Raw genomic sequence first — 144,179 nt, forward strand, 5'->3', positions numbered from 1 at the left:
TGCCTGTTTATTGCCAAGCCCAATTTGAAGCGCCAGTACTTAACTTCAAACCACATGGGATCCAGGCAACTGAAGAAGTTTCTCCTCACATATCCGTTTCTTCCACACTTGGAAGATATTCTGCTGGTCCTCTTTTTATGGGTGCCTTAACCTTCAGAGATGAAGTAGATATGATCTGCACAGAAAGAACTTGGTGGGGGTTGTATTACTCCAGTGGTGGAATGCTTTTCCCTTGGAGACTCACTCACCTGGTCCCATGCTAGTATTATTATCCTCCAGGTAGCAGGTAGAAATCTTTTGTATTCTTTAAAGAATGTTTTAAGTATGGTGCACCTGTAAACTTTTATCCCTTTGTTTCACAGGGTTATGGGGTGGTTATATGTGAAACATCTAGAAATCTTTTTTTGACAAAGGGTAGCATATAAATGCTTTAAATAAATACATATCCATATGCCTGCACGGCTGTCTGCCCCTGTATAGATCAATATGGTCACTTAGATCACCTGGGGAAATTCTACTTGTGACACTGCACCCTACCACATGGTGGTAACCCCAAAACAGGCATTTTGTGCTATTGCTTCTGTGTTGTGGAATGCCTTTCCATCTGCCATACATGAATCAGCAGTCCCCAGTTGCTTCTGATGCCTTGTATTTATTTTGCTCAAGATTTCCCTGATTCTTCAGATAGGACCTCAATGTACAAGTTCCCTGAATTTCTGTTTTTCCTTGTTTTTATAATTTTTTTTATATGCCTGTTGTCTTTGTCCATGGAGTTTTCTTGGCAGGGATACTGGAGTGGTTTGCCAGTTCCTTCTCCAGGTGGATCACATTTAGTCTAAACTCTCCGCTATGACCTGTCCATCTTGGGTGGCCCTGCATGGCATAGCTCGTAGCTTCCCTGAGTTATTCAAGCCCCTTCGCCACAGCAAGGCAGTGATCCATGAAGGAGTTTGGCCAAACTGCGGGAGGCAGTGGCGGATAGGGGTGCCTGGCGTGCTCTGGTCCATGGGGTGACGAAGAGTCGGACACGACTGAACAACAACGAATAGTTTTTTTTGTTTGTTTCAGGTTTCCTTTTTAATGGGTGATGTTTTTATATTGTACATAGTGCACACCACTTGCAAGATTTTAAAAATATGAAGCACTGCTTTTAAATAGAAAATATACTGTATGAGTAAAGCAGTGGGTGAGAAGCAATTAATACTGAGAATGTTCATTGCTTGTTCTACAGGCCAAAAGGACCTCCATTATAATAGTTTTGACCATATTACTGTCACTGTGGTCTCCCTGCACTATACAAAAGTTATACTGCAATTATACCTGGAATTGAATGTATCTATGTACAAAAGGAATTTCTATACAATTTTCATGTGGCATACCAAAGTGTTGTGCAACATGATTAAAACATTAAACACCAAGCAAAATATACAGAGAGTCACAGAATAAGTATCAACAATGAACGCACATATTTGACTGCTTACAAAAGCACATTATGGAGGGTGCTCACCCAATCTATGAGGGGAGGCTGTCACTGCAAAGGAAGCCATTTTCCTGTTGATGCAAGGTGGAGCAGAACAGTCATGGCACCACCTAAAGCTGCTCCTCTACAGACCTTGGTGCACAGGTAGGTTCACATGGGAGGAAGCATTCTCGTGGGTAATTGAGTTCCAGTTGTTCAAGGCTATATTAGATAACAGAACCTTAAACTTAGTTCTGCAGCAAATTGGAAAGCAGTGCAGTACCTTCAATAGTGGTGTTACATGGTCTAGAATGCAGTAGTAGGTAGACCTAGATCAGCATTCTGCGCCAACTGCAACTTCCAAACCAAGCTTAAGGGCTGCTGCAACCCTCTGGGACGCAAGTGATGATGGCTCCAAGGGCACCCTAAACTACTTAACATTTCTAAGGGGAAAGTGCAGCCTTGTCCAGAACAGACAATATCCCTGATTCCCTGATCTGGGATGCCCTCACCCAAAATGCCTCTGTCTTAATTGCCACCATATTTTATTACCCACCATCACACACACAACAAACTTCCCAACACAAACATTTAAAAAATAATTTCAGAATTCATTCTACAATCTGAAAGTGTTCTAGTTTTGTTTTCATTACAAAACTCGTGTGTATCTGTGTACATGTGTGATACTCTGAGTGCAGATTTTTGTCCATTTTGTTGTCTTGTGATTTTACTTTCATTTAAAATCTCATTGTGCTGTGCTTAATGAGTGCATTGTACTTGGCCAAGTCCATCTGTACCTGTGAGATCGTTTGACCTGTGCCATGTTTGTGTAGTATTCCGCTCCTGATGCAACTAATGGAGTGATTCATGGGCTAAATCATGCCTGTTGCCACAGGCATGTGGAAGAGGGAGGTAGAAGTTGAGCTCTGCGATTATTAGAATATAACTTTGCCTTTCAGAGTGTCTGTGCCGGGAAACTCCCTTGCTGTTTGTGAAGATGTCACAACTGAACTGAGCTGAGCTAGAGAACACCACACAAATTCATTGTGGAAGTACATGAAACAATTGCTAAGTGGAGCCTAGCAAACAATCAGAAAGCAAAGGATGTGCCAGGCAGCAATAATTTTCTTGAAGTGGCCAGCAAACACAGGTAGAAACAGGTTTTTTCTTGACACAAATACCATAATTGGAACTGTCAAAATTGCTGCTTGCTAAATTAATGGTGTGTGCGCAGTGCTTCTGTTCTATAGCAAACAAAAGGGATAACTTGTACCATAATGTACCAGTCTACTAATGCGTTCCAGAGCAACATTCTGGAGAAACAAGTGTAGAGTATGATGCCCCCCCCCCAGTATCTCCTACTTTCTCTTCCTGTCCAGTACCTATTTGTACTGGTTTAGCCTCGCCTACACTGAACAGCTTAAGCATGCCCATATTTCAGTGGATACCAGGGCCAGACACGCTCACCCTTCTGATCTGAACAGAGGAGAGGTGCAAAGAGCAAGTATGCTTTATGAGTGAGTACAGCAGTGCCTGGTGTAGGTGCTTTTGCTTTCCATTTATGGGGGGGGCTTATGGGGTGCACATCTGCACCATTTTACACTCCTCCCTTTTTCGGCTCCTAGATACGGTAGTCATTTGGTGATAAGCCACACCCCCGTGGCAGCCATTTTGTGGCAGGCAACTATGACCCTTTCTCAAAATGCCGTATCAGCCCAGTGGCCTGAAAAGGTTGGCAGCCACCGGTGTGAGGGTTAAAACTTACTTTTTAGCAGGAGTAAAAGCGAATGTTTTTGAACAGCCACAATTGGCAGCTACTGTACGAAGAGCAATGAAGGTAACATAACTGTAATCTAAAATACATACCACGAAAATGGAAAGCGAAAGGATTGAAAATGGGAGGTGAGTCATAAAGCTGAAGGGGAGAGAGAGATAAAAACACACAAAGGTTGAAGCAGCCCTAAATGCAGTGCGGGCTTGTCTATTAGGGCGTATACGGCGCTGCCTCACCAACCTCGCTCTTGCCATCCTGGCGCCCCCTACCTGTCTTCCTGTTTGCGTCTAGGCCAGGGGGTCAGCTTCCTCTTTATTCGTTACTAGAAGTCCAGTTACCTTAGAAGTAAAATGCCTTGCCCTCTAAAGCACTGTTTTCTTTGCTCATGTGTAGGTTGGAAACTAAAATTAGCTTTGTTGAAACTTGGTAAATAACCCCCATAAGAACTATATTCAACTAGCTACCTTAACTTGTTACCTTGCACATAAATACAGTGGCTGCATTTGCATGCAACACTATAGATCAGTGGTTCCCAATTAGCTAAGTACTGTGGCCCTCCAGTTTTTAAAAAGCCAAGCCATGGACCCCCTACTTTTGAAAACTTTTTAATCTCTATGGTAGTTTTTGTTATGTGAATGGTGCCACGGAACCCTTGGGTGGGTTACACAGACCCCTTGAGGTCAGCAGACCACCCTTTGGGAACCACTGCTATAGATTATCATTATGAACTCCAGCAGTTCTGCGGTTCTTGTATTCCTCCTTTTGTTTCTTCCTCTGGTGTTACCTTGAAGGGTTCAGAAGCTTCTGCTTCCATTTTGACCTAACCATAGCTTGTCATGGCATCTGAAACCAGACAAATTGTTGTTAGTCTTAATTATGATTTAGTGGCATATGATTTAGTTGGATGCCACCCAGAGTCTTTAAAGGGTACTGCATTTAATTTGGATTGTTGGTCCTCACTGGCCATTCCTGCTGTATATTCAGCTTTGGGAACATTATGCACGAGGTACCTTCCTGTATGAATTTCTGTAGCATCTACAAAATGTTCACATTCTCCGTCCACTCGCCTCTCTTGAATTGGACATGCCATTCAGACAATGCATCTAGGACTTCTTCTTTTTTTTAAGTTCCCCTTTTTCCTAGAAGCATAAAGAATAAGTAATTTGCCACCACAGCAGCAAATTACAGACACAATGTTTGCAGAGACATCCTCATTTTCCTTTGCGAGTAAAGGAAGATTTTTCAAAGGCACAAGTAGCAGTGCCTGGGAGAATTATGCAGGCACTATTTCACTACCAAAAAGAATTAACTTCTCTTTTTCTTTCTTCTACGCTACGTTGTATATAATGGCTCGCCTACAAATAAGTTGGCCAAAGAAACTCTGGCTGCTTTTCAAGAACTGCCGAAGCATCTACCAAATATTGAGAAAATATAATCACTTCCACTGGTAGCTGCTCATCTACTATTAATATCTCACATTAGTTTCCTGGGCGTACGTGTGTTCCTGCATAGAAAAGGATAAACATTGGCCGTAAAGTCTAACATCGGGAGGGGGCTTCACTAGATTAAAAATATCAGTATTTATCAGTTTTTTGTGTGTGTTGCTCACATGACTAAAATAGCAATTGATTCCTACTCATCCCTATCTATCAGAGAGAGAGAGAGAGAAGTCAGTGGGGTTTACCTGCTAGGAAGCATGGTTTAGGTTGGGCATACTCTCCAGTTAACATGAATTATAGGATTTAAAAAACGCAACAGTTCTGTTTAAGCATGGAGTGTATTTATTATTTATAACACTTTTCACTGATTGTTTCAAAGGGCTTAAGAACAGCATGGCACAAAACACAGTGTTAAACAATATTTGGTATTACTTTTTTGTGCTGAAAAGTAGGGCAATCTCTACTAAGTCTCATTGAATTCACTGGGGCTTGCTCCCAGGTAAGTAGGGATAGGATTGCAAGCCTAAGCAATGAAGGCTGGAAGTGCTTTGCCTGTTTGCAGAGAATCAGAAGGGAACCCCACAGAACAACACACACACACACACACACACACACACACACCGCCTTCAGAAATTTCCCTGGAAGGAGGAATGGAACCAGGACATTTGTGTGTCACAAAGGCTGTCCGGAAGGACATGCGTGACTGATGGCACGTATCTGAAGAAGTGTGCATGCACACGAAAGCTTATACCAAGAACAAACTTAGTTGGTCTCTAAGCTGCTACTGGACAATTTTTTATTTTTTTAAATATATTTTGATGGCACTGAATCGCAGATGTAGCGGAGAATCAAAAAGACAGGAGGAATTGAGGCTTTTATGGATGCACTATCGTTCCAAAAAGCATGGAAGTTGCAAGTTAAAAGCTTTTGCTATCCTTCAGAAATGGATGATGAAAGTCTGCTCAGCTACTTTGGCTCTTTCTTTACAAATTCAGATGTGATGAGAGCGACTGTATGGCATGAAGCTCTGCTCACTATTATTTGCAACACAGAAGGGCAGGTCCTGGCTTCCTTGTACAAAGACCTTCAAAAGCATAAGACAAAGATGGCTTGGCTTATGTCAAAGATTTTTCAAAGGAGAGGAATCGAGTTCACTCTGACAACACAGACAAGTGAAAAACGAGAGAGACGTCGGGAACGATGGCTGGTGGCTGAGAATGAAGTGTTGGAGTGCATGCTGTCTCCGTCAGCCTGGCACAATTTTTATGTTGGTCTGAAATGTGTTAGAACCTTGTATCTTGGAGGAAAACCAGTATCTGCTAAAGCAGACCTTTGAGAGCAATCTCTAAGGCAATAGGTCTGTTTGGTCCCCTGGGGCATTCTGGCTTATCTATGCTATTTTTGTAGTGTAGCCAAGCAATGCTCGCAGCAGGAAAGGGATTCAAAAAGGTAAGGCCAATAAAAGAGGGGCTATCTCTGAGCTGCAGAATACCAAGCACACGTGCATTCCTTTCCACTGATACTGGCAGTAGTTGGTGAAGATAAATAAAAATTATGTATTATTATTATTTCCTTTGGTGGCGATAGGTGTCCTCAGGACTGAGTACTGTACAGATGGCAACTTTCCCCGTGTGCCTCTTAATAAACTCGCATGTAAATAAAACAAGTACTCTTAATTTTCCTCATTTAATGATTATTTCCTGCAAGAAGTATTAAGAGTGACTGCCTTTTCTTGCATCCTTGTTTATTACAGAACATTTGTGTAGCACTACATTCCCCTTTTCTTTTAAATATAATAAGTGATAATTACCCCCCTTGGGTACAACTTGCCCGCTGCTGCCTAACGCACATGGCAAGTTGTTTTCTAGAAGAATAGGCTTGAAATGAGGATACAGTCACACATGTGGAATTAAATATGAATATACCCCAATTAACGAACAAGCCCAAGCAACTGTAGGTTTCCACATTAGCTAAAGAGACACCCATCCTAAGGATTTTCTGGACCAGTACACTGTTTGAAATGGGCCCTCAAACAGCCAGTGGTGTAGTGGTTAAGAGCGGTTTCCTAAATGTTAGGAATGTATTCACATCTGATGGGTTATAATGAGCTTTAAAAAGTGTTGAAAAACACATTTACTAAGAAACCAGAGGCCTTTCTGCTGGGCATGAGCAACTATGAAATCCCCAGCAAGGACAGAACATTTTTTTATGTATGCCACAGCAGCTGCTAGGATTTTGATAGCTAAAAACTGGAAAACTGAAGAATTGCCAACAGTGGAAGATTGGCAGATGAAGTTGATTGAATACATGGAGCTCGCAGAACTGACCGCGAAACTCCGAGACCAGAGGGAAGAAACGGTGCAAGAGGATTGGAAGAAATTTAAAGACTATTTGAAACGACGTGAAAAGATAGACTTTTGAAATTGAAATCAGAAGGACATTTAAGGCTTCAGTATGTTAGAAGTTAGTTTAAAATAGGATATAAGAAGTAGTTAGAATTATGTTATGTGGATTTTATTAGGTATATAATAGAGTTATATATGGATCAAGGCTTATATTGTTAAAATTAGGTGAGAAAGAAGATTTTACAATGTTACAAAGTTACTAAAGAAGATTAGAAATGAACGCAGAAGAGAGGATGTGAGGAGGTCCCAATATAATGGGATGAATATGAAAAAGATAGTTAGATTTTTGTATTTTTTTGTAGTTTTGTAGTTTTTTGTTTGTTGTTTTATTGTATTTTGCATTGTTTGTTTTATTGGAAAATCTAATAAATTTCTAATAATAATAATAAACACATCTGATGGGAAGGCATTCTACAGGGTGGGCACCAATACTAAGAAGGCCCTCGATGCTGGATCTCAATGTCTGGGCTGAACGATGGGGACTCCTTCAGGTATACCCAATAAATGGAAGCAGCCTGAGGCCAGTGACACTTACTCCTAGGTAAATGCATATAGTATTGCAATCTTCGCTTTGATCTCAAGCATCAGTGATTATTCTGCCCAGAGAATGTGTTCTGTGGTCATTTGTTTGTGCTATGTATCTATCTATGTATATCTCTATACAGTATATATTCCAAGAGATAGTTGATTGCTCAACTGTCAGCATCAAACAAGTCCTGCCAACTGATGGGCCACTGACTGCAGTGAGAGTGAATCAGCAAACATGCTCATTAACCCATGGCCTGTTTATTCTCACATTTTTGAATGCCAAAACGTTTTCTGTTTTAATTTTCTCCATATGAAAAATTCCTGTGAAGATGCTCCCTGTTACCATGAGTACCGGTATTTTAATTTTTCTACAGTTGGAAAAATGATCCACATTCATAATTGTTTTTTCTTTAAAAAAAAATACTCTTGTGGATTTTTTTCGATTTTTCATCTATACGTTGATGACCCTGGTGACTTGTATAGGCTCATGTATTCTTTTCCCTTTCTTTTCTTTCACTTTGGATTTTCGTGTCCCTTTCAGCTCCTTTTGTTCTATTCATTCATGGCTTTCAGATCACTTCATTATCCCGAGGCTCTTCCCTCTCCCCTTAAAAGTCTCCTTAAATACACTTTTTAAAGGTTGTTTCATGCAATTCTCTTCTATCAGTGCTTGCCTTCTCAGCAATCTCCATATAAATTACCTTAATTAATGAGCGGGTTTTCTCCACACATGAAATTCTCCTGAAAGCGCATCGTATTTCATTTCTAGAATGCTTTTTCCTCATTCTGTGTTTGAACATTACCCTTAACTCCAAACAAATGTGGAAGTATGTTTTCCTTCAGTTGGCTCTTCACACAATGGTTGTTTTTAGATGTTTTTTTTTGGGGGGGTGTTTTTGGCCAAAAAGTCACTATTGCACTGTAGACTGTCAGCTGGGTGGCAAGCTACCCCAACCCTTTCAGTGCCCTCAAAAGTTGGCAGGAATCCATGAATCCCTTGATTAATTTACCAACAATGGTATACTCCTCAGAGTGGCGATGCTGTAGCCTAGGCATAGGCAAACTTGCCCCTCCAGAAGTTTTGGGACTACAACTCCCATCATCCCTGGCTAACAGGACCAGCGGTCAGGGATGATGGGAGTTGTAGTCCCAAAACATCTGGAGAGCCGAGTTCGCCTATGCCTGCTGTAGCCTTTCAGATAATGCTGGACTCCCAACTTCTGTCATCCCCTGTAAGCATGACCAATGGTTAGGAATAGAAGGAATTGTAATCCAACAGCATTGGGGTGGTCACAAGTTCTTTAACGCTGCTCTGCATTTAGGCAAATAGGAATATAAGTGGGACTCAGTGCAATTGTCTCAGAAGTTCATCAGGGTTGATCACTCCTGTGAGAAAATGTGTGAATTCTATGTATGTGGTTTGCCTCCCTTCAGAGCCAGGTGATGTCGATTCAGTTCATTAAGTTTGGACTCTTTCTGCTTGAATACTAACTAAAACACTCTTAATTGGTTCATCTGATTAATGATTCACCTCTACCTGAAATGAATCTGACACTCAGTGGAAAGGGGTGTGATTCTTCCTTGAGCAACGTTGAGATACCAGCTGGCTGGATGCTGCGAGGCAGAACTGTTATTACCATATCAAGCTGATTGGTGACACATAAGAAGTGAGGGCAGAAGACTGGCAAGGATGGATGTTCACCAAATGTATTGACCATTGCCAAAGAAACAAATGAAGAATAACCTCTACGCAAACTAGCAAAGGTCATTTTCATCACTATCATAACTAGGTAGGGGTGAATCTGGCAATTTCATTTGCCCCCCCCCCCATTTCTCATTTTTCCAATCATACATTCTGTCTGCAGTCTGCATTTCTTTTAATCATTGTGAAATTATACCACAATTTTAGGGCATATTTCTCCTCATTAATATGCACATTTTTGCAAACCAGTTTCCCTCAAAACAAGTTTTTATGCACACTTTACCACAGTATATGTATTTTTTGTACACATTATTTGGCTGGAGAATGGCATTGCCAAATTCAGAAATATGCAACTTTCAAAGGGTGGCTTGTATTTTGGTTTGCACATCACTTCAGAAAGAGCATATCAGGTACAGTTGCCGTGAAATGCAAACAAAGTTCACCATCTTTACTCATAACAAAATTCTTGAGATGTTACTATATATCTGCACCAATCTGAAATATTACTGTTGCTCTGCTTAGTTGGCCCCATGCATAATTTGCTTCAGTTAAAAAATTCATGGGCAGACAAAGCTTGCCAAGTCTTCTCAGCTCTCTGTAAACTCATGAGATGAGAGACTTCAGATAACTGAAGCAATTATTAATATTATTTTGGGGGGGGGGGTTGTATTTTCGCATCCCTTTTGCTTTACAACTGTTTTAGGCTGCTTTGACTCCTATGCATTGCTATTTTGTCTTACTTTTGGTTCTTGTTACAGAGATGATCACCCCCACCAGATTATTTCTTAAAATAAAAGCTGAAAACAAAGTTGGAAGTTTCCTCTGACCTCATTCCCTGCCTCACTAACCCCAGAACAATTTTGACATCAAACTTCTGTGATGCAGTTTGTTTCTGATATGCATGAGTTAAAATGTGGTTTTCAGAAACCATAGATAAAGTCGTTTGCCAATCTCTCATCTTGTTGTCCAGCTGTGTTCAGCTTCAACATAGCTGCACCTGTTGCTGACACCTGCTTGTCAGCAACAGGTAATTTTTATGGTGTCAACAATGCAAGAGAAACTTTATTCTGGCTGAAGAGCTTAATTGGAGAAGAGCAAAGTTATACATAGCCAACAGAGTGAGCTTCAGTGGAATAATACGCTATGTAGTTCATTTACTGTATCATTCTGAAAGCCGTGCTTTATGTATTTGGATATCTATGCCTGGTTCTATTGCCAATTTCAATATTTCATTATATTTAACCTAAACTTCTTAGACATTTTTAAAAATTTGAGTAGTATATAAATCTTGTTACATAAGATAAAAATAAATTCATGATCAGATGCTAGATTAATAATCTAAGGCTCCATCTTGACCTGAATCGAATCCATTATGTGAAGATAGTAAGTCTGCAAAGATGTATATCCACTTTGCAAAATTTATTCTGGCTCACCGAGTAAGAGGGAGGATTTAGATGAGAGTACAGGCCCTTTGACCAATAGGCAGACAGCCTTCTCCCATGTCACAAAGGACTGGAGACTTATATTTCACACACACACAGGGATAATACTAATGGATTGTTAATTTATTTTTATTATTTCTTTAGTAAAAAGCTGATAAAGGACTGACTGCCACCTCAGATCATGTCTCTCAGGGTGAAACTACACATTACATTAATAGCATACATTAATGTTTATTGTCTGGTTTTGGGCAGTGTGTGTGTGTGTGTGACTTGAAAAATGGTTGCTGTGTCAGTCTTGCAGAAAAGACACCCTCACTCTGAATACATTCTTCTTACATTACAAGTACTTTATGCTACTAATACAAGAAAGGAAGACCATCAAGGAGTACTAGAATTTAATTTTCGGTGGCAGTGGAATGGAGCCAAATAATTTATATTGCTTGTATTGTGTGGGGGAAAGGTTTTCTGTGGACAGAAGCCTGAGGACATGGAAAGAATTTCAACTAAAGGAGCAAACAGCACTTTGGGGGGGGGGAATCGCTCATAGGGGGCAATTTTCAGGGAGAAAACGAAGAATGAACGAGACCCTCCACTGAGAACCCCATAGTCCAAAGTCAGATGATGGACCCCAAGTGGTTACCTCACACACACACACACACCATTAAAAGAGGGGCTAGCACATACTTCTAAAAAAAAGTGCTTTACCACATAGAGTTTGGTGACCCTACTTTCTCTATTGCTATTAGTACTAAGCCCCTCTAGTTTCCAAAAATCATTTTTCTCCTCTTCATTTCCTTGTCAGAACTTGCTAACTTCTTACAACTAAAAGCACAGCATCTCAGGATTCCAGGACATGGACCAATAACAGGACTTAAAAATTTAAACCTAGGATGGCAAACCTGTAGTCCTCCCCCATCTACAGTTCCCATAATCCCTGACCATTGGGATGGATGTGCCTTGTAATCCAACATCTGGAGGACCACAGCCCACCCCCCAACCCCTGATTTGCAGAGCAGCATGAACACAAAATTCTTGATCTATTGCTCCTTGGCTGATCAGTGAACCAAAGTTGTCCAGTACTTTTAGCAAGTTACTGGAATAATAATAATAATAATAATAATAATAATTATTATTATTATTATTATTATTATTATTATTATTATTATTATTATTATTATTTTATACCATGCCCATCTGGCTGGGTTTCCCCAGCCACTCTGAGCAGCTTCCAACCAAATATTAAAAATAATACAGCATCAGACATTGAAAACTTCCGTAAACAGAGCCACCTTCAGTTGTCATTTAAAAATAAAATAGTTGATTATTTCCTTGACATCTGATGGGAGGGCATTCCACAGGGTGGGTGCCACTACTGAGAAGGCCCTCTGCCTGGTTCCCTGTAACTTCACTTCTCGCAGCAAGGGAACTGCCAGAAGGTCCTCGGCACTGGATCTCAGTGTCCAGGCTGGATGATGGGGGTGGAGACGCTCCTTCAGGTATACAGGACCAAGGCCGTTTAGGGCTTTAAAGGTCAGCACCAACACTTTGAATTGTGCTCAGAAGTGTACTGGGAGCCAATGATCTTTCAGGACTGGTGTTATATGGTCTTGACAGCCACTCCCAGTCACCAGTCTAGATACCGCATTCTGGATTAATTGCAGTTTCCAAATCACCTTCAAAGGCAGCCCCACGTAGAGCGCATTGCAGTAGTCCAAGTATGAGATAACTAGAGCATGCATCACTCTGGCATGACAGTCGGCGGGCAGGTAGGGTCTCAGCCTGTGTACCAGATGGAGCTGGTAGACAGCTACCCTAGACACAGAATTAACCTGCACCTCCATAGGCAGCTGTGAGTCCAAAATGACTCCCAGGCTGCGCACCTGGTCCTTCAGGGGCACAGTTACCCCATTCAGGACCAGGGAGTCCTCTACACCTGCCCGCCTCCTGTCCCCCAAGAACAGTACTTCTGTCTTGTCAGGATTCAACCTCAATCCGTTAGCCGCCATCCATCCTTCAACTGCCTCCAGACACGCAGGACCATCACTGCCTTAACTGGTTCTGATTTGAGAGGTAGAGCTGGGTATCATCCACATATTGATGAACACCCAACCCCAACCCCCTGATTATCTCTCCCAGCGGCTTCATGTAGATGTTAAAAAGCATGGGGGAGAGGACGGATCCGTTTTTTTTTAAGCCAAAAGTTGTCCATTTCTTGCTATTAGTAGTATCCATTCTTTTCATATCCTGCACGACTCCTCTGCTTGTCCTACAAAATATAGCTTCACAGAAGAATGAAACTTTGGATCTGAGTCAGGAGATCAGCATGTCTTCTTCAGCTGCATTTAATGGGCGTGTATCACTTGCCTGAGGACTTCCTTAATCACAGGTACAGGTTGAATAACGTCAGGGTTCAATTGCACGGTATGTAACGCAACCTACATTTTAAAAATAGAAACTATACATCCTGCAATTGGCCTACTTATCTCACTGATTTTTCCCACCCTGCTCATATAAATTTGCTGCTTCTGAATGGAAATTTCCCATCTTGATTCCTACTAAAAGTTCCTCGAATAATTCCAAGGATTCAGTCTATGAAATTATTCTTCTGACAATTTTGATCTTCATATCGTTCATGTCTAGCGAGGCAATCCTGGCATTCCTGGGACTTCAAGCTTACTGAGATCATCATCATCATATATTTATTTATAATCCGCCTCTTTCCCTGACAGGGACTCAAGGTGGCTTACAAGTAAGAAACACTAATGTCAATAGAAAGCAATCATTAAAAAACAATTGGACATTGATAGAATTAAAACATGTGTGTACATTTGGACATTGATAGAATTAAAACGTGTGTACATTTGTGTGAGTCTCTCTCTTTTTCACACACACCGAGAGAAATATACAGATAATTACAATAAAAACAGCACTGCACCAGCCCTTTCATTAAAAGCAGTCAGTTCCCAAAAGCCTGTTGGAACAAGAAATTCTTCACCTGCCAGTGGAAGGACAGCAAGCAGGGAGCTAGTCTAGCTTCTCAAGAGAGGGAGTTTCAAAGTCTGGGAGGAGCCACTGAGAAGGGCCTCTCCCAAAGTCTCCCATGTCCCTACCAAGGGTGCTGGTAAGGGTGGCAGGACCAAGAAAAGAGTCTCCCCGAATATTTCAAAACACAGGCAGGTTAATATGGGGGAATACAATCATCAGATAGCTAGGACATAAACCACATAGATATCAAGGACACAGAAGAGAACAGCCTCACCCAGTCCTTCACTTTGTCCTGAATTGTGTTGGAAGATACATCCCAGTGGCAACTGAGGGTGTCAAACAGGTTTTTTTTTGCTGCCCATAATGTTTAAACTATAAAATCAATTCACCAGTTGTATGCAAGTATCTGTGCTCACACACTGTTGGCCTTCCTACCACTGATACAATATCTCTGAACACTGTTATCCTTCAATTTTAGGCTGTGCTCCTATATTCACTTACCTGAGAGCAGGTCTCATTGAACTTATCTCTGAGTGGACATGCATTTCGATGCACTGTTCATTGAAGGCATAGCTTTATTCTTTTCTGCAATTTAATCTCATTGCGTTCCGAACTTGACTTTTTCCATCTTCACACATTTCTGAAATCTGCTATTTTGGATGCTTTATTCTCTCGGTGCACAAGGTATCGGCAGAAAGAACTCCCGTTACCAGCTGCTAATGGGAATTTTGTGCTTAAGTCTCCTGGGCGTTAGAAGTGAGAATGTTCTCTTCCTCTTTGAAAGCAGCTCTCACAAAACAAATCAATGCCCTGCCCAAGCTAGAGACTTCTTGGACTAGCTGAAGTGTCCGATTTTGGTCCCAAACTCTCAGATACAGAATGTCCATTAACAGTCCAGATTAGAATGCTAATAAACTGCAATCTGATAGCCTTCCAGATCTCAATATACAGAAACCCAAATAGGGAAAAATTGAATATTTAGAGAAATTAGCCATGGGAGTGGGGCTTACCTGCTTCTCAATCTCAGGAAGGAACAGCTGGTTGTGAACTCTTCACTCTTCACATGCCATAGAACAGGCACCCCCAACCTGCAGCCCTCCAGATGTTTTGGCCTACAACTCCCATGATCCCTAGCTAACAGGAGCAGTGGTCAGGGATGATGGGAATTGTAGTCCAAAACATCTGGAGGGCCGAAGGTTGGGGATGCCTGCCATAGAATAAGGTGACTGAATGCTGAGGAAGCCTACAGCTGGCTGCATCACCTCAGACGCCGGCTCTGGAGTCGAGTCATGTTTTTGAAAGCTCACCTTTGGAGCATGTAGAGAAACAAACTCAGAAGGGAGAAACTTTTCTCTTTGATGGGCTAGTTTGCTGGGAGTTGCCACCCCACCTGCATCCTGAAAAGGTAAAATCGGGGCCACTTTGCGGCTTGAGGGGCTTCAGCTGCTTTTAGGTGGCTGAAAACCACCATTTAAATTTCCCACAGTGCTCCTAGCAACAGTACAACAGGGCCTCCAAAGGAAATCAAAATGGCAGCGGTCCCTCTCTTGCTGTTTTAAAGCAGGGCCCAGGGCAGCTGCCTGACAGTGCTGTGTATTGACACACATGGTGGCCACATAGAGAAGAGTCCTCTGGTTGAAGGTGTCTTCTGCCTGAAGTGGTGTCTGGTTCAAATCTGGGTTAAATGCCATGAGCCAAAGGAAAGGAAAGGCCTCGCAATTCTCCATCAACAGTTGGCATCTGGAAAGTTGAATGAGCTGGGACACCCGTCACCTGACCGCATTCGTCCCCACAATGGTAAAATGGATTTCGAGTCCCAGGTTCAAATCCACACTCAGTCTATGGCACTCACTGGGTTACTATGGGCCAGTCGCTGCCTCTCAACCTAGCCTATCGCACAGGGTTGCTGTGAGGATAAAATATGTTTGTGTTTGTGGGTGTGGATGTGGATGTGTAACCATTTACACCATGCTGAGCCCCTTGGGATAAAGATGGGATATAAATGTAATTAAAAGTGCATTCATACATATAAATTAATTATTAATTATTATTAATATTTAATTTGTATACCACCCTATAACCTGCAGATCTCACTTAGTTCACAACATAAAAATCACAAAATAAAAACACTAAATACGTAATAAAAATGAAAGCAGGTACAACCCAGCAATCCCCCCAACACATTTTAAGATTTATTTTGTATAAAAGTGGTATATATTTATAACTGAAATGATATGGACACACACACTTCACTTTTCTCAAGGTAATAGTTGCCTATTCTGGTTTCTCTGCTTGCCTTTGGCTGCTAAATGAAAGAGTTGCTCCCTCTACAGGACACTTCCGAGACTAATAATCAACTTATTTTAGGGATGAAGTGGGTATATGGTACGATTTCTATTCCACTGGAATAGAAATAGGAAAAAAAGTGTTGTAGCTATTTACTTTTATTTATTTATTTATATTTACTTATTTCATAAAATTTATATACCACTTGATAAAAGTTCAATAAAGATGACTATTTACTACTACCTGTGATGTACTAAAAATGAGTGAGGAAAATTTTCTTACCCCTCTCTTCTGATCATATGCAAAAAAGGTGGTAAAGATCCCCCCCCCAATTTGGCAAGATGCTTCAGATGACTGGCTTACCATTTGGCTTAGCAACTTCAACTATATAGTGAGAGATGGGCAAAGTGGAGCTACCGAGTCATCTTAATCTTTCAATCCTTTAGAAGATAGGATGGGTTGGAAGCCATTCTCCAAACCAGACTGAACAACTCTGGATTCAGAGTAAATTAAAGCCTGTACAAAGCATATTGAAGTAATCAATTCTATCCCGTTTCCTCCAGAAATGGGTAGAAAATATCTTGTCTAATGTGTAAATAAACTATCACGTTCAGTTCATATTTAAAGGCATACCTACCTAATTCACAATTTCTGAAACAACACATCTGAAATTCACCCATCCTTGAAAATTCACATTTCCTTAAATTTTTGCAGTTCTCAAGCTGTGTAGTGTATACAGAAATGTATAGCTTAGGGTAAATTGTGCATACAAACACATATATTAGGCAAAATTGCATATAAACATGGGTATAATAGGAGAAATTTGCATTAACATGCTTATAAATTTTTATGAGAATTTTCAGAAAAATCACAAAAAGGTGTGGAAATGTGGAGAGTTGTTTTTAAGATGGGGGGGGGGAGAGAAGATAAAAACGGAACAACAGACAGACTTGCCCATCCCACCAATTTCAATGGGAAGGAGTAAGTACTGGTATATGTGCATCTCAACAAGGATCAATGAGACTAGGCCTCAGTTATCTACAAGCATCTTTGGCTGAATCATGCCTCCAATCACCTTAAACCCCAATTTTTCATTCCTTATTTTTTATTGTTCACATGGGGGAACCAAATGCATTGACCTTAGGCAGCTGTATGTAAACAAACACCTATAAAGACTTGGCAGAGTAAAAACCAACTCCTGACAGAGCCTTTGTTCAGTTTCACAGGCACTGTATTCTAGCAGTAAAAAAAGAAAAAGCTGGCATAACAGATTAGGTTCAGCAGACTTTCTGTTTACACTTTAAAGGACGGGAGAGAGCTATAGCTCTTTATTAACCAGGAGAGATTCATCTATCAAGATTCCACATCTGTCTCTTGCTGCTGCTTTTTTTTTTAAGACAAAGATTTAATGTTTGCTCTGCCACTCCTCAAATTTGGATTTAGAGCTTTGACCTTGGATCCCTTCCCATATGCTTTTGGTGCTGTGCTTATTAGCTTAAAAGTACATGCTGTATTGGTGTGCTTCAGAGGGTAAAGTTGGACTGAAAGGCTGGAGACTTTAGGTGCAACTAGGAGGAATTATTAGAGCAACCGTCCCCCACCAAATGAAGTTGGTCTAGCGCAGAGGTGGGGAATGTGTACCTCTTTAACATATATCTGGACTGTAGCTCCCTGAGCATTGGTCATGCTGACTGGGTCCAATGGGAGTTGGAGTTAACAACTGGAAGACCATCTTTGGTCTCAGGGAGAAAAAGACTAGAAGATACATAGCCTGCCTTAGGCATACATTGTGGATATTTTCCTCCCACGTATGCCAACATTTGTGATCTCTCTTACGTCTCCATCTTAAGACCGAGTTCTAGGAACTTGTCGCTGTTCTCTTTTCTTGAGTGAGCTCTTTTCTGTCCACCCTTGACTCTCCTTTATTTCGTTAGATCCATTTCATTATTTTTTTCAGGCGGACATCAATATTTTCATTTTTTTAAGGGTGCCAGCATATAATATCAAAATGTAGTTTCCAACATGTATGATACAAGTAAAAGCAACCATAAAAATAAGGAAAAGCAGTTGTTTAAAATACAACAGACTAACAGCAGATAAAGCCTTAACAGCAAAGTTGTGTTTGTTTTTTAAAAAAGTAAAATAATTTCAACAGCAGCCTTTCCTTTCCCTTTCTTTTCTTAAATTACATTTCAGCGGCAGCCAGGATTGGGACCACAATGAAGGGGTCATGCTACAAACCTGACACACACACACAAAATCACCCTCCAACCTATTCACAATCAACAGGTCTGGATGGAGACTTGATATTCCACACACACACACACCCTGAAGCGGAAAAATAATTGGTGTATTGCTGCTAAATCACTCATATCTAGAGGCATCCTGGACTTTATATATGAAACATGTAGTCTACCACTGAGTTATGAACCCAGTCCAAATAGATCTTAAAGCAATCATGTACAAGGCAAAGCGACAAAGTATCAGGGATCTACTCAGCAAACACTGTCAAGTCAAAAGTCTGGATCTTTGAATTAGCCTTCATTTGGGATTCAAAACTCAAGACGCTTTTGCAGTTCCATCCCTTCCTCAATTTGTGCGCCATTGTCAATAATAAAATAATTCACCAGACTGGCCTTAATTTTTTTTCATTAAAAAAACCACATACCCAGTGGACACACATAAAGCCCAATTAAAACTAAATCTGCAAAACAAGAAGGCCTAAGTGTTCTTACATGTATTTCAGATACACGTTACGGCTTGGTTTGTCTCATGAATACTTCAACACTAATAGCCCCAGAGTCTGTTTAAATGAACTGGCTGTACCCAATATGAAAGGGCATGGGTTTCAATCTAGTTCAATTCCAGGCAAACTGTGAAATCAAACAAAGGAAAGCTGGAAGAATTGCTTGCCTCAAGTTACATTGTGTAGATATAAAAGACTTATCCTGAAATAATAGCTTATGGCAGGAATAATGGGCTTTATTAATATATTCAATTACTCATGGCAGCGCCTATACATTGAATTGTATGAATGGTTCACCATTCACACATAATCTTAGAGGGGGGATCTTCTGCTTGAGGCTAAGATGGAAATTAATTTGTTTGTTGAAGCTTGCCCTGTTTACAGTTTTAGCAATTGTTTCTGTAGTTGAAAGGGTTGCACTTAGTACTGTACTGCCAACAAATTTAATAAAGTCTATTCCCGACATTGAAAACCAGGAATACAAGTGATTTGCAGTATTTGGAGAAGGAGCAAATGTGAAGGAGAGTGATGTTTTGACCTGCACGTTAGTCTGGGAGTTGTGGATCAGCTCAGCTCATATTGGAACCCACAAGAATCACATTCCTTTTGCATCTCTAGTCCAGGGTTTCTGAAGGAGGGCTCTTCTCTGAGTTCTACCTGTCTCTGAAGTCAGATTTCTAAGTCTATGGGACACAGCCTTCTCCAGAATGACACTCGGATCCTTGAATTCCCTTCCTTAGGAGGTGTGTTTGGCTCTTTTTGTCACTTCTTTCCAGCAGTTGGTAAATATCATTCTTTTGCACACTTTCTGTTAAGTGACTCTTTATTCCCTGATTCTAACGTTTTGTTGCTTTTATTTTGCAACTGGGAGATTTGAATCATTTCTTTGTTGGCTTTCTTTGTTGTAATGTATTTGAATAGGTTGTTTACTTGCAAACACACCCCTTCAGGCTGGAAAGTGGCATATAAAAATATACAACAGTTAAGACTTATAGAATACCATGTTGTCATGGTGCCTAGGAAATGCTGAAATCTTCCATGGCAATCTGCGGACCAAGTTGCCACTATAGTTCATTATTTGCCCACAATAGGTCTGTGTGTGTGTGTGTGTGTGTGTGTGTGCAAAATGGACCCTGGAAACTCATGGGGCTGTTGCATTTGTGATGGGCTTCTGAAGACCCGGCATGAAATAAACCTTTCACCAGACACAATGCTAATAGAGTCATCAGTCTGGCACATCAGTAATGCTGAAAAGAAAGTCTGCTAATCCCCTCTGCAGTCTCCGGCTTTATGCCCTTAGGCTGCAAAGAGACTTGCCAAGCAAAGGGAAATAACTGGCTGCAAATACCTTCTCTCAGCTGTTATCTACTCCATTAAGGATCTAGGTGAGACCAACCTCTGCTGAGGACAATGCTGTACAAAATATCTGTGATTATCCTGCTTACTTTGCTATGAGATTTATAGTCATCCTCATCCCTCTCTCTCCTCAGGTTGAGGGATGGCCCAGGGCTTTCAGATCCTGCCATTTACATCTGGAAGAGAGCAGTTCACCATAGAATTAGTTCTCTTCAGTTGCAATCCTTAACTCACTTACCTGGGAGTTAGCCCCATTGAACTCAATCAGACTAAATAAATAAACAAACAAATAATTTATTTATACCCCACCCATCTGGCTGGATTGCCCCAGCCACTCTGAGTGGCTTCCTACACATAAAATAATTATAATAAAACATCAAACATTAATAGTAACCATCGATTTGCAATACTCGGTTTTAGATACACACATACATGATGGCCACATGCAACACATAGGTCCCATGCTTTCACCAGTATGGAAATAATCCCAAGTGTGTAAGAAAAGTGTGATGTGCAAAGTGGCAAAAGATAGCCTCCAAAGCGGTTGCTGTTCCACCCCGATTTCTTTTTTTTTTTTATAAGATTTTATTATTTTTCAATAAAAGAAGAAGAGAACAAAATACAACATCAACACATAACATAAACATCAATAAAAACATAATAAACATTAAACATAATCAACAATAAACATAATCAACATTCAAAACAATAACAACAATAAAAACATAAAAATAACATATACAAACCTTAACCAATATCTTTCTTTGAATATTTCTTATTTCTAACTTCTCTATTTGGGGACTTCCCCCGTCCCCTCCACTGTCTTCAAAAAACATATACTTCTTCATGGTAGCTTTATGTATTATTCAATTCACTTTTACCCAAGTTTTAATATACTTATCCTTTACTTGATCAAATATCTCACTACCTATGTATCTTATCTTAACAACCTATCTTAACATATTTTGACACATACATCTTTCACATAACAACAATTCCTCTTATCATTCATATCTAACACATATCTACCAAAGCCGATATTCTGTTTAATTCTGCTCAAATATTCAGTTTAACTGTTTTAACTAAATAGTCTTTAAATTTTTTCCACTCCTGCGACGCCTTCCCCTCCCTCTGGTCCCGGACTCTGACGGTCAGTTCTGCGAGTTCCATGTATTCCATCATCTTCATCTGCCATTCCTCCACCGTTGGTATCTCTTCACCTTTCCATGTTCTCGCCAATAAAATTCTAGCTGCTGTTGTGGCATACATGAAAAACACTCTATCCTGACTGGGTATCTCTTCATTGGTTATGCTCAGGAGAAATGCCTCTGGTTTCTTACAAAAGGTAACTTTCATTACCTTCTTAAGCTCATTATAAATCTTATCCCAGAAAGCACTTACCACTGGGCACAACCACCACATATGAAAAAAGGTACCTTTCGCATGTTTACATTTCCAACATACATCTGACATTTTGGTATTCATCTTAGCAATCTTAACTGGTGTCAAGTACCATCTATAAACCATTTTCATTATGTTTTCTCTTAAACCATGACAAGCAGTAAATTTGATACCTTTTTGCCACAATCTCTCCCAGTCATCCATCATAATATTATGTCCTACATCTTTTGCCCAATCTATCATTGAGGATTTAACCAGTTCATCTTTTGTATGCCACTCTAGCAGGAGGTTATACATTTTGGAAAGGTTTTTGAAGTTCGATTCTATCAGTTCTGTTTCCAGTTTTGATTTTTCTACTTGGAAACCAACTTTTTTGTCCATTTTAAATGTTTCATAAACCTGATAATAGTGCAGCCAGTCGGGGACCTGACTTTTTACTTGATCATAGCTTTTTAGCTTAAAGGAGTCCCCTTCCTGCTGCAGTATGTCCATATATCTTAACCAGTTTGCAGACATATTCGGTCTCTTATATGTCTTGGCCTCCACTGGAGAGATCCATCTAGGAGTCTTTCTCTCTAACAAGTCTTTGTATCTAGTCCAAACCTGATATAGGGATTTTCTCACAATATGAGACTTAAAAGTTCTGTGGATTTTAACCTTGTCATACCAAAGGTATGCATGCCAACCGAACATATTATCATGTCCCTCCAAGTCCAACACATCAACGTTCTCTAGTTTAAACCAATCCTTTAGCCAGCAAAAGGCCGCAGCTTCAAAATAAAGCCTTAAGTCCGGCAGGGCAAAGCCTCCTCTGTCTTTAGAGTCTGTTAAAATCTTAAATTTTATTCTTGGCTTTTTGCCCTGCCATATAAATTTCGATAGGTCCTTTTGCCATTTTTTAAAACAGTCTAGTTTGTCCAAAATTGGTATGGCTTGGAATAAGAACAGCATCCTTGGTAGGACATTCATTTTAACCACTGCTATTCTTCCCATTAACGACAGTTTAAGTCTTGTCCAGATCTCCATATCTTTTTTTATCTCCATCCACAATTTTTCATAATTATCCTTATACAGGTTCAAATTCTTGTTTGTGAGATTGATACCTAGATATTTTACAGATTTGACAAAATTGAGGCCAGTGGCTTCTTGGATTCTTTGGATCTGTTCTGCACTCAGATTTTTACCTAAAACTTTGGTTTTCTGCTTATTTAATTTAAAGCCAGCTACAAGTCCGAATTGTTCAATTAATTCCAAGGCTCTGGGGACACTGCCTTCTGGTTCTTGCAGGGATAGCATCAAGTCGTCCGCGAAGGCACGTAATTTGTATTCCTTCTCTCCCACTTTAATTCCTTTTGTCTGTTTATCTTTCCGAATCATATTCAGAAGGACTTCCAGGACCGTAATAAAAAGTAGAGGGGAGATAGGGCACCCTTGTCTTGTTCCTTTCTCTACTTCAATCTCCTCCGATATCACACTGTTTACAATAACTTTTGCTCTTTGTTCTGTGTAAATGGCCTTGATGCCATTTAAAAATTTTTCTCCAACTCCCATCTTTTCCAAATTCTTTTTCATAAATATCCAGGATACTTTGTCAAAAGCTTTCTCTGCATCAACAAACAATAGTGCTGCATCTGTGTTAATGTCTCTCTCCAGTTTTTCTAAAATGTCCACAATAATTCTCGTATTATTACTTATTTGCCTTCCTGGCAAGAAACCTGCTTGGTCTCTATGTATATGATCTTTCAACACTCTTTTCAACCTTGTAGCCAAAACATTTGCAAAGATTTTGTAATCCACATTCAAAAGGGATATTGGACGATAGTTTTTCATTAGAGTCTTATCAGTATCTGGTTTTAAAATCAGTGTGATAAAGGCTTCTTTCCACGTCTCTGGTGCCCTATCTCCTTCTAGTATTCTATTGCAAATTTCTCTTAACGGCTGTGATAGCCAGTCTTTCAATATCTTGTAATATTTTGCTGTTAATCCATCCGGTCCTGGAGCCTTCCCCAATTGCATATTGTTTATTGCATCTTCTATTTCTTGTGTCGTTATTGGGTGGTTGAGAATTGTTAGTTTTTCCTCTGGGACCTTTTGCAATCCGTTCTTCTCCAGAAATCGGTCTATCTCTACTTCATCTATCTTCTCCTCCTTGTACAGTTGTTTATAGAATCTCTGAAAACACCATCTGATTTCCTCCGGTTTCTCTACATTTTTTCCATTTACTACCAATTTACTGATGACATTTGCCTTTTGTCTTTTCTTTAATTGCCAAGCTAGTAGTTTTCCACATTTATTTGCAGATTCAAATGTTCTTTGTTTCATCATTTTCACTTTCCATTCGATGTCTTGATTCATGATATTCGCATATTGGGATTGCAAATATTTGATTTCTTTTTGGATTTTAACACATCTGGGATGTCCTCTTAATTCTTTTTCCTTTTCTTTGATTAATTTCAACAGTCTCTCCATCTCTGCACTTTGTTGTTTCTTCTTTTTTGCCTTTTCACTAATGAGGAATCCTCTCATTACCGCCTTACTTGCATCCCAGGCAATCCTTTTCTCCACATCTGAATTCCAATTAATTTGAAAATATTCTTTCATCTTTTTCGCCGCTCTTTCTACTAGCTTGGTATCTCTCATCAATGCATCATCCATTCTCCACCTGAAAGAATCCTTGGAAATCATTTTTAGGTTTACCTGTACCGGATTATGGTCTGAAAGCGTTTTGGGACCGATTTCTGCTTTTTGTAATTTTGGAGCCAATTCATTCGAAATCCAGATATAATCTATCCTCGACCATGACTGCTGAGATTCGCTGAAATACGTTGCCTCTGTTTCTGTGGGGTTTTTTAATCTCCAAGAGTCTACCAAATTCAAATTGTCCACCATTTCAAAAAAAGTCTTTGGGAGTTTCCCATCATTTGTTAATTTTGTTCTTTGAGATCTGTCCATTAGTGTGGAAACTGCCCCATTAAAGTCTCCAAGGCAAACTACCTTATAGTCCAAATAATCCAACAGCAAATCATGGATTTTTTTGTAAAAAATCGACTTTCCATCATTTGGTGCATAAAGTCCCAGAATCAAAAATTTTTCGCCTTGTACATTAATTTCAATTGCGATGTATCTCCCTTCTTCATCTTTAAATAGCTGTCTTGGGCTATATTTCTCCTTTGCATAAATCACTACTCCTCTCTTCTTGACCTTATCCGATGATATGAACTCTTGGCCTAATTTTTTGTTCTGTAACAATCTTCTATGACGCCGAACTATGTGGGTTTCCTGTAGACATATTATATCCAAATTCTTCTTTTCTATGCTGTAAAACACTCTGCGTCTCTTTGGTCTCTGATTCAATCCCCGAACGTTCCAAGTCATTAACTTGAGCGCCATTTCTTTGTTTATTCCTCTCCTCCAGTTGCCTGTCCTTTCTTATCTTGTTCTGGATCTTGGCTTGGTCCTGGTGGTCCCGGCGGTGGTGGAAATACTTCTGGAAACTTGTAAAGCTGTGCTGGATCCAATGGAGTTCCTTTGAAATGTTCCAGATGCTTGTCCAAAAACTTTTGCTTATCCGCCAAGGACCTTATTCTTATCTTTTTACCTTCAAACGTGAATGCCAGGCCTTCTGGAAATTCCCAACTGAAGGAGATTTTTCTTCTTCTTAGCTCCGTCACCAGGTCGTTATAGGGAGCTCTTTTATCTAAAAAGAATCTGGGGATATCCTTGTAAAAAATTACTTTGTTCTGCTGTACCACCAGGTTGTTTCTGTAGTGTAAATCCAGAAAGTAGTCTCTGTCGTGTCTATCATGTAGCACAATCAAACAGTCACTGACTGTTTTAGTGCTTTTCTTTCCTCTGGAACCTCTTGGTCCAAATCTGAAGGCCTTCACTATGCGTGCTGAGACGTTTACCTCTTCTAACTCCCAAAAAGTCGAGAATAGTTTCACAATATAGGCTTTCAGGTCTTCCCCCTCCAATTCTGGAAGACCCCTTATTCTTAGGTTTCCTTCTCTCTGATGTAGTTGCAGAAAAGCAAGAGACTCTTCCACAGTCCTCTGTCGTGTTCCAATATTTTCAATCTGCTCCAAATCTAAATTGTCCAATTTTTCCTCCACCTTTTTTATTTTTTCTCTGACCACTTTGATTTCCTCCGAGTCCTTTTTTAACGTGGTCACCTCCTGCCCAATTTTATTAATTTCGTCTCTGTTCTTTCTTACGTTTTCCTCGATTTGGCCAATCGATTTTTCTAACGTTTGGGTGGAGGCTTTAATATCGGCCTTAATATCCACTTGGAGCTTTTCTATTGCAGAGTTAACTGTTGTATTCACTGATGCACCAATAGCATTCACCGATTCTTGTGTTTGCTTCAACCCTTCGGTGACACTTTTCAAGCCTTCTGCAATTTCTGCCACACTTGCAGCCAATTTCTCCATTTGTTCCTGAAGAGTTAAGGAAACAGAGCCTTTCCTTTTTTCAGAGCCAGTTCCTTTAGATCTAAGTTCCATTCCTTGTGGGCTCTGTAACTGTAATCTCAAGGTCACTCCAGTTGCTATAGTAACAATCTCAGACATTCACAGCAGAAGACCAACAGTCCCAAAAGTAAACACCAGGTGGCCTGCAGCTAGCTTACTGAGAACAAAGAGGCTGCTGAGCCAGGAGTCCACAATAGTCCATTAGTCCAACTTTTAGGCAAAGAGTTCAAATTTTCCAAAATTGTAAATTCCTTAAAGCCAAGAAGAGTCTATTTTAAATAGCCCAAGCCAGTAACTGTTTTCTCACTTGCAATGTAACCACCAAGCCTTTAAAGTAACTTGTATCTGGCTGTAAAAGAGTCAAAGTATCTCCACTGGTAAACAGTCACTGTAACATTGGAACACCAACAAAGAAAAAATGGCAACAATATATCCCAGCCCGCTACTGACCCGGAATCCTAATCCAGAGGGTGAGGGGCTTCTTCTTTTGCCATATCAACTGTTTTGGGATCTTCAAACAAACTTTAAACAACTTTTAAATCACTTTTAAAAAGTTTGGCAGAGTTCGCAAAACTTTCCCGTTAGCCGCGGCTTTGATCCTTTAGCGCTACCAAGCTCGCGCAAACAGTTCAAAGGGAACAGGCTTCCTTTTGGAGTTTCCTCTGCAAGCAGTGCTCATTAAACTTGTAAAATAATCCAAATTTTTGACTTACAGAGTTTCTTTGGAAGTTTCTATGTAGGAAGTGCCGGGTGCTCAGGTCTGGCGGGATCGCTGCTTTGATCCTCCGCAGGCAGCCGCTTCTTCAGTCCCGTGCTGGAGCTCCGCTCGCCCGATTCTCCCCCTTACGGGGGTAAATCAGGAGCGGAGACAGCACGTCTGGGACCCACGAAGCCGTCAGTCCACAGGACGCTCTTCCCGTGGCTTTAAGGGACCCGTGGCGCAGGCACGGAGCTCCCTATCGCCTAACGGAGGACGGAGCCGTCGGACTCCCGTCCGCCATTGACTCGGCACCTAACCGGAAGTCCCCACCCCGATTTCTTTACCAGTCACTGCAAATACAGTTAAAAGCAAGTAATAACCACAATGGATTGTATCTTAGTCTATTCACTGCCACAAGATGTGGACAACAACTTTGTGGCATGTGGGTACCACTACTAGGACTATGTACATGAGTTAACCAAGGCCCACGTCCCAAACTGAATTGGGCTTTGGTTAGATCAGGTAGAGTCAGTAAGGCAGGTCTTAAAACCCTGGTTAAGCGTGTGGCTGCGAGGGTGTGCGTGTGTCTCATTTTGCCCCCGTTCCAACCACATGTTTAATTAGAGTTTAAAATCCTAATAAAACATTAGGGCTGGCTCCCAAATCAATTCAGGGCTTCGGTTTGGGTCAAGCCGGCCCTGGATTGTCCCATATCATATTTGTGCCAATCCAAAGTACTGGTCTCAGATCAGTATTTGTGTGTGCACAGCCATAACCACTACACTGTACAATTGTAGCATTACATGTGTTCCGAACCCCTGGCCTACCTGGCAGCAAGTCAGCAGGCCAAGTCCAAAGTTCAAAGTCTGAGGGTCGATTCACGCAAGCAAAGTCCAAAGGTCAGGAAACAAAGTGCAAGGTCAATGCAAGTAGCCAAATCTGAAGTCCAGCAGTCAGGATACAGTCCAGAGTCAAACCCAAAGCACAGTCCCATGGAGGTCCAGGAGCAACCAAGTCAAGGTCCCTCAACATGGACAGCTGAGAAGACACTGCACCTCCCCTCTGCTTCCCTTTTATACTATTCCTGCTGATTGCCACATCTGGGCTTGATGAGGCAGGCGACTCTCACCTGCTCCAAGCCTACTCCAGCTGAGCTAGTGAGACCCACCTGGCCAGCTTGGGAGCTGGGCTGTGGGCCTTTGCCTGCCTTGGCCTCCTAGAGCACCTCACCTGCTGCTCCCTATGCCTCAGAGCCCGCCATATTTGTGGAGACTGGGGCCCCTCTGGTGATAGGTCCTGCTGCTCTGGTTCCTGTGCCCTGACCCTCATCCCCACATCATCCTCCATCACCCTATGAGTACTTCCTACACCAACCTCCCCTTTCCCACCCCAGCTTGTCCTGGTGTTTCCCAGTCCTGGCTACACCCCTTGCCGGGGTCCTCTTTCTCCTCCCCGTTGTCCTGCCAGTTCATGACAGCATGAATGCTGGGATGCACATATGCACACTTGGCATTGCCACTTTGGAGGTCCTGAGCATCTCCGGTAATTTCTTGCATGCTTGCTTGTTTATATGATTTCTAACCCACCTATCCCCAAGGAGATCCCAGGGTTTTGTGACACCAAAGCTGCTAAAGGTAGTATCTTTTAATGTCTGCTATGCCTGTTCAGTTTTGAATCACAGGATTATTATGAAGATATGCTTAGATAGAGCTATATTCTGGCATAGCCTGTGCACTTGGGACAGGGTGGGAAAGATAAATTTATCAAACACGTTCTAGTCAAGTGAAGCCGTGTGTATAGGTCATGGCAGGAGACCATAGCACAGATTCTTTATTTTCCTCATTAAGTGTTTGTTTCTACACCTTGCTCAGTATCTATTCATAATGTGGATGGTCTAGAACAGTGTTTCCCAACCATGTGCCTCCAGATGTTTTCGGACTACAATTCCCACCATCCCTGACCACTGGTCTTGCTAGCTAGGGATGATGGGAGTTGTAGTCCAAAAACAGCTGGAGGCACAAGGTTGGGAAACACTGGTCTAGAAGACTCATTCACATAAAACAATTGCTATGATAGGTAAAGGTAAAAGGACCCCTGATCGTTAAGTCCAGTCACGGACGATTCTGGAGCATAGCTGTCAACTTTTCCCTTTTCTTGCGAGGAATCATATTCGGAATAAGGGAATTTCCCTTTAAAAAAAGGGAAAAGTTGACAGCTATGCTCTGGGGTTGCTGCGCTCATCTCGGTTTACTGGTGTACAACTTCCAGATCATGTGGCCAGCATGACTAAGCCGTCTCCGGCACACCAGAGCAGCGCACGGAAACACCATTTACCTTCCTGCCGAAGCGTTAACTATTTATCTACTTGCACCTTGATGTGCTTTCGAACTGCTAGGTTGGCAGGAGCCGGGACTATGACAGGAGTCCTTAAATATATTTACAAAATGTTCAGACAGACTGAGTAATACTTTCACTAGCCTCAGCTAAAGTGAATTCTATGACTGCAAATAAAACGTGTTAAGTGTGTTTTAAGTGCAATATACAATGTGACACTAGATAGTGATGGTGAGCCTTATGGAATCAGTGTATTTTTAAAAAATGTGGTTTTTATGTTTTTTTTTTAAAGCCTTTTCAGAATGGTTTTTATATGTGTGTAGATTCCACCTTATTTAGCTCATGAACAAGTCACTGGCCAAGACCACACCCACATTCAGAGGCAGAGATACCTGCTCTGGAACCTGGAGCAGCGCGGGGGTGGGGATAGCTGGCCCGGGGGTGAGCATCAGGGTGAGCGTAGGGGGGCGGTGCTGCTAGCACCTCACCGCCCACACAGCGAGCATCGGGGGAGGGACATCGCTAGCCTCCCACCGCCCACACAGCGAGTGTCAGGGCGGGGGTGTTGCTATCTGTGCGGGGGCGCAGCAAGTGTGGGGTGTGTGCACAGCAATGTCACCCCCAGGGGGACCCGGGGCGAACCGCACCCCCTGCACCACCTTCCTCCACCAGTGCCCACATTTTAAAGTTACATTTGAAGAGGGGAATACTAAAAGAGAGAGAGAGAGAGAGAGAGAGAGAGAGAGAGAGAGAGAGAGAGAGAGAGACTTATTTTTAACATTTAACATGGCTGAATTTTCCCAAAGAGGCTCTGCTGTTAAAGGAACATTTATCTTTCTTTATGCTGCATTTTTCTACTATAATAACTAGTTGCTACTAATCCATAATTCTTCCAACAGGTGTTGGGCACAATATGGCTTCAGGCACCACTGAGCTAAAAACTCCCTTGCCTGTTTTCCAGCTTTCCCAGCACAAGAAATAAAAAAGAAGACGGCAATTCTTGTGTGATTTGTCAATTCCCATGTGAGATTAGTACGAATGAGGGTGATTAAGTGCCAGCCTCTAAATCCTAGTTGTCCCCCAAGTTCTCAGACAGGCAGGAAGTGTAAAATGTGGAAGAGAAAGTGGGGGGGTGGGGAGGATATTGCATGTTTGCAGCTGATGAAATATGAGTCATTCAAGCTAGGGCGGTGTTAAGCAGGCAGAATATTTTAGAAAATAACCGGTTGATTAAAGAATTCCTGGAGTGAACTTTGTCAAAAGAAGCACTGCTGCTAAACTGCAAGTTGCATTCATTTACACGAAACATTTCTAGTGTAACAACCCCTTATTAATTCAGAATCCTTGCACCAGATGTTTGTAGCGGGTCGCAGTAACAGGAGACGGTGACCACTCGGGTATAAAAACCGGATTGCGTAAAGTGGGGGGCAGAGCAACCACCAGTTCTACATTTGTGGAAATGAGCACGCCTGCTTATTCACTCAGCCACTCTATGCATCAAGGGAGGAGAGGAAGAAGTTGGTTCTCAATGGGCTCAGCTTGTTTAAAAACAGCTTAAAGCCACTTCCTGTGCTATTAAGTTCCTATGCCAGTTGGGGTGTGTGTGTGTGTGTGTGGGTGGACAGTGCTGTCCCAACCCCTCCCTCCTCAGTCTCTCAATACATCTCAACAGGGTCTATTTTACATTTTGTTCAATTTAAACAATAAAAAAATGGAATGCACCATCCAATCACCTCAGCCTTGGAGGAATAGTTGCTGCTTGGTTGGATTTAATGTGGTACAGTAGATGGGGAGGAAGTTGTTACAATTAAATGACAATTTACTAATAGCAGTGAATCATGGCTTAGACCAGCCGGTCTATGACACCTGGGCAGGGCAAAGGAGAGGTCAGGGCTTTGTGGATATTGGCAGGGGTGCTGTGTTGCCTCTTCCAGTGTGTCTAAATAGCCTCTCCCTCACCACCACCTTGCTCCCTCCTAGCACTTCTCACGTAAGCCTTGCGGCTTACAGTGCCAGGAAGACGCCTCCGTGGCCTTTTCCCGCCACCCTGACTTCCGTTGGCTTTAGATCATTTATAGACTCTATGTTGCTTTTAAGAAAATTGCATTCATTTGTATGTAGAACTATGCGTTCAATGTTTCGGATAATTGAAAACTTACAGTCTGGCAAAAGTAATAAATAAACACCCTCTCAGTAACACTTATCGGTAGATTATTCGGTGTTGCAGTCTTTTTTTCTTAAAAAAAAGGCCAATATTAAGTATGTTACATTATAAAATCAACTTTATTACAATGATAATAAATAAAGAGAAGAGGAAAAATTCAGTTCAGAACATAATAGTCAATATTGCCAGAAAATGTACGGAGAACATGTTCTTAGTAAATACTATTAAGCCAGGGGAATCCTCTGAAATATTCATTCACAGCTTGATCCCCCAAATGCTGGTCCAGCACTTCTTGCTGTGAGATGCCTGGGACTTATCGTTATCACGGCTACTGTATGTTGTTGACAAAACAGTTTGTATTACGGTTATAGCCAAAGCCAATATACAACTAATGAAAGTAATAATCCGCAAAAACCACCTTCCAAACTTTATTCCTGTGTAAACTCTTTCTAATGTCTTTAGGCCATGTACCAAAAGTCTTGTTGCTTTTTAATCTGGTGGATAGAAGCTCTGTAATGTGTATAATACCACTTACTGGTCGTATCTTTTTAACCTCTAATTTAAAAATTATTGTGCAGCAGTGATGTAATTAGAAAAATATTTTTTTCCTATTAACATCATTATTGGGCCTACCTAAGTTTTTTTTTTTTTTTTAAATTGTCCGACAGAGCAATCTTATATGGGTTTAAGTAAGGATCCATTGAGTTAAATGGGATTCACTTCCAGGTGAAGAAAAAGTTCAAGATATAGAGCAGGATGGTTCAGATCAATCAATCTAGATTCAAAAAGCAGGACTGTAGATTTCTGGTAAAAGCTCACACCCCTTTTGTTCATGCATCTTTCGGGAACCCTGGCCCACAGTTCATGCACTAGATATAATATTGTAGATAAAGACTAATTGAGTTAATCCTAGGAAGGGGAGCAGAACTCGTATGTATTATGGGAAACTTATGGACAAACTATTAATGGATGGGATGCTGCTCAGGGAAGAGTGATTTCCATGTCAGGCAATATGCCCCCCCAAAAGGGTGAATCTCCATACATGTTCTCATCACCTGATGACAATAATATTATCAGATTATGCCTTGCATGCAATAAATACCTATCACAGAACCAGCAGCACAGGAAGTCTTTCATATCAATTCAAACAAACACCAATTCGAGCAACCAAGTCTTGAGACACAAACCTCTAGTTATTTGACGATGAATGTAAAATTTTAGCCTGAAATCCATGAACTCAAATGATGGCTTCAGTTTTCAGAATAGATGAAACAGAAATTTTAAAATCTATGTAAAGAAGGTGTACAAATAAAGGGTGGGATCCAAGACATACCCAGAGTAGACCCATTGAAATTAATGGACAAGAGTAACATGAGTATAATTAGCACTGGACATCAGCCAAAATATATGCATTATAGTGTAGAAATTTTAATTGTCATGCCTCATGGTATGATCCAGAATTTTTGGGAAGTAAAGTAGTCTGAAAATAGGAAATACTGAGAGACAGATAAGGCTTGGCATGAAATGGGATACTAGAAACTGTAATTTCAGTTCAGGATTTGAACCTGGGATGGATATCTAATTTTTCTTTGTTGATACCCTAGCTAAAAAAAACTATATATTCTCATCACAGTTTTACCCATGCATACTAGAAATAAGTTGTGTTGTATTCAGTGAATCTTATTCCCAGTAAATGTGCATGTGATTGCAGCTCCAATTGCTCTCTGAGGAAAAAGACCTACTGAACACGGTGCAATGTACTTTTGAGCATAATATTGCATGCTATAGCATCAGGCCTCATTAGAGGTATCTCTAGAACATATTCATTATGGTGTGTATGCATATTATACAACATAACAAATATGTCAAGTTGCATTGATGGAAGATAAAATGAAGCAGCAATATAGAAGATTATCTTCATGCAAGCATTACATCAATATTCTTTTCTGTTACCATGATTAAAACAAACTGCAACTCTGTATTTCATAATATAAAATCGTATATAAGTAACACTTATGGCTCCCCTAATACATATTAAATGTAAAGTTAGCCACATTGCCTCATAGCTGATACACAATTAACACAGTGAAACAATAGATCTTTTGAGTAAGTCTCTTAATTCGAATGTCAGAACAAGTTGTCAGTGGTCAGAGTTCCACAGCACACTTCATCATCATCAACACATCCGTCTATTGTAACTGTTTCTTGGAAAAACCACTTAATAAAGCAGTCATTACTGTCAAATATTCTAAACTGATTGTACCTCTATTTGTAATCTTTATTAGATCAATCAAAAGCTTTAAAAATCAGTTGGTACAATGACTTTCAATGCTCTGTGAACCAATGTACTCCCTACAATACCAGCAAGTTGTTCCTGAAACAGTGATAAACATAGGAGTCAACTCCTAGGGGCTGAGGTCCCTTTGTGTCCCCCACCCCCGTAAAATATTTGAGCTCCTCTCCAGTTGATGGGCATTGCCATTCAAATGGAGTGCGTGCACCACACCTTGTGATCAATTTTGTGGGGCAGGGATTATCTCCACACATGCCCCCAAACATTTTATTCAAGTTGGCACCCCTGATGATAAAACACTATAAACTGCACCCCATTCTAAATATTCCTTTGCTGGTGACACAAGTTACACATCAGACCATTGTCTTATTGACCTCTTTAGAATCAAGGCTAGCTCTACCATTAGGCCCAAGGAGGCAGCTGCCTCAGGTGACAGATAATGAGGGTGAGGCTCAATGGTGAGATGTTGGAGGGTAGAGTTGTGTGTGTCATGTACTTTTACTGCCAGTCTGGTCACCTTCGGCACACAGAGTATGTGGGTCCACCATTTTGTCCTTCACCTGAAGCAGCAAAATCTATTAGGCCAACTCAGAATTCACACTTGCTTATGTATACACCCACCCACCCCACACTTACCTGAATCAAATTATTATATACGCAGCCACATGGAGATATCTCTTCCTCTGTGTGGTTGCATGTCCAAGTGAAGTGAGGGGTGTGTGTGTGTGTGTGTGTGTGTGTGTGTGTGTGTGTAAATACCCATGGATCAACAGACACAATGCTCTCATAGTCTGGAAGTTGGGACTTGAATATTTGTTCAACATTCTGAATGATTGAAAAGGCTTTCTCCATCCCATTTACTAATATTTCTTGATGGTGCCTTTTGTAATGCATTACATTGATCAGGCCTGACATGTCCATAGTCAGAACTACAAACCAGTGCAAGATCTTCCACTCTGCATTTTGAAGCTCAATAGTTTAAGATGGCAGCTGAACACTCAAACATTCTCCAGAAATCAACATGAGCTTGGGATTCCAGTGAAACAGAAGAATGGCTATAGATCCATGAAGCGAAACAGTAATGTCTGCTAGCACTGTGAACTACTTGCCAGAGACTTCTAGAGACATTCAGGTTGAAATGAGAGGTGGAAAATTAGAGAGCACAGAGCAAAAACACAGGCAGGTCTGAAGCGTCCACTCTTCTGTGGCTCTTCTAACCTGCAGAGGTGCCAGTGGCGGTACGGCTCTGACTGGGATGCAAATCCCTTCATATTATGCTGACTGCAGGAGCAGCCCGTGCAGGGGAGCAAGGCCATGCGGCTGCTCGTACAGCAGTGGTTCTGCTGCTCCTTAATGGGATGGGGCAGCATAGCAGCCAGTTGGGGCCTGTGCAGGAAGGAGATGCTGGATTTGCTCTGCTGCTGCACCTGTGCTGCCTCCCCATCACTGCCACCCAGCCCCAGCCCTGCACTGCCCCATTGAGCAGCAGGAGCAGCACTGCTGTCAGGGGAGCAGGGGCGTGTCCCTACCCCACTGCACTGGCCACTCCTGATTGGCCATTAGTGAGTTCCCTTCAGTATACATACCTCTTAAGGCTTTATGGAACACAAGAGTGGTTTCCCCCCTTACCTTTGGATTGTCATTTTGCTTTAATTCATTTTGTGCAGGCTGTACATTTGAACGGAGGGGGCTCAAGGCTGAGGCCAGCGTATGTAGCCCCGTTTCCCCTCCTTGCCGCAGTGTCCATTACTACCCAGTTTGATAAAGCTGGACAAGGCAGACAAAGTATTCAAAACTGGTCCGAATAAGCCGTGTCACTCTTAAGACAAGTGGTTTGGTTTCTGAGGTTTGGTTTCAAATGGCATACAGCCGGAAGGCACACCAAAAAAGTTTAGATTAGGACAGCCCCTTTGTAACAGCCAACAAAAACCACGATGAAATACTTGTCCATTCTGTTTACGAGTATTCACTTCTTCCTTTGCAGTTACGTTCTACCAAGTCTTTGGTCCGATCCCTTTGTTTTTTTGTTTTGGTAGAAAGATTCACACACCACAAGCAAGCCCACACTGGTTAAGCACTGTCAGGCCGTCATGTCTCTATTCAGTTTTAGGTCGGAAAGTGCCACCTGCGCCTTTTAATATTTTGTCGGCGATGCTCCCCATATTTTTCTTCATAGCTTTCAGAGGATTCTCATGCAGGAGTGTCTGTATTAGATATTTCTCCCGTTTAATTTTGCTTTTGGTTTTCTTTGACACATCCGGAATTATGTGTGAAATAGCAAATTTCACGAAGTAGATGACGTGCTGGATGGGGGAGGGGGAGGGGACACAAACAGAGTCAGCTACTCAGAATATACAACCATTATAAAAGAGAGCTACATTGCCCAGTTATTGACTTTTGTCGCAATCTGCAAAACACATTTAAAGCGCTGCTACACCACTTTAAATGTCACCGCTTCCCCCAAAGAATTCTGGGTATTGCAGTTTCTTAAGGGTGCTGAGAATTGTCAGGTTAGGTGACTCCTATTCCCTTCACAGAACTGCAATTCCCAGAATTCCCCGGGAAAGGAGATTGATTGTTATACCACTTTGGCAACTGTGGCAGGGCAATAGAGGTCTCCCAACATTTCTCAGCACCCTTAGCAAACTGCAGTTCCCAGGATTCTTTTTTTGGGGGGGGGGGGAGGAAGCCATTACTGTTTAAAATGATACAATAGCACTTTAAATTCATAGTGCAGGTATGACCTATGTGCACTCAGACACACGAGGATCTGCACATTCACATTCATTTCAAAGGATAGATCTAATCTGGAGATGCAAAGAAACAACCTGACATATTGGTCTGCTCTAATGCACGGCAAGGGGAAGTGTTTCTTTAAGGTTTCCTGCTGGTTGCTAAGAGAGTTTCTGAGAGCATGCCCAGGTGGCAATTTATTTCTCCCTCCGCTCCCTGCTAGGAAAGTGCCAGCCATGCAGCTGTTTATCTGTGCCATCCCAATGTGCTACCTACCACGGAGACCACAGAGCTATGCACTGTTTGTGCAATATGGACAGAGAAGGACCCTTATTGGAGTCCTCCCTGGGGACAGACTCTGGGGGGGGGGGACAGCAGCTTCCTAGCTGCCCATTTACCCCCTTTGTGAAGAAACAGTGTTTCCCCGAGCTGAAAGTTTGAATGTATTTGATCTTTTGCACCATCTCTGCCATCCTGTGCATTCAGTGCTGTGGGCCCAAGACTGTGGGATTCCATCCCAACCGAGATTAGACAAGCCCCTTCCTTGCAGACAGATGGGCGGGGTATAAATAATAAAATTATTACTGCGGAACTTCAGGTGCCTGAATCAGACTTTCTTTTTTCCAGCAGGCACTATGAGGTAGTCCAGTTTTATGATAAACATTTATTGCTTCATTGTCCCATTTTCTGTGGATTGTTTTGATGAAAAAGGACACGGCTTAGAAGTGTGAATAATTAAGCAATACACAAAAGTCTTTAAAAAAATTAATAGTTAATCAAGTGAAGGCAAAAATCAGTTTTTGTGTGTGCAATGGCTCTTTTTTCTTTTTCTTTTTTGCAGGCTTTCCTTTTAACTCCCAACTAGGGTGGCAGGCAGAGATCTTAGTGGAGTTTATTATCCTTACAGGCAGAGTTAAAAAAATAGCTACTAATAACGTAATTTTTAAAATGCATTCACAAACCTTTTGCCTTTTTGTTTTCCCCCATCTCAGTCTTCAGAAAGGCAGTCCAAAAAACACACACCCAAAAAACAGTATTCAAGTTTTGCTCAGTATTTCTCCACCGTCCACCGAAGAGGAGAGAGGGAAGAACTGGTAGCTTTTGTTTAGACTTGCTTTAGATGGAGGACATTCATGAGGATTTCATTCTGCACAAGTTCCCTATGTTTTTCTTCCGAAAAGTATGCCATTAAGGTAGGCTGCACCAAAACTGCATGGCAAGTTTTGTTTCCATTTAGATCAGAAAAATCTGTTTGCTGATTCCACACCCACCCCCCACAATTCCCCCACCCAAATTTATTGATTTTCATGAGGATCACACCAGGAAATTTCTGAAAAACATGCCTGAGAAATTTTCACCCCATTGCATGGCTGGGATGGGCTTACTCAAGGTATACAAAGGGCACTACTGCAACTTTAGGGTGAAGGAATGGAAGACACATGCTGACATGGTTTTAAATACAAAATGATGAAGAAACTCCTTTTAGGGGGAAATATACTGACCTCCATGACAATGATGAATGAGAGTTTGGCAGCAATAACATGCCAGTAATAGATATTGTGTTCATATTGATGTTCATGCCCAGGGGGGTATCTGAAATCCCGGTACCTAACAGTCAAAGACAATGAAGCAATCATTTCAGCAGACTCTGCAATATGGCACTCAGACCAGAAGGGGGAGCAAAATCCATCCCATTCTCCCGATAAGGCAACACACAAGTTAAGCAGAGTGTAATTGTAGAATTGTAGAGCCAGAAGGGACCCTGAGGATCATCTAGTTCAACCCCCTGCAATGCAGGAATATGCAGCTGTCCCATAATGAGAACGAAATGCAGATAAATCACATCTACTGAAATGCATTATTTTGTAGAAACTAAACAATCTTTTATTCTTTTATCTTCTATTTTGACCATTGTTTACTATTACTACTTTACAATGCTGAGAAGTAAAGTATAAGTAAAGACACGTGTGTATGAGAGAGAGAGAGAGAATATACAGTCAGACCTTGGAAGTCGAACGGAATCCATTCCAGAAGTCCATTTGATTTCGAAAACGTTCGGAAACCAAGGCACCACTTCCGATTGCCAACTGGAAGCTGTGGAAGCCGCGTCAGACGTTCAGGTTCCAAAGAACATTTGCAAACACTCACTTCTGGGTTTGCGCCGTTTGGGAGCCAAAACGTTTGACTCACAAGGCGTTCCAGAACCAAGGTACGACTGTATATATCCACACACACATATATATGCTATTTTAAATGGGAAAATACACTTGCCTGCATGTTGTCTGGTTGGCAAACACGGGAAGAGCGACTGGCCTGCTTTCGTTTCTGAAGTCTGACACAGCAAAGACGGAAAGTGTGTTGTTTATGTACCCCTTCATGGTGTAAGTGCTCTGACTTCCATAGGGAGGAATGGAAAATGACCAGTAATACACCAGGCGTGGAATCATATCGGACGTAAAAGCAATTATCATTGCCTGCATTTGAAAAGAGAGGGAAATGGGCAAGATTTAACTGCATCTAGGTAGAATTTTATACAAAGGGAGTGTGTGTGTGTGTGTGTGTCTGTATCTGTCTGGAAATGGGAAATATATTATTGTACAAAACAGAAGTGCATCACAGTTTCTGGCTGGCAAAAAAATCTCAACTCCCTTCCTGTTTCCATTATGACTGTACCCACAACAGGCTATGTGCAATGGTCTGTGTCCCTGTGGGAGGGTGGGATAAAGCATAAGCAGCTTTTCCCTGACAGACGACCACACAATGCATGCAATAAACTGTGGATGTAATACCCTGGTGGCTTTGCAAGAATGATTATAAGAATCAGGTTTTTGCATACTAGTAGGGAACACCCTCTGAGCGATCGCAATATTATACCTTTCTAACACTGCCCCCGCTTCCCACTTTTCCTATGTATAAGAACACTGAGTTATTGCAAAACATTATTTGGAATTCAGTGCAACTTATTTGCTCTTTACGCTGCTTTTCTCTCCATCCCCCCTCCAGTATTCTTCCCACATAAACTTTCACCTCTTTAAATGATTTCCAGATGTGCAATAGCAGTGATGACATACACAGGAGAATATATTCTTCTGGATACTCTGTAAAAATAAATTCCCTCCAACATTTGTAGGCTGTGTTTTTTATATACTGTATATATAAAGAGAGGATCACACTAAAAAAATACTCTGATTTCAATGTTCCAAGACGTGATCACTTTTCCTATTACCCAGAACAAATGAGAACTGGGCTTATGCTTGGCAACTGAATATAGCAATGTCAGCTCTGCTGCATGAACTCTTAAGTGCCAAGGTAGATTTGTACAATATCCACTTAAAGTTCTGCCAGTTTTGCAGAGTAATCCATAAAGTGGAAAGAAATGGAACTTGCTGTAAAAGAAGCATGGCATCAACTATTTTAGGGATTTATTTTATTTTATTTTATTATTTTAGAAAGCCTCTGCTGCGGTTATGACAGTCAGGCTTCCTGGGCCACTGCGCATTTTCAGTGGATATTGTTACTAAGGGTTGCATTCCGTGCTAGTTCTACTCAAGAGTAGACCCACTTGAAATTAATAGCCATGGCAAACTTTGATCCATTAATTTCAATAAGTCAGCTCTGAGTAAAACTTAGGTGGCAATAATTATTTGTCTGTCCTATGATCAAACCACCTGAATCCATTTGAAAACAACTGAACTTTTTAGATGAAGAAAATGGCGACTCCGGAGAAAAATCACACAGGATTTCTTTTAAAGTGACTTACTAGTGTTGCCGGAGGCATCTCAGAAGATGCGTTCCCTCCTCCTGTGTGAAAGAGAAAGGGGAATGCCTCTAGCATGGTGCCAGCTACCAGTAAATTTTGGACACTTAACCTGGCACCATCCAGTTTAATTGAGTGGAAACTCCTACCGCAGAGCCTTAGCAAAATTCACTACAGTAGGGTTTGTTGACCCTGTCCTCAAAGGGAGAAAGAGACAGCAAAGGGAATGTGCTTATTTAATTTATAATATTTATATACCAGCTGTCATCACACATTGTCTTGTAATGGGTCATAACAATTTAAAGCACAATACAAAATAAGAACAAGATAGAATGCACAATGAAGTACAACCCAAGATGGTCAGCTTGTATGCAAACAGATATCACAAAGGCATCATGAGTCTTAATTGGTATCTCATAAAAAACAACAACAACCAAGCAACCAAACATTGGTACCACTGTCGCTGGACTTCTGATTCCTCAAGGAAATGGAGAACCTCTAACATGTCAACAATTTCATATTGTTCAAAGGTGCGAATGTGGAGAGCGGACATTATAAGTGATTGAAGAACACTTCCCCATGGGAAACAACCGTTTGGCATTTCAGATCCCAAATTGTCACTACTTAAAGACTGTACTTACATTGGTCACCACAGCAAGGAGAGCTATTCCTTGCATGATTGGCTGCCATGCTCCTATGTCCTGAGCCTTCTGAGGAACTATGCGCCTGAACTGTGTGGTAATCTTCCAGGCATCTATACGTATTTCCAGTAAATTGTTCATAAGTGCCAGAAGGGGAGCCAGTGGGAATGAGGCCACAAACAAAGTGACAAATCCAAACTGTATAACTGCCAATGAGAAATGTGACAAACACTGGTGAAATATTAATTAGTGCGCTTTCAGAAGTCAGGCATGCCAAACCCAGTAGCTAAACAGAGCTACTCTAGATCACTTGAAAGAGCTGGGTTCTTGGATCAGAAAAGTATGGGAAAGTTACCCAAAGTCTATGGGTGATATTCAACTAAGATTTACTCAGACTAGATCCATTGAAAGTATCGGACCTATCTTAGTCATCTTCATTGATTCGCTCAGAGTAAACTACTTTGAGTAATACTTAGTTGATTCCATTCATTATCTGCACTCTGTAGCCAGCAAGAAACCAACAGCATTGTAAAAAGGAATTTATAATGCCAATCAGGACATGGGGTGTGTGGAAATCATATATATATATAAATATATTTGCAAGAGAGCAACATTAAATAGTACAGTTAGAGAACAAGCATGTGGTTGTTCACTCTGTAGTAAAGCCCCACTGTATTCAGAGGTGTTTACTCTCAGGTAAGTGTATATAGAACTGCAACCCTAATGTCTTGTGTACAATCACAGTTAAATACTCTATGTTCAGATTTTTTTTTCTTTTTAAGAAAGGAATACCACAGCCATCCAATTTAGCAAAATCCATCCATCCTGCTTTTACGGGTTTGTACCGATAATTATTTAATAGAAGGTTAATTATTAAAGAGAATTATAGCAGCCAGCTTACCCATTTCAAGATACTCATAAAACAATCCAAGTTTGCCAATGGGTTGCAGGTGGTAGTCCTGTTCCCAGCGAGGGACAACTTTTTCAGATCGTGCAGCTGAACAAAATCTTCCAATCAGGTTCTTAAGCCACCTATGAATGAAGATCACCAGCTTGATTTATTCTTTATGGTAGAAACCATGCAATTTTTGTCCAACATGTAATAGCTAAGTCTCCCTCTTTGTTTTGAGATAATAATGGGCTCAGTTTTGCCTTTTCCGGCGGATACAGCCAAGGTCAAGCTCTATGTTACACTGGAAGATCCATTCATTATTTCATGTGTATAGCCCAGGGGTCAGCAAACTTTTTCAGCAGGGGGCCGGTCCACTGTCCCTCAGACATTGTGGGGGGCTGGACTATATTTTGAGGGGGTGGGAAATGAACGAATTCCTATGCCCCACAAATAACCCAGAGATGCATTTTAAATAAAAGGACATATTCTACTCATATAAAAACACCAGGCAGGCCCCACAAATAACCCAGAGATGCATTTTAAATAAAAGGACACATTCTACTCATGTAAAAACACGCTGATTCCCGGACCGTCCACGGGCCAGATTTAGAAGGCAATTGGGCCGCATCCGGCCCCTGGGCCTTAGTTTGGGGACCCCTGGTTTAGCCTCTGCTGGATTTGGCCTGTTTGGATCCTCATTTTTCTACCCCCCCTTTTTTTTTTAAAAAAAATGGAGACAAAACAATAGAGAATAGGGATTCTATTCATGACCTCTTCATGGGCAAAAGCACATGTTGCTGTGTTTTCCATTGATGGAGACTAATGTTCCTGGACCTTTGCTTTAATCAACTGACACTTGTTTCTTAGAATTTCCAACATTCTGAGACGTAACTCAATGTCATAGTTTGAACCAGTCTCACGTTTCAGAAAGCAAAATTAAGACACAACTATCTCATTGTTCATTAATATTTCCCAAATCTGTAGGATTGGATGAGGCCCTTTCTCACCTCCTATGGAGTCCTCATGAATTTCTGATCATTAAACCACTTTTTTTTTAAAAAAAACAACAACAAACAGTTGCAGCTTTTTGTGTTTTAGTGGCTGCCTTCTGCTGTGACCTCAAAGCAACCAAGAGGTTCAAATTCAGGTTCACTAAAAGTTTTGACTCCTAGCTATCAACAGTGTTTACTTACGGAAGAAGCACTTCTTGTATATTATTCCAGATTGCTTTGCCTCCCATTATTATTGTCAGTTGTGTTGTAAGTTCAAGGAGACATCCACCTGGATCACACTAGGATTGGAAGAAGAAGAAGGGGGGGGTGTGTGACATGAATTTTTCCAGCTCATTAGCTGCAGGGAACCAACTTTCAATTAATTAAAACATTATATTAAAATATATTCTGTTACTTCAAAAAGACTAGCATAGTGTTTTGTTTAGCATCATTCTATTCAGATAACTATCCAGAAAAATGCACAAACCATCTTAACATTGGTGATTATTACTAAAAAATGTAACACCTTCATTTTTAATAAATTTGCTTCATTTATACCAGACTTTTTCTCCGAAAAGCAAAGAATAGCTTACATATGGCTCCTGGGGTCTTCAGCCCACAGAGTTTAGATGTTAAACTTGTGTAATGTCTGCAGCAGAACTACATTTACCTTTAAGCATAATCTAAGCCCTCCAAAATAATTGATTACCAGTGTGGGGATAGCATATAGTTAATCTTGCAGTCAAGGACACTCACTCAGAAGCCTACTTCCAGAACTTACCCTGCTATTAGGCAGAGCGAAGCAAGAAGTTGGAGGGTTCTGAGTGCCTTGCAGCTGCCTGCCTTGGGTCTAAAAGCTAGCTTGCTGTCCTCAGATATGGTGCAGGTTTGTGTCCTATTGTCAGTGTTGAAAGAAGAATCACAGAGTGAAAGGCACCACGTTTCCCTTGTCTTCGGCAACAAGATGTCTTGGGCTGGCCCTATCTGGTTCTGTCAGTGCCCTGACCCGATTCAGGGCAGTTACATTTCTCACAATTTAGGTAAGTGGAGTTGGGGTGGGGAGAGTGGAGGGGCTGAAGCAGCCCCAAAGGTTCTTTATACAGCTTCAGAATAGTAACAGCGCCATGTTGTCTAATAATAATAATAATATTTATTATTTGTACCCCGCCCATCTGGCTGGATTTCCCCAGCCACTCTGGGCGGCTTCCAACAGAAATCAAATACAAAAATATCAAACATTAAAAACTTCCCTAAAAAGGGCTGCCTTCAGGTTTTTTCTGAATGTCAGGTAGTTGTTTATTTCCCTGACCTGTGATGGGAGGGCGTTCCACAGGGCGGGCGCCACTACCGAGAAGGCCCTCTGCCTGGTTCCCTGTAGTTTTGCTTCTCGCAGTGAGGGAACCGACAGAAGGCCCTCGGTGCTGGATCTCAGTGTCCGGGCTGAATGATGGGGGTGGAGACGCTCCTTCAGGTATACAGGACCGAGGCCGTTTAGGGCTTTAAAGGTCAGCACCAACACTTTGAATTGTGCTCGGAAACGTACTGGGAGCCAATGCAGATCTCTCAGGACCGGTGTTATGTGGTCCCGGCGGCCACTCCCAGTCACCAGTCTAGCTGCCGCATTTTGGATTAATTGCAGTTTCCGGGTCACCTTCAAAGGTAGCCCCACATAGAGCGCATTGCAGTAGTCCAAGCGGGAGATAACCAGAGCAAGCACCACCTTGGTGAGACAGTCCGCGGGCAGGTAGGGTCTCAGCCTGCGTACCAGGTGGAGCTGGTAGACAGCTGCCCTGGATACAGAATTAACCTGCGCTTCCATGGACAGCTGTGAGTCCAAAATGACTCCCAGGCTGCGCACCTGGTCCTTCAGGGGCACAGTTACCCCATTCAGGACCAGGGAATCCTCCACACCTGCCCTCCTCCTGTCCCCCCAAAACAGTACTTCTGTCTTGTCAGGATTCAACCTCAATCTGTTAGCCGCCATCCATCCTCCAACCGCCTCCAGGCACTCACACAGGACCTTCACGGCCTTCACTGGTTCTGATTTGAAAGAGAGGTAGAGCTGGGTATCATCTGCATACTGATGAACACCCAGCCCAAACCCCCTGATGATCTCTCCCAGCGGCTTCATATAGATATTAAAAAGCATGGGGGAGAGGACAGAACCCTGAGGCACCCCACAAGTGAGAGCCCAGGGGTCTGAACACTCATCCCCCACCACCACTTTCTGAACACGGCCCAGGAGGAAGGAGCGGAACCACTGTATAACAGTGCCTCCAGCTCCCAACCCCTCTAGCCGGTCTAGAAGGATGTTATGGTCGATGGTATCAAAGGCCGCTGAGAGATCCAGCAGAACTAGGAAACAGCTCTCACCTTTGTCCCTAGCCCGCCGGAGATCATCGACCAGCGCGACCAAGGCGGTTTCAGTCCCATGGTGAGGCCTGAATCCCGATTGGAAGGGATCCAAATGGTCCGCTTCTTCCAGGCGTGCCTGGAGTTGTTCAGCAACCACTCGCTCAATCACCTTGCCCAAGAATGGTAGATTTGAGACTGGGCGATAGTTGGCCATATTGGCCGGGTCTAAAGATGTTTTTTTAAGAAGCGGTTTAATGACCGCCTCTTTCAGCGGGGCTGGGAAGGCTCCCTCACAGAGGGAAGCATTCACCACCCCACGCAGCCCATCGCCCAGCCCCTCCCGGCTAGCTTTTATAAGCCAGGATGGGCAAGGATCAAGGAGACAGGTGGTTGGTTTCACTCGTCCAAGCAGCCTGTCCACATCCTCGGAGGTAACAGACTGAAATTGATCCCACGCAACTGGACTAGACAGGACTCTGGCACTCTCCCGCCCTGGCCCTGCTCCCATGGTGGAGTCTATCTCTTTCCGAATCTGAGCGATTTTATCCGCAAAAAACTTTGCAAACGCATTGCAGGAGATCTTGGGGTCCCTACCAGGCCCCGATGACGAAGGTGGCTCCGATAAATTCCGAACCACCTGAAAGAGTCTCCTGCTGCTATTTTCCGCAGATGCAATAGAGGCGGTGAAGAAAGTCTTCTTTGCCGTCGCTATCGCCACTTGGTAGGCTCGACGTTGAGCTCTAACCTGTGTTCGGTCGGATTCAGAATGGGTTTTCTGCCACCGGCGCTCTAGCTGTCTCAACGATTGTTTCATCGCCCTCAGCTCCGGGGAAAACCACGGGGCTGTCCGGGCTCCATGCAACCGGAGAGGGCGCTTCGGAGCCAAACAGTCAATAGCCCTGGTTAGCTCCACATTCCAGCGGGCCACCAGGGAATCGGCTGAAAGGCCATCAACATGGGATAAAGTATCCCCTACCACTCTCTGGAAACCATTTGGATCCATTAAGTGGCGGGGGCGGACCATCCGAATTGGTCCCACCTCCCTGCAGAGTCTATAGTGGTATTGCCATTTGCAGTGTTCACAGCCATTAGGGGAAGTAAGCAAATCACCTGCTATTTCAAGCAATATTGACCATTTTGTGAGGCCTCTCCATCATCATCATCATCATCATCATCATCATCATGTTATTACTTCTACCCCACCCATCTGGCTGGGTTTCCCCAGCCACTCTGGGCGGCTTTCAACAGAACATTAAAAACAGAATAAAACTTCAAACATTAAAAACTTCCCTAAATCATTGCAGCTAAGTTATTTTTTGGGGGGGGGAGGGGGGATCAGCTGTGGCACCTGAGGTTTCGTGGAATATGAGCTTGGAGGACTACGGACTCAGCTCAAAATGGCGGTAGCTGTGAAGCTAAATTCTTCAGTTTACCATTGCAAGATCCCAATCCCACCAAACTTTAACACCACCACTGCTTCCCATGTATCTCTTGAAACTGATGAAGTGGCGAAGATTCAGGGCCAAACTAGATGTTACACGCATACATGTATAATATTACCATGATGGGCTTTTCAAAAATCAAATTAAGCTTTTGAAGGGGGAACTGGGAAAAGCGCAGCAGCAGCAGCAGCATTCATCTTCTGTCTGTTTTCCTACTTATGAAGTTCATGAAAAGCAGTTAGTCAGGAAAGGGTTAAGCATCTGCTTTCCCTTCTGCACAAAAATTCTTTAAAAATGATATTTGGCTAATGTTACTTCCATCTATATGTAACATCTGGTTTGACCCTAACACTTCTAGCTCAAAAAAAAATTAAAATTAAAAATGAAGAGAGGAAAACCCACTGCAGGTAGTTCATTCATACCTCTTCATTTCTGTATTTCCCCAGCCAATAAACAGGGTCGCCAGGGTAACCTACAAATTTACCCTTAAAGAATGCAATGTAGAAACAGGAAGAATAATAGTTGACAAATTGGAATAAGAACATCTTCATGGTGAGGCTGTTTTCATAATCGGTCTGCGTCCTTGGTAGTTCTGTAGTTTAAGGGGTGAGGGAGAGAGAAATGGTTAAATCGAGAAGAGCTTTAGAGATATGTATGTTGCAGACTTGAATACAATTTACATCTTTATAATTTAGATTATTTGGAGTTCTCTAATATACTGTAGCCATTATGTTAATTTCATGACAACATGTTATAAAAGGGGGGGGGGGTATGTGCTCTTCCACACAAGAACAAGCAGCAATTCTCAATGCAAAAAGCCTCCAGCAGATTCAATACATAATGAACATAACATTTTGATGTGATGCAAATGAAAGAATATTAAAATGAAGCTACTTTAGATGCGCCAAAATAGGACAGCTCCTTTAATGTAAATGACCTGGATGGGAAGGGAAACAGCAGTGTTTGTTCTGTTTTCGCTATTTACTAAGGAAGGCATGAAGGGTTTCAAACAGTGATTCTTTCCCTTTTTATTTACAAGAAAACGGCTACGCTATCTATAAACAATACCGAATGTAATTGAATGCATTATGCAGTGCTGATCCATTTTCATAAGGCTGGAATTATTACAGTAATCTTCCATGCTTTGTCAGTTTCATAAATATACAGCTGTAAACAATTGATCTTTCATGCTGGCTATAGAAGGATTTCTTAGGCAAGGAGCTGAATGTCATTTCTTTGTTAACTGAGAAAGCCTGAACTTTAAAATCTTTAGAAGTCATTGCAAGCAATGGTGGGAAAAGTTCTCAAATACATGGCAGAGGCACCCAGTTTTGCTGAGTTACCCCTTAAGAACACATACGTTTTTTCTCCATTTACTCTGAAAGGCTTTGTAGCTGGGGCACGAGATCGTCTTACCAAAGTCAGTAATCATGATTGCTACTTTCTCATAGATCATGTTCAGAATCATAATGATGATGAAGCTTATGATGGAAGCAGAAACTGAAGTTGCTGCTTGTGGAGTCAAGTACTTCTGGATGGCTTCAGTGCCATTGATGTGCCTTGGGAGCGTTGCGGAAAACACCAGGAAAACAGAGAGCCTGTAAACAATTATGCCAATAACCGAGGCAATAATGAGCAGGATCTGAAATCACAAGACCAACATAACTGCTATGTAATAAGTATGATATATTTTATGTGTCACATATAGCACGCACACACACACACACACACACACACACACACTTAATTGATGAATTTATTATATAAACAGAGTAACATATATAATTACAGGAAAAGTAAATGAAACTATAAATACAAATATATTAGTTTTATATTTTATTTAAAAGTGTGATTAAATGTATCAATAAGTATTTATATCATCGTTAACACGCACTTTCCTTTATGCCACTGATTGATTGTATACAGCAATCGATATACCATTATTCTGATGCATATACCTACAATGCATTTTGTTCCTCTCATAATTAAACGTCCTGAACGTAATTAAACTCCCAAATCGTAACTCCTTTTTTAAGACATTAAATTTCCCCCAGCAGTAAATATGGGTTCGCTGAGTCTTAGGGCTGCCACATGTCCAGATTTTCCTGGACAGTACTGGGATCTCCAAGCTGGAATTGACATCTGGGGGGAAATTTCTGGAGGGAAAATGTGAAATTGTCCTGGATCTTAGGCAAGTCAATTGAAAAATTGTCCTGGATTTTACTTTTTGATTTTACATCCTGATTTTACTTCTTGAAAGCTGGCAACATATGACCTATGAATCTTCTACTTCATTTCTGGTACAGAAAACATTTCCACAACAGCATCCACAATATCTATTGGAGCATAGGGAACTGGAAATGGAGGGTGAAAGGAAAAGTGGAGAGAGGGAGATAGACGGGAACACAAGAACAGCATGCAGTGCAACACACTGTAATAAATTTCACCCCTCCAGCCCTGAATATAATTTTAGCTTCCTCCTTTTGCCAGTTGACTCTGCTCATTGCAGTGTTCTTCCTTCTCTTGGCCCTGTGGTATGTTCCTTAAGAGGAAGACTACAGTAGCACTTTCATGGCAGTACCTACAGCCGTGCTAATGACAATCCTACCACTGGCGTTGGCTAGTGCACATTGGAACTCTTTTTTGAAACTCTTCCACAATGTCACACATTTCCCCCCCCCCCCACCCATGGCTGGGCTAGACTTCTTTTAGTTTCTCCTTTGAATTAAGGCTGGAATTGGGGGGTGGGTGGAGAAGAAAGGACACCCTGCTTTGCTCTCTTAATCAAATGAAACGGGTAAAAAAAAAAAGACCCATTAATCTGCAACACACTATTGAACCAGATGCCTGGAACAACACGTCTGAAAAAAGTGGCAGGAAGGGTAACAAGGTTTGGACTGACCATCACCTCATGGCAAAAACGTTGTTTTCTACCAAGTGCCAGGCCAGCCGTTGTCTATCTCAGCTCCCTGGAACATGAGTCCTATTATAGAAGCTGTTGGTATCATGTTCTGCTGTGCACATACGTATCATTTTTAGATGTTTTAAAACGTACCTTTGAAATATAACCTGTGAAGGAAATGAGCCAAAGTATCCAAGAACTCAAGCTGATGCACAAGAGGTAAGAAGGGGGGTTCAGAAGAGATGGGGGATCGAGATGGGAGTAAGGAGACAGAAATCCAGAAATGGAGCCGTCAGGAGAGAAGTCCAGCTATGCAAAAACACCTGAAATTCAATGCAGGATAGCATAAAAAGAGGGAAAATGGGACAAGGGAAGGGATCAAGCCTGACATAAGGAAGAAAGATGCTGGGCTTTCTTGGACGTGAGGGAGAACAAAGTGAGGAATCCTTGCCATTCTGAGTTCCAGTTTAAAGGCACAGTTGCTCGCATGGCTCAGTTCTCGCAGTTCCTTGCACTGTCTCCTTTGAAAGGAGAGCTGTTTTTCAAAGTGTTCTTAAGACAAAAATAACCCATGAAAAGCTTTAAAATGCCAGGCCAGAACTTTCTCCGATATTAGATTTCCATGTGGAGAAATGTATTAATGTAGCAGGTTGTGTTTCGTTTTTAAGAGAAGAAAAGTCCTATGCAATTCTGAAGCAGTACAGCCGTGAGAAATGAGTCCACCACATGAACAACTGTCCTTCCAGAAGGGGCCACAACCATTTAAGCTTTACAGAATCTATCATGCTGACGAAGCTAAATAAATGACAAGCAGCAGTAGTGGAAAATTTACCCAGAATAAGACAGCACTCGTGCAGAAGGTCATCCTCATGCACTTTCCACAAGCTGTGTAGGGAATATGCTCTTCTTGCTGTGAAGAAAGGAGATCGAGAAAGAATTACCTTATGTACATTTCTTTTTCACGTAGCTCAGTGAAACAGGTTGTGTGTGTTTTTTTATGTTTCCAGATTAAAATACTTTGCTTCATATATCGCCCTCAACCTGTCTGAGCATTGTTGAATCTAGTTTTGAGAGGCTTTGGCAGGTTATCATGTTAAAATTACATAAATGGTAAATGGACCCCTGACCATTAGGTCCAGTCACGGACGACTCTGGGGTTGCGGCGCTCATCTCGCTTTACTGGCCGAGGGAGCTGGTGTACAGCTTCCGGGTAATGTGGCCAGCATGGCTAAGCCGCTTCTGGCGAACCAGAGCAGCACACAGAAACGCTGTTACATACCCACCCCCCAAAAATGGACTCCCCCCAAAAACGATGCAACTAGTTCCATGCATCTAAAGGAGCTTTGGGTTTCTCAGAACAACAGCTCTCCTAATGTCATTTAGGAAAAGGCTTTTGGCATTGAAAGGAATTTCAAAAGCAGTGCATGATATCCCCAAAACTGGCCTTGCTATTAGGTAGAGAAAGGTTGTTTAAGTCAGGCGACAGGTTTCGGGTGTCATGGAAGGGCAGCAGATGGTTAGCTTATCTAATTTATTATCACTCTATCTTCTCTCTGAAGGTGAAAATAAACCAACCAGCACTGGGTACTAGGCACCATGACATTTGTGTCAGTGTGTGGGTGACGGCTGTGGTGGGACCATTTGCTGTTTTGCCTCAGGCGGCAAAAATGTCTAGATATACGTTGGGGATATGCTCTTCAAAGGAGAAAAGGTTCCGAAGCCCTTGGCCATGCCTAAAGTAATTCCGTGGATCATTTCCAAATGTATGAAAAATATAGTGTGAAAAATATATTGACTTCTTTGAATTGCTGTCATGTGACACTGTCCTCTCAGTGTCTGGTTCTACCACTCCTGCACTTGAATGATCACAAATATTTTCTGCTTTATCCATGGACAATGATTTGTTCCAAAGCAGACATGCCTCTTCTCCCTCCCTGGCATCAGTTTAAAAGTTGCTCTACCACCTTTTTGATTTTAAGTAAAAGTAAAAGAAGCAAAATGTGCTTTTAAGTTTCTGTCAAAGGAAAAGCTTACAATTTGAAAGGATTATAGAAAATTCCCTTTGCTGAAAACAGAGAGACAGCACTGAGATTTGCTTGAAATAATGCAGCTTCAAAAATCTCACCACTAATATTAGCAATTGTTTAACACAAGATGCAAGCAATTTAGATCCATTCAGGTCAATAATCAACTGACTTAAAAGTAAAAGTCAATTATACTCGCTGTGCAATAACAAATAGGTATCTGATCACCATAGCATAACCTGAAAGCAGTTTTCCCCTGGGTGAGAGTGGTAGGTGATATGCTTTATGATGTTATTACAAAAACATGCAAGAATTGGCAACAAAGCACAAAACAGTGAGGAAAACAATTTCATTGCTTTTCAGCACCAAAAATGGAGAACAAAAGATTTTTTTCCCCAAAGAGCTGAAGCTAGATTTCAATACTGGAGGATAATAATGATAGAATAAAAATATTGTAGGAAAAATGCCACATATTCATAAATGCTAATCTGGAATTCTCCATGTTCGGGAAGATGATATTAGGTGTAAATTAGCGGGCATGCCTTCGTGAGTATCAATATTCTTGCTATATTGTACTACAGAATGAAAGAGATAAAGCTCAGGTGAGATATTTATTTAGGTCAATTTTGCAAATTGAATTTAACTCATAGGTATATAAACATCAATGACACCAGCCATGTGTCATAAAAACTCTTAATATCTAAGCTATATTCGGTCTTCATGAAATTAAAATTAAAATAGTTTCTTGTCATTCTTCAGCCAAATATATATTGTTAAGCTTGACATTTTAGCCACCTTCCAATTTTTTGCAGACCATTCTTTCAGAGTAAGGACAAAGTCATCACACCATTTCTTGGTAATGAAACTATTTGCGACTGTTTGCAGCAAATTCCAGGCTCTTTCAGACAACTCAAAGTACTGCAGCTGTTGTTTTTGTTTAACCAGTAAAGCCCAGAGTATCTCAGAGAGCTTCTTTCTCCCATACAACTTGCATGGTGTTTTAAGTTCTGCTCTGGAGTTTGTCCTTGAGAAGATAAGGATTCCAGGCATCAGGAATTCCATCCCCTGGGAAGTTCCAGCAGTAGTCTCTGCTCAGAACCAGGCAGTGGGAGGTTGTTCCACTTGAGCTAATGGGGCACAGCCCTACCAAGGAGAATGGCAAGTGATTAAAAAAAAAATGAAATGAAATCAAAACCACATATTGTTTCACACACATTTAATCCTTCCATTTGAACTCAAGAGAGGCTCTGCAGACATTTCTGTCAATCTACCATTCTCTAGCCAATCAGATCTCTGAGCCACTCAGCCAGTCCAAGCATTGTTATTCAAAATTAGTCAGTTTCTTACTTTTAAATATATATATATATATATATAGAGAGAGAGAGAGAGAGAGAGAGAGAGAGAGAGAGTGCGCGCTTTAAATTGCTTTATACTATAAAAATGGATTTATTTTCATGAGTATGTTTGGTTTTTTTTGGAAACCACCCGTGAACACTAAAAAAAAGAAAAGAAAAGAAAAGCTGGTGCATCAATATTACAATAAATAAATAAACTTCTGTTCACATGTCACCCATAGCAGTCATAGAGTGATTTTCTTTTTCATCATATAGCTTTAGATTTTTGTTGTAGTATATTATGCAAGCACCTGCCTCACACCCAACATCATATTAAATAGTTCCCCTGCTTTAGAAAATATAAATCAACTCATTTCAGATGCAGGTTATGGGCAGGCATTGTAAACTATCCCCCTTTACTCCATAATCCTCCACGTAAATTACAATCTGCTAGGATATATATCCTTTGAGTCCTAGTTATGGCTGATGACATGAGCCTTATTTATTGACGGCGAGACTTGCCCTCAGAACAGCCTCCTTTCCAGGATGAAATAAAGTTCTAATATGAGAACTTTACTAGGTCATTAGAATAAGTTTGGGTCTTTCCCCCCAGAGCTGAACTATGAATTTAAAATGTGCAGTACTCAGACAGTGACAAATTTATTATATAATTGAATACGTAATTGAAATATAATAGAATGAGGGCCAGAGCTCAGTAGTGGAGCATATCCTTTAAATTTGTGAGGCTCTTGGGATGAATTCCCAGGCTAGGAAAACTCCTGCCTGAAACCCAGGAGAGCAGCTACCAGTCTGTGTGAAGAGATGGGTTAGCGGTCTGCTTTAGAGCTAGTCCACCCTTCCACACTAGAATGCATGGGTCCAAATGGTTTTCTGCTTGATCCATGCTTTCTTAGGAACAGGTCTGAACAGCTTTCCATTTGTCCCAGGGGCATAGCGTAGGTTGCCAGAGCCCGGGGCCATATGGAGGGGTGGGAGGGAAGGAAGGAAACGGACAGAGCACACTTGTGCATTCAACTGCCTAATGGTGTCCACATCACCCAGGAGATCGCAGCCGCTGAGATAAGAAAAGAAGAGCCATTCCATTGTCTGGAGCAGGCATAGGCAAACTCCGGCCCTCCAGATGTTTGGGACTACAATTCCCATCATCCCTAGCTAACAGGACCAGTGGTCAGGGATGATGGGAATTGTAGTCCCACACATCTGGAGGGCCGGAGTTTGCCTATGCCTGGTCTGGAGAGGTCACTTCCTGGTTCACATGGAGAAGCCGTTTCCAATGGAGCCCAGCAAAAGAAACGTGCAGGTGTATTAAGGCAGCATTGGGTATTGAATTTTTGTGCTCCTAACAATTTTGTAACCAGGGCAACTGCCCCATGCCCACCTCCACTACGTCACTGGTATGCCCCACCACTTTCCCTGGGGAATCGCCCTCTTTACTGCTGAATTGGAGCAAATGTCAATCCTTGGGAAACCCAACTAATGTTTGCTCTGATTCTGTGGTAAAGAGTGGCTTTCCTTGGGGAAGCGGTCGGACAAGTAGAAGTGTGGACGACCCCATAAGAACCTCCCTATGCTCCTCTGTAAAGCTTCTTTACTGTCGCTCTATTCTCTGTTAGCAAAATCTCTTGGTTAATCAAATATTATTTTGTCCTCTTAATTTTGAGTAATTCTTGTAGGATTTCAATTGGCAACACATTTGTCAATTGTCGTTACGAAAAGCTGACAGCCTCTGAAGTGGTGAGAATCGATGTAACTGTTAGCAAAGACAAAGATGATCTCATCACACTAATTTACTTCACTTAAATGTGTGATCTGACTTCTAAAACAACCCTGTCAGGATTTCTAGGTTTTTTTAAAAATATCTTTATATTTTGAGCATCTTTAAGCATTAATACTGCTAAAAACCAAGACTGAATAACAGGAACTGGAATAAGACTGTAAAAAGCCACTATATATCAAAACTAGTGTCTGCTCTTGCCTAGTACTGCCAACAGTTATGTGGACTTTGAATTCATCCTCCCAACATTTCTCAGATGAAAATAGGGACATCCTATTCCATACCCTCCAACATTTCTCCAATGGAAATAGGGATGTCCTAAGGAAAAGTGGGACCTTCCAGGATCAAATCAGAAACCAGGACAGCTTCTGTAAATCCAGGACAGTCCCTGGAAAACAGTGACACTTGGAGGGTCTGTCAACTCGGTTCTTAGTTATTGCATCTAAGTTATACTCAGAGAAGAACCATTGACATTAACCAGCCTATGTTAGTCATGTTTGTTCATTTATGCCAAGAATTACTAACAGTGAATACAACCCCAAGTTTCCTGAAGATGCTTTTCCAAGCCTTTCCACCCAAAATTCCTTAGGTTGGAGTTTTATCTATGTAATATTTTATTTTATGTATTATTTGCTTAAGGTATCAATACCAAGGCAGGATACAACATAAAAAAATCAAGTTAAAACTCCCAGTAACCAACAACAACATTCTTAAAAATACCAGCAAACAAGGGCATAGTAATGCCAATTTGTGATTCTTTGGAAGTATTTCATTACATATTCAGCTTAGCTGATATACATTTCTACAAATATATCTGGCTCATGACAAAAATACTGGACTTGATAGTCCAAAGAACTTTTCTTATAATATTTCCAAGCACATTAAAAACAACAACCACACAAACCTATCCATACCTGTGTTATTTCATTCACTACGACGCGATAGCATCTCGCTTCATATTCGGGACGTATTTGTTCTTCTTGCTCCAAGAACTCAACAGTGTCCCATTCATATTCCAGCTCAGCCTGCCGTCTTTTCCAAAACTCCAGAAACAAAGTAACTGATGAAAGAAGGATTTAAGCAAGGATAATTTTAGCTGTTGAGGATTACGAATTCAAGGTTTATTAGTTTTCTTTGCCAATCTGTGAAGAAATTGAGTAAAATCTTGCTGGTTAATGGAATGACAATCAGGTGTTTATAAGGCAAACAGTGGAAACTATTTGTTGTTGTTGTTGTTTTTGCTTAAATCGTCTTCTTTTTGTGATGCATCATTATTTCTGTACGTGCAGAAAGAACTCACAGCAGCCAGTGTGGCCAATGGTCAGAAATTATGTGAGCTATACTTCAATAACATCTGGAAGGCCACAGGTTCCCCACTACTGACCTAAAACATACTCAGTTCTCCTTTATAGAAACACATTGCAGTGGAAGGTTACCACTGTTTTTCAGGGACCCTTCTCTGCTGTTACTGTTCTTTTCATCGAGAAACCCCTGGTAAATTTCAAGGTGCTGGCTTTGGAGTATAAAGCTCTATACAGTTTGGGACCAGGACACCCAAAAGATTGTCTCACACTTTATATACCCAAATGATCAAAGTACTGTGCAGATGAGGGCCTTTGCCAGAAGCCATATTACCAGGAGGTCCTTTCTGCACAATGTAGGAATTGGGCCTACACTGATTACAATGGAGAAAAGAGGAATGGTTCACTAATGTTGCAAAAACTGTGCCTTTTGAGCACATATGGAAGCTTAAGGACATAAGGAGAGCTGAGCTCCTCTGGACAGGGCCAAAGGCCCAGCCAGTCTAGCCCTACATCCTCACAGTGGCCAATTGGATGCCTATAGAAAACCTCAAAGCAGGACATTACTGCAGCATATGTCACATACAACAAACAATGCAACTCAATAACAGTGCTGGATAATGTGTTCTCTTCTAGCTACATGTTGCCTCAATATACTTTTTTTGTAATCCACAGCTCTTGTTAGAAACTTGAGGATCTCTGTTTTATTTAGGAAAGCTGTGAGCAATGTGTACTCTCTCTCTCTCTCTCTCTCTCTCTTTCCTGATGCAATGCTAACTCAACCATGGTCGGGTTTTTTTTATTAAAGATTTCTTAGTTTACAAAAAATATGTGCACTGTCTCTTTTTCTAAGTTGTGTTTTCTGCAGATCAGTTTAATTTGTGGTGAGACAATAGTGTTGCATGCAGTATTAGGTTGGGAAGAAAAGAGGGGGAGGTGGTAGGTGGTAATGCTCCTATTCTTCTACTTAGTGTATGTGTGGGGTTTCAACTCAGCCATGGTTAAGACAAGAACAAGGGCCTGCCTGGGACTTACCCCCACCTGTCTTTGGTATACATTGCCCCTGTTCACCTTAACCATGATTGGTGCCTACCCTAAGTAGAGTTTTCAGTTAACAAGGATTTGAATCTTGCAGAAGCTATGCTGTTATGACACCGCTGTGTTAATATAATGCACTAAAATAATGTGTTGCATCATTGGAAATCCCTGTATTAAATTATAATAGCACCAGAAAGCCATTGTGCAAGGTGAAGCAGTTGGCTGTTGGGTGACATGACCCATGGGTACTTCGGTAAGTTATGCTTCCATTACTGTAATTATTATTGTTTATAAATATTTAAGAATTGTGCATTACCGGCAAGTCTTTTATATTCAATTTAAATATTGTAGAAAATAGGTAGTTTTGGTCCATTTTAATGTTAAGTGTCAGAGGACTAAGTTGCAACATACTTAACATTGAAAACCTGTTGCTGTCAATTTGAAATATTTGCCTAAAATGTTACAACGGTACCTTTCTGTATATTCACCTTTACAAAGTGCTAATGGTGGCCTAAATTTTACTTGACATACTGTGCAATTAGATTTCAATATAGCACTAATTTTAATCACCAGCAAGCGAGCATGGTGATTAAACAGGGCGGATTAATGGTAGTTATTGTGACCTTGTAAGTAGCATCTATTCAGTGAAACAAGATGCTTTCTGGGTAAAAAAACAAACCAAAAAACACCCGTTTAATACATTAGCTGCTAACAACTGTTGTGTCTATAGAGTCATAGAATGGAATGGAATGGAATAGAATAGTAGAGTTGTAAGAGACCACAAGGGTCAACAAGTCCAACCCCCTACCTACACTGCAGTACTCTTTTGCCCAACATGGTGCTCGAACCCATGACCCTGAGAATCAGAGTGTCATGCTATACCGACTGAGCTATACAGGTGTGCGGTAGTATACGAACTAATAAAATGAGGAAAGAAGCAAACGTTTTCTCAGCCACACAAGTGCCTCTTTCCTGATGTAATAGTTTATCCCATGCAGGGTTCTTTTTAAAGGGGGAGCACACAAAAATGTGAAACCCTTACCTGCAGTCTGAAATGGGACCCTCCAGAAGTCTACCCATAGCAACAAAGCCATATTTTGGCTTTGGTTTGGATTTTAACCCCCGCCCCCCCCAAAAAAACCTCCTGCCTCAAATAACGTATTTGAAATTCGCTTACCCCATACTCCCATAAATACTGCAAACACAAGTGTTCCGAAGCTATCGAAGATACACAGCTTCTGGAAAGCATTTGGAAAAATAGGGGTTAGCATACAATTTTGCATTGTCTTTTGGCACAACTAAAGAACACAGGTTGCCACACAACACCTAATTTCATAAGAGGGGCTACCTATGCATGGAAACAGATTTTTCACAGGCAGACCATCACTTCTGCCATGGAAATGGAAGCCGCACATAGACCTCTGCATTTGGCATTGCTGCAATATGCATACATTGCAATAAGAAAGGCATTCCTTATCATTTATGGGGAAGGGCTGAACTCAGACACCTCCTTGCTGCTTTCTTGCCCGACAGCTAATCAGCTGAAGACATTGACCATCTGTTTGCTAGGGGGGAGGAAGCGTTTGCCAACTGCAAGCAATGGCGATGGCACACAGCTTGCTACTGTTTTGAGAAGTTGCCTTGATAACAGTCTGCATTTTATAGTTAAATAAAGTTTCCCCCCCTTTTTTAGTGTTCTGCCAAGTTTTAGAAAACTTGTAATGCCAATTCTAGTCCCACATTATGGAAAATGGCAAAATATGTGATACATAAGGTTTTTTTTGTTGTTTTTAAAGGCAAATCAATTTATATAGCCCACTTATCCTGAAAAGAGAGGCAAACTATGTTTCAGTGTTGGGAATATTAAATGCATATATAAAAACCTGAGCGAACTGAAAACAAATGAAATGTCAAAAATTATATATTCCCCATGTGATGGCAGCAACCATCAGATGATAATAAGATTGTGTAAAACTAATATCACAGATTAGCAGCTCCAGCTGCTGCATTCTTATCATATAAACAAAAGATCTACCAGTGGAAGGCAAGCTATAATGTGATAAGCTTATCACATGAAAAGCATGCTAAGTCTAGGTCTATTAAAACACACACACATTTAAAATGATTTCATCACTTTGCTGTTTATTCAATTTATTTCACTTTCATCTCTATCATATCCCTTATATTACTCTTCTAAAGTGAGGTTTGGGTCGCTTTATTTATGAAGGAGAAGAAAACAGTTTGTGGCCAGGTCAGCCTACCATTCCTCCTTCTTCAAATACAGATGCGCAGGACAAACCACATGTAGATGGGAGCAATTCAAGTTAATGGACTGTCCATTTTCCTAAGGATACAGTGGTACCTCTGGTTGCAAATGGGATCTGTTCCAGAGCCCCGTTCACAACCTGAAAGGTCCGTAACATGAAGGGCTGCATCTGCGCATGTGCGCAGCGCAATTCAGTGCTTCTGTGCATGCGCGAACCACTGAACCCAGAAGTAACCCTTTCTGGTACTTCTGGGTTCGGCGCATTCGTAACCTGCGCCGAACGCAACCTGCAGCGAACACAATACGAGGTATGACTGTACTTCATAAAGCCAAAACTCATTTAGCTGAGCAAACAGATGGGATACAGAAATACAGTATAGGAGCTTGCCTTCAAGTTTCACATCACAGTCAAATACAAATAGACACATTTTTCTTATGAGCTTTTCCCTTAGGTTGTCTTTTAACTCAGCCTTTGCCCATGTTCCATGATTGTAATCAGTGAGTTGCATTTCCCCCTTTTCATTAGTGATCTCGCATTATTATGTAGTGTATCCTTCCCCTTCTCTTTTCTTTTGCATGTATTTCCAACTCCGCTTCAGAATAATATTTCACGCCCCAGGAAACAACGTCTTTCCATATTCCACAAGAGTAAATGTTGTTGTTACCTTAGACGATTCACAGGTGATTGTGAGGTTCCAGTATGTACATTCTTGATCGCATTGGGGGCACATGATGATTTTGCCTCCTATGTTCGGGTCACAGACTTCTTGGCTAAAATTAAAAGGACCCATCCGAGATGTTGAGTAATTCAGTGAACAAATTGCTTAATTCACTGCTTTCATAGTTCTCCCTGCATGCTATATTCCCTTAAGTTTCCACTTTGCAGTTACTTCAATAATGCCAAAGTAGACTTTACATACAATAGTGCTTTGTACCATAGTGACCCATTTGTACAGGAAAAAAACACCAAGTTATGGAGAAGCGATAACTTCTCCATAACTCCATTCTCCAAGAAAATGATTGAGTGGAGGAACTGCTTAATCTTCTCCCATCTTCTGTTTCTCTTTCCAAAATGCCACCCCTCCAAGTGACTTCTTGCAATTGAGTTCCAAACACATATTCTATATGTACACTGCAGTTACTTATCTTTCATTGCTCTTCAGCTACAATCCTAAAACCCCTTGTGTAGCATAGCCCTGTTGATTTCCACCTTTATTTTCCCCCGCCACTATTTTGTGTTTTATTTTATTATCATTAGCATCACAATTTTAAAAATTAATAAATCAAACTAATATTTATACAGGTTTGTGAGTTTCAGCAGCAGATTTCCCCCCCCCCCACTGATTTCAGCTGAGAGTTGTATAAAAAAGAACTGCTGAAAACTCCCTCTAAGCCCATGGTATATCTAGAAGAGAGGATCGTTAAAGATCTGCAAAATATATTACTCTAGAGAACTATGAAACAAAGGAATAAGAGCAGAGACAAAAAAGAAGTTTGGGAAATTGGTCATAAAAGATAGGAGATTTGTGGGGCAATACAGTACCACATACTGAAATTAGCTGGTCTTAGCATACTTTAACCTTTTCACATTGAATGCATACCCTCCAACATTTCTCTGATGACACATGTCCCATTACATAATGATAACTTTACTATTTATACCCCACACATCTTACTGGGTTGTCCCAGCCACTCTGGGCAGCTTCCAACATATATAAAAACATAATAAAACATTAAACTTTTTTTTTAAACTTCCCTATACAGACAGCTCAGGGGGCAGATAACTCCACACCCTCCAACATTTATCCAATGAAAATAGGGACATCCTAAGGAAAAGAGGGACATTCTGGGATCAAATCAGAAACCAGGACAGCTTCTCTAAATCAGGGATGTCCCTGGAAAATAGGGACACTTGAAGAGACTGTGAATGTGGTTACTCAGTAGTAAAAGGGGTGGCATCTTTTTCTAATCTTTCAAAAGATGTTTGAACACTTAAACAATAACTTGACCATTAGCATGTTTTTATAAAACAGCTAGCAGTGCAATCCTATGCATGCATGCTTGTAATTTAGGCTGCGGTCTCAACCCCACTGACTTGAGAGTAATCCCCATTGAATTCTGAGTCGATATGTTTGAGATTGCACTGAAAATCCTACTGAGTTCTGCTGAACTCTGGAAGAACTAATTATTTTTTGGGAATGGTCCACTTAATGACGTTTGGATCTTTATGCTGTATCAAATGCATGCTGGATCATATGCAACATGAATGGCACAAACTGTTGCAGATTACCTCCAAGTGCAGTTGTCCTTCATGAAATAGCCATACAAAAAGCACCCGAGTCCAACAACTGCTGCCAGGAGTAACATCTGAGTATAGAACCCCAGCCAGGCAAAATAGATACCAATTTTCTCCCCGTAATATTTCCTGCAGATAAAAACACATATTTAGAAACTATGAATGAATATACATTTCCTCTCAATCCAATAACTAGGGGAAGCGAGAAACTCCTTATATTTGATGCTGACATTCACGGATCATTGTGTACTGCCATCAGTTTTGTGCTTCCAGATTCCTTAAAGCAGGCTTCCTCAACCTCAGCCCTCCAGATGTTTTGAGACTACGATTCCCAGCATCCCTGATCACTGGTCCTGCTAGCTAGGGATCATGGGAGTTGTAGGCCAAAAACATCTGGAGGGCCGAGGTTAAGGAAGCCTGCCTTAAAAGAATTGAACCTCGAGGCCTCATTTTCTGTGTTTATGAATTATCTCCAAGAGCATTCAGAAGCAGTGATGCCATCCCCCTTTCCCCCCCTAGCAAGTTTAACAAGACACTTCCTGGCACAGAGGTACAGAAATAGAAAATACTTTTTGTCTTTTAAATTTCTGCTTGTCACACAGATGTTAAGAAACCTTGGGAGCCTTGTCCCAAAGGAACTCTACCAGAGCACCACAATAACAATTTCACTTCTGTTAAAATTTGTATAATATTCACAGTGGATTCTCTACTAATGTGAAACCTCCTTATTTTGGAATTTTGCTAAAGTGCTAGCCTGGTAATTTTTTGGTTAGGGTTAAGTTTTTATAGCTTTTGCTTAAATTTTTCTTTTTGGTTAACATATTTATTTCATTTTTTAGAAACCTAGTTTCAAAGATTTCCATTTATGCTACAGTGTTAAGGATAAGGCCAATTATAAATAGCAAGAAACAAATAATTCAGTTGCATGAAAACTGCAATCCTATGCAGACTTAGACAATGACTCAGGAGTAAGTCCCACTGAATGAGAAGGGGGTGTACATTGGATAGACATGCATAAAATTGTGCTGCAAATTACATGGCTTTGAGATAACTGCCAAGTGGGACCTTGGTTTTCTTATTCATTACACAAATATATTTAGGCATCTTGAACATTCTCACAAATATGTAACAAGTAGATGATTATACAAAATCAAACTGTCTCCAAGGAACATCAAGAGAAACAAATTAAGGTAACTAATTAAAGGTAAAGGGACCCCTGACCGTTAGGTCCAGTCGTGGACGACTCTGGGGTTGCAGCGCTCATCTCGCTTTATTGGCCGAGGGAGCCAGTGTACAGCTTCCGGGTCATGTGGCCAGCATAACTAAGCCGCTTCTGGCGAACCAGAGCAGTGCACGGAAACGGCATTTACCTTCCTGCCAGAGCGGTACCTACTTATCTACTTGCACTTCGTGCTTTCGAACTGCTAGGTGGGCAGGAGCAGGGACTGAGCAACGGGAGCTCACCCCATTGTGGGGATTCGAACCACTGACCTTCTGATCGGCAAGCCCTAGGCTCTGTGGTTTAACCCACAGCACCACCCGTGTCCCTCAAGGTGACTAATTAGAGTCCCTCAAATATTCTGTGTCCTTTTTTTATATACAGATAGCACTTCTCTGTAGGAATTGGTGGATGATGGCACACACTTGACTAACCTACCTGCACTCTGCATGTTTTCTCTATAAATAATGATTATATATGGAGCAGGGAGGGATCACATTAGAAGAGAACTTTCAGCCTCTCTCATGCTTGTCCATACCTACCTGACAAGATCTAAGGGCTGTAACTTGAAAATATTTCGAGGATGAGCCCATTCTCTGTAGAGCAGGTACCGTTCATTTGGACAGTTGGGATCCTGTGACTGGTAGTTGAATCTTGACTGTGAAACAGAGTATTGAGTGGATAATTAAAGAATTCCCACCTCCTTGAAGGCACAGTTCATAACATGCCTTCTTAACGTCAGCTGTTGTTCAGTCCCCTGCCAGAAATGGAATCGCTTCTCTTTGTAGCATTTGCAGTGCCTACCAGGAAACGCCTGAGGGTCAAATTACACCATTTTTCATTTAGCGGAAACTACAATCTGATGTTTTATCATCATCATTATTTTTGTAATGCTGCTGCTGTAATGTGCTGCAGCAGTCATAAATGATTTCCTGGTAGTTGCTGCAATTGACACACAAGCTCCCCACACTACGCAGGAAAAACCACAGAGACAGTTAATGCTGCCCGTTTTGACATGTGAATGTCTGAGGCTGTTTCTAGCTTCCTTTGAATGATAAGAGATATTAAGTAGAATAGTCTTCTTCAACCTGGTGCCCTCCAGGAGCTGTTGGACTCCATCAGTCCCACTCAGCATGGCAAACGGTCAGAGATGATGGCATACCCTCCAAGTGTCCTGATTTTCCAGGGACAGCCCAGGAATTACGAAAGGCATCCTGGCTTCTGATTTGATGCTGGAATGTCCCTATTTCCCCCTCCAGTGCTGTTGCTGCCGAGCTCAGGAAGGAGACTGAGCCTGTGCTCAAGCAGTGGTGGCAAGGGAACATCTCGTTGCCTCTCCGTGGTCTTTCCCTGGCTGCTACTGCCAGCCTCCTCTCCTGAGGGGAAGATGCTGTGAATGAGGCCCAGCACCAAGTGTTGCATCAATATCGCACTGGTTGCATTTTATTTTTTTATATTATATTTACTTATTTTCAAAAAGTGCAAACATAACATAACAAAAAAAAGAAGGAAAGCAAAGAACAAAACATGTTGTCAGGGAACTGCCTCCTGGCCCGCTGAGGGGAATGGAAGGTCCATTAGCATACAGAGAGCCCGAACTATCAACTGAGCAGCAGCACCTCTTCCAGCACGAAGAGCAGCCACACCTCCAGTGGGGAGGAAGGGGAAGGGGCCAGCTGGGAGAGGAGAGGGCTTGGAGATGCTGCAAAGAGCCCCAGCACCTCACCTCACTTGGCTGGTCAGGAGGTAAACACGCCATTTCCGGTGCCCCAATTGTGCAGAGGGGGTGAAACGCAAGGAGGGTAGGAGGAGATTTGGGGTGCTGGGGAAGGAGTCGGAAGGGGCCACTCCCGGATTCTGCCAGCGACTGAGACAGACATGCTTTTTGTAGCTCTGCACTGTAAATAGTTTTGCACAATAAAACTGCAAAAGACTGTTTGGGCTATTACTCCGTTACTCGTGAAGCACCATCACGCGAACCTTACACATGTGAATCACAAAACGCCGCAGCCTGGAAGGACAAAAGCACGAAGACGGATAATAAAGCACTACCTCACAAAAAGACTCTGTTGACAAATAATAAAGATATATACAATTAAGAGTTTTCTTCACCTTTGAGAGAGCCATTGTTATTGAAAATAAAGGTTTCATAACACCAGTTTTATTTCGGCTCAAAGAATTGTTGACAGCCTTGGGAAAGGTGATTGCACTAGTCAAGAGAGAAAGCTCGGCTGTGAGTCTAAGGGGCAAAAGCTACCTCCCACAAGCATGGGGCAAATTGGCACCTGCAAGTTAAAAGAAAGGAGGAAAAAATGTGCATGGCTAAAGAATAAAGCTAACCCAGAGCTCAGGAATTCTATTTCAAAACCAACATGGAAGATATATAAAAAAAATGCTGAAAATAAAGCCTGGATTTTCATCTTTTGTTGCAGCTTGAAAATAAGAAAACGTATAAAGAAATAATCCTATTGTTTCTTTGTCTCATTCACTGAGGTTTAAAATAACAATTTTTCTCCATCCAAGTATTTTTAAAAGGTTCAGAACCTTCCTTCATATGACGCTCAGCATAATTAATTTTGTTATTTGGTCCCTGGGCCAATATATTCCCCAATACGAGATGGTATTTTGCACAGACAGCTCTAAATGTACATAATTCTTGTAAAGACATTGAGGGCAAAAGCCAGGTAGTGACTTTGTTAAAACTGTGTATAATATCTATATCTATATCATCTATATTTATCATTTAGTGTTTATCCATTTTGCAATATTCCAGAAAATGTACTGTTTATCCACTGCAGTAGCTGCAAAAGAGACAGTCCACAACTTTGCATACATACAGGGTGCTTCCAGATTGCTAAGGTTTTTGGGTGTGATTTTGGGTGTCAATCATATGCCGACATATTCAGGTAGGGCAATTACAATTGCTTTGGTGATGTGCAACAAATTCACTCCCAAATCAGGCTTTTTGTGATAAGCGAAATGCACTGGAAAGTGTATGATGATAATTCCTTGATGAAACACTAATATTACCTTCCCAGAAACAAATCAGAATGAATGCTCAATGCGTAGCTAATGGTTTTTTTTTAGCCTCCCTGCAGTTTTTGCACAAGCAAATCCGGATGAATGTTTAACGAACAGCTAAAAGGCCAGCTAGTATTTCCTTATTGGCTTCTATAGAACCTTTTGCACCATTGTTTCTAGGATTATTTCTAGGATTGCAGGGTTGCTTCTTTGGTTTTTCAGATAGGTACTTTTTTAAAAAAAAACATTGGACTTACATCATGGAGTGGAAAAGCTGCTTTGTAGATCCCAGAGTCCAGTAGCTTATTGATTCCAAACTTTCTCACGTTGTCTCTTATAGCGTATTCCCCACGGCAAAGAATAAAGTGAACCTGAAACCCCCCCAAAGTTCTTTATTAATGAAGAATTAGACCACGATAAGCTCAGGGGACAACTATCATATAGTAAAGGTAAAGGGACCCCTGACCGTTAAGTCCAGTTGCGGACAACTCTGGGGTTACTGCGCTCATCTCACTTTATTGGCCAAGGGAGCTGATGTCCAGCTTCTGGTTCATGTGGCCAGCATGGCTAAGCCACTTCTGGCGAACCAGTGCAGCGCACGGAAACACCGATTACCTTCCCGCTGGAGTGGGACCTATTTATCTACTGCACTTTGATGTGCTTTTGAACTGCTAGGTTGGCAGGAGCAGAGACCGAGCAACGGGAGCTCACCCTGTCATGGGGATTTGAACCACCAACCTTCTGATCGGCAAGCCCTAGGCTCTGTGGCTTAGGCCACAGTGCCACCCGTGAGTGTCTAAAATAATGCAATGTCTTGATCAGTGGTCTCCAACAGGTCCAGACCAAAGACCCACCATTGATTCCCAACCTGCAAAGGGGGACCGACTTTTACAAATTCACTTCTGATGTATACTTAATAGTGCTAATCAGGCACATTATTAATCCTAAAATGGCAGTTCATGGAGCAATATACATCATGTTCCTTAAGTATTACTACTAAATGAAAACCACTGAAGTGGGCAAGTAGCCTGAACAGATATTCTGAAATGGGAGGTAGGTTTGCGCTGTGAATCAGGGAGAAGGGAAATGGAAGCAGGATCAGTTGAGGCATTTGGAACTTGGCAAATGGACAGAGAGAGGCTCCTCTGCCCAGCAAGGAACTTTCCCCCTGACTCAATCCTATTTCAGGTTGCAGTGAAAGACAGAGAGTGGTTTTCTTGAAGGCACAGAAGCTGCAGAGGACGATATGTGTGAATCATGGCCCACAGCAGGCATAGGCAAACTCGGCCCTCCAGATGTTTCGGGACTACAACTCCTATCATTCCTAGCTAACAGGACCTGTGTTCAGGGATGATGGGAGTTGTAGTCCCAAAACATCTGGAGGGCCGAGATTGCCTATGCCTGGCCCACAGGCTACACTTGCTCACATAACCATGTGCTTGATAAAGACCAGGGAAAGATGTGGAAGTAAAAACTCCCACAGCAGAATGGGCCAAAAGTTCTCATTTGAACCAAAGTCAGAGGAACATGGGAAGTTACCTTATACTGACTCAGACCATTGGTTCATGTAACCCAGTATTCTGTTCATTGTTTGACAGCAGGCTTTCCAATGTTTCAAACAGAAGCATTTTCAAGCTCAATGTAGAGATACCAGAGGCTTAACTGAAGACATTTTTCACAACAAAGCTGGAGTACTCTCATTGAGATTTGGCCCTTCTCCAAGTAATGAGCCTTCTCCAAGCTACAACCCATCCCCAGAGATTGATTGTACAGTGCAAAACATTGTTCGTGCATTGTTTGGCCGGTCTGGTGCTCAAAACAGCTAGGGGAAAAAATAGGTCTAGATATCTACACCAACAGAAAGTAAATTCATCATTATGTAAATATCAGGAACTTACTATCCGGCTCCTGGTTGCTGGATTGAAGAAAATGTCCTTGTCCTGTATGTAAAAGTCTGACAAACGGTCGTTTTCAAATGGCGCAGTGAAAAACTCCTGCTCTGGTTTGATGATATTTTCATCCACACTGAAGAACCTGCTAATCCACTTAAATGGTGAGTCACGGGTTTTCAGGTCATTGGGTTGCAGGGGCAATTTGATGTGCATAATTTCAGCGAAGCTGCACAGCAGTTCCCAAGGTGCGTGCACTTTTACAAATATAAGCTTTTCATCCACGACCTGCAGTGAATGGATAGACATATATAAATTTCGTCACTGTTTTAAGCCATTACCAGCAAAGGACTACCCAGGGACATTTTTGGACAAGCTCAGCTGAGAAGTTCTCCTGCACCTGACACACCAATAACAGTAGTAGCATCATAAGATTACAACTGGAATGGTGGTGCTTAATTTCTAAGAGTGCAAGTTGTCATCCTCCCCTAACCTGGCACACTATTGGTTCTTCAGGATTAAAGTGTGAATAGGAAAGATAGGTGTTCAATAAAGAAGGAGCTATTTCCTGAGGGAGAGCTTGGGTTGCCGTCTGCTAGGCATCCATGCACACACAGAGAGATAGATGGATGGAGAGGAAAAGAGAAAGAGACCATGCAGACTCCCATATTGCTGCTCCTTCTGCCTCCCTCGTCCCTCCAAGTAGGCCTGAGAGAAAGGAAAGGAAGAAGATGCAAAGAGGTCTAGGACTTTGCAGGTGTGCATGTGTTAAGTGTAAGGTAAGTCACGAAGAGTTTACCCATCACTCCTTCTGATGATTCAAAGATGACCAGAAGGTATGAGAAAGACACCCAGAGGCACTTTTGGCTTTTACTGTTGTTTCCTTGTTTTGAGGCTGAGACCTGGCATTGAAAATAGATTGTGAGTCTAAGCTCTGGCACAAACTAAGCTCCATGGAAAAGGAGCTATAGGTTTTCACTGGAGAAAAGTGTCTATTAAAGGGACAAATAACTGTCTTGTTTTAAGTCAATAAATCCATCAAGCATGTTACAAACAAAGTTGTATAAAAATTCTATTACTAGTTGTGATTACAAAATTTACCTCCGAGAGCAAGGTTGCTGTTTCTAAATGTTTTGATTGATGAACAATGCCAGTTGACGACACTAGCATAAAAATGACAGACGGTCATAAATATGACCAACTTGGCTCTAAAGCTTGATTTGCTCTTGATTTTTATCACTTGCCACATGTAATATATGCAGCTGACCTTCATTGTCCACAATATAAAATATCTGGGAATTGGTAGAGGCACTGTAAATTGTGCCGGTTTGAAGAGGGGTAATTTCTCTCTCTTCAGCTTACTATATTTCAGCAATATGGGTGGATGGAAATCTGAAAGAAGGCATGATGTTGTGCATAAGTGAGAAACTGTGCCATTTTTATCTGAGAATCTTTTTTTTTTTTTTTTAAAGGTGGAATAACATAGGGGCTTAGAGAAGCTGAACCATATCAATTCATTTCTAGCAATCGTAGAGTCATCCTATAATAGCTCAGCAAGTGCAGAAACAGAATGAACTTCTAATAGTTATGCAGGAACACTAGAAGGAGCAGTTGACCAGACAGATATACTCTGCAAGCATTACAAATCTACACTATTTCAAATAAAAGCAGATTAACTTGCAGTGGAGAAGTACACAATGAACCAGAGAACTGACTGTGTTGCAGTGTACAGACAGAGCTCTTCTGTAAGCTGTCTTTCCTTTTCATTTTGGTGGAAGGGACAGCACCATTAAAACATAACAGAAAAGGCATGGTTCTCCCATGGTGAAAGTGCAGGCACCTCTCTTTGCTGAGACATTCTTTTGTGCAACTAAACCCACTTCAAACCAAGTGCTCTGAATGTACTGATTTGTCACACACACCTGAGAAATAGAATATATATATAAAAAAGAGGGAGTTGAGATTCCCCTCCCCCCACCACTGTTGTAACCTGGAATAGATATATAATCTCACCTTTGCTTTATTCTGTATGCTTATGCGTTAAGACTGTACCTTGTAAGGAATGCTTCTTACAAAGAGTTTGTGGGTTATAGCTGAACTAAGCAGAAATATCTAGCTAGGCAGATTGACCGCAGAAGATATAAATTATGTCAAGGGTCCTATGTCCCCAAGTGAGTCAGGATGTTGGGAGAAACAGGATGTCTGCAGAATGTTCTGGGTGTCTGAGATACATATATAGAGTTTTACCAAATGACATAATGAGATCTATATGCTTACCAAGCTGAAAGAATGAACCAACGAAAGGAGAGTTCACAGGGACAGAAGGTTGTTACAAGAAAGCAGAAGTGAATCTCCTTGTCTCAGCTAACTAGGGTGAAGTTCAGAGAGTCTTCTGGGGACAAGAGGGTTGGATTTCTGGGTTGCTGTCATACACTCATTGGCTTGATGCTTAATGCAAGGCATGAATATGTAACGTTTGAAGGATCTATAAAAACCTTTGGATACCTGTGATTGATGTCCAGTCTTTTGGAGATGACTCCCTGGACCTTTTATTGCAATAAAACGCTTACTCTTGATTTCTCCTAAATCCAGTGTTTGGCATTTATTTTAAGAACTAAGGTTCCCGGAACGATATAACACCACTATTGCCAGATTAAAGAGAGAATGGTGTGAAAAAAATGCAAGCACCTGGATAGATTTCAATGCCACTTCCATACAAATTCATTTTTTCCCCTTTTGATGTAAAAATTCACACTTTGCCAAAAGTATAAAGGGAGCTGCACTCACCGACCTTGTTGCTTCAAGCTGCAAACCACGGTTTATCAAGTTAGATTCATATGCTAGCCTCTTCCTCTGTTGAAACCGATTGAAAAATAGTTCAAGATTTCATTTTTTCCCCCACGAAGAGCATAACAATTCATATTCCCAACAGAAATGCACCAAGGTCTTTGTGCAAAAAGAACAAATCACTGTGTTTAACTTATCATCAAGGAGCTTTAGAATATGGCTTTCTTTGCATGTGTTTTGCACATCAAAATATTAAGCTGCACATTAAGCTGTAATGAATCCATACAACAAACACATGTATATGTTTGAACGTGTGTGTGTTCTACAAGCACACAAGTCAGGGAGTTGGCGTTGGTCAGGTCATGGTTCCGTGAATGTGCAAGATGGCAAGTATGGATTTGCCACTGAGTGCGAAGCAGGCATTTTTCTTACAAACAGACATTGTTCATAAAACAGAACAAAAGTAAAATGTATAACACTACTGAATTTTAAGAGAATTCCATAAATAACACAGACCACGTTTTCAGTTCATAGAGTCTGTTCTACAGTTCAGTTACGTTCAGTGTGAGACACTGCTATCATGGGAATATTGAGGTTGGGGGAGAAAGAGGTGGGGAGAGAGATGTGGGAGAAAGAAAGAGGGTCATGATCTTTCATTCTTTTGCATAGTGTATGTATGGAGTTTTTGCATCAGTGTCACACGGATAGGTTCTTTATTTGTTTGTTTGTTTTTGTTGGCAGTGTGAGAAACTGCAGTGCCCAGAGCATGGCTGGTTGCATTTGGTTGACTACAGTGAGTGTTTTTCATGTGCAAGGGGGGTGGCGGTTGTTGGGTCAAATTAGTCATACCGATTCACGCTATTGTTTTATAGGACCGGAAAAGAAAGTTTTCTCTTTGCGTTAAAGAAAACTGTTCAAACAACTTCTCAATTTGTCAAGCAGCCAAACTAAATTTGAATTACTGTATTTGCATGGTACACATGAGTCAGTAAAAGACTATTTACTTATGAAATCAGGCTCTTCAGATCCTGGTAAACTGGATGTTCTCTGGTTCGTATCTCATGATAAATCTACAATATACTGAACCACTTTGTACAGTGGATTGGCTCATGTAGTTCTTCTGTCCTTCATGCAGACTGTTTCATTAGTTGCATCTTGGTTTGAGGCAAGCCATGGTTTGCAGTACCATCCAAATCTGGCAAGTGATTTGCAGTTATATCCAACCAACTATCCTGCTTTGGAGCGAGGATGAGTGCAAACCATAGGTTGCCAGTTCAGAGATAATAATGGTATATGCCAAGAAGGAAATAGCTAATTAGGCTTGCTATGTAAGAGGAAAGAGAGATAGGGGACAGACAGGAAGCAAAAGCCTGAGGCTTGGTCAAGTAATGCCAAACCATGGTTTAGCTTGGTGTTACATGGGATCCAACCCTTTGGTTTTATCTTTTTATTTTATTGGGAGGGCTCCACTAGCATTATATGTGTTCTCACTTCCCTGTTGGCAATTTGCTATTAAGTCCAATTTAGCTACCAGAATTAGAATTAGAATCAGAATTATAGCATCTTAAGAGAATCCAGTTTTAGTGGGGCAATGACCACAGTTATTGCAGTCAAGGGGCAGAGACTGAAATAACAGCCAGTAGAAACTTTTAAGATTCAGCAGCAATGTTCACACAGGGCAGTGAGCAGGAGATTCTCCTGCCTTTATGCTGATCATTGTAGCCTTTCTGCTGCTGACTTTAGTGCTGAGGCAAGCTCCCTACAGTCTTCAGATGCTGACCTCTCTAGGCAGAAGGTGGAGGTGCAAATCTCTCTGCAGTCATCAGCAAAACAAAAGAAAGTTTTCTCTGTCCAACACACACACATGCTCCAGATAAGGGGCTCCTTAGCTCCCTATCCCGGACTATCAAAAGTGAGTAAAAGTAGTAATTAAAGGATTTGTACAAGAACTGGGGTTGCATATTTTGGAAGACAAATTCAGATCATAGTTTGCTGGTTTAAATGTAAGAGGAAACTATGGTTTGTGCTAAAGAGAAAGCACTTAATCAAAACCAGGTATTTGAGGGAAGGAGAGAGAGAGGAAGAAGAGATTCACACGAGTACAGGACTTGTTCCTCTAGTCCCAAACTGTGTTTCAGTGTTAATTTTGAATGGATCCAGTTACAGGTAGGTAGCTGTGTTGGTCTGCCATAGTCAAAACAAAATAAAATAAAAAATTCCTTCCAGTAGCACCTTAGAGACCAACTAAGTTTGTTCTTGGTATGAGCTTTCGTGTGCATGCACGTATCTGAAGAAGTGTGCATGCACACGAAAGCTCATACCAAGAACAAACTTAGTTGGTCTCTAAGGTGCTACTGGAAGGATTTTTTTTATTTAATTTAATTTTGAATGGAGCCTTTGAAGTTATGAAGGGTTACTCATTCATTAATTTAAAACTCTTATTAACATAGCCACAAATAGGGTGTAGCTAAGCCCTGCGGATACAAACTGGAAATGTGAAAATGACTCGGTTGAGGTTAGAAAGGTCAGGTCAGGATCATGCTTAGTCAATCTAAAGAAAATTGGTGCTATTACCCTTTTTATTTTCATTGGACTTTGGGGCTGCTAGCACCATAGCTAGACTGGCTTAGGAGGGCAGTGTGAGATTGCGTAGTCATGTGGGTTTTACGTCACCCTACTTGCTTGCATATGGGTGACCAATGACTTCATTTCCATGTGGCTGCATATATTTTGCAAGTTCAAAACCTAGAACTAGTAATGGAATACAAAGCATGTGACAGCATATGATGGTTTTTTAATGCAGACAAAAAGTGAACCAACTTCTGTTTTTAAAAAGTTACTGACAACTTTTAGATAGAAAACTCAGGCATAAATTAATAATATTCCTTTAATTGTTCTATTTGGTTGTGTACTTTTAGATTTTTTAAAATTGTTTAGGACTACTTTTGTTATGATTGTACTTATGTAGTATTTTTATATGTTGAAAACAGCCTTGAGCATGGTTTTAACCTTGGAAAGGTGGCATACAAATAAAATGATTGATTGATGGACAGACTGAACACGAAAAAATACAATATGCCAGTACTTTGGCCACCTCATGAGAAGAGAAGACTCCATAGAAAAGACCCTGATGTTGGGAAAGATGGAGGGCACAAGGAGAAGGGGACGACAGAGGACGAGATGGTTGGACAGTGTTCTTGAAGCTACTAACATGAGTTTGGCCAAACTGCGAGAGGCAGTGAAGGATAGGCGTGCCTGGCGTGCTCTGGTCCATGGGGTCACGAAGAGTCGGACACGACTGAACAACTGAACAACAACAAGACTAAGACATGTCAGCAGATTATGCTGGGAACCAAACAGATAAGTACTAAAACAAAACAAAACCACAAGTTGGCATGTGTGGAAAGCTGGCAAGAACATGGGAACTGCACAGTGTAATCTTTTAGCATTGCTTAGTTTAATTGAGGAAGGAGATCAGGAGAAATATTCAACAGTTAAACATGGTTGTTAAGAGTCAGTGCAATTCAAAAAGAAGGAAAGAAAGAATTTGCATTCCTGTCACCTGGGAGGAAAATATAAATTAGAGGTTACTCAAAGGTAAATAGCATAGTTACACATTTTAGGTAGTATTTTGAGGTCATTAGGTCCTTAACTGCTCTTGTGCCTTTAACAGCTATGTGACATATTCACATCTGGCAGGGGAAATTCTTTCCAGTGTAGACCTGGAGTGATAGTAAACTCTGCCGCTATTGAATTCCTGCTTTATCATGCAGTGGCACCTATTAGGAAACAATGAGGCAACCGGGTTCACTAGATTGACGACAAGAGACCTATGAAAAATAGGATGTTGATGCAGCTGGCGCCATTTGCTGGTCCCCAAGGCACATTTATGCTATTTATGTCTTCCTTTGTTCATTATTTCCTCTTTTTTGGTTTAATAAGGATTATTCCTTATTATATTATATCGTATAGCCTTCCTGCTATTATCTAAATTTGGATAAGGAAATGGGATGGTTGTACAACCCTTCCACCCATTCTAAAGATTATTGCCTGTAGAAAGCTAGCAAGTACAGAAGATAGCTTTCCTGTCTCTCTGATGAGCTGGTTTTCTAAGTGCAGGGAAGGGTGCTTTTGTTTTTGTTTTAACGTGGATTGCAATCAAAGATTCATTCTGAAATGGTACTATCCCAAAAGTGCAACACCAAGCTAAAAATTGAACTGTACAGAATGCAGAACTTTTAAAAACTTCCTTTTCTCATTCTTGGCCTCAGTCCTCTCTTTGTGGCAAGCGCTAAGAAAAGTAACCGAGCATGCCAGCACCAAGTACATTTCAACTCAAGGGATAATATAGCTTTCAACTATGAGAAATAAAACCCAACTGGAAAGATCAAGAAGAAAAAATAAATTAAAAGCCAAGGGGAAGAACAGCAAATCCCCTCTTTGTTTGAGATTCTATGACTCAGCTTTGTGGGAGAAGACAAAAGCAAAGAAGGGAAGGTACACCTTTGGAAGCTGCAATCACTAAAAACAGATGCTTCAAACTGCCCATAAAAGTGGAGCCCCCCAAAACAGCAGTGTAAAACAAGAAGTCAAGCCATACCATTTGCTTTTTATGAAAGCTCCTCTTATGTTCTTTTTTGCTCTCATCTTCATATGCTAAAACAAAGTCGATTCTTCTTTGGCCATCATTAAAGTAGAGGGAGTCAGGCTTCAGATTAAACTCTGCCTGTAAGGAACATATCAGACCTTTAACATTACAGTAAATACTCCAGCCATCTTTACATACTAGAGTTAAAATTCCTCCCCCCCCCCAAGTTTTAGATAATTTTATTTATCATATATGAAATGTTTTACAAAATTGTACAGTAAACATTACATATGCATATAAAAATAAATAATAAAAAACAAAAAAGAACAATTACAGTTGTTGTATTTACTGAATTCTAATACGCTTGCTTGATTTGTTGTTACCCCTAACCAATATCCATTTCTATGTACTTATACAAAGAAGTCCATAAAGAATAACATAATATAATATGTAATAATACATAATATGGGCCAGGAGTAGCTTATCTTTGATCGTAATTTTTTTTAAATACAATAAAAAAGAAAAAAAATACAAGACTCCCCCAACCCCCCAAACTTAAAAAAAGAACAGTATTAACAATATCAACAAATTTTCCAATCCCTTCCGACTTCCTGTCAAACCCAACCATATAATTCACTCTTACTTATGAGTGTATATCAACCTATCCACATATCTTCATATAAATCTTTATGACCCTACAATTTCAACCAGTACCCTATTTTCCACTCATATCCTTCCTTCTACTTCCTGGGCTATTGAAAAGCTGACATAACTATCCGACCTCTACTATATTTCTGAACATGTATTATATATCTAGCCCAATTTTCTTGAAATTTTTGTTTTGATCCCCCCCCCTCAAATTATTAGTTAACTGGGCCATTTCGTCAAACTCTTGCAGCTTGTTTTGCCATTCTAATATTGAAGGTGGTTCTGGTTCTTTCCACCTGATTGCTATTAAAATTTGAGCTGCCGCCATAGCATACAGAAAATCCTCTCTTAGTTTAGTTGGGATTTCTTTATCGAAGATGCTTAGTAAGAGGGATTCTGGCATTTTGGGGAATGTAACTCCTAACAATTTTTTAAGTTCATCATAGACCAAACCCCAGAACGTCTTTATTTTTTGACACTTCCACCACATATGGAGTAAATTCCCATTGTTCCCCCCACATCTCCAACACATACTAGTGGACCCTTTATAAATTTTTGATAGTCTTGTGGGTGTGAGATACCATCTGTGTTGAATTTTCATCATATTTTCTTTTATATTAAAAGAGGTCGTAAACTTCATGCTAACCTTCCACAGATGTTCCCATTTGTTCATCGTTAACATTACAGTAAATACTCCAGCCATCTTTACATACTAGAGTTAAAATTCCAACATACTATCATACAGCATGTACCCAGCACAGCTTTGATAAATGGAACGGTCTCCCTCAAGAGACTGTGGACTCTCCTTCCTTGGAGTTTTATAAGCAGAGTTTGGATGGCCATCTGCCATGGATGCTTTAGCTGAGATTCCTGCATTGCAGGGGGTTGGACCAGATGATCCTGGGGTGTGGGTCCCTTTCAACTCTACAATTCTATGATTCTAAGTTCAAGAAAGTGCACATGTATGGTCAATTGGCTCAGCAGAGCTCTGTAGGAGAACATGTGGATAACATCGGAACAAACACAAAACCTATGTGCCGCTCCACAAGGTGTAAAGATTGAATTTTAATCCAATACATGCTGAAGAAATTGTTTTTTATAATGGAATGAATAGTCTACCAAAGCAAAAGCCAATGGAATGCATAAGCTCGTCGCTGCAGGTCTTGGGAGCAAACATTGATCTGAATATTTATCTCAAACGTGCACAAAATCTTCACCTAGCTGTCTTGAATATGCATACCGGCTTGTGTGTCTGTTTGCTAAAGTGCCATTGGATGGCTTGAGCCAAAGGGTCACACTATTTCACTGGAAAGAATTCCTACACATCCAAGACAAGTGGGGTAGCAACTCTTTACAGAGAGGTGTGCACTAGTAGTTCTCACCTGCACAATGGTTTTGCCACTTAATGTTAAATACCACATCTTTTACAGCGTGTACTTCTAAAAGCATATCATAATTCGGTTTTGAAATATCAGTGTTGTCTTATCCTTTTGTTCTCATACAAATGTGGATCCAGTGTTCAAAACAGCACTGCTTTCAGCCATAACTCCCCTTTCCACAAGCTGTTATATTCCTATAGCAGGTGAGTTGCTTACCCTTTCTAAACAAGAATCCCATTCAGATGGGGAAATCAGGCTCCTATGCAGAGGTGCCTTTTGTTTCAGATGGTGGTTTCTTGATGCCATCATAGCTATTTTATCCCAGAAATCCACCAACTGAAGAAGCTACTTTACCCATTCCTAAGGGTAGGGCTGGCTGGCTGGCTCATATATTACGTGCTGTTGTTTTACCCTTACAGGTGGGGAAATGAGACTCAAGGTCATGGCTTTAAAAAGTGAATAAATCTGCAGCTGGAGCCAAGGGATCAATCCATGGCTTAAATGAGCAACCTGGAAAAGAGGAGGCTGAAGAGAGATATGATAGCCATCTTCAAATATCTGAAAGGCTGTCACATGGAGGATGGATCAAGATTGTTTTCTCCTGCTCTGGAAGGTAGGACTTCAAGTTGCAGGAAAGGAGATTCTGCCTAGACATATGGAAAAACACTCTGACAGTAATAACTGTTTGACAGTGGAAAAATCTCCCTCGAGAGGTTGTGGACTCTCCTTCTTTTAAGCAGAGGTTGGATGGCCATCTGTCATAGATCTGCCATGGATGTTTTAGCTGAGATTCCTGAATTGCAGGGGGCTGAGGGTCTCATACTTTCTAAGCAGTTTCAAAACCTGATACCGATAAACACTCGAGTCAGTACAATATTATTTGCTAGACAGAGTAAATGTCCAATGTTCAAAGTATCTATGTAGCACTAAAAATAAACCAATTCAATCTGTGTAATTGCATTAAGTGGGACTTCTTTTGTAGGCAGAGATCCATACAGTACTTCTTGTTTCTGGTTAAAAAGATATTAAGGAGATACCAAGAACTGAAATCATTCTGTACTGTTATAAATCCAATCAGATGTGTGAAAGGTTTGACTAAATCCATAAAATGCATTTAGTGAAGGATGCTGTATAGTGATTTAAGATGTCCCAATTCTCTTACATACTCAGGACCGCAATGCCTTAAGGACCACCTCTCCCTTATGTAATGATCTCAGGTAGGCAAGCAAACCCCAACAAGAAGTAATGACTCTCCGGCAGTTTTGTGTTATGTTTATTTACAAACAAAAAAAACCACATCCAGAGCATGGCTTCTCGCCTGCTCGCATTGACAATAGTTGGTCAGTCTGAATCTCCGCCCCTTTTACAGCAGGAAGGACACCAAATTCCCACCCTTCCCCTCTTGCTCTTCCATTGTCCTCCAACCTTATCCAGTCTCCTAGAACGGGGACTGAGAAGCTGGCCTTCCCCCTCCGCACTTCCACTCGACACACTTTCAGTCCTCTGCTTATCTGCTGATTGCCTAGCAATGCTCTGGCTGCCTCCTAACTCTCCCACTTTTTGAGAGCTGACAGTGTCTTCTTCAGGAAGGGGGGTTGAACTACCCCTTCTCGGCTCTGTCAGCCAGTTCTCATCTGTAGAGTTGTTCTCTCTCTCTCACTTGGCAAAGTTTCTGAGTCTGCCTCTTCCCCTGTACTTGGGTGAGCCATGTTACCGACACCATATAGGAACTGACCTGGACCCTGCAATCATCATCTGAGGCCCTTGTTTATGTGCTTCCTCCATGAAAGGTCCAGAGGTTGGCAACACAAGAGCGGGCCTTTTCTGTGGTGGTTCTCCATTTGTGGAATGCTCTCCCTAGGAAGGCTCACCTGGTGCCTTCGTTACATATCTTTAGGTGACAGGCAAAAACATTCCTCTTCTCTCAGGCCTTTGGCTAATGAAACTATCTATGGCCTTTTAAACAGTTGGGGGGGTCTTACTGTTTTCGCTTGTTACTATGGTATGCATTTTTGTGGTTTTATATTGTAAGCTGCCCTGTGATCCTTGGGTGGTATAGGAATAATAATAATAATAATAATAATAATAATAATAATAATAATATCAAGATATCAAGTTACTTTAAACTCAACCAAAACCCTAAGGCCTCCTTCCACCTTTCACTTCCATTTCCAATTTGTTGCTTGTAATGTAATGTGCAGCACTTGCTAATTACTCATGTATTATATGAATACAGTCTTACAACAGTTAATTAGCAATGGTAGACCCTACTGAATGAAAAGAGACCACATAATCTGTTCTAAAACTAAAGCACTGCATGTTATTGACATAGTTATTCCTGAATAATTAACCAGCTATTAATTATCCTAAGAACGTAGAATTAGCCTGACTGTTACTGTGTACTTTCCTATGTAGCCCATGGGGGCCTTATAGGGTTGATATTGTGCAGCATAAGCAAAACAAGATTAAAAAAACAAAGCCTGTTGTGGCACTTTAAAGACTAAGTGGTTTATGGTGCCATAAGCTTTATTGGGCAACGAGGCAGTTGGTTTTATTGTGGCACATCAACATAGCTAAACCCCGTGAAAGCAAGGTAGTAATTGATCGTACAGTACAATTAATTTATTTTTTCTTTACGTAATTCTTGCATGTGAGTGTCTCTATTCTCATTTATATTCCTCTTAGTGCCATGTTTGTCAGTATTTCTGGGGTGTTAACTAAGACTCAGAGGTCAAGGGTCAAATACAATTGGGTTCATCTTCAGACCATTGCTGACACATCTACCGTAATTCCCTAAGCCTGCTAGCACATCCTTCGGAAACGAAGATGCTGAAGTCTCACTATATTCTTCAGTAAAGGGAGATCATAGAACAAAACAAACTGTCATGTGAGAATGGCCCTGCAAGTTCTCCTTCTATTCAGGCTCCAGACTTCTTAAGCACAGTGCCTCCAGTGTCCTTGCAAACCCCTACGTGACTGTCTTCCTTTCTTCTGCCACCACTGCCAAAATTGCTGACACAATAATACTACTTATTGTTCTCCTTGCCAGAACACAAGCACATACCCTCCAATATTTCTCTGATGAATATAGAGGTGTCCTATTATTATTATTATTATTATTATTATTATTATTATTATTATTATTATTATTATTACCCTACCCATCTGACTGGGTTGCCCCAGTCACACTGGACGGCTTCCAACATATATAAAAATGTAATAAAACATTAAACATAAGAAACCCCTTCCCTGTGCAGGGCTGCCTTCAGATGTCTTCTGAAGGTTGCATAGTTACTTATCTTCTTGGCTCGGGCGTTGCATAACTCCATACCTGTCAGGATCTTCCCAAGTGTTGCTCATGAGTAACGACAGAGCCTTCAGTATCTAAGACTATTTATTGTGCATGACTATTTACAGTGTAGAGCTCATTCAAAACATGACCGCTCAGTCACTTGCAGAATCCGGAAGTGCCCTTCTCCTGTTTGCCGCCCAACACCAAAGTCTCAGCACCCTAAAACGACGTCTGCGGTGCCCCCTGACCCCCCCGATGCTGTGCTGGCACTGGAAGCGGCAGTTCTTCCTCAGATCCTCTCTGGCTCGCGGTGCTGGGTCTCTGGCTCCTCCCTTGGAGAGAGCTCAGGCAAAAGGCTAGAAGAGGAGGAGGAGCTGGGCAACCCCTGACAATACCCTCCAACATTTCTCCCATGCAAGGGGACAATATTCCACAAATAGTTGTGGTGATGGGGCCACCACAGAAAAGGCTTTGGAGAAGAAAGCAAAGATAACAACATTCGTTGAAGTAGCACCTACCCATTCTGGCTTATGCAGTGGTTGCTGGTTGGGCATTGTTCCATAGCACTGAATGACATCTTGTTCCACTTCTTCCAAGACTAAAACAATACAGAAGAGACAGTTTAGTTACAGCCTTCAATTTTGTGACATCTTCTTCATTTTGGGGTGAAATTCTCAGCTTTGCCCTTTCATTCCTACCACTGAGAGTTAAGAACATAATATGCTACATTAGGTAGCTATTCATGAACGCAGATTATGTTCCCACATCAGTCTCAGTTCCCTATAAATATATAAAGCCCAATTTTGCTTTAAGCAGCATGGCCAATGATAAGGGATTATGGGAGCTGTGGTTCAAAACATATGGAAAGGGCTATGTTGGTTATCCTGTAAATGTAGTTTTAACAACACAGATGAGCAGTCATCCCCAGGAGACTTTTTTGAACATAGCTGTGCCTTCTGGAAACATTACTGTACTATAAAAAGTGATGTAAAGGTAGATAAAGCACATTTATCTTACAATAAGATTGATGTGAAACCAGTGATATAGTTGTTTCTAACAGGATGAATTTTTAGTTTGGCTGCCAAGTTCAGTGAGCACGTTACTGCTTCATGGTGAAAGTTTGTGGTAAAATATAGGCGATATTTTAAGCAGTGATTTTTTTCTGGGGGTACGCAGGGGTATGCATACACCTAAACATTTTTTGAATCTAAGTTTGGCCTCATTGAGGGGTAGTATTTCAATATGAGTAGGAAAATGGGAGTACCCCTAAACATTTTTTTTTAGAGAAAAAAAGCACTGATTTTAAGCATGTGTTCAGTTTAATTCATACTTGGTATCTTCCTTGAGAAACAGATTCACTTAACTCTGGGCAAGAGTAGAAATAATGCTGCTGTTTTTTTTCTGAACTGTAATTATTTCCAGACGGCTAGTCTTCTTTTGCAGCAAAAACAACTGAGAGTCCAGCAGTACTTATTGTGGCATAAGCTTTCACGGATCACAGTTCACTTCCTTCTTCCCCTTCCCTGCTCTCTCTTTTGTGAATTCCTCCTTCCTTCCTTCCTGAGGATGGTAAATCACAGGGCAATATGACTCATCAGAGTATTGGTTAATTACTATTGGCTCTGCATTGCACTGGAGAAAATTTCAACTTACTCTTAAATCTCCACTTATTTATTTATTTATTTATTTATTTATACCGTCCTATCCCATGGAGACAAACAAAGGATAAACAAGAAAATATGCAGATCATTGTATAACAAAACACCCACAGAAGATGGCAAGATAGGGGTCTAAACAGGCAATTATTAGGAGTATGCACTAGCATCAATATTTGGTTTGGGTCCAGATTTGGTAAGGGGAGGGGTGCCTCCTAGTCCACCACAACACTATTTTTTGTATCCTACTCAAGAGAGACAAAACTGAGAAAAGAGCAACAAGCATGTGAGTCTAATGTGTTTATTCCCATCAACATGCTTCCCACAAGCCACTGTGATTAGACAGCCACAGTGAAATAATTCCCTCTGATTAAATGCTAGACCTGTGTCCGTCACAGTGGGCTATCCTTCTCCTCACCCTTCTCCCAGGGCCCCAGCTTGACCAAGAACATTTCCTATTAGAATGGTTTTGCTTTTTTGCAAAAGAAAGAAAGAAAAAGTGTGCAGCGTTTTGTTTTTTTGCAAGCAAGGAGACAAAGCGAAAGCGCCACAAGGCTTAGGGGGTTTTGTGGGATAGGGAACTTGCAGAGATCCTATCTCATCTTGGGTAAAAAACCCCAAACACTATGAGGCACTCTGATTCAACTCAAGGTTCATATAAAGCACGAGGAATTGAACTTGCTTTCAAAAATACATGCCCTTTGCAACAGGTAAGTGTGTTAGTCTTAGGCTGCAGTTATAAACACCCTTATGATGGAGTAAGCCACACTGTGCATAGCGGGACACCTGAGAATACATGTGTAGCAAGGATAAGGAGCAATTTTGCATTCCCTCTTGGCCAACCCTCCAGAGGTCACATCTCTGTGGTACGTGTGATCAGAACAAGAGGCACACCCCACACTTTCTCTCACACATAACACAAAGTGCGCACACGCACAACACATACCCCACACACATATACACACATACCAGGCATGTAAAAGTCTCACTTTTCCCCACACCAGCAATTAGCATTTCAGCGTTTTTCAAGCCTATTTGCCAGAGGGAAATGTGTGTGTGTGTGATCTTCACAGAGACTGCAAGTAGGGAAGGAAGATCACATCTGTGAAGCAATCAGGCTTCAAAAAACCAGCCTTCCACTGGCACCCGTAGAAGTCTGTTTTCAAATCCATTTGCAGCACTATTTTTGGTAGGGGAAGATGCTCAAACTGTGGCAGGGAATGAAAGTGTTAACCTTTCCATACACAGTTGTGATATTCTCCTGAAAATACACCACCACCAATAAACTTGAAAACAGTCTTCTGTTTCCAGTTTCCTACTGCTGGCGCACAGGTGTGCTCTGTTAAATACTTGTGTTGGTGTATATTTTACCTGCAGCACTGCTGTAACATTATGTAACTTTTCACAGTCATAGTTCTTGATAACACTATGCAATTGCTGTCATAGCATTTGAAAGACTGAGCCATAAGTCACACTTCGTCTTAAAGGAAAGTAATGTAATTGTCCATGAAAAATTCAGATGGAGGGACTTCGTATGCAATACATGGCAGTTGTTATGCACTTGCTGGGAGAGTTTCAAATGCCCAAAGGGAATACCTCTGTTGTGGAGATATGAATAGTTCAGTTGGTTAGACAAGGTGCTGATAACACCAAGGTTGCCGGTTTGATCCCTGTATGTGACAGCTGCATATTCCTGCATTTCTAAAATTAATTTTTTATGATTTTATTGAAAAAAGCCATAATATATAAACATACAAATAAGCACATACAGATATACATACATATCCCACTCCTTGGACATATACATACATATCCCACTCCTTGGATATAAAATAATTGGCTGTAACTTTAAATAACACTTTACATTCCTTCTTGCCCTCTACCACCCTTAACCTCCACCATCCCTCCACACACCCACACACCTCACCCTGTGCTAGACTTCCGATCTTCTCAGCTGCAATATCCTCTGCCTTCTTTCATTTCTCATGTATATTATTAATTATAATCTTACTTTCAATTCTATTTCTTTAAATTCCCTTTTCTCTCCTTCTAACTCATATTTTTTGCGAAACTTGTTTCATTCTGATAGGAGTTCAGGTTTTTCAATATACTTTCGTAGATATCCCCTAAAGGCATTCCATTCCTTTTCCAACCTGTCCTTTGAAATCCCTCCAATACTCCCCATTGTCTTAATTGCGTTATGGTACTCTATTAATTTAACAAGTCATTCTGTTTTTGTCGGAATTTCAATACTTTTCCAGTTTTTCTCAACAAGCAGCCTTGCATATAGATAAAGCACCCTATTCCTGCATTTCAGTGGGTTGAACTAGGTGATCCTCATGGTCCCTTCCAACTCTATGGTTCTATGAAATAGTGCAGCTGGTTTGATATCACTTTTAGTATCCCACATAGGGGCGCCAGGTACTTAATAGGCTCAAAGCATTGACTTGAAACATAAATTTGCGTATGCTAATATATTTGTGTAAATTTAGATTTTTGAAAAAATCATGGTTGTGATTGCCTTGCACTTTGCAGTCTGCCTAGCCTCCCTGTAAGTATTTATTTATTTATTTTGTAGTTAAAAAGAAGAAGGAAGAAAGGGCAGAAGATTTGGGGTTCAGGTCCTCTAGATAACAATCTAAAAACATCCCAGTGGGCACCCTGTGTACCAAAATGTGCTACAGAGAGGGGAAGATTCTGCCAAAGTTTGCAGACATTTCAAATCATGTTTTAATTGATATGGCTTTTTGCTGGCCTAGATAAAATTGATTGAAATTGTGTAGAAACTGCTTTGCACAAAGGGATTTGTATAATACAGTAAAAGCTTGCCATGCGAACTGGGCAGGAACTATAGCCTGGTATAACGTATAAAACATATCTAGGATTAGAGATGCAGGTTGTGGCAACCTACTCTCCATATTGTTTAAGCTTCTTAATGTTTCTTCCAGGTGTGGGCAATTCCATTTCCTGCCCGCTGTCGTGAGGGTGGTGTCGTATTTGTTCCAGGGAGGGAAACAATAAAATATTTCAAGCAATTTTCCATCAACATTAAATTTCAAAAATATGAGTCATAACTTAAAATGTTGGCCCTGTTCAATAATCTCAATCGGTTGGCTCTCAAACCAAGAGTAGAGTTTGGTGCAGATGTGGGAATTACAGTGAGAGCTTTGAAAGCATAACATTTTAAAAGCCTTCCCCCCACACCCTAAAAAGGCATTCAAAGAGAAACCTTTTAGTGAGTTTATAATATAAACCATGAATTTTAAAAAGGATCCTCACAGCACTGCAGAATATCCACAGTATACTTTCCACCAGCACTGTTAAACAATTGCTACCAAGTACTGATTTATTTTTTTAAGAAATGTAAACTGCTTCTGTGAAATGTGAAAACTTTTAGACACCTACAGCAACTGAAGGTGCTCTGAAAAAGACATCATTTTACTCCACACACACACCCCAAGTGGTCTGTGTTTGCCTGATCTTGAGTCTAAGGATTCTGAGCTCCTGTGTTCTGATTGGCTACATGTTGTCCAATCACAGGAACATTTCAGGATTTGGGCCTTTGCCATTGGCCCTTGAACTCTGAGTCACGATTCACAGTTTGGAAGTTTAGAAGGGCCAATCACATTTTGAGTCAGAGCCATAGCTAGATGATCTTGCGCTCCTGGCAGAACTGTCCAGATTGCGCCCCCTAACCACGGACAAATTAACTCTTCTTTCCGCCTCTCCTCCAACCTCCAATTCTCTACTGAATTGAAATTTCAGCCTTCACAACATAGGAAAACAGCCAAGTAAACAGCTATTTTCTTGGAGGAGGGTCAAGATATTAACTGATATGCATGAAATTTCATATATAGCTATATAATCCCTAGTGTAGTAAGATAAGACCTTTGGAGCAGGCATTTTTTAAAAAATAAATAAATTATGAACCGCCCTCCTCCACTCCACTCATTCAATTCACCCTCTATTTAAAACCTTTTCTTATGAGGCAATAATGAATATTTTTATTTACAGACATATTTATGGACATATTTTAAAGCCGACTTTGCGCCTCCCCGCCTGTGCCCCTGGCGGGGGCCCACCATGCCACCCTCTAGCTATGGCCCTGTTGGGAATAGGAGTGGCCCAGGCTTTCAGAAGTGTGTATAAGCATTTGCTTTGCCCCTGTTTCCCAGTTATGTAGTTCAAATAAAGGTTCTTGCCATTATTACTGTGTCTTGCCTCATGGGAACCCACCCAGGGGCATAGGAAAGGGGGCAGGGGCGGTCCGCCCCAGGTGCCATCATGGAGGGGTTGTTTTTTTGACAAATTATCAAGGAACAATTACTGCCCTACCAGGGCGGTTCATAAAAAAAACTTTTTTAAAAAAATGCCTGTTCCAAAGGTCTTATCTTACTACACTAGGGATTATATAGCTATATATGAAATTTCATGCATATCAGTTAATATCTTGACCCTCCTCCATGAAAATAGCTGTTTACTTGGCTGTTTTCCTATGTTGTGAAGACTGAAATTTCAATTAAGTAGAGAAGGGTCAAGATATTAACTGATATGCATGAAATTTCAGATATAGCTATATAATCCCTAGTTTAGTAAGATAAGACCTTTGGAGTAGGCATTTTTTTTTTAAAAAAAGTTTTTTTTATGAACCGCCCTACTGCCCTACCCTCCACTGGGCTTCCCTCCCCCACCTCCAGTCTCCATTGTTGTGTCTTTATCTGTTGTGTGTCCTGGCTGAGGGGGAAAACAGAAGAAGGATGGCCATCGGTCAGGGATGCTCTAGTTGAGATTCCTGTATTGCCCCAGGGGTTTGGCTAGATGACCCTCAGGGGTCCCTTCCAACTCTACAATTCTCTGGTGCAGGCTTGTGCAGAAGTTTTAGGTACAAGTTGGATGCAAGGGGTGCATAGGATTGCAGCCCATCTTATGCACCGTCGGCTCGGGAATAAGTCCCACTGATCATGATGAGACTAGATTGCTGCTGTGCAGTTCTGTTTTTTTAAATAAATGTTTTCCTTTTCAGATAATACAGAGCACGGTGAAATCACAATAAATAAAACCCCCCTTTCAGTAGTTTCAAGCACTACTACAGGTTCCACATAATATCTGTACTGCATTGTTTACTGTGACAGCACCTGCAACAAAGCACGTGCCTTTGCTAGACTCTTTTCGGGCACCTGCTAAAAGCATTCTTCTTTAGGCAAGCATACCTAGATGCTTAGGAAGTTGAAGTAATTTTAATTTTTAATATTTTAGCTTTTGTATGTTTTAAGGTAGGGTTGTTGTTCTTTCTTGATTTTGCTGCCTTTTTTGTTTTGTTTTAGTAAACCACTTTGCATATTTTTAAAAATAAATTTGAATAAATAAACAACAAATATAAATAAAATAACACAAGCCAAAACACAATCCATCCTGTAGATTTAAGTATCTGTCGATAGTCGCCTACTTGTTATCAGAGGCCCAGAATCCACATTCCTTTGTAAGAAAATATGAAATAACATAAAACCATTTCTGCAGGCTAAAATAATACATACATACATACATACATACATACATACATACCAATTGGGGGGGGGGTTGACAAGAAATCTTCCACACCGGGTACCACCTGACCTTCCTATGCCTCTGAACCCACCTACTGGATCTCATGCATTTAATCATACCATGTGCCAAATAGCTGGGGGGGGGGGGAGCTGAAGTGGTGCAGAGATATGTATCCTAAAGTAACACCAAGGTACCCCAGGAAAAAGGTGAGAGAAGATAAGGGGGGGGAATTAAAAAGCAGGCCACTGAAGGTGAGTCAGGGCAAAACAGGAATATGTCATCTCTGCCATCCCCACCACATTAAAGTGACCCATGGGATTTTGTTATTTATGTTATGGCATAACGTTCGGTTCGGCTGTAAGTTTGCACCTGACAAGAATGTTAAACATACATGCCTGAGCCTGCCTCATACAAGAAGCTACTCTCTGAACATGACTCTGAGAGCTCCTACACCTATTAGATCACAGAAACTGCTACTTTAATTATATCAAACGTGCCAAGCACATGCTTGGAAAGAATGTATGTACTATTAAGCTCCACCCTTGAAGTTCAACAAAGATTTAAAACAACGAAAAGCTACGTGGAAATCTCCCAAGATTAGCATTAAGACATGCTTCAAGCAAAAATATATATGTAGAAAAGACAAAAATCGCTTCTCTTTCAGGCTTCCCTTCTTTTTCATGAAACACTGAACATGTCATTGAGGAAGAAGGTCTGCTCTAAACCACATTGGAAGGGAAATATCTCTTCTTACGTTACAGAAAAATCTTCCAAATGCAATCTGATATTTAATTGAATGTTTCCATTTATTTATTATTCAGATGCTATGTGATATGAATTAAGAACTCTGCATTTCTCTACATGACTAGTCCTTCCCTTCTGCATCCTTCTTTCCCAGGCTGTTTTCCTCAGTTCGGCCCCAGTGGTAAGCAGTGTAAATATTGCATGCTTAAATGTATGATTAACAAACACACATGTGCAATTTGTCAATTACGGCTCACATTATGACCTTTCTGCTGCTTAACTTATTTCTGCATCTGCGCAGCAAGTTTTGTTGATTGTGGATGGAGTCCCTTCAAAAACCGCTTCCTTCCATATTGTTCTCTGGCAAAATCCCACCACTCCATCCTCATATCTGCCCTTTGATACTCCTGCATATAACATAGAAAGGTTTGCTGACTCTCAATCAAGCATGCACTTTCTTCTTGAGCCTTCTGTTGCTTACGGTTCTATTAGCTGTTTTTCTTACCTAGCTGCTGTTCTTCCATGTGGCTCCAGAATTAAGCTCTTTTGGCAGCACTGGGTGGCTGGTGATGTGATTCACTTTCGCCGATTAAGAAGCAGAGTCCTACAGAAGCTACGGCTGCTCTTTCCTACCCTTGTACAAGGACAACAATTTCACCTTTAAAAGAACTGGTGTTTGTTTGCCCTATCAGCGGTGGGAATGCAGGAGGGGAGAATGAAGCAAATTTCCTAAATGGAAATAGCTAGGTGTTTATTCTTTCTCAAGAAGCTTTGTATAAATTCTTTCTTAGTGAGTAAAGTGTCCCAACATCTTGAAAAACCTGACTGACCAGATTAACATGGGAATATACGGCTCTACAAGAAACTGGGGGAGGGGAGAAGTGTTCCCAAATTCTTCCTTTTCAGTTACAGAGCTCAGAAGAATTATGATGACAAGACGTAAGGCTGGAAAGTTTATACTGTAATGTAAGCTCTAAATGACAGTGCTGTAATTTGCCACCATCTAATCCACCTAGCAGTTCGAAAGCACGTCAAAGTGCAAGTAGATAAATAGGGACCGCTCCAGTGGGAAGGTAAATGGTGTTTCCGTGTGCTGCTCTGGTTCACCAGAAGCGGCTTTGTCATGCTGGCCACATGACCCGGAAGATGTCTGCGGACAAACGCCGGCTCCCTCGGCCTATAGAGCGAGATGAGCGCCACAACCCCAGAGTCGGATATGACTGGACCTGATGGTCAGGGGTCCCTTTACCTTTTACCTAATCCACATGAAATCAATTAACAGTGGACACAGCATACTCAAAGACCTGTTGTTGTTGTTGTTGTTGTTGTTGTTGTTGTTGTTGTTGTTTTTAGCATGTGTAAAAGAACACTTATTCACTTTTGACTTATGGTTTCATGCATTTTGGGATTCTTTTTGTTTTGTTTCCCCCTCAATTTGGACATAAAACAATCAACAGGTTATATTTGTAGCATGAAGAAGAGGCCCTCTCTCCAAACAATTTAAGACTTGCAAGCTTTTTCTGCACAAAAAAAACTGTAACAAACATGGCTGGAATGCTACCATTTTACAAACATGACTTGCAAATATTAGTAACACAGTTATACCATATAGCCAAACAAGTAAGCTACTTTCTTCTTCTGACAATGTAACATTGAAGACATCTCTTTGAGGCTTACAATGTGGTTATGTCCTGTAGTGTTTTTTATTTCCGGACAGAAATATTTTGATAGGCTGTTATTTTCCCTACAGGAGACCAGGATTCAAATCCCACTTTATCCACTGACCTATTACGTATCTCTCAACCACAATTTCTTACCTGTAAAATGGGAATCTTACCTAAATTTCTCATATTTGTGAAAAAACTATATAATGTAATATGAAGAATTACAGATTGAGTTGTCGTTTTTTAGTATATGGATTACAGATTCAGTTTCCCTCCCCCCCCCACTCAAAAAACTCTGCTAAATTTGTGGGGGCTCCATTCCCTTTCCCTTCTTCTCTCTTGCAAACCAACTATGGAGATTGTAAAATTGCATATGGTGGCAAGAATTATTTAATGGTGATAATTCCCCATTGTTCTAGTTAGTGCACTTTCAATGCTGTTAATTTTAACCATGGTCCCTGTTTTAATATACATTTGACTATATAGGAGAGCACTGGGAGACAGTTGCATGGATAATGTCTAAACACATCCTGAGTTAAAGAAGTAGTGATGTGCTTCTTCCTCAGTTGCAACCAGAAATAATGAAACTCTCTGAGATAAGCTACATAACAGGCTCTGCACGCTGAATGGGGGCATTTGGGGCTATTTGAAGCTGACTATGAGTTTGTACACTTGACCTGGGGGGAATTGCCATGATTTGAGGAGAATATTTTGATGAATGACACCTCCGTGTCCCACTAGACAGGCTGCTTAGATGGAACAATTCATCATATTTCTCATAAGCTACATGCATCATTTTTTATAGGTAGCATTGTATTTGGAAAAGTAAACAAGCCAAAAATAATGATTACAGCTGCAAGCAAACTCAGGGGGCATTGCTATGGGAACTATCTCACATTTTAGATCCATTTAAATGGTTATGGGTCAGGAAACTGTTGAATAATGTATCTGTAAAGCAGATCTACACTTAGATGCTAACCTGCCAACAGATATATACACAGAGGAAACCACTGCAGCACAAATAAGATGAAACAGCTTTTCTTTCTGCTGTGCTACAGAGCTTGGGATTAGCATCTGATCTTGATGGACAGCTTCCCTCTGCTCAGGTCCTGTGTATGCCTGATATAAGATACAATGGAATCAATAATCAAAACCCCCAATATGAACCTTTTACACATTCTGCTTGGGACTCACATGTTACTACGGTAAATCTATTCTGCAAACCCATGGCAACCTTACACTCCGGTATACAACCTTACATTTCAGGTATACGGTTTATAGCATCAAGTACATTGTTTATACTTAATGACATTTTCTCACAATAAAATGGGATATACCCTGTTGTGTCGTGTTGTTTATTTGAAAACAACAACACTTTAGGCCACTTTTGGAGACATTTTCCAGCCAGAATGGTTTACAAACACGAAACAGCCTGAAAAGAAAACAACAATACAAAAAAGTTTAAGCATAAAAAAGCTTAAGGTTCGTAGGGAAAACTCTTCATAAAAAAAACACCCAAAGCCATCACCCAGCCAGTAAAACATCTCTCCTAGAACAACAAATGAAAAAGAGATGCTTTCAGTGTCTTCCAAAAAACCTTGCACAGATCTGATGGAATGGTATGAGATGCCCATAGCAAGCCTCCATGCCATAATGGTGGTAGCCTTCCTTTGTTGTTTGTTCTGAGCATCTTATGCTACTTCAATTATTGTAATTGACACCTATTCCTCCATAAGGGATGCAGGTGGCACTGTGGATTAAACCACTGAGCCTCTTGGGCTTGCTGATCAGAAGGTCACTTATTTCAATTCTTGCATCTCATACTACAGGAGACTTAATGAATGGACCTTTAGTCTGACCATGCAAGGCAATTGTTACACTCTTAAAAGCTGAATTATAAACGCTGGGTATTAAGAGCTAGATCACAAGGAGCAGTGCATAGCTATTTTTATCACCTAAAGCAGACGGAAATGGTGCCGCAAGAAGTTATTCTGTGCTCTTGCCGATTCACACAAGCACTCCTTCCTATGGTCTTTCATATCACATGCAGAATATTAGCGGCATTTGCGGGTGTGAAATGGACCAGATAATATTCAATATAAATCAGAGCTGCACTGAATAATAAAAAAGGAACAAGTGTAGTACAGAAGGATTTCCTTTTTTTTTTTTTTTTTTTTTTGGCTCTTGCCTTTGCTTTTTGTGCCAGCAAGTCACTTCAATTAGTATTCTAGCATGAGCCCGGTACTTTAATAGTGTGGCAGAGGAAGTTGCATATTAACCCTTCTCCTGTGCATATGCTGCAGCTTAATATGTTTTGCTTGAACTGCAATTGAATCGCCCTCTTGCCCATCTGCAATTACTCTTCAACAGACATTCATTTTGCATTCGCTGCTGAAGACAAGGGTTGACTGAAATGTTCCTTAATTAATATGTAGCTGGTTACTAAACATACAGACAGAAATGAATAAAAACAGTGACATTACTGAAATAAAACTGGCAGTTTCGGGGAACTTGAGTCCTGCACGTGTCCATAAAACACAGATGGAAAATATCTCGGCATGGAAATAAAACAGAAAAAGATGCCAACATAGTCTAAAGGCCTGATGCAGTATTAACTCACCATGTCCACAGATAAGCACAGATAAGACAATGTTTCCTCAGTTATGTCTTTGGGAGGGGGGCAATATATTTCCTAAGGGCAAGAAACTGCATTTAAGATATCTTTCTTGAGCTGCATATAGCTTACTTTTCTATTAACCCTTTCTGATAGAAGTACAGCGTAACAGAAGTTCTGATATGATAAGGTGAATGCCATGCTTCAGTTTGTTGCTGCTTCTTTAAGGGTTACTTATAGATGTTGTAATAAAGCTGCTGTATCTAAAAACTGACTGTGTTACAGATGTTTCCATGAACCTGGCTGATACACTTTAGTCCCTAACAATTTTTAACTTAATAGCCATTATCCCTTAGCTCCTCTTCCCCAGTCAGTCTTGCCACTAGCTACTGCAGACCACAGGTGGATAGCCAGGCTTACAGGCAGTTCTGGTCAGCTCCTTGCTAAATTCTTCTTACTGTGTTATATGACCTCACTGCCCATCTTCAGCTTAAGGTCAATGATTTTGCTCTTTTAAGGCAGACTATTATTTTCAGCTTCCTCCAGCCTGGATAATCTCTTTCCCATGTGCTTCTGCTTCACCTTTAGCCTCCAGCTGCTTCTTCTCAGCCAGTCTCACCCTCTTCTTCATATCTGGTCAGCAGTCTCTCTCAACATTAGTAGATTAGGCCTATTTATGTCCCAGCTTGTCTGTCCACCAACCAATCACATTTGAGAGGCATAGAGTCCTCCCCGCCAATCAGGCCACCTTTCCTGTCCAATGCATGATTAATAATTTCTGCCCAATAAGCCAATCAGAAGTGCAATTTGCAATACTCTCAATATTGCAAAACCAACCAACCACTTTATGGCGTTTATGAGTGGTCCATGTTACACAAGCATACAGTAAGGTTGGTAGTACAATAGCTTTGTAAACAAGCACTTTGGTTTCCCTGCAAATGTCCCGGTCCTCAAACACTCTGCACTTCAATCATGAGAAAGCTGCACTCGCAGAGCTCAGGCGAAGCTGGATTTCAGCATCAATGTTGGCTCTTGTGGAAAGATAACTGTCCAGGTAGGAGAAGTGAGTGACACTTTCCAACATTACACCATTGAATTGGATTTGTGGTATTGCAGAGGTTTTTTTTTTTGTCCTTGTTGGTGCAGCACTTTGGTTTTTGGGATGTTGAGCAATAGGCCAAGCTTTTCATAAGCTTCTGCGAAGATATTTAGGATGGTTTGGAAATCATCCTCTGCGTGTGCACCCACTACATTGTCATCAGCATACCGAAGCTCTGTGACGGAAGTTAGGGTAACCTTACTATTTGCTTTCAGACCAGTCTCAGGTACTTACATAACAGCCAATGACCAGACATTAAGAGGTACTTAGTATTTTCAAAATCAACCATTGCATTATTATGATTATTAGCATTATTTATTGAATTTGTATAACACCCTTCATCCACAGATCTCAGGGTGGTTCACAAAATAAAACAACAATATAAAACCATAGAATACATAGTAAAAACAGCAGCAGCAGCAGCAACAACAAACCAATAATTCGCACCTCCCACAACACTTTTAACAAAACTACAGATGACCCTACATACATTGTAACTAAATCAAATCCTGCTTGGGTAAGTACTTTTTTTTTTTTTTTAACAAAATGACTTCTCCAAACACCCTTTGGAAACTAGTGCAGAATGTAGCAGGACTGCTGTTAACCAGTGTTGGTGTTAGAACACATTACACCAGTGCTGAAGGAGTTCCACTGATTAATGGTGAGTTTAGATACAATCTTCAAAGTGCTGCCATAGACCTTACCATCCAACCTGGCTAGGCTATACCAGAGGCTGCTTTTTCCATGATTCCCCCCCCCCCCGCGAACGTTAAGTTATTTGGTTAGAGCCTACTCCTAATGCCATCTTTATCAGAAATTAGTTTGTCAGCAATTAGGAAATATTATTTCTCGTGGCACTTTCACTTCAGAGTTTCTTTCATCAGAAAGGCCACAGGACTCTTTATTTGTCTTTGGAAAACAAATTAAAACTTTCCTGTTCCACTATGCCTTGGGAGAGAACAGGAAGTTTAATATTAGTCATGGTTCTGTTTTTCAGTCCCATTTTGCTTTCTCTATACTGCTTTACTGTTTTATTGTGACACTAATATTTTATTTTATTGTATTATTAATTCTTTTATTAGTATTTAGAATTACTGTAAGCTATCATGCAGGCCCATGTGCAGGATATAAATATATTATCATAAAACTATAGGCTAGAGGGAAAAGATGAATCTTCTATCCAGAATCTTAATTAGTATGAGAGAAGTTGCTTGAGAACTATAGTAAGATGAGGCTGCTTGCCAAAATACATATTAGATTTTGCCGGTGGGGCATATAAGGAAGGTCTGGTCTTAGAGAGGGAGATGGGCAATAAAGACAATTTGGATCATTAGTACAATTTATTTCTTCTTACCCCCCCCCCACAATTGCTATAGTAACCAGAGCCTTTAATGTATTTATCTTCAAAATGTCCCTGTGCTGCTTCTGGATGTTGAATTTGATTAAACTAAAGAATTAAGGCAGAGAGCAAATGCAGATGAAGAATGGAGAATTAGCCCCAGAAGCTGACTAGCCCCAGATAACTTCTCTCTTGATTTAGATTACATCAACTCAAATATAACCTGGACCTCAATTATCTGAACACTAGTGAGAATTCCAAAGAATAGTGAGATTTCCAAAGAATTTCCAAATTTCCAAAGAATTTCCAAAGAATTTCCAAATTTCCAAAGAATAGCAAGGAGAGACAAGAGGGCCTTTCTAAACGAGCAATGCAAAGAAATAGAGGAAAATAACAGAATGGGAAAAACCAGAGATTTATTCAAGAAAATTGGAGATATGAAAGGAACATTTCGTACAAAGATTACCACAATTAAGGACAAAAGTGGAAAGGACCTAACAGAAGCAGAAGACATCAAGAAGAGGTGGCAAGAATACACAGAGGAATTATACCAGAAAGATATGGAGGTCTCATACACCCCAGGAAATGTGGTTGCTGACCTTGAGCCAGACATCCTGGAGAGTGAAGTCAAATGGGCCTTAGAAAGCCTTGCTAACAACAAGGCCAGTGGAAGTGATGATATTCCAGCTGAACTATTTAAAATTTTAAAAGAGGATGCTGTTAAGGTGCTGCACTCAATATGCCAGCAAGTTTGGAAAACTCAGCAGTGGCCAGAGGATTGGAGAAGATCAGTCTACATCCCAATCCCAAAGAAGGGCAGTGCCAAAGAATGCTCCAACTACCGCACAATTGCACTCATTTCACACGCTAGCAAGGTTATGCTTAAAATTCTACAAGGCAGGCTTAAGCAGTATGTGGACCGAGAACTCCCAGAAGTGCAAGCTGGATTTCGAAGGGGCAGAGGAACCAGAGACCAAATTGCAAACATGCGCTGGATTATGGAGAAAGCCAGAGAGTTCCAGAAAAACATCTACTTCTGCTTCATTGATTATGCAAAAGCATTTGACTGTGTCGACCACAGCAAACTATGGCAAGCTCTTAAAGAAATGGGAGTGCCGGATCACCTCATTTGCCTCCTGAGAAATCTCTATGTGGGACAAGAAGCTACAGTTAGAACTGGATATGGAACAACTGATTGGTTCAAAATTGGGAAAGGAGTACGACAAGGCTGTATATTGTCTCCCTGCTTATTTAACTTATATGCAGAATACATCATGCGAAAGGCTGGACTGGATGAATCCCCAACCGGAATTAAGATTGCCGGAAAAAATATCAACAACCTCAGATATGCTGATGATACTACCTTGATGGCAGAAAGTGAGGAAGAATTGAAGAACCTTTTAATGAGGGTGAAAGAAGAGAGCGCAAAATATGGTCTGAAGCTCAACATAAAAAAAACTAAGATCATGGCCACTGGTCCCATCACCTCCTGGCAAATAGAAGGGGAAGAAATGGAGGCAGTGAGAGACTTCACTTTCTTGGGTTCCATGATCACTGCAGATGGTGACAGCAGTCACGAAATCAGAAGACGCCTGCTTCTTGGAAGAAAAGCAATGACAAACCTAGACAGCATCTTAAAAAGCAAAGACATCACCTTGCCGACAAAGGTCCGTATAGTTAAAGCTATGGTTTTCCCAGTAGTAATGTACGGAAGTGAGAGCTGGACCATAAAGAAGGCTGATCGCCGTAGAATTGATGCTTTTGAATTATGGTGCTGGAGGAGACTCTTGAGAGTCCCGTGGACTGCAAGAAGATCAAACCTATCCATTCTCAAAGAAATCAGCCCTGAGTACTCACTAGAAGGACAGATCCTGAAGTTGAGGCTCCAGTACTTTGGCCACCTCATGAGAAGAGAAGAATCCCTAGAAAAGACCCTGATGTTGGGAAAGATGGAAGGCACAAGGAGAAGGGGACGACAGAGGATGAGATGGTTGGACAGTGTTCTTGAAGCTACTAACATGAGTTTGGCCAAACTGCGAGAGGCAGTGGAGGATAGGCGTGCCTGGCGTGCTCTGGTCCATGGGGTCACGAAGAGTCGGACACGACTGAACGACTGAACAACAACAACAACAACAAAGTGAGAATAGGGAGTTTAGGTGTAGACCAGGAAAGGCTAACCTGTGGCCCTCCAGGTGTTGTTGGGGTACAGCCCAAATATTTCTTCCAATATTTTTGTGACTATTCTCCATCAATTACTGAGAAAAGAAGTTGCATTTGAAAATTATCAAAGGGGAGGGAAAACTCGGTGGATTTGTCATCCACATTTACCTTACTTCTGACACAGATTCAGAGGTTGTGAATATCCTCTCTCTCATTCTATAAGTCATCTCTTTGATGGCCTTCAATCTGCAGCCTTCCCGAATCCTAGGCTTCCTGTCTGGAATGCACCCTGACAGCCTAAGTTTCCTGCACTTTAGTTAAATCACTACCGGTAGGTAAAGACTACCATGGGGCTTTTTCATACCACTGAGTTTGGAGAGGCAGGGAAGTTGCAGAGTGCTGGAGAAATATTTAATGGGATGGTGGGACACACTCACAACACCCTTGGCCACCTTGCAATGATATAGTAAGCTCGATTTTGCATTCACCTATATACTAAAGCAATTCTGAAGCATGCTAGGGATGAGGCAAAAAGCAGGCTAGGTTTTGGCATAGCACTACTTCTTGGATTCAGATATTAGAATGGACCAAACCATGCAGAAAAACAGTTTCAGACATGAATTGGTCCTGAGTCTGCTGCTTGCTGGGAGAACTTGGGCCAGTCACTATGTCTCAGTCCAAAGGTAGCCAGTATTGTTCCTCCAGATGTTATCAAGCTCTAGCCAGGATAACTAATGGTTGGGGTTGATGGGAGTTTAATCTGACAATATCTGGAAGGCATATGTTGGCTATTTCTGTCTCATCCTAACCTACCTCACAGGATTGGAAAGGATAAGAACTATTTATATTACCCTGAACTCCTTGGATGAAAGGTGGGCAGTGCAATCATATAGGATAACGTGCAGTTCTTCAAAATGTGGCACTTTTTGCCTTTTTGTGTGTGGAAAGTTTGATTCCCCACTTTCTGCTTGTGAGTAAGGCAACAATTCTAGAAATATCTTATCTTTACTCTCTAGCTGACTAGTTTCATATCCACCTCCTTGACAGTTAGATAGTAGAAGAAATGACTTTCTTTAGTATGAACATGAAGAAAACAAATAACTGGAAGAGAATACAGTTTGGAATGGTTTAGTTTTAGCATGTAAAACAACACACTGAGTACTTTTGGAAAAGTCACGGAGAAAGGAATTCTAAACGGGTGTTTTCTTGAAGAAGGCCGCGTGCATAAAAATATCCAAGAGATAGAGCAAAACCAGGAAAACAACATGACTTAAACTATCCTAGGTAACTGAAGACGATGCTCTGCTGCATCCTAATGCTATGGGTGCCATATTTCACAAACAAAAAAACTCCTAGGAGTACACTAAAGAAGATAGCAATTGCTTGTAAAATAAATTTATGTTACGGATAATGAATCATTTTTTCATTGAACCTGTACAGTCGCTGAATAAATAATTTAGGAGGGTGGCAAATTATTAGATTTCTATCCCAGAGAAGCCAGAACGTGTTTTGCCAAGTAACACAGAATTCTGGGGCCTAGAAGCTTGGGAAATTAAAATAAGTGTTCAGACATAAATCTTTTCCCACTTGTTGAAAAAGTGGCATTCCTCATTCAACCAGAACCTCAACTCAGGTCAGCAAGTGAAGATTTTTATTTCACTGGAACTATCTAGGAACTATTTATTTCACTGGAACTTGTCTAGGAAAAAAAATGCTGTACAACCAGGTACTTGTTAAATTATAGTAAGAATTTTAAAAATATGATCAGCAAGATAAATTTTGAGCCTTGGGGCAGGGGGGAGAGAAAACCACTTGTACTCGCTTAAGTCCTGCTCGAATGCTCGTAACATCCCCTATTAGAGGCATCTCTATCTCCCACTCCTGCCCTGCAGAACTAACAGCAATTTCAATTAACTAGCACCACAGGCCTGATTCATTCGCTTCCCCCAAACAATGGCTGCTTTGAAGCTTTGAAGAAAGCATCAAGGCCACTGATCTCCATCATTTCATCTGGTTGGGTCCCAAGATGGTAAGGGGTAAGTCTTATATACATTTTTACACAAATTTCAGAATGAGCGTTCCCCCCACATCAAATGGGGTGCGCCTTTTGCGCAGTCGCGAGTAGCCCCATTGGATCACAGGTGCAGCTCCTGGTAGTTGGTCTTGGCATCGCCTTCCCCAGGTTGGGATACCTGTGGACTCCACCTACTCTAGCAGCTGCCCAATCCCGGCTGGGGAGGTGTTGCCAGGGGGATTGGCCAGGTAGAAGGAGGGATTATACAGTACACACAATAGAACTTGAGTCATACCTGGGAAGCGGTCATTGCATTCAGAGCTTCACAGATAGACATCACAACAGAATTCATTTTTGATTTTTTTGCAGTTGTTCCATAGCTTTTCCATTTTCCTTTCCACATGAGCCACAATTATTTGGCATTCTTCCTTGGGAATAAAGGAATATTTCTACCGTTCCACTCATTTCAGCAGTCCCTGTGCCTTTGCCGAGCAGGAGTACCGATCAGCATTGCACAATAGCATCACAGAGACACTGCTCAATGGCTATATTAGGGAATTGGAGGCGTGGAGAATGGGGCAATGTTCCCTCCTAATGAAGTACCTGCCATGCAGTTTTGTGGCTCTGGGTTTTTAATGCCAGGCAGCCTTGTGCCAAGAGCAGTTGTGAGGGGGTTCCCCTTACAGTAAACCACATGAAAGCTAGAGATTTCAATCTAGGCCCAACTTGCTTTGGATGGTATTCCACTGTTACTGTAGTACAGGTGGATAGTGTCATTATATGATTTAGCCTCCAGGTGGCAACTGGACACACACACACAGAACCAGAAGTTTTCTGTTGTCGTTCTTTTTGGAGGGAGACGAAACTGTCTATGTTTCACAGCTGTCTATGTTTCCTCCTCTCCGGGGCTTTCCCCAAGCAATTGGAGACTGTGTGTCTGCGTACAGCCAAACTCTCCTTGACCTTTTCATGCCTCTCCTGGTTCTGGGAGGCAGCAGGGAGGGAGCATGTCACAGCAGCAGGAGGAAACAACCATGACTTTTCACCAGCCTGACTTATCTCTGCCTCTTGATCTCACTAACTTCAGCTTCTGACTCTTGACCTCTCTGCCACAGACTCTCGCTGCTCACTAAACCCTGGTTACCCCTTCAGCTTCTGACACCTCCTCTTTCCTGTCTTCTCCCTATGACCTCTCATCACTGTCCCACCACCACTCCCTGGGCTCTGAGCTTTCTTGCCTTGGTGGTTCCACAGCTGGCTCCTCCCACCATTCCTTTGTGTCCAACCAGTCCATGACAAGTTGAAGGAAAGAAAGTATCAATTTGCCGGGTTGCAAACCATGCATTAAAAGACACTGATTTTAATGGGACACTTTCTTTCTGGATTACATCCTGGAGTACAACCTCCAGCATAGGTTGAGGTTATAGATTCAACAACAACAGCAATTGAGAATGCAATGCAACAATGCAGCAATGCAGAAGGGTAGCATAGACATTTTAGAAATAAACAAGTAACAAAATGTCCATGAGTTCACTTTCTCTCTATGGACAGTTTTTAAGAAGACAGCTTGATTCGATTATAAAACCAGAAGACTGACTCAACTCACAAAGAAGGAAGTGGTGCCATGCCAACTTAGTTCCTGTATATTGCTGCAGCTGAAACATAGCTCTGTTTCATTATTTTTACATTTCCCTGATCTCTCTATAGAGTCTGAACTGAACACACACTAAAACCTAACTCCCACCCTATTAATCAACTTCAGTTGGATTAGGGTCAATGATCAGAATGAGCAGAACTGTAATGAACATACAAAGGCAATAAATTTATTTCAGAGGGTATGGAAAAAGAACTTATGTGAACTTCCAAGTACCTGAAGTCTTTTAAAAACTAGGTTGGTTGCTTGCACATTCAACTTCACTTTAAAAAAAATTGTGTTGATATTTACCAAGACTTACATTTACATTTGACACAGATAAATTACAAGACTTCCTGAACACCAATGATAGTTGCCTGTATAACTTTGCCACCTTTCAACAAATAACGGTACTTGACTTAAGCATAATACAAATGGCAATAGATACAATCACATGTCTATTGACTTTTGCCTTGTTAGAATTTGAAACAAAGATGATAAATAATTCACACATTTGATAAATCTGAACAACTCCTAATACCCAGTCTCTTCTGATTCCATGCATCACCGGCAAATATCACACACATCAGTTGTTTGTTGTCTTCTGCTTCGTTTTATTTCCGTTGACAACTTAGGTAGAAGTAAACGGTCTCATGATTGCAAGGAAGACTTGTGTCAATTACATAGACAGAGCTGCACTATAATTTATAAGAGTTAAATGCCAGGTTCATTTTACAAAGTGGAAGGAGAAGATTGGAGTAACATTTTTTTTCCTACTAAATTACAAAGAGCAACTTTTGTGACAATTTTATGGGAAAGAAACATTTATATCTAAGCCTGGAAAGTTATAAACCACAGTTAAGGCAAAGCAAAAGCTTCCAAATTCCTCTTCTCGGGGATGCGGGAAGCCATGAGAGGAGAAGGAATAGCTCACAAGCACAGGAAGAGGCTAGGCTCATTTATGTAATGTTAAACAAGGATTTAGCCGTACATCTGAATGCGGTCTGCCTATTTATGAGGGTAGGCTGAATGTGCCTCTGAGGTTGCTTTGGAGTGGTACTCTGCTAGTTTCTCTTTTGTGGCACCTGGATGATTCCCTCTTTGTATCACTTTTGATGGCAGCAAATGGCATTTTAACATAGAGTATAATTGGTTATGGTTGATTGATGCAACCTTCGGTTGGTGCTGTTTAGTCTCTTTGATGAGTCATAGTTTTATGCAGCTTTAGTAGACTGTTTCTTCCATTCGTTCTGTTCATTTGCTCTTCATTAATCACATGTCACCTTCAGCAACAAGGGTTGAATCCAGACTGGCAGAGCAATCCTAGCTCCAGCAGTCTTGCCACTCATGGTTGACAGCAAAGGAAAGTGGGAAGGGAATGCAGGTTGTGGGGAGGGTAGGCAGTGCTAGGCTGGCACAGTGACCGGGCCCAGATCAGACCCAATGCCAATAGGCTGACATATAAGGGTTTGGACTGCAGCCTAAGTCATACTTAGAACAAGCCCATTGAAATGGACTCCACACTTGGTAATCCTTAAACCAGTCCCTTTGAAATCAGTGGGGCCTAAGTTAGTCCCCACTGATTTCAAAGGGACTGGTCCGTATAGTTAAAGCTATGGTTTTCCTAGTAGTAATGTACGGAAGTGAGAGCTGGACCATAAAGAAGGCTGATCACCAAAGAATTCATGCTTTTGAATTATGGTGCTGGAGGAGACTCTTGAGAGTCCCATGGACTGCAAAAAGATCAAACATATCCATCCTTAAAGAAATCAGCCCTGAGTGCTCACTGGAAGGACAGATCCTGAAGTTGAGGCTCCAATACTTTGGCCACCTCATGAGAAGAGAAGACTCCCTAGAAAAGACCCTGATGTTGGGAAAGATGGAGGGCACAAGGAGAAGGGGACGACAGAGAATGAGATGGTTGGACAGTGTTCTCGAAGCTACTAACATGAGTTTGGCCAAACTGCAGGAGGCAGTGAAGGATAGGCTTGCCTGGCGTGCTCTGGTCCATGGGGTCAGGAAGAGTCGGACACGACTGAACGACTGAACAACAACAAAGTTAGTCCCTTTGGTTTCAATGGGTTCACTCTTAAGCATGACGTAGGCTGCAATAAAACTCCAAGGTTGTTTGAAAAGACAGTTGATAAATTAAAAAAATATAACTTAATAAATAAGCAAATGCCCCTCTCATGTTTTATCTGTGAGATACAGTTAACTACTTTCCCCCTTACAGACAGAGAATGCATTTTTTTTCTTACTCATCATGCCTTTTCTCCCAGCCATGCAAAGCTGCTTTGGCAGTCAAATTAAGGCATGGGAAAACTGGGAAAGCAGAACCGCTTCTTCTTGATGTTGATGCCAGCAGTGAGGTCCAAGCTAGACACAGGGGGTGGCTTTTAATGCAGCAACCAAAGAGATTGTGTTCCCCGATGGACGTCCAATAGAATGCTGGTTCCATCATTACAGCAAACTGCATCTTTCTCCTATTGTCAGTTCCTGTATGTTACTTCTTTGTTAAACTTACTTCCATGTCCTTTTCCAGAACAGGACAGCTTAGATTTAGTAAAGTACACATTTTATTGCTTTATTTACTGATATAGTTATTTAAAACAGCAGAAGAGGGTTTGTGACTAATCTAAAACTTCTTTATTTCAATGGGACTTGCAGCCTGTGTATACACTATACATTTAGAGCATGTTTTCCTCCAAAAATCCTGGAAACTGTAGCTAAGGGTGCTGGGAATTATAGCTCTGTGAGGGGTAAACTACAGTTTCCTGGATTCTAGGGGGTGGGAGGTGTGCTTTAAATGGAGCCATAGTCAGGTCTGCAGCCCATCTACTCAGAAGTAACTCCCGTTGGATTCAGTGGGGCTTACTCCCCAGGTATGTGGGGTTCGGAGGACTACAGGCTTAGTCCTGACTTTTGCTGGATTGTGACCCTTAATTTACGCATATATCCTAGCAGTATTTTAAAGAATTGCCTTTCGCACGGGGAAAAAGGTGGCGCTATTGAGTATTTCCAGATCATCTGTTGCAAAAAAACCCCCAACAACCATGACTTTAGGTCTCATTTATCCTCCCACTCCCAGCTTATTCTTTCGTCTTTTCTGACTCACATTTATCTGGAAAAGTGACAAATGATCACTGAACTTTAAACTCCCAGACAAAAAAAAAAAAAAAAACCACCAAAGATTCCGGAACAACACTGCATTCTTTCCCAAGCCCATCAAAACGCCCATCGGCGTCAGTTTTCTTTGCAGATGTTCCGTTCAGATCTCAGATCAGCCTTTTGGAAGCTGGGAGGGGAGCGAGGCGAGCACGGGGGAGAGACTACGGCGAGGTCTTTCAATTTAGGATTAGAAAGAAGACTTCCCCCCCCCCTCAAGGCACAGGACACTGTCAGACCCAGCTGAATGGTGAAAGCCAAATAACTCCGCGGAACGGCCTGCAAAAGAGCTGGAAATAATAGCGAAGCCAAACTTTCCCAGCTAACTTTGTGCTGCCTGCGCGACTATCCAAGCTGTTGACACGCCGCTTAAAAAAATTAAAAAGGTGAATCAAGGGGCAGCCAATGAAACGGGCGGAGGGGGAAAGGGGGGGAAGGGGGGAACCCACCCTTTCCTCTCTCTCTCTCTCTTTGGGGAGAGACTTTAAAGACATGATTCAGCTCTCCCTGTTGCAAAGCAAGCTCTGTCGCCTTAGCTCGAAAGTAGTTTAGATGCGCTTCCTCCACCGTCTCATTTCAAGCATATTTAAAGCACGCCTTTCCCCTGGGATCTGTAGTTCGCTGGGAATTGTAGTTCTGCTTGGGGGTAAAACTACAGTTCCCAACATTCTTTTTTTGGGGGGGTGCTTTAAATGCACGGCATGTACATGTGTAGACACACACACACACCACCCCAAATCCGCCTTACTCACCCATCTCCCCATCTTCTTCCTCCCCCTCTTCTTCCTCGTCATCATCCTCCAGCTCCAGCAACACATCCTCTTTCTCCTCATTCATCTCCCCAGAAGTCCGTCGCTGCTGCTGCTGCTGCTGCATTCCTCCTTTTCTGCAGCTAATGTCTCCAGGAGGAGGCTCACAGAAGGAAGGCAGCCCCGGGGCTCCCGCGACCAGAGAGCCCGCCTTCCCCTCTCCGAGCGCCGCGGGGAAAGGAGAAAGGCGGGGCGGCCTGAGCAAGAGCAGCGGGCTGGGCTGAAGGCGCCGCCCTCTTGGCAGCCCGCCCTGACTGAGAGAAAGAGGCGGGAAAACGAGAGGGGAGTTTCCTCCGGTTGCCATAGAGACGGGGCTATGGTGACCTGGCTTCCCCCCCACGTCCCGCTTTTTCCTTCAGGGGGGCGTGGGTCCCATCAAGTTACCTCAGCCAGGGGGCTCGTCGAGCCCGAACCAACAGCCAGCAACCCGCTCGAAAGGGGTGGCTCCCTCTCTCTTCCCAATAGTCGAAACAAAATAGGAAATTCTTTCCAGTAGCACCTTAGAGACCAACTGAGTTTGTTCTTGGTATGAGCTCATACCAAGAACAAACTCAGTTGGTCTCTAAGGTGCTACTGGAAAGAATTTCCTATTTTGTTTCGACTATGGCAGACCAACACGGCTACCCACCTGTAACTGGAACTATGGAAGGCACCACATTGAGCCGCATGAAATGGAAGTCGTATCTGAAGAAGTGTGCATGCACACGAAAAATCATACCAAGAACAAACTCAGTTGGTCTCTAAGGTGCTACTGGAAAGAATTTCCTATTTTGTTTCGACTATGGCAGACCAACACGGCTACCCACCTGTAACTCTTCCCAATAGGACCTTTCATAGAGCTGTCGACTTGGAAGGGACCCTGAGGATCAGAGTCAGGGTTTCCCAACCTTGGGTCTCCAGCTGTTTTTTTTTTTTTTGGGACTACAATTCCCATCATCCCTGACCGCGGGTCCCCGCTAGCATAGATGATGGGAGTTGTAGTCCAACAGCAGCTGAAGACCCAAGGTCGGGAAACCCCCGGATTCCAGTCCAACTCCCTGCAATACAGGAATAGGCAACCGTCCTCCACCCCCCCCCCCAAAAGTATATCACTATTTGAACTTCCGCTCCACTATTACACAAAATGCACTGTTCTGCTTTGCTCCCGACCGGCTGCCTTCTAAAGAAGAGCCATTTCTGAAGAAATGCTTTGTGTGAGGGGGAAACCATAAGTGCACAGAGTTGTCTACAAAAAAAAACATTCACATGATGGCTGCAGACATGCCTTTAATGCACGTTATTATTTCCCCAAGAATCCTGGTAACTGAGGTTTGACCCTCACAGAGCTGCAGTTCCTGGTACCCTTCACAAACTACAGTTCCCAAGGGTCATCTAGTCCACCCCCTGCAATGTTTTAAAATTTATGGTAAGTACACAAAAGTTGATGCTGACTCTGGAGCGGTTGATACTGATTCTTTACTGCTGCTGATTTTTTTGCAGCTTTGGGTGTTAGGTTGATTTTACTGTCCCTCTGTGTGTGTGTCTTATTTCTATTACATATTTGATATTGCGATCTGTCCTGGAGGGAGGGCAGGGTATAAAAAAACTACGTAGCTAATAAACGTATGAATACCATGCTGTGTGTTACATGGTGCCTGCTTTGGCAGAGGGTAGACATTGCTGGAGGTAAAATGTGTCCAGTCTCCACCCTAAAATGTAACATTAGATTCCAGAGAGTCTGTAGAGCAGAACAGTTGAACCCGGGGGAATGGCGACTTCAGCAAGTCATGGTAGCAAAAATTAAGCAACAAAGGGACATAAGGATTGGTTGTGAATTCTGCTGAGTTCATGGAAAAATCAAAAGAGCATTTTTATTAATTGTTTTCCAGCGGATAAAGCATGATTTCCAAGAGACTGATTGAAAACACATTCCTGTGACTGGGCCACATTTCCCAGTGTCAGAAACTGATTCCCAGTATTTTCATTGGCACTGCAGTGACGTATTAGAGGAAATTAAAATGACTGTGCATAGAAAAACTGTGTGAAGCAGCCATAACCCAATTTAGCATTGTTTCCAGTTGTGTATAACCCTCCAAGGACTTGTTAATTTTCATGCCTCTGTGCAAGTTTCAGTATGAAATGACGACAGTCTCTTTTGCCCTCTACTGAAATGAACTGGTAATAACAACTGACGATAAAAGTGGCTCCTGATCATGTAGGGAGATTGCTGAACCAACACTTACTGTAAAGGTGCATTGCAGGATTCATGCTTTCATCATGGTGGGGGGGGGTGTACATCCTATACTTCCAGTTGTATGCTAACACAACCACAGGGCCAACCCAATGTATTTTGTTGCCTAAGGTGAAGGACAAGAACGCACCCTCCAAGCCCATGAACAGAAACAGACTAAACTGGCAGCTGAATCTTAGTTCAGCACTGGTGACAGGACAGCAACCTTACTGCACCTGAAGTTAGCAAGGGGTTGCAAGGCACACACAGCTTTGTCCTCTACCACCTTCCTGCCTCTCCCTGCCCCCCAGCATCTTCAGTCTGAAGCAGCTGTCTCACTGTGCCTAGCCTCAGAGCTGGCCCTGTGCAGCCAACTAAGAACCTTTTCCAACTTTGCATGGGAGCAACGTCCTCAAAGTGAGGAGGAATTAAAGAACCTTTTAATGAAGGTGAAAGAGGAGAGCGCAAAATATGGTCTGAAGCTCAACATCAAAAAAACTAAGATCATGGCCACTGGCCCCATCACCTCCTGGCAAATAGAAGGGGAAGAAATGGAGGCAGTGAGAGATTTCACTTTCTTGGGCTCCATGATCACTGCAGATGGTGACAGCAGTCACGAAATTAGAAGACGCCTGCTCCTTGGGAGAAAAGCAATGACAAACCTAGACAGCATCTTAAAAAGCAAAGACATCACCTTGCCGACAAAGGTCCGTTTAGTTAAAGCTATGGTTTTCCCAGTAGTAATGTACGGAAGTGAGAGCTGGACCATCAAGAAGGCTGATCGCCGAAGAATTGATGCTTTTGAATTATGGTGCTGGAGGAGACTCTTGAGAGTCCCATGGACTGCAAGAAGATCAAACCTATCCATTCTCAAAGAAATCAGCCCTGAGTGCTCACTAGAAGGACAGATCCTGAAGTTGAGGCTCCAGTACTTTGGCCACCTCATGAGAAGAGAAGACTCCCTAGAAAAGACCCTGATGTTGGGAAAGATGGAGGGCACTAGGAGAAGGGGACGACAGAGGATGAGATGGTTGGACAGTGTTCTCGAGGCTACTAACATGAGTTTGGCCAAACTGCGAGAGGCAGTGAAGGACAGGCGTGCCTGGCTTGCTCTGGTCCATGGGGTCACGAAGAGTCGGACACGACTGAACAACTGAACAACAACAACAATGTCCTCAAACCCAACAAGCACCCAACATCCACTTAAAATGTTGACCTTCTAAATACAGTAAATGCAATCATTTTTATAGATAATAGGCCTTGCAGAGTCACACTCCTCTAACCCAGGGGACACCTAACCCAGATCTGACCCTGAATAAATCCAGGGGCGGAAATAATATTTAATTAAGGGTTGTTGTTTTTTTTTAAAAACTAATTAAACATATAGTCAGGCAGGGCTGGAGAAGAAGGAGGTGATGTGGGGAGATGATCACCACCAGCAGAGTTTCAATCCTGTGGGGTGCTGCTTAGCAAGGGAAGGTGCTTGGAAAGCAGCACCCTGCAGAACTGAATCCCGAGGGCCGAAGTGTGTGCTCCTTCACATGCACCTCCATGTAGCTTGACGTGCCGGTATATCAGTCAAAACCCCGCAGGCCCCCGGCACAACAGGTACTGCACAATGTGAAAGGAACATTAGAAAATGGGTAAGGTAAAGGTAAAGGTGAGGGACGCTGGTGGCGCTGTGGTTTAAACCACTGTGCCGCTTGGACTAGCTGATCGGAAAGTCGGTGGTTTGAGGCCCCGTGACGGGGTGAGCTCCTGTTGTTCGGTCCCAGCTCTTTCCAACCTATCAGCTTCAAAGCACGCAGTGCAAGTAGATAAATAGGTACCACTGCAGCGGGAAGGTAAACGGTGTTTCTGTGTGCTGCTCTGGCTTCACCAGAAGCAGCTTAGTCATGCTGGCCACATGACCTGGAAAAACTGTCTGCGGAAGCGGACAAATGCTGGCTCCCTCGGCCTGTAAAGTGAGATGAGCGCCGCAACCCCAGAGTCGTTCGCAACTGGACTTAACTGTCAGGGGTCCCTTTACCTTTACCTTTTTTAAACCCCTGAATGGTTAAGTCCAGTCAAAGGTGACTATGGGATTGCGGCGCTCATCTTGCTTTCAGGCTGAGAGAGCTGGTCATGTGGCCAGCATGACTAAACTGCTTCTGGTGCAACGGAACACCATGCCAAAACCAGAGCACACAGAAACACCATTTACCTTCCTGCCACAGTGGTACCCATTTATCTACTTGCACTAGCATGCATTCAACTGCTAGGTTGGCAGGAGCTGGGACAGAGCAACAGGAGCTCACCCCATCACTGGGATTTGAACTACTGACCTTCTGATTGGCAAGCCCAAGAGGCTCAGTGGTTTAGACCACAGCACCACCCATGTACCTATTAGAAAATGGGACAGCAGAACTAGCAGCAAATGCAGTATGCCCCGTGTCTAAATGCAACCCAGTCAGATGGGCAGGATATAAATAATACAATTATGATTAGCAGTATTAAATGTAAAAAATGAAGAGTCACTTAAAGAAACTGTGCCCCCAGCAACTTTGTCACCAACCTGTAGTAGACAGAACTGTGAAAAGCTGGGATATAAATATCATGAATCAATAAAACCACCCTGACAGGACGCTGACCTGAACATTTCAACTTTTGGGTGGTTGCTGCAGCCCTGTTTCACCTGAGTGCAAATGTGTTTCCTCTGCCTTGCATTTAACTTTTGTCACCGTTCTTCCTTTTGGCTATCAGCCAGCGAATCACCTAGGAAACCCAAGGACTGGTTGCCATGGGCACTTTGCTAAGCATCTGTTCCCTTCCTTGCACAGCACATCAGCACAGGAGGGGAAGGAGGGTTTTCCCCAAAGGATTGTGGTACTGAAAGGATAGGTCTTGTCCTCATTTAGCCCACTCAACTTTCTGCAAAACTGGCAGCGTCGTCGTCACACAACAAACACGTACGCCATTGAACTCGTTGTCCTGCGACAACAGAGTTCTAGGAATGTTTTGACCTTACATAGCTAGATGAGGCGCTGCCCACAGTTCAGTACAAACCGCTAAGAGTGAGCCAAAGAGAGAAAAACAGGGAAATCCTGTTCTTTTCTACATACTGATGATTACACAGCTAGTACAGTAGTACAGGCAAGGCCTATGAAAGCAAGTCTGCCTTTCTGTACTGTGAAGCTGTATTTTGATCCTGCTGAAGGTTATAAGAAATAGGGCAAGATGATGCATGTGTTTGGAGGCAAATTTTAACTCCTGTTTTTAGGCAGTGCCATTTCTTCCCATTCTTAGTGTTGAGAGCATGTAAATCCTGTTGTTCATTCTGACCAATGTGTTTTCCCCTTAACTGCAACATCTGAGCATTTTTCAGTACCTGCAATCCATCATTTGGCCACAGGAGGGCATATTTATACAACCTTTAACTAAGGAAACATTTTTCTCACCATAAATAAAAAACCTTAACCTTTGCTTTTCAGAAATACCAGCATGGGCCTTACAAAATACTGAGGTCATATTAAGGAACGTTTTCCCAGGCTGGATTATTTTTTCCAGACATGCTCCATTGGTTTGCCACCACATTTCATCAATGTCTAATTCCTTCAAATGAAAGAAATCAAAATTCCTCATAGGAGGAGACCAGATGAGTAAAACCCAGGCTGCATGTTTCTATTATGACTTTTTTCAAGTAAAAAATGGGGGGAAACACTACATAAACAGAAAACAACCCCTCAAAAACAATTTCTCTAAGAGAACTACAATCATAAAACACATTTATAAAATGCTTGATGCATTTTCTGTAGAAATGTCAATATATTATTTGAAGCGTGTCTTAAAGTTTCAATTTACATTTCCCCCAAAGTGTTCTGCCCTGACAACAAAAGCCCCCGCTAAATAGAATACTTCACCAGGCAGAAAATCATTCCCTATAGAAGCTAGAAAAATTGCACCAATTATCCATCTGGTGGGAGCAGGCTGCCAGGTCAAACATCGCTGGAAATAATGACTTCTAGTCTAAAATCCCCCCTTTAAAACCTGACATTTTGGAATAGGATTGCACTTAGTTACTATTCAGTGATGAAAGCAAGCCATTCTCTTCCCTTTCGTTACTTCACATATTATAGAACCGAGTTCCACCATTTACTGCAGATTCCAGGGTTTATTCCTAGTGAACCCTTGTTTGGTTTAATGCTCAGCTTTTGTATAGCACTTTCAAGGACTTCACATGCATTATCTAGGTGTGATTCTTACAACAACTCTACAAGGAGATTTGGGATTATTTCCCCAGGGAATCAGGCTGAGAGACTGTGCCTTGCCTAAGGCAGCTAGCGATTTTGTGTCAGAGGAAAGATTTGAACCAGGGACTTCCAGGGAGCAGCACAGTTTCTGAGCAACCACACAGCACTACCTCTTCCTTGGCAGCTATGTGGCAACCAGGTCATCCCAATTGAAAAGATCTTCTGCCATCCGTGCCCAATGTACATGCTAACAACCACTTGACCAATGCAAACTTTTTGGCTATCAGTACTATACAGGCTCTTAGGGACACGGGTGGCACTGTGGATTAAACCACAGAGCCTAGGGCTTGCCGATCAGAAGGTCGGTGGTTCGAATCCCTGCGACGGGGTGAGCTCCCGTTGCTTGGTCCCTGCTCCTGCCAACCCAGCAGTTCGAAAGCATGTCAAAGTGCAAGTAGATAAATAGGTACCGCTCCGGCGGGAAGGTAAACGGCGTTTCCATGCGCTGCTCTGGTTCGCCAGAAGCGGCTTAGTCATGCTGGCCACATGACCCAGAAGTTGTACGCCAGCTCCCTTGGCCAATAAAGTGAGATGAGCGCCGCAACCTCAGAGTCGTCCGTGACTGGACCTAATGGTCAGTGGTCCCTTTAGCTTTACCTTTACTATACAGGCTCTTAGGGATGCGGGTGGTGCTATGGGTTAAACCACAGAGCCTAGGGCTTGCCGATCAGAAGGTCGGCGGTTCGAATCCCCATGACGGGGTGAGCTCCCATTGCTCGGTCCCAGCTCCTGCCAACCTAGCAGTTCGAAAGCACGTCAAAATGCAAGTGGATAAATAGGTACTGCTCTGACAGAAAGGTAAACGGCGTTTCTGTGCACTGCTCTGGTTTGCCAGAAGTGGCTTAGTCATGCTGACCACATGACCCGGAAGCTGCACACCGGCTCCCTCGGACTATAGAGAGAGATGAGCGCTGCAACCCCAGAGTCATCTGCAACTGGACCTAACAGTCAGGGGTCCCTTTACCTTTACTATACAGGATAGTATAGAAGAAGAAGAAGAAGAGTTTGGATTTGATATCCCGCTTTTCACTACCCGAAGGAGTCTCAAAGCGGCTAACATTCTCCTTTCCCTTCCTCCCCCACAACAAACACTCTGTGAGGTGAGTGAAGAGAAGTGTGACTAGCCCAAGGTCACCCAGCAGCTGCATGTGGAGGAGTGGAGACGCGAACCCGGTTCCCCAGATAACGAGTCTACCGCTCTTAACCACTACACCACATGGGGCTTTGTCAAATGGGCCAACAATTTTGATAGCTCAGCTACAAACTTCAGGTCACCTTGTTCACCTGGGCCTCCTGGTGGCAGTCATATTTTAGTTTGTGGCCTGAAACAGTAGCTGCTACCACCTAAGCTGCATTTGCAATGGACTAAAAACCCTATATTCTAGGAACAAGCTTGGTTTGATTTACGAAGCAATGCTGTGATCCTAATGCAAATTTGTACAACTCCTAGCTTGGAAGGTTTCATTTCGCTCTTACTAGAACTGACATATATACAGTAACACCAAACAAACAGATGTAGAAAATCCCAGATATTCGATTATCTACCAAGCTTTGCGGATGGCGATGAGATCAGAAAGTGGAATATTTGTACAGCTGTATGCAATATGTATACAGCTGTTTTCTTCACAGAGCAAGATTGCAACCCAAGCCTATTTATTCCTGTATTGCAGGAAGATGGACTAGATGACCCTTCTGGTCCCTTCCAACTCTACAATTCTGTGATTCTGTACAGTCAAATATTTCAGCACTAAAGCTTTAAATTGCAATCAGATTGCTCACTTCTACCTGAATTTGTGTTGCAGATGTTGGAGGAGGGCTTATGGGGGCCAAATCTTATGCAACTGTCTATGTTTATATAAATTCTTACTTTCTTTTTAAAAGCTTTTGCCCTGATTTTATAGTAGATATTAAAAAAGACAGACAGTTCAGCATCAGGACACACAAATTCAATGTGCAGACATTCAATTAAACAGAAATCAATGGCTATGATCCAGACTTTAGAAAATCCAAGTAGTTCAGGTATGGAAGGCACCTCTGGCCTCCATGCCAGACCATCCAATAGTGAGTGAGTGTGTGTGTGTGTGTGGCTCATTTGCGCAATACATTTAACACAGGAACATACAATTATGGCTTCCCCAGTAAATCTTGGTAACTGAAGGTGCTGAGAATTGTTAGGAAGACGAAGAAGAAGAAGAGTTTGGATTTAATATCCCGCTTTTCACTACCCGAAGGAGTCTCAAAGCGGCTAACATTCTCCTTTCCCTTCCTCCCCCACAACAAACACTCTGTGAGGTGAGTGGGGCTGAGAGACTTCAAAGAAGCGTGACTAGCCCAAGGTCACCCAGCAGCTGCATGTGGAGGAGCGGAGACGCGAACCCCGTTCACCAGATTATGAGTCTACCGCTCTTAACCATTACACCACATTGGCTCCTATTTTCTTCACAAAGCTCTAATTCCCAAAGTTTCCTGGGAAGAGACTTTGACTGTGAAACTACTGAGAATTGTAGTTCTGTGGAGGAAACAGGGGTGTCTCCTAACAACTCTTAGCTCCTTTAACAAACCACAGTTCTCAGGATTAATTGGCTTCAAAATTCAAAATTAGGAAACAGCGGTGTCTCCTAACAACTTTTAGCTCCTTTAACCAACCACAGTTCTCAGGATTAATCGGCTTCAAAATAACGGCAAAGTGAAATAGCTCCCATCAGGCCTAGCAAGGATGGCCAACGACCAGAGTTGATGGAAAGTCTTACCGGTAGTTGAACATCTGTAGTGCCAAAATTCCCCCACACTTGATCTATATTATTTAGATAAGAATTTGGAGAAGGAAGAGGATGAAATATGATCATTTTACTGCTATTGTTGAAATTGTGCTTTCTTTCTTTTTTTACCTTTGAGTTATTTGTATCTTTTTAAATAAATTATTTATACTTTTCAGGTTTATACATTTTTTGGACATTTCAAAACTTGACTTCCTTCCCCCTCTTTCTGCGGTTCCTTAAATTTATTTTTAATATCATCTGCATATCCTAACTAATTTGCTCATTTGTTCATCTTCTTTAAATATATACTCTTATGAAACTGCAGGTTATTACAATAATCCTGCCAATGTTTTTTATCTGTAAATATTCAATAAACCATTTCCATTCTTTTATAAAAAGTTTGTTATCTTGATTTCTTATTCTTCCGGTAAGTTTCGCTACATCTGCATATTCCATAAGTTTTTTGTATCCATTCTTCCTTTGTTGGGACTTCTTCATTCCATTTTTCGGCAAGTAACATTCTTGCCACTGTAGTCGCACACATGAATAAGTTTCTATACAGTTTGAATTATTTGTATCTTTTATTCTTTTAACTTTCTTATGTCCGCTGGTTAGAAAGTTAGAAATATTTTCAAAAAATAAATGCATTCATATTTTTATTTGGAAAATTTAACTACTGTAGCAACAATTTGGCCTAAGTTCAAAGGCAAGAAACCATGCGCTCTTGGGCAAGAATTTTCTTACTCTGATCCACTCGACGATGTCTCGCCCAACACTTTTCACACTTGCAGTATTTCTACATTAAAGTCTTCAGCAGTAATTGGATTTAGCATATTTTTAAAAGACGATGGAAAGGTCAATCGACAGCAAGCACTTGTTTCCTTTTGATATTAGTTTGGCACATGAGCTAGTTATCAATGTCAAAAGGGGTGAGATGTAAATGCGCGGAAAGTCAAACAACTGGAAAACTCATATACACCTCCCTTTCATTCACTTGGATGAAACAGTTACATACGGTAATATAGTTTTACAGCCACGGGGGGGGGGGGAGCCAGATGGCAGCGATTTGTTTGCCATGGTGCACCTTGGGTGAAACCTACTGCTCATTAAGTGCTTGCTGGGAAATGTCACTGCAAAAAGACACACAATATGATAATTGTTTGATCTTGTTTCATACTCAACAACAACAACACACACACATCAACAGTGTGCAGAAATCAGTTTATTAACGGTGCAATCCTACATGCCAGTTGGTAGAGCATGAGACTTAATCTCAGGGTTGTGGGTTTGAGCCCCACGTTAGGCAAAAGATTCCTGCATTTGCAGGGGGTTGGACTAAATGACCCCCAAGGTCCTTTCCAACTTTACAATTCTATGATCTATTCCAGGCATGTCTAACGGTAGATCACTGGACATCTGCAGTAGATCACTGATAGATCATTGGGCTCCGCCCAAAGATGCTGAACAACTGTGGCTCCCCTAAAAAAAAGCTGAACATTTTACCTCCTCCCTGAAAAAACTCTGACCTGAACCCCACAAAAATGGGCCTCCCTCCTTCCTAAAAAAAGCTCAACAACTTAGACCTGAACCCAAAAAGGGGGCTAGATCACTGCCAGTTTTTAACTCTGAGTAGATTGCAGTCTCCTGGGAGTTGGCCACCCCTGATTCTATTCGATAATAAGCCTCACTGAATTCCGGGGGACTTTATGTATAACCCTTGATTCCTGTACACCTTTGAAGTTCCTCTCCTCTTTTTATCTGAAACTGATAAGGTGGAAGATAAGCAGCCTTTTGTCTGTTGGCCATAATCTTTGGCTGTGAACACACAGAGTTACAATTCCCAACACAATAAACTACAGTTCCCAGGATTCTTTGTGGGCAGGCAAAAAAAGTACTTTAAATATATGGTGCATACGCAGCCCTCACTTTTATTATCTTATTGCAATTTTTTATGTTGTACGCTGACTTGCAGCCTATAAATATTTAAATAAAATTATATAAACACCTTCCAAGTAATAAATAAATATGGAAGCATGGTGCAATAAATAAATATAGGAGCACATTAAATGTCAAAGCACAGGAATGTGCAGGTAATTTGGAACATGATCACTGCAAGGGATGCTAACTGAAAGGTTAAGTGAGATGCACTGTGCAGCCCTAGATTGGGGGGTATTGTTATTTTTAAGGCACTGCACCTGTTAAATATGCACAATTGGAGGGTTGGGAGAAAATGTTTAATAATAAAGACAATTACTTTTTTTTTTAAAAAAGAACTCAATGAGGGTCCTTATAAGGCACCCACAACTCAGCTGTTTATGTTACTATGGCTGAATGGGATTAGTCTGCAAACTATATTTTTTCTCTGGAATAGTGCAAAGGAAAAAGACCCAGGGCCAAATCCTGTAAAGGACAATCCTTTTCCAGAGTGTGCATTTTGACACAGGCCTAGTGTTCTGTGGAATAGGTCTAAATGGTTAACTCTGTTTCTTTTTATTTTTTTATTTAAGTTTCCTAACATAGCAGGCCCAGCCATGCTTTCATTCCTCTCATATGCAAATATTCTATTGTCTGATTCAGCCCCAGTGGAGGGTGTTTTTTTTTAAACAAAGAGTTTCCACATACACACACACCAACTTGAAGGGGGGGGGGGACAACAACATTACTTATTATTGGCCTGATACGTACAGAGATGGATATCACTTAAGGTGCTGTGCCTGGAAGCAAACAAGGAAGGCCCTTGTTATTTGTGGGGAGGGCAAATTTGCAAACGTTATTTCATACCTGGGAGATTTCAAAAGCCCTGCTGTGATGACATTGATGTAGTGCTGCTACTCTGTTATCATCTGTGTATATTATCGAGTGTAACAAATACCTCATTCATAGGATGCCCTAAACTTTGCATTTGGTGACATTCTTGCTGCTGTGTTAATATCAGGTCTATTAAGCTCCACCTCATGCTCCATTAACCTTTCTTTAGGCCTGACCCCGTGAAGTTTAGGGGTCTTGAGCACAGTGTGAAAAGGCAACGGGTTTCACTCTCACCCAAGGAGCTCATTAGGACTTTATAGAAAGACAGAGGAAAAAAATACTCGCATAGTACCAACATTTGCAATAAGGAGCACTCACCAGACAAACAGCCTGGTGTCAGGAGCCGGCCATTGTTCTCTTTTTTTCCAGAGCTGCACACCAATTTAGCAAGCTAAGTAACGGGAGTGCTCATTTGTAATCCACCATTTCATCCTTTGTGGCTGAGATTCATTTACCAGCATCTCCATTGGTCCTAAAGTTCAGCTTCCTGAAATTCCCGCTTCATTCAGGAATCAAATGGGCTTAAGAGAAATCACACCTGGCCTTTTCCGAGGATGGTGTTTGGGATTCTTTCTTTCTTTCTTTCTTTCTTTCTTTCTTTCTTTCTTTCTTTCTTTCTTTCTTTTTCTTTCTTTCTTTTTCTTTCTTTCTTTCTTTCCTACAACGTTCCATTTGGGTAGGCTTTGAAAGTTTGTTTGCAGACTGAGAGCTAGGTTGTGACCATCTGTGCAAACCCAAACAAAATACATTTCAGTTGTTCTTGGGTAGGGGAACTTCCCAGCGGATTGTGCCCTAAGCATGTTCTGTCCCCTGCCAGAATAAGGTCTTTCATCCTCTTCTCTGTGCACATTAGACTTTCCTTTGATTCATTAATGAAAGTAATAATGGAACCATCTGTAATTTTACTTTTCAAATGGAGATGTTATAAACACACACTTCTAAACACTGCATATTTGAAATCATTTTAGCTTAGTACTTTGTGCTTATATTGAATGATGCAAATATACCAAATACAGAGTTAGATTTAGGGCCAAAAATATGCTGCTGCTTCCTCTTATTTCAGCCAAGTTGTAGTCGACTAAATTAGGATAAAGTAGTAACTGTAGATGAAAGCAATGTTGTTATTAAATACTACCAAACCATTCACTCCAGTTTTAGTAAAGAGGAAAGAAAGAGGCACTCATTCACAGTTCCACCCACCAGGTCTCATTAGTTTCTCGAGATAATGTAACAAGTCATTGGCTTATTTCTAAAGGGAGCAGTTCTGAGGCTCAACTCCTCATGAGGATCATTCTTTCTCCCACTACCAACCTTTGCTTCTCTTTCAAGGTGGAATCTACACACAAATAAAAACTATTCTGCAAAGCGTTTTAAAAAATAGGTTGAATTTTCCATAAGGCTCCCCATTGCCATCTTGAGTCACATTGTATATTGCACTTAAAACACACTTAAAACGTTTTATTTGCAGCTGTGTAGCTGAGTCCCAGGAATGATTTAGAACAGAGGTGGACTCACTGGCGGAGGAAGAGGAGGGTGAGGGGAGCGCAGGTGGCGGCCATGCCCCCAGGAGAGAGAGGGGCGGATGTGTTAAAAGAAAATGTACACCTTGTATCCTTGGCTATACAACAGAGGGCTTTGCAAACATGTTTGGTACTGTAACAGTAATATGCTTTGTTGTTGTTGTTCAGTCGTTCAGTCGTGTCCGACTCTTCGTGACCGACTCTTCGTGACCCCATGGACCAGAGCACGCCAGGCACGCCTATCCTTCACTGCCTCTCGCAGTTTGGCCAAACTCATGTTAGTAGCTTCGAGAACACTGTCCAACCATCTCATCCTCTGTCGTCCCCTTCTCCTTGTGCCCTCCATCTTTCCCAACATCAGGGTCTTTTCCAGGGAGTCTTCTCTTCTCATGAGGTGGCCAAAGTACTGGAGCCTCAACTTCAGGATCTGCTTAGCGATACATATTTAATACAATACATGCCTTAGAAAGCTTGCATTCTGTGCTTGTAAACTTCAGCCAAATAAACTAGATAACATTAAAAAAACAGAAAGAATAATCTAATCTGAAAGCTCTTTACCACAGAAGTAGACTGGGTTTATGAGAACTGTGGTTTATTGTTGGTACTCTTCACTTCTCCCTGCAATTTTGTTTGTACTAATCAGTGTGCCTTGCCCCTTCAAAGGGGCAAAAGCAGTGACTTGATATATTTAAGTCAAAATTCATATGGTACATAAAATGGATAAAGGAGCTGGTTTACACCCCAATGGCCAGTTGGGTAATTTGACATTCTAGACGTAATGGCATTATTGTGGGGTGGGAATGTGCGTTAGATGGGAATGTGTATTACTTCAGAATGTGTAAATCAGATCTCCTGCTCCTTCTGCTACATGGGAAACTGGAATTCTGTCCCAAATACTGACCCAACAGTACCAAGGACTTTTCTTTTGCCTGCTCACACCAGAGACCTGATGGAAGGATCCATGTCTACATGCTTTTCCACCAAAGGCCTGTTAGCCTAGCAAGTGCTGACATTGCTTGGACCAACCTGCAGATGAGAGCATATGGCCGTGTGCGCTGTGAAGTTCAGTGGTTTGGGCCCTGCTCATAGCCGTCAACTTTTCCCTTTCTTTAAGGGAAATTCCCTTATTCCGAATGGGATTCCTCGCAAGAAAAGGGAAAAGTTGACAGCTATGGCCCTGATTAGCCTTGCAACCTGTTCCCTGCTTCAAGGAACACTTGCTTGCTGAGTATCAAAATGCAGTAATCTTAAATGAGGTACAGGAGGAAATTATAATCCTGGCAACACAGAATTTGGAATGCAAAAGTCTGAGAACGGCTAGGGTTCCAGCACGTGCTCCATTTCCTATGCGGAGTTACTTTGGAGTAAGATCCACTAAATGCAGGGGGACTTACTTCTGAGTAAACATGCTTAGGATCACAGTGTTAATGAGTCTCAATTTTTGGCTTACTCTCCAAATTCCACACAAATGTTAAAATACTTGCAAAGGGGCCGTAAACAGATCTTTTTACATACATATTGCTATTTAATTATCCAGCCTTAAATATTCTACCAGCCGGTTATCTGCAAAGGCATTCCTGTCTATTACCTCCCCCTCCAAATCTTTCTTTGCTCATGCATCTAAGTGTAAGAATTTAATCGTGAGGCTTTATAACATAGAAGCAGATTGTATTCTTCCTACATTTTAGGTTTTCAAACAGTAAGAAAAGGCTAAACTTTTCCAAGTGTCTGCTTTCTTCTTCTTTCACAGCTATTTGTCTTTTATTCCTGTGGGAACCTTTGTCTTCGGCGCATTTGCTTCACCTTTTAGGGAAGGGAGAGAAAAGCCCTGCGAACTCTCAGCTAGTCCCTAATTGTCTTTCCACCTGACAGTCAAAAGGAATCTGGGCTTCTGCGAGGAGAAGTCAGGAAACACTTTTGAGCAACAACAAATTGAAACATTTACACAAGGAAGCAGCTCTTTTGGAAGTGATGGGAAACTTCAAATTTGATTACAAGCAACCTTTGGCTTCCTATCTGTTGAACAATAGGGCATGGTGTTAAGGGCAATTTCCATGCACAGCATGCGGGTCCCATTTTTTTTCATCCTTAGACATGGTTGTTTACTGTTCAGAACTGTTTATGCATTTTAATCAGGCTTATTCAGCAAGGCTTAATAAATCACCTCCAAGTGGATGTTCCAAAGCAAGAACTGTTGTGCTTGGTTTCTTGCTTTCACCCTCCCCAGCTCCTTTCTTGCATTCCCAGTGTTTAGTGCTTTTGGGGCTTGCTGGATATGAAAATAAAAATCAAAGGTTGACGGAGTCAATGAAATGATCATTAGGTGCATGGCTTTAATGAAACCCCCTCCCACATTTTCTTCCAGCGGCTTTTTCTTAAGCTGCAGGGATCTGACTTTAAATTCAGCCCTGGCAAGGATGATTTCACAATGGGAACCTACCAGGGCCTGATTTAGATGAAGAGAGGCCCCAGGCTACTCCACTTGTGAGGCCCTCCCCATCCCCCACCCTCACAACTATAAGAAAAAGGGAGAGTGTTATAAACAAAATTGAGTGAAGCCAAGGATGTTGACGGGTATTTAAAATTCTACAATTTACAATTTCTCCTCGAAAGGACATAATATATTATTGTTAAATACCATGGTGATTTTAAAAAAAAAATGCATAAAATTAACAATGAAAAACTTTTGCAATAACTGAACTTTGAAAACCCTTTGTGGCCTGGAACTACTTCCCAGGTCATGTTCCTCTCTAAGGAATCAAGTTCAGCCTTCATGGCATTTAACCATGGCTTAGCATCCTCCGAGGTTAAACTTTGAACCTCTTGGAAGCTTGAAGGTTCCCAAACCTTCTCTGAGTTACTAACAACAGCTGTATCTGCTTTGACTGTTTTAGCAAACCCTTCAGCATACCTTTTTGGTGGTTTACCCTTTGTGGCCTTTTCAGATCTGCATACTATACACAAGTCTTCCATGCTAGGCTTCTCCTTTTTGCCGCAGGCCTGGGCAGGCCGCAGGCCTGGTCGTCCTCTTATATACCTGCAGGGATTGACAAGGCATCTGACCCTCACCTGAATCTCATAACTCTCCTGTAGCTGCCTCTGATTGGTTATCATTTAACTCTTGGAGGAAATAATTAGCATCACACGTCATGTGAATGGAAGTTCTCTTATATACCTGCAGGGATTGACAAGGCATCTGACCCACACCTGAATCTCATAGCTCTCCTGTAGCTGCCTCTGATTGGTTATCATTTAACTCTTGGAGGAAATAATTAGCATCACACATCATGTGAATGGAAGTTGTCAAACCAATTAACCAACTAGAAGGATTACTGTTAATAGCACCAGTTTTCCTATAACTTGATGTTGCTGAATAGTTCTGATGAACTGCAAAAGCATTTTTAGTTTGCTTTCTGTTGCCACCCTGGAACTTTTCTTTATTAGTGCCACTTTGCTTTGTACGATTCCTTGCAAATGAAGGAAAACAACTTTTCTGCTTGTACATGTTGATAATAAAATTTTGGTTACTGAGGACAAACAAGATTGTACAAAAACGAGGTTGAGTGCAGACCTGTCCAGGACATAGGCGTTCTGACTGTGAGAAAAGTGACCTATGTTCTTGCTTGCTGAGCAGCTGTTGGGAACAGCTCTCAGAGGTCCCTGCTCTCCCTTCTTATGGTCTTTGTACTGGACCTGGAGACTCCAATAGAGAGCATTCCATGTCAAGAAGGAGGGCAAGTGGGCACTCTATCAAATGACAGGGCAGGAGTTACACTGAGCAGGGCCTTTTCACTGGTGGTGCCCATTGTATGCCTTGCTCTTCCCAGACCTGCTCTCTTTTGGCCTGTACTTTGGAGCTTTATAATTTAGGAAGACTCTGGAAGAACTGGTTGACAAGTCTTATCAGTTGCTGACATATGAGCAGATTTTATTTGCTGCTATTCTGTGCTTCTGGTGCACCAGGGTTTACACCAGTGTAATAGAGTTGGCCAGGATGCCAGAAAGGATACAATTTACCAGCTTTCTCCATTATCTGCACAGCAGGGGATGTTCAGTCAACAGTGCAAAGGCTAAGCTGAAGCTTTCCCTGCTGGTTACCTGCTTTCAGCAATAGGGGTCACTGTTTGGTAGTACCCAATTGGTTAGCTGTCAGATTCTAGAGCTCCCTATTGGTGGCTCTTAGGTAATTCACAAAATACAGAGTCCATTCATAAAATACAGTATTCATTCATAAAGCAGTAACATAAATCTCCACTGCTACATATTGGGTGTATATTTCAGTGGTTGAACGTACAAGTTTATGGCCATGCTGTAGTGTAGTGCTTATGCGACTGTGAATAAAAGGTGGCTGGACTCATTGTCTCATGGTTTGGGTGTGTGTGGAGAGGTGACAAAACTGATTTCTAATAAGTGCCCCCCTTTATTTCCATAACAAGTCCTTGAGTCTGTACTCTGAATGGTGACACCAGGGACCTAGAAGGTGCAGGACTTGTCAGTCCAACCCCTGCACAGTCTCATCAGGGCTGGACTTAAGGCAATTGGAGCAATTGAGCCAAATTTGGCCCCCAGATGGATTTTATTTATATCTATAAGATTTTGCAGACTTTGGCTGTGAACTGGGGCCCTACAAAAATAAATAAATTCAAGTTGCGCCCCACTGCTTCAAATTAGGACCCAATGGCTAGCTCTGAGTCTAATAGTTGCTGGGCCTGAGTTGCCCTGCCCTTGCATGAAGTCCCGGGTTTTAAATTTTGGGAGAGGGGAGACTGTGGCACTGGGGAGTGGGCAGGCTGGCGAAGCCCCCTACATTTAGAGGCCCAAGTTGTCCTGCCCTCACATGAAGTATTGGGTTTGCAATTTTGGGAGAGGGAGGACTGCCTGCTGGGGAGCAGGAGGGCTGGCGAGGCCCCCTAGATTTAGAGGCCCTAAGCTTCAGCCTACTTAGCCTATACATAAATCCAGCACTGGATCCTACCATTAACTCCTGGAACTTCAAGTCTCTTAAATGGGCTGAAACAGACAACCTAGTTCCTGCCTGGCGAGTGTTTCCAAGCCTGTCTCTGTAGACAAGCACTTACAGGTATATCAGTGGAGCATTAAGTGAAGAGTGAGAGGAAGCCAAGGACAAGTGAGTGATGCAAAGTGATTCACTGGACAATTCCAGAAGCGAATACTACTGGTAAATTTAATGGCACACAGTTCTCAGGTCTGTATTTGAAAGCAGAAATATTTAAATTTGAAAGCCAGAGTAAAAAGATATGCTTCAGCCGACTGCTAACAAGTGTCACATAATACCCGTTCCACATTTGTAAGAATTCAAGTCGTTTAGTGTGGCAGGAACCACCATTTTGGAACTCCCTGCCTATTGAGATCAAGCTACCGCCTTCATTGTATACTTTTCGGTGCCTGTTAAAAACATTTTTGTTTAGACAAGGCTACTCAGATGCTTAGAAAGTTGAGGCAATCTTCATCACAGAATCATGGACTTATAGACGCAGAGCCTGGAGAAAGGGAATTTTTACAGACCACATAAACTCACTCTCCCCGACCTTCAAGTTTGCCCTGATGCTGCCCCGAGTACCCAGGTGGGCATGGCTGGGCTGAGACCAACTCCAACCTGCTCACCCACCCAGGTCTCAGTGATGCAAGCCAGTCCCATTGTGTTGAATGGGGCTTACGCCAAGGCAAGCATGCTTAGCACTGCAGTCAAAATGAAGGATTAGAGAAGAAATAAACAGTAGGAAAGGGCTGTTTGGTAGCAGACTTGGCAAAAATGTGGGATGAGGTATTTGAAGGGGACAGAAACTGTGACAAATTGGAAGGAACTGCAGTGCAGAGTATACTGTTTTAGATTAGTGTCCCTTAAACTTTAATGCTGAACAGGAAAGAGGGGAAGGTGTATGGGTTTAGCAAGTGGTATGACTACTTGGAAAAGAGATGCCAGATCAGTCTCTTACTCGTGTGTCTGTCTGTCTGTCTGTCTGTCTGTGGGTGTGTGATGATGCAATGGCCCACTGAGTCGCTTGTTAGCTTGTTGTAACAGCATCCTGTGGTGCTTTGTGAATGCACATTCACAGCTACATTGCTTTATTCCAATTGGGATCCTGTTATAAAGGGTGCTGTCCAATCTTAGGCATGCAGAGGAACCCTGATTTAGTTGGCTCTGTGTGTAAAAAGGCTGAACTTTTTTTTAAACAACAATTAAAAAAGACTGAATAGATCAGTGTTTTTAAACCTTTTTTGGGCAAAGGCACACTTGTTTCATGAAAAAAATCACGAGGCACACCACCATTAGAAAATGTTAAAAAATTTAACTCTGTGCCTATATTGACTATATATAAAGTAATTTTTCAATTTTTCCCACGGCACACCAGGCAACATCTCGCGGCACACTAGTGTGCTGTGGAACAGTGGTTGAAAAACACTGGAATAGATGGCATAGTCATGCCCTAGCTCCCTTGATATCACTCAACAAGCTCTTTGCAAACACACCCACACACATCCCCATCTCTGGCAAATTCCTCTTGATGGGCTTTGCAGATTTGGATACCCTGCCACAATAGCAAAGTGCCATGGAATTTGACACTACACAGCTTGCACTGCACTTCAGGCCCATGTCCGCTTAGGGAACTGAGCTATAAAAAAGCGGAATTGCTGTGTGTTAGAATGCAATCAGAATTTCAATCTGGACTTAATGCTGAAAACTACCTTCAGTAAAGAGCTGATAAAATAGATGAAATGAGAGCCATGTGGTGGTTAGAGTGTCAGACTCGGACCTGAAAGACATGGGTTCGAATCCCCTCTCAGCCATGAAGCTCACTGGGTGACTTGGCTCCATTTGCTGCCTCTCGGCCTAATCTACCTCACAGGGTTGTTGTAGGGAATAAATGAGGAGGGGGCAAACCATGTACACCACATTGAACTCCTTAGAGAAAAGGTAGGCTATAAGACCAATAAATGCAATGCAATGCAATAAAATAAAATTTATTCCTTTCCCTCAACCCCTCCACAAATATTCCACAAATACAGGCTTTGGCTGTGACTAGCTTCTTTTTTAAAATCATATTTTCTAACACATTATTTAAAAACAAGCAAATGTATTTTTTTAAAACAACAACAACAACAACAACAAACCTGCTAGTTCTCTTACAAAAACATGCTTAGGAGATTATATGGTATCTTACTTTGGTACCAGAGCCCAAACCATTAAATACTTGCACTTTTAAGGAGCAGTGAGGTGAAAAAATATATACCACACATACACCTTCAAAAAAATAGCTGCAACATCTCCTAAATAGTTTTCTCAACAGAAGCGCTTTCAAAAAGTTTTACCTAGTACAGCGTAATGATAATTATGTCTGATATTTTCAGAGCAATTGAACAACTTTTGTTGTAACGTAACCACGGTTAATGTCATCCTTCCCAATAGACAAGGTTTGGGTTTTTTTTTTAATGCACCAGTGTTGGCAAATAGCGCGGAATGCGCAATAGTTGGGACAGGTGCCAAGGGCAATTCTAATCAGCTTCAAAATTGGGAGCCAGTGATGGCCCATGTTGGATAAAGGGCTTGTAAGTCCTCTGAGGAACCTGGAAGACAGTCAGAATTTGGTTATAACTTCCACACAAGCAGACTCAATAAGGAACTGAAGGAACTAATAAACAGATGGGTTGTTTTTTTTTAAAATGATCATGGAACTGTCCCTTTAGCGATTTGCTAGAATTCTCCCCAATAAAAGGTATTGTTTTTGTGCAACACCTTTTACATGTGACGACCACATTGTGCATCCCACAATAAGCTTGGAGCATACTCTCACACTTCTGCCAGACACCCCAGCTCAGCCACACGGCATTTGCCCCCCCCCCCCCGCTGTCCCACACTTTCCCCTCCCTAAATCCGGAGATCCCTTACACTTTGACAATCTGTCTGGGAGAGCTACACCGATGGCATAGACAATCCGAATACAGGGAAGAGAAAGTGTGTGGGGGCCATTAGCAAACGGAGGGGGGCATTAAAGGAGCCCTGAAGGCATGGGTGTAGCCTGGGAGGAAGCAGATGCACCCCCTCAATTAAGTAAATAAAAATCCTTAACTAAAAGTAGAAATTGTAGAAAGATTTTGACATGTTTTTCTGAGCGTAATTTAAAACAACTGTTGTTGGGTTATTTCATTCTGAATCTGAGAATGATGACAGGTGGATGTCCTGACTCCTGCCCCCCTTACATGATACTGTAAATCCTGGCTACACCCATGCCTATGGGGTTCACAATCCACATTAAACCAAGGTCTGGATGGGCGCAGAGTGGGTGAGAGCATTCAGGGAGTAGTCACACACAGCTTCCTTTTCCTCACCGGCTCAATCTGGGCAGTATCTGGAAGGGGACACAGCATCTCTGCCAGGGGGAAAGGGTGGTGAGCATTTGAGGAACCGGGAAGCCCCTTCAGCGCCGGCCAAGAAGGGGGACCCGGCGATCCAATGGTTTCAAGGAGGCTCCATGCCCATCCAATGGCGGAGGGGCCCCCCGCCCAGCTCTATCGCCCCCATCCGCGCTTGCTTTGTCGCCCTTGTCCATCACTCCTTAAGTCTCCTGGACGTAATTAATGAGGCCGGACACACCTTCTCGTCCGCCGCGTCGGATCTCTGCAGAGCGCGAGAGAGGGACACGTCTATCGCGCACGAAAGAAGCCCCCCCCTCCCGGCCCCCACCCCCTCCAAGGACTAGAAAGTGGGTGCGTGGAATGGGGACACGCGCGGCCCCCTCTACGGATCCCGTCTGAGGTGACAGCAGGAGGCTGATCGTCGGGTGTGTGTGTGTGTGTGTCAAGGCGTCGGATCCCCCTCCTGCCGCCTCCCGTCCCCGGCGATGCTTCCCGGCGCCTTGGCTTGGCCCTGCGGCAGCTCGGCGGGCCTGCTCAGCCTGCCCGCCACGCCGGGCTTCGGCAACTTCGGCAAAAGTTTCCTGATCGAGAACTTGCTGCGGACCGGCGGCGGGGCGGCTCCGCAGCAGGGCCCTGCCGACTTGCCCACCGCGCCCGTCCCGCTCAAGCTGTGCCCGGCAGCCGCCGCCCAGATCAGCAGCCCTTGGCCCTTCCCCGCTCCGGGCGCCTCGACGGTGGACAGAGAAGGCAGCTTTGCGCCCGCAGCCACAGGTGAGCGAAGCCAGCAGGCGAGCAGGCAGCCAGGCAGGCCTCCCCTCTCCCCAACCCGCTCTCCGCCTAAAGCGATCCCGGTTGCTCAGGATCCCCTTGCTGGATCTTCTTGGGCAAGCGGCAGATCCAAGCGCTACCTCCTCCCTCGCTCATTTCAGGGACTCGAACTTTCGCGTCTTGCTGTTGCTGGCGCAGAATCCGGAGTCCCGCTTGCTTGCTCTCCGCGAAGTGCAAGCGGCTTTCCCGCTCTCGATCCCCGCCGCACGCTCCTCGTCAGGTGCGCAAGAGCGAAAAGCCGCTCCCTGGATCCGAAGCGGAAACCCGCCGCCTCAATCGTCTCTTTTTGCCCCCTTCCGTCTTAGAAGATCGATTTCTATTTTATTGATTTCATAAAATTTATACACCGCTTGATAGAACAAAAGTTTTTTTTTTTTTAAAGCAGTTTATTCCCTTGGGCTATTTCAGGTAGCTTCAATAAAATAACTATGCCAATACCCATACCCCTCCCCCAAATATATTTAAAAACTCGTTAGTATTAGCGAGTGTGAGTAATAGGGGGTGTGGTAGTTGTTCCATATGCGTTGGTGGTGAGCACAGGGGTGTAAATGTGTATTGTGCGTAGTATTTGTGGGGTGTTCTCCTTGGCAACTTGGGAACAGCAGGCCTGTATGTATGAGCCACCTGCTTTTCACCAGTAAGCAGCAGCTTTTCCTGCGGATCTACCAGTTTATGGACGCTTCCAGTTTCCCCTGGCTCTATCTAGTATTCAGAACTATGGTTATTCGTTCGGGATGAACGCATCCCTACAGAAGTGCTTGCGCTAGGCATGTCATCCTAAGCTGGTTTGTGTTTCTTGGGATCAGACCAGGCATGAAGTTTTGTCACCTAGCTCACCCTAGCCATGGAGGTGAGTGGGTTGCAGGGCTGTGCAATAAATCGCCATACCATCTGCTGCTGCGGGGAAGGGCAGCACACCCTCCGCCGCTGTGGGGAGGTATGGTGGGACCCTCTGCCACCGTGGGGAGGCCCAGCAGGGCTCTCCACCACCTCAGATATACAGGTGAAACTCGAAAAATCAGAATATCGTGGAGAGGTTCATTTCTTTCAGTAATTCAACTTAAAAGGTAAAACTAATATACCGGTATGAGATAGTCTCATGACATGCAAAGCGAGATATGTCAAGCCTTCGATTGTTATAATTGTGATGATTATGGCGTCCAGCTGATGAGAACCCCAAATTAACAATCTCAACTTTGGGGTTTTCATCAGCTGTACGCCATAACCATCACAATTATAACAAGCAAAGGCTGGACATATCTCGCTTTGCAAGTCATGAGTCTATCTCATATATTAAACTCCAGTAGCTAATGAAAACAATTGCTTACATAAATGGACTTTTCCACGATATTCTAATTTTCCGAGTTTCACCTGTATATCATGATAGATCAAGATATTGTGATATTTAGCTGGTGATATATTGTGATGTTGAAAATCAAATACAGCCTTCAACTCTTTGGCCCACCATGGACCCGATTGGAACTGGACCTCCCCTCCCACATCCAGGGAAACTCTTATTTTTGCAAAAAACAACAAAAAACAACAACAACCATTCCTTCCAGTAGCACCTTAGAGACCAACTAAGTTTGTTATTGGTATGAGCTTTCGTGTGCATGCACACTTCTTCAGATACTTCAGGTACTTCTGAAGAAGTGTGCATGCACACAAAAGCTCATACCAATAACAAACTTATTTGGTCTCTAAGGTGCTACTGGAAGGATATTTTTTTAAATTTTGCCTAAGAAGGTTTGGCATGGCCTGCAGAGAGTTGTAATGGCAACATAGAGGCCCTGGAGGGCTTCATCTAGACCTCAGACTCCGCAACTCTGCTGTGGAAGTTGTCCTCCACTGAGAGGAATCCAGAGGTAGCTCATTCCATGGCAGGCAACATTTTATAAACGTATTCAGAGGCCCACTTTACACATTGAGAGCTGATATGTCAGGAAGCAACTCTCCAAGTACAAACCTGTCTATCTGGGACAGTTCCAGTGTAATTTCTTCTGCCTGTTCCTGAGCTTAACTTTTTAGAAGGCTGTTGTGGTGATAGATAACAACTGAATCCTTGGAATCCTTTGGTGGAGGGGCTTGGAGAACTTTTGTGTGTGTTTAAATAAGAACAGACTCTCAAGCTTGCGAAAGCCGAAAGACCCTGTCAGAAGCATCTGTGGAAATGCATGCTCTACTTCAGGTTTAGTCACTTGGAACTGCGAAATGGCTTTTGGCAGATCTGCTGTATAATAAATGTCATGGGAGTTGCAGCCTGTCTTAGTTGTTGATTCTCATCTATTTCTGTTCTCAAGCCTGCAAGCAATTGGCTTCCATGAGAGTCTGACTGCCAATTAGATGAGAGCAGAATGGGCTTTTTGTGGGTGCAGTTTGGGGGAGCATTTTTTAAACATTGCCAAGTCTTACCCTGGGTTTTCCACTGGGCATAGAATACTTTTCAATGGCCGTGGACTTCTTTACTCAGTGCATCAGGAGTAGGGAACACAGTGCCCTCCAGGCTGTTGAATCCCCACCAACCCCAGCCAGCATGGGCAGTGGCCAGGAATCATAGTTCAGCAATATCTGGAGGCAAGCAACGAAGAAAGCAGGGAGGCCAACAGTAGATGGCACCAGAGTCAATGAAGGGTGGAGCCAACTACTTCTAGTTTTGTTAATGCTCCCCCCCCCCCCGTTGAGTTTTACCAGGTAAGAGCTGAGACTAAGGAGAATGACACAGATTGCCAGGGCCTGGACTCATTATAAGTAAGAAGACAGGCAGGCAGGGGCTGGATGAGGGCAGACTGTGGTTGGTTCAAATAGTGTCTCACTTGCTCCAATGGACCAGCCTCCAACATCTGGAGGGCCACAGGTTCTCCAACTCCTGCTTAAATGAGTTTAAATCCATCCATTCTAACTCTTCACCCCATTAAGGAGATTCACTCCATAAAGGATTTCCACAACTCTGCCCACCCAAGAGATTAGGATCCAGGTCAAAAACTCCAGGTCTACTCCTTTGGAATCTGTATAGAGCAAGGCTGAGGAAACATGTGGCCATTTGGTGATAAGAGTCCAAGAAATGCCTCTGAGGCTACAGGCTTCCCACCATCTTAAAGCTAATGTGAGACGCATGAAGTTTGGTGCATTGCATCTGCACCAAAAGGAGTCAGGACATCAGGCTGAGCACACAGAGGTGTGTTACATCCATGTGCACACTGGCAGGGGGCAAGGCCAGAAAGGGCTACATGGAAGTCTGCCCTGCCATTTTGCCAGACCTCCCTAGATTGGCTTGACAGGCACCTGCCCAATACAGGGCTGTGGTACAGGAGCAACCAATTGCTTAAGGGATGTTTCATCTGCAAGGAGGAAGGTTTTGCCTGCAGAACAAATTGATGGAGAGTGACTTGCTCTTCTTCTTCTTCTTAGCTGTACACTGATCCTGTCAGAAGGGGAGCTTTAGACAAGGCGGCATCACATAATTAAGTAGATTGGTCACAGCAACAGTGCAGTGCACATAGATCATGCCCAGAAGTATCATTAGGAAGGGGGGAGGGGCGGGTTCCTTAGGCTTGCCAATCAGATCTTAGGGCCTGGGTCATAGAAAGGAACTGCTCTGCATCCTTCCTTGCATGTGACTAGAGGTGGGTGTGACCTTACCTGTCCAGGTAACAAAAGGACGAGTTATGCAGCACTCTCTCTTTTTCACTTCCTTCTTCGTTGGACAAGCTTTTTAGCTAGGAGTGCTCTGCTAGCTCTCAGCTAGCAGAAGCACTGGGACTATTCCCCATATAGGGTAGACCCACATGTACATATCTGTAACTAAGTCTGCCTTCAGGGATCCAACTGTGAACTGATGTGAGTAAACTTATTAAATTGACTTTAAATAAGATTGTCGTATCTTTATTCTTTTAAGAGGGATTAAAGGGAACTCACCAGAAACGCACAATTCAATCTTAGACCGAATTCTATAATAGTGAGAGGCTTACAAAAAGCCTGCAAGCAGCTATCTGCTGTGCATGTAAGAAAGGGGAATGTAACTCTGCTAGATGAAGGAACTTGCTAGCGCAAGTTAGGAAGGATATTAATAAACAATAAATCATCTCCTGTCACCCTGAACATTCCCACAATTTGAACTTCCATTCGTCTCACAATTTCTAGAAACAGGTCTGAGAGGTTTTTCTTTCCCTGCGAAAACCTGCCATTTAGTGCTGAATTGGAACAGACATCAGTCGGGTTTTCTGCGGAATGACACTTGTCCCAGGGGCAGCAGTGGGATAAAAGAAAATCATCTCATTCCCCTATGTAGAAATCATGGGACGAATGGAAATGTGCATGAGCCAACAGTGTCCTGAGTCTTGACACTTGGGGTGGGTGGGACAAGTATTGATTCAGGAAGTCCTCCTTCAACATTTGAAAGGTGTGGCAGAAGCAGGCAGGGCCAGGTTTGTCCTTAGGATGCCCAAAGGAGATCACAAGGTGGTTCCTGCTTGTTGATAATTCACACAGGATATCTCTCACTTGATAATGGCTAATAAAATTGTCTGCCCCAGTTTACCTTCGCTATGTGGTCTAACTTTTTATTCCAGGTGCACGCGCCAATGTTATTTCTTCTATGGAAGTTTAGCTTTAAACAACTGCTGGGATACTTATTTACTGCCAACACAGTCAGCCATAATTCCATTATGCTGATCATCACGTTGATAGCAGGCATCTTCCCAAGTGGCTTCTACATGCGTGGCAAAGGGAAGAGGACCAAAATGGAAACTCAAATCAGCACAACTCAGAGAAGTCAGTCTTGGCAAAGATCTCATCAGCTGCCTTCCCACACTGGAGCTCAAACCGCTTTTGAAATGTGGTGAATACAGTGGGGGAGGATATTTGGAAGAGGCAAGGAAGCACCACTTGTGCCCCAGCTATTTGGTGCCTCATCCTAAAGCATCCTTCTTTTGGAAGTCAGATGAAGGGAAATGCAGTGAGATTCCTGGTTTGGTGCCTGTGAAGCAGCTGAGCGGAGACCCCTTCAATCTGTCTGCAGCGAGCCATTAGCATGCAACGGCTTGCCGTGCAGGTAGGGCAATCGTCCAAGAAAGGGTTGCACTTCGCAGTGCCATGGAGAACATTTCCTGATCCACGTGGCAAATCACTGTGCACAAACGACTGGCATGCAAATAGTCCCTTTCATTGGAGCAAACTATTGTTTCTAGGCATTCTGTATTAGGGTTGAGATTTAAAATGGGCTCGGTGGGTATTCAAACAACCTGTGTGTGGTTGGATCAACACATTTGCTAACCTGCAATGCTGGCATTTTAGAGCCACTAAAATTATTCAGAGTAAATAGCACGGCGACTTAAAACAGCTGTTGCTTGGCTATTCTGCAAAATTAGTTATCAAACTGGAGATAATGTCGGCCAAGGCTTCCAGAACTTAGAAGCATTAATGAATCATGGAACTTAACCTAAGCAAGTGTACGATGGACAAAATAACTACCAGCAAATAAATGTGCATGGAGGGTTCATCTGGTTATATTTTTAAGCAATCAATGAGATGAAACGGATTTTGATGAAGTTTCTTGCACAAGGATGTGGCTTATCATTTCTCAGTGTTTGCATTTAGGCAGGGAAAAAAACACGGCTCCGGTCACTGTGGACGCCTGACGGAATCCACTTTCTACCGAGAAAGCAATGGCGAAACGCTAATTGGCTTTAATAGATTTCTATTGTAGCATTATCTATACTTAAAAGTGTTGTGAATGCCAGCAACATTCATTGGACTCAACCCTGTGTTTGCAGCTTTTCTGAAGCCCTTTTTCTTGAGAGCCCCGCCAGTTTATTCGACGTGCTGCGGTGGGTCCTGTCAACACCCTGCGTCTCCCACTGCTTTTCCAAGTAAGTTTTTATGCTTCATCAGTAATGCTTGAGTTATTCTGTAAACCAAAGCAGCAGGATTTAATGTGCGCTGGGAAGAGGGGGGGAAAAAACCTAATTGGTGATGCAATGGCAAAGAGCTCATGCCTCTGTAAAAATCACAGCAATCCCATTCAGAAGGGTTCCAAAGATTTATCAGACTTCAGTACACTGAGTAATTGTGAGAGATTTTAAACCCCATTGAGAGAAAGTGCCAACCAAGGGAGGCATCTGGCTTTCAGAGAATTGGGAAAAGATCCACAATTTGCTTTCAAGGCCTGAATCAATGGTCATTCGTAAATGGGAAATACAAAAACAAAATGCCAGTCTTTTTTTATTGTTAAAAAAACAAACAAGCCAAAATCTAACTCTTAGGAAACACAAGGGTTCTGTTTTTGAAAAGAGACATCCTTTCCACATTTTAAACTTGGGATATTATAGCGCCAAAGATTTTTAAGTCCCACAGTTATCAGTGGAAGAGTTCTACATATGGATAAATATCCCTATTAAAGTCGGTAGGACTTGAAAATGGTAATGATGTATGCATAACACCTTTTTTTTAAAAAAAAGTTTTCTTTCCTTTTGGCCAAATATGAAAACACACAAACAGGTGTGTATACAAAATTACAAGTTACAGATCACAAAGGTAGCAGAGAAATTTAGAAGAAATTTCACACCAAATTAAAGTCGTTGTCATTTCCATGACTTTGTACTGTTAGGATTTCTGAAATAGCATGTATCAGCAGATAATAGGGTTTTTGGAGGTAGGGGTGGAGTAAATGGTCATTTGCTCAGTATAAGAGTTTGTTTCACTCATCTGATTGGATCCCATCCCTATTTCAAAGCTATTCATATTTTGCTGTTTTTGTTAAGCATTTCCAGTGCTTTAGATATGTGCTTCTAGGTAGGTAGTGTTCCTAGAGTTTCCTGTGAAAGGGGTTAATCATTAAACCACTTTGAGAATAGCTGGGCACGGGAGATGGGGTCTCCTAAAACTCCGAGCACCTTTAGCAAACTACAACTCCCAAAATTATTTGAGGAATGCCACGACTATTTGAAGTGGTATCATAGCGCTTCAAATGTATGGTGTGAACATGGCCCATGTTTTTCTGAAACTATTGCCACGTGGTAACTGCAAACTAACTTGATCGTACTATTCCCCCTCCCCCCTCCACAAGTCTTTTATCTGAAGAGGTACTTTCTATGAGTTTAATTCATTTTATTCCACTTTGATGACATAATTTTCAGGCTAGTCCAGTAGATTTAGATCCAGCAAGGTAAAAAGGTAAAGGTCCCTTGGATGGTTAAGTCCAGTCAAAGGAGACTATGGGGTGTGGCGCTCATCTCGCTTTCAGGCCGAAGGAGCCGGTGTTTGTTCACGGACATCTTTCCGGGTCATGTGGCTAGCATGACTAAACTGCTTCTGGCACAATGGAACACCGTGATGGAAGCCAGAGAGCATGGAAACACTGTTTACCTTCTTGCCGCAGTGGTACCTATTTGTCTACTTGCACTGGTGTGCTTTCGAACTGCTAGGTTGGCAGGAGCTGGGACAGAGCAACGGGAGCACACCTTGTCATGCGGATTCCAACTGCTGACCTTCTGATTGGCAAGCCCAGGAGGCTCAGTGGTTTAGACCACAGCACCACGCATGTTCCTCTGCCAGTCCAGTAGATTTAGGTAGGATCCCCTTTCATGACACATCTGTTTAGGTTGCAGATGTTAGGAACCCAAAAGCTTCCATCCTCACAATAACAACAACAACAACAACAACAACAACAACAACAACAACAACAACAACAACAACAGAAATTACAGTGGTACCTCAGGTGACAGACGCTTCAGGTTACAGACTCCGCTAACCCAGAAATAGTACCTCGGGTTAAGAACTTTACCTCAGGATGAGAACAGAAATCTTGCAGCGGCAGCGGGAGGCCCCATTAGCTAAAGTGGTGCTTCAGGTTAAGAACAGTTTCAGGTTAAGAACAGACCTCCAAAACGAATTAAGTTCTTAACCCGAGGTACCACTGCATTGTTGATGGTCACTGGAATATCCCAAGGAAGCGAAACTGGGATCATATGCTCTCAAAAAGAGAACGAAGAACGAATGTAGTGAAATAAAAACGCCAGAGCCCTGCTGGCTAGACCAAAGGCCTTTCAGCCAGGATTTTATTTTTCAACTGGAACTTGCTGGAACTCAGTTCCAGCACTTCCCAAGTGGACACCATTGCCATTATAAGACAACAAGGGAGGCGTTCATGGTGAGTTCTGGCACCTCTTTTTCTAGAAAAATAGCACTGCTATCAGTACTGTGGGTCTGATTCTTTGGCACTCCCTCCCGGATATGATCAGAAAGACCCTCTCCCTGTTGAACCTCAAGGTACTTGACGAAGACCTTTCTTCGTCGTTTTAAAGTAAGTTATGCTCTGACTCTTTATGGGTCTAATGAGCTTTCTGTTTGTTTTGAACGCTGCTCTGTTTTTGATTGATGGGTTATTTTACTGATCGCTCTGTAAACTGCTTTGTCACCACCTATGGTGGAAAGCTGCCCTTGAATATTGAAAATAAATCAAATAAGCCAGATCAATCTAGTTCAACACCCCGATGCCTACGGGAAGACCCCAAGCAATAATCGAAATGCACGGTGGAAGAAATGGCTGCTGGAAGGATCTCCTTGTGCTGGTGACAGATTTCTAGGAGGCGGCTTCCTATGCGGTTGGGGGGGGCGATGGTAGAAGAGGCTTCTTTATGAATGTTTCAGGAGGCCAGTTGCTAAGTCGAATGATTCTTGACAAGTGAGGCAGTAAATGCTGCCAGTTTAATGAGCTGCAAGTTTCAGAGCCCCTCTTTAGGGAGCTGACACTTTCCCACAGAGCGTTTTACATGGGCCCAGCTACCTCACAATGGGCGACAGCGCCGTGACCAATTGCCACTTTCACTTTACTCATCCACACGCGACCTCACCACCATTTTTCACTGTGCCGATGAACTTTAGGAACCATTTTGGGCTGAAAGGGCCGGGCCAGGGGTCACTTGCCCTTTTGTTCGGCCATAAAGCGGGTTTCTGTGCGCAGATCTTTTCTCCTGTCTCGCATTCCGCGAGGATTTCTGGACACCATTTAAAGCACTTGACTGAAAAATAAAGCAGTGAATGAAACTGACTTTTATAGACTCATTCTAGCTCATCTTCCCATATAACCCTGTCTACCTGAAAAGGGATTTAGTGAGCTGAGCCGAGCGCATACAGGGACCCACTGAATACACTGGGCCCATTATCAACTGCGGCAATTGTTTATTAACCAGGACTGATACACTACTATTTTGGAAGTGACCTATTAATTGTCCATTTAACTAGAGCGTATTGAATTGCAATGGAAAAAATGGAAACCATGACGAAATCCTTTACTCGCTCCTTCAAGGTGGTCTCTGCCACAAAGGCAAATGAAGATTGTTCCACAGATTAAGGAGACATTTATCACCATATACTAGAATGCAAAGGAGAAGCTTCCCCCCCCAAAAGTATTTGGTACCATATTAGCGTTTGTGTCAACATGGTATTACACCCTTCAAGGGTGGAGTTCAGCTGCACAAGGCCTGCAAGCTTATTGCAGCTGATTTGTCCTGACAAAACCATTGTGATCTATAGGTGAGCTTATTCTTCTGCCTTACAGTAGATCGGGGGTGAGGGGTGGGAATCCATAAAGTTCTTTATCACAATGTGGCCATTGCTCAGAATGCAAGATCTGATTTAAACTTGTGGTTTTGTTTTATTTATTTATTTTGTAGTGGTTAGCTCTAACGCAGGCACCCCCAAACTCAGACCTCCAGATGTTTTGGGACTACAACTCCCATCATCCCTAGCTATCAGGACCAGTGGTCAGGGATGATGGGAATTGTAGTCCCAAAACATCTGGAGGGCCAAGCTTGGGGATGCATGCTCTAACTTGATCAGTCCTATATCTCCTGTTAAAACAGGTTAGATGTTCTGTTTGTCTGAACCAATCAGAGATTATAGGAATCTTGTGAGTTATCCAGAGTTTTCCAGAAGGCTGTGGCCTTTACTGGACCAGTATTCTGATCACACACACTTAGGAAAGGGATGTAACTGAATGGCTGAGCATTTCCTTTTCACATAGAACATCTGGGTTCAATTGCTGTAGGATGAGATGTAATATTTAAGGACAGATGCGTTGCATGGGCTTTATCTGCAGCAGTTTATTGTGCTGCACCAGCATCTCTGAAACATAGCGTTATGGGAACTCTTTGAAATCGGCCTGTCAAGTTATATGCAGGATTCCCACCCCACCCCTCAAAAATCTGGCTAATTGGATTAATGACACTAATGTGCGCTGCTCCGTTTTTCTTGCTGCAGGACAGGAAAGTGTTTTGCCTCTTCTAACCCAGGATTCCCGATCCCGGAGAGGCATTTTAAGAAGAGCTGTTTTTTCTGAAGATCAAAGAAAAGCTTTGGAGAAAATGTTCCAGAAGCAGAAATACATTAGCAAAACAGACAGGAAGAAACTGGCCCTCAATCTGGGTCTCAAGGAGTCACAGGTACAGAGAGATTTGGTACCTCATCAGCTGTGTTCTTCTGAGCCTCTTTTCTGTTCCTTGTTTGAGCAGAAGTATATCAGGGGTTTGTTAACCCCCTAAAGTGGAGTTCATGTTGGTACGTAGCGGTGGCTTTTGGGTTAGGCTCAAGAGAGGGGAATGAAAAACTTAATATGGTAGGTGGAATTGTCTTAAGAAATCAACAATAACAGTGTCAAATTACCCCATCAACAGGTCAAAATCTGGTTTCAAAATCGAAGGATGAAATGGCGAAACTCCAAAGAAAAAGAAGTGCTGTCGAACAGATGCCTGCCGGAGGAAGGTCTTCAAGAGACCTACCTTTCCAAATCTTTGAATTTTACCTCCTCGCCATGTCCTGTTTGGGAAATAGCTCAACAGCAGTCAGGTCCAAGATGGCAGAGCCTCCCAGAACATTCAGAGAGACAGAACGGCAGAAGCGACTTGCAGATACCTAGAAGAGCAAACTCCTCTCCTGATACATTACATTTGTTTCGAGAACAAGACAGCACAGAGAAGGACGTTGTATCGTATGGGGTGGGGGGGAACTGATGGAGCAAAATGATAACTGACCATTGATTGAGGATGATCTCTCCCACAAGACTAACTGTATTTTATATGGACACTGCATTAGTTTCTATACTCCGCCATTTGCTAAAACAAAAATGTAACACGGTCATGTTGGCAAAAACTAATGCTGTAAGAAAGATTCCCTAGTCAGTCTTCTTCCCTCATATGTGCCTTCTGGCCTTGAACAGTACTTGTAAGTGAAGTAGGAAGGAACTGATGGCAAGTGAACTTTAAAGGTTGAATGTGAAGTTCAGAATACATGATGGTACACACAACATGCAAATGGAGTGTTTTGTGGTCATTCTCTCCAGACCAATTAATTCAACATTTCACAACACTAATGCCTTCTCTAAAGCTGGGATGCCGGGATCTGAGGCCTTCCTTCCATGTGTTGTTGGACTCCAACTCCCATCAGCGCCTGTCAGCATGGCCAATGGTCAGGGACGAGGGGATCTGTAGTCCCAACATCATCAGGACAGCCACAGATTCCCCATTCCTGTGACAGAGGATCAAATCATTTATAAAGCAGTTAAAAAGTAAAGGTAAGGGATCCCTGGATGGTTAGGTAAGTCCAGTCAAAGGTGACTAAGGGGTTGCAGCGCTCATCTTGCTTTTCAGGCCATGGGAGCTGGCATTTGTCCACAGACAGCTTTCTGGGTTATGCAGCCAGCATGACTAAACAGTTTCTGGTGCAACAGGACACCGTGACGGAAACCAGAGCACACAGAAATGCCGTTTACCTTCCCGCCACAGTGGTACCTAGTTATCTACTTGCGCTGGCATGCTTTCAAACTGCTAGATTGGCAGGAGCTAGGACAGAGCAACGGGAGCTCACCCCATCACGGGGATTCGAACTGCCGACCTGATTGGCAAACCCAAGAGGCTCAGTGGTTTAGACCACAGAGTGGCAGGAGGTATGGCCCTGGCATTCTCTGCATGTTGAAAAAATCAGCCATGGTTGTGGCTGCCTATTTTAAGGCCTTACTGCACTGCCATATGAGGAGGTCAATTTTATCAGTGCAATATGACCACCTTAGAAGTAGAAGCCGACATGTGACGAAGTGTTCCATACCCCATACCTCCTCTAAGGTGAGAAATGGTGGTAGACTCTGAGTCATGGCAGTAAACTCAGTCATGGCTAAGACCAGGGGTCGGCAAACTTACCTGGACTTGGCCAGTTCCTCCGGAGCCAATCGGGCGGCAGGTCGGAGGGCGGGGGAGCGCGCGCCCATACGCGCATGCACTCACTTTTTCCGGCGCACTTCCGGGTTGGCGTGACACTGGAAATAGCTTGTGCGCATCATTTCCGGCGCACTTCCAGGTCAGCATGGCACTGAAAATAGCTTGTGTGCGTGTGCACGGGCCTCCGCAGACCCGGAAGTGCGCCGGAAATGATGTGCACAAGCTATTTCTGGTGCCTCGCCGACCGGGAGATGGGCAGCCATGCCGTGCCCCGCCAGTAAGAGCGAGCGGCGGGGGTTGTCGCGGGCCGGATAATTGGCTCACTCTGGCTGTATCTGGCCCGTGGGCCTTAGTTTGGGGACCCCTGGCTAAGAAGATACCAGAGAGTCAAGCAATGATAGGTGAGACGAAAAACAAAAACAAAAAAACCAAAGAACCTGAGAGCCTATTTATTCTACAATTTTGTATCAGTTTTGTACCAATTTCCTGTCCTGTTTCCCCCAAAGAACCCTGTCCTGCCTTCCCAAAAGAACCCTGGAAACTGTGGTTTGGTGGACACACAAAGAATCCTCTATAAAAAAGATTCCTAACCTAGATTAGAAGAATCTTTATTTGCATCAGCCACTAGTCATAGCAATAAAATAAAATAAAATGTACTGAAGATAGAGGTAAAAGCATAACTATACAAAATACATTTTGGAGGTCTACCTAACCCTTTATAAAACCAGCTCCTTGGGATGAAGGAATGTCACTTTTAAGCCAATTTTAGGCTCCAGCCCCAAGCAAGCTCACATGGCAGCATGTTCCACTGAGTGACACAGAGCTTACTTGCAAGTAAATGAACATCAGATTGGTGGCATATTTGTAGTGGAATTGTGCCCAAACAACAAATGAGGCAGAAGCCAAGAAAAACCAAGGAGAGGAAAAGACTGTGTAGTAGACCATCCTGATGGGCCCTACACATCCAGCCAAGCTGCCTTCTCCATTTAAGTGAATGAGCAGCCATCGCTCCACCCCATCTCTTTGTGTGTTTCACTCTAGCCAGGGGTGTGCTGAAGCGAAACCATTTTAAACCTTGAAATCAAAGTAAGGAACTAGTCCTTCTGATGTTATGGGAAAGAAATACAAAAGAGAAATAATACTATTACACACCAATATCTGAGCGGTGCGAGATTCCGGGGGTACTAGGTGTGCTTGCCAGGGTCCGTCCCCCCCCATTTTGGGCAATGAGGTACCATGGAGAACTGTGTTGACTTTATGATCTATAGTTTATTTACACATATATACAACTTGAGTCTAGCTGGAGGGAATTCCCAGCATCACACTTCCAAGAGGTTGTCCTGCTTCTCCCATAGTTCCAACAGCATTTGGCTCCAAAACACAGATATCAGCCTCCCTCCCTCCTCCCCCCCTCTCCTGTTACAGCCTGTCACAGTCAGCCCATAAGGAGTTCTGATCCAGTTTGCAAACTCCAAACTGACCTTCCTGTTAGCTTATATCAGGCCAAACGGAAATCCTAAACCTTTTTCAAACCCTTTTGTCTCTGTCCTTGGTGTCTGAATGTCTTGATGGCTCATATTCTGTTATGTAATTGCTGGTCTTTCCAGGTTGACCTGGCTCCTAATCATAAGCTGAATTAAGCAGTGTTTGGCACAGCTTTCTCAAACCTTGATTAATTCTAACATTTACTATATGGGGAAAATCTAGCACCCAGGAGTTTAGGGGATCCTTGTTTCCCACAAACTTATAATAATCATTATATCGAAGAACCAGGTGTGCTTTTCCAGCTAGTGATCATTTTGCTAGTTACATGCTCACTTTTTTTAAAAAAAGAACTATTTAAAATGCAATTTCATGCAGCATTTGATTTGTGAACTATCACCAAAGTGCATTTTGTCTGCTGTGTCAAACCACATAGTTATAATTTGTCCTCTTTAATTTTTCAGCCGATTACAATGGAAAAGAAATCGGGGGCAAAGCTATCTGAATCCAGCTTTTCAGTTAATAATTCAATGAGACCGCAGGCATGATAAAGACCTTTATAAATTATTTTGCTTACCCTCCACAGACAATACACATTGCTTGTCCTGAAAACTGCCTTGCCATTGCAAATTTAAAAAATTCAACAACTATTTGCTGGCACAATCCTACATTTGAGAACTTTTAAGTAGTTTTGCACTTTGTTGGAGTCTCTCCTGAAGCAATGGATAAACTCATAGTCACTCATTAAATTGCCTTCATTATTAATGGATAAACCAGCTGCTTCAGATGATCCCACACCGCTGAGCGAATTGCTGAAAATCCCCATTGATTGCATCTGAATAAAAGAAAGAAAAATGAAATGAAATGAAGACCAACGCTTGACAGAATGTACACAAAACCAAACCTACATTCCTGAAAAAAAATATGATAGGACTAGAGTTAAAAATATCAGAATCAGAGTTTGTGAAATATTCAGTAATGAACAGTTTTAACCAATGTGCTCAGTAATAACTGGCATGGCATCATCCTAAACTTTCAAGACTAGCATTTTAGCATTAAACTAGAAATGTGGAAGTAGTACCAGGGATTTACATAGGCTGTGACTGAACTGCAAAAGCATAGAATTTTATTTTTTTATTAAAAGAAATACCATGGCAATCTTAGCATTCATTTAAAACAACACAAGTTTCTAGTCCTTACAGATTATAGAAACGGTGGATTGGGCAGGGAGAACTGAGGAGGATTTCCAATAGTTAGGAGGCCAGGATTGCAGCATAGTTCTTTGCCTCTTCTAAATATTCCTTGAATCCCATGTAAAAATCCATTCAGAGCTGAATGTTTTATACTATACTTCTGCCACTTGGGGTGTTCACTGGAAATTTCAAGGTGGAGAAAGCCAGGTTTATAGGATGCTAAGTTAGGCTGAAAGCCTCAGAAGTAAGTGCTATTGAACTCAATGGGGTTTGTTCCTAGGTAAGTGCTGTCAGGCTTACAGCTATGGACAAACAGCATTCTATCTCACAGGGATACTTTAGAAAACTTATACCAATGGGATCTCTTCACTAAGTACCCTTTGCTTCTCTGTTGAGCTCTTGAGATTCTCCTGAGGCTCCACCCCCTCCTTAGCCACACCTCCTCTTCCCAGGCCACGCCCCTCTCCAGCCTGCTTCATATTCTCCTTGACTGCTGTTTGCCTGGCTGGAATTTGTCCTTGAACTCTGGTAAGGGCATGTGGCCCTTAAAAGGCTGCTTAGAAGGGAATGAGGGCCGAGAAAAGACCCCTAAGTCCTGTTGTAAGGCCTGTTTCCCACAGGGCACAACATACAAGTCAAAAGCAAAGTTCAGTTCTGCCCGAATTTATCCAAACTTGCCTTCTCTGTGATTTTTTCCACTCCCGTCTCCAGCTCCTGCACCATGTTGCTGATTTCCTTGGCTTTGTGCAGGTTTCCATCCGACAATTTAGGACGATGGACTCTGCTCTGGTCAAAGTGGGACAGAGGCTCTTTCCAGGCTTGCAAAAGCCTTAGGATCAATTGCGTTAGCTCTTCTCTCTGTGTGGACAAGAGAGACAGATAAAAGAAGACAAATATCAATTTGCCTTGGCTGTCCTTTCCATCTCTGTTCCCTTCCAGGATATCCAGCATTGTGAGTTGGATCAAGACCCCCCAATGAGTGAAAATTCTGCTCATGGGATGCTCTGCTGAAGGAAGCAGAGGAGGTGATTTTCCCTCCGTACCCCAATTCCTCCTTCACCTTGCACCTCCTAACGCCACCTCCCATGCTGTTCCAAAGGGTGCACTGATCTTCCATGGCTGCTTTTGGGGGGGGGGCACAGGGATGGTGGCCAGTGAAAATTGCTTCCTTCTTCCTCTGATGCAAGTGTGGCCTTCAGATGGTGTTGGACTCCAACTGCCATCAGCCACAGCCAGCATTACCAATGGTCAGAGATTATGGGAGTTGTAGTCCAGCAATATCTGGAGGGCACCATGCTGTCTGACTCTAGTGGGAGAGAGAAAAGAGACCATTTTTGTGACTGAGAGGAGAAGGGCAAGGGAGATGGTAACCAGGAAAGAGAAAGGGATGAGATGAAGAGGAAGGGAGATTAGAAGGGGACTAGCACAGCCCTGAACTCTTCAAGATAGACAGGTGAGAAATGATGAAAAGATACAGAGAGGTGCAGGAGGAGAGAGAACTGATTGAGAAGGGGAAGTAGGGAGAGGAAAGACAAGAGATCAGAGCAAAAGGCTTTACCGTATTTGTCGCTCCATAGGGTGCACCAGACCATAGGGCACACCTCGTTTTTAGAGGGGGAAACAAGAAAAAAAATATTTTCCTGGTTTTCCTCCTCTAAAAGCCCTGTTTTTTTGAGGATCAGCTCAAAGTTTTGCAGCTTTTTTTGCAAAGGGAAAAACCCTGTTTTTTTGAGGATCAGCTCAAAGTTTTGCAGCTTTTTTTGCAAAGGGAAAAGCCTTGGGGTTTTTTTAGGACCAGCTCAGATTTGTGCAGCTTTTTTGCAAAGGGGGAAAAGCAAAGAGGAAAAGCCCCGTTTTTATGGGGTTCAACTCACATTTCTACAGCTTCTTAAGGAAAGGGAGCCGTTTCTACAGTTTCCAGACAGATAATCTAATCAGCCAGTCACATGTCGCTGGGGAGACAAACAACCTCCCTCTGCAGCACATTCAACAATG

At 42.1% G+C, this 144,179-nt stretch overlaps 3 protein-coding genes across 4 annotated transcripts in view; 1 reads left to right on the plus strand and 2 right to left on the minus strand.

Moving 5' to 3' along the window:
- Positions 1-34,209: 34,209 nt before the first annotated feature.
- ANO6 (anoctamin 6) lies at positions 34,210-104,612 on the minus strand. 2 transcript variants are annotated; one of them, XM_033161917.1, is made up of 20 exons: positions 104,458-104,612; positions 80,593-80,672; positions 74,768-74,893; positions 70,168-70,233; positions 67,390-67,668; positions 65,749-65,862; positions 63,013-63,128; positions 61,246-61,380; positions 59,621-59,726; positions 57,867-57,927; positions 55,265-55,410; positions 50,030-50,107; positions 47,712-47,937; positions 46,718-46,887; positions 42,700-42,797; positions 41,516-41,646; positions 40,615-40,820; positions 38,488-38,690; positions 37,719-37,824; positions 34,210-35,786 (listed from the first exon to the last, which is right to left on the minus strand). In XM_033161917.1, exons 1-20 carry the CDS (start codon positions 104,579-104,581, stop codon positions 35,580-35,582), a joined length of 2,778 nt encoding a protein of 925 aa, XP_033017808.1. In that variant the 5' UTR covers positions 104,582-104,612; the 3' UTR covers positions 34,210-35,579. The 2 variants fall into 2 exon arrangements, with proteins under 2 accessions (XP_033017808.1, XP_033017809.1); XM_033161918.1 differs by lacking the exon at positions 104,458-104,612 and adding an exon at positions 88,523-88,660.
- Positions 104,613-126,786: 22,174 nt separating this feature from the next.
- On the plus strand, positions 126,787-138,610 carry DBX2 (developing brain homeobox 2). The gene is made up of 4 exons (XM_033163137.1): positions 126,787-127,246; positions 133,075-133,170; positions 137,561-137,742; positions 137,974-138,610. Exons 1-4 carry the CDS (start codon positions 126,961-126,963, stop codon positions 138,307-138,309), a joined length of 900 nt encoding a protein of 299 aa, XP_033019028.1. The 5' UTR covers positions 126,787-126,960; the 3' UTR covers positions 138,310-138,610.
- A 2,754-nt stretch (positions 138,611-141,364) lies between these two features.
- The window catches only part of LOC117054557 (prolactin-like), a 5,593-nt gene continuing 2,778 nt past the window's right edge, over positions 141,365-144,179 (minus strand). The window contains exons 4-5 of the mRNA XM_033163515.1: positions 142,863-143,042; positions 141,365-141,826 (exon numbers count right to left, since the gene is read on the minus strand). Coding sequence (XP_033019406.1) covers positions 141,632-141,826; positions 142,863-143,042 — 375 coding nt within the window. The 3' untranslated portion in view covers positions 141,365-141,631. The remainder of the gene's footprint in view (positions 141,827-142,862; positions 143,043-144,179) is intronic.

Source organism: Lacerta agilis, chromosome 10, assembly GCF_009819535.1.
Source record: "Lacerta agilis isolate rLacAgi1 chromosome 10, rLacAgi1.pri, whole genome shotgun sequence".
In the NCBI taxonomy this organism is placed as follows: Eukaryota; Metazoa; Chordata; class Lepidosauria; order Squamata; family Lacertidae; genus Lacerta; species Lacerta agilis.

What these genes read in the sequence shown, in the direction of transcription:
- DBX2 (XM_033163137.1), top strand. Translation starts at nt 126,961, where the DNA reads ATGCTTCCCGGCGCCTTGGCTTGGCCCTGCGGCAGCTCGGCGGGCCTG. An exon ending in GTCTCCCACTGCTTTTCCAA is followed by an intron (nt 133,171 to 137,560) that starts GTAAGTTTTTAT and finishes TTCTTGCTGCAG; the next exon opens with GACAGGAAAGTGTTTTGCCT. An exon ending in TGGGTCTCAAGGAGTCACAG is followed by an intron (nt 137,743 to 137,973) that starts GTACAGAGAGAT and finishes CCCCATCAACAG; the next exon opens with GTCAAAATCTGGTTTCAAAA.
- ANO6 (XM_033161917.1), bottom strand. Translation starts at nt 104,581, where the DNA reads ATGCAGCAGCAGCAGCAGCAGCGACGGACTTCTGGGGAGATGAATGAG. An exon ending in TCCTTGCTGTGGTGACCAAT is followed by an intron (nt 38,691 to 40,614) that starts GTAAGTACAGTC and finishes TTTCAAATGCAG; the next exon opens with GCAATGATAATTGCTTTTAC. An exon ending in GCCAACCAGACAACATGCAG is followed by an intron (nt 37,825 to 38,487) that starts GCAAGTGTATTT and finishes TTTGACTGTTAG; the next exon opens with GTACCGGGATTTCAGATACC.